Source organism: Cinclus cinclus, chromosome 1 (genome assembly GCF_963662255.1).
Source record: "Cinclus cinclus chromosome 1, bCinCin1.1, whole genome shotgun sequence".
Classification (NCBI taxonomy): Eukaryota; Metazoa; Chordata; class Aves; order Passeriformes; family Cinclidae; genus Cinclus; species Cinclus cinclus.
In genome coordinates, this window is record NC_085046.1 from 131367132 (window position 1) to 131511310 (window position 144179).

The 144179-nt window shown below is 41.7% G+C and overlaps 2 protein-coding genes across 2 annotated transcripts; one reads left to right on the plus strand and one right to left on the minus strand.

Annotated features, from left to right (window-relative positions):
- The first annotated feature begins 32015 nt into the window (after positions 1-32015).
- Positions 32016-91666, plus strand: GRHL2 (grainyhead like transcription factor 2). Its single transcript, XM_062514886.1, has 16 exons — positions 32016-32025; positions 43351-43583; positions 46495-46562; positions 48123-48507; positions 51010-51062; positions 54223-54376; positions 56628-56739; positions 61860-61954; positions 70467-70625; positions 76144-76231; positions 76319-76458; positions 78419-78450; positions 79535-79629; positions 84994-85079; positions 90298-90362; positions 91552-91666. The coding sequence occupies exons 1-16, from the start codon at positions 32016-32018 to the stop codon at positions 91664-91666; spliced, it is 1890 nt and encodes a 629-aa protein (XP_062370870.1).
- A 16366-nt stretch (positions 91667-108032) lies between these two features.
- On the minus strand, positions 108033-115078 carry NCALD (neurocalcin delta). The gene is made up of 3 exons (XM_062503298.1): positions 114701-115078; positions 108340-108445; positions 108033-108130 (listed from the first exon to the last, which is right to left on the minus strand). The coding sequence occupies exons 1-3, from the start codon at positions 115076-115078 to the stop codon at positions 108033-108035; spliced, it is 582 nt and encodes a 193-aa protein (XP_062359282.1).
- Between the last annotated feature and the right edge of the window lie 29101 nt (positions 115079-144179).

Below are 144179 nucleotides of genomic sequence, written 5' to 3' on the forward strand. Positions count from 1 at the left end.
AGCTATGCAAATAGTCCATCCTACCTGTCTTGTTGGCCTTCCCTCTGCCCGACCTAATTAGTGTGGTGAGTAAATAGAACAATGAGGTCAAATACAGGGCTAGATTTTCCTTGAAATGGTTCCAGATATGGCCAGGACACCTGAAAATGTGGTATCTGCAGAGCTCTGGGAGCACTAGCTGCAACACCCATCTATCCAGAGGCAGGATGAACCAGAGTGGGGTGACAAAGTTACAGCCCCTGAAACTTTGGGCTGATGGTTAAAACAAACAAAATGCCATCTGTATCCACTGATATATGTAACAACCAATATTTTCCCTGTTTGCGCTCTGAAGTTTGAGCTCTGAAGTTGTGCTCATGCATTCCTTTGCTTCAGATGTATTTCCAGGGCAAATTACAACAGTATCTGACATGGTAGGGGCTTTTTAACATGGCATCAGGCACCAGGTGATATTTTTATAAGTATTAAGTCAAGACAGTCTGCTAGGGAAGCAGGCAAGCCCAGTCAAGTTCTCACATACTCGCTCTATGGTACGAAGCCAAACTGTAAAGTTTTCCAAGTATTTTAATGAACGTGTTTCAGACCTTTTTATTAACTTTTAATACCTCTTTATTTTGGCAGTTCAGTGCTATGCTACAGGAAAGGCCAGGACACCTTTCAGTGCTGTTCCAGATAAATATGCCTTAACCACAAATTAACACTTATATCTTGTACTGCTTCTGAAACTGAAGGCCCCACGATCTGTCTGAGAATTGCTGTTTGCAGTTCCAGGTCGTGATTTTGCTAAACCAGCTGAGGATGTAGCAGAAAGCACCCCTTCCTCAATGCCTAGGCACTGCTGGCAACTTGAGAGAAATGCAGGGATGGCAGCCTTGTTTGTTGGGCTTTCTTGTAGGGATTTTGGAGGCAGACTCCACTTATGGAGCATGGAGCTGGGTGGCAGGGTGGGGAGGGAAAGGAGTTTATCAGAGAAGCAGCTCAGAGGATGTAAGGGAGACCCTGCAGGTCTGTCGTGCTCTGAGCACTCTGCACATACCATTGTAGCCCCAGTGGAGAGTGAAGCTGGAGGTGCTGCATTGCATGCCTGGACTCTGCTTGCCTGGCTGAGTAAATCTCTTTACTTTCATGGTTTACTTTTGGTTAAAGGTACAAGAAGTATTCAGCATTTTTGAAGGTGAAAGATGCCCATAAAACACTGCTTTGCTTCTTTCAGAAATTTGTTTCCAGATCCCCTTTGGGGGTGAACTTCAAAATGTGGATTGACATTTCTATTTCTCTATAACAGAGCATGTTCTCGCCCAGGCCTTAAATCACTCCCTTTTTACCTAGAAACAATAAGGATATAAACACTACTGCCTCAGAATGTCCTCGAGCCAGACTCTGAGACATTATTTCAACAAGTTCTTCCAATAGATACAGGCCAGGGTGGAACTACAGGCATTCTGTTAAGTCTTCTATTACTTTGCAAAGTTTAGGAGATTTCCATTTCTCAGTAAAGTGGACTCACATGAATGCAGCCATAATGCAAAATAAGTGTTAATATTTTCTTTGCCCTTTTCATTTCATTACTCTTTAATACCTTATGAAGGACTCTTATGAATTACTCTTTACCAGCCTTCTCTGTCATCCTTCCTTCTCACTGTTTTTGCTTTTTCAGAAGATCTAGGCTGATCTAAATATAACAAAATATATCATTGTCTCCTCCATCAAGTGTGTTCAACTGTGACTCAAGTGTGGTTTTGCACCACTGCCTTCTAAATGTGCAAACACATTACCAGGCTTGCACAACTTCCCTGTGCACATACCCATAAATGAAGTTAGCAGCAGCAAAAGCAGGCACAAAGACCTGGCTCTGTAGGCCTTCTTGGCTCAGACTAAAATTGAATCCTTTGTGCCTTGCTATGTTGGAGCAAAGCCCTCTGTGGAGTACAACCACCTCCAACCCCCCTTCTGAAAATAACTAGCGCTGTTGCATGGTGCTGTCAGAGTAAGAGCTTAGATTCATTCTTGCAAAAAATGTTCATGTGCGAATTCTCTATTTTTGTTTGCAATACTCACTTGCTTAAGCTGTTCCTTGATCCAAATTTCAGATCTCATCAGCTGATGATTACTAGAGTCAGCAATTAGAGGCTGACAGAGAGCAATTCCTAAAGTGTTTGAACTTGTTTCTCAACAGACCTTATTGAGATCAGCTCCTAGTCAAGCCCAGTACAGACATCTTTGGACACTTGTCACTGCTGTGGCTCCAGATGATACTGGAGCTGACCCCAGCTGACCACAGGACTATCCCACACCATATGGCATCATGCTCAGAGGCAAGGTGATAGAGGTCCCTTTTCAATGATGCCTGTGTATCCACTTTGCATAGGAGCCCAGCCCAGAGAAAATGTGGAGTATGTCCAAATACTGCCATTGATAACCCATCTATTCCTGTTGTGTTGCTCTGTGTGATTTATAACTCCCTAAATTAAAGCATGCTCTGGCTTGCCCCTCCTCTGGAGTCACTAGTGGTACTCCAGACCCAAGTACACATGTGTCCCACAGAGAACAGTGAAATTATTCTTATAACTGCTGATGTCAAAGCAGTATTAGGGCTTTCAAAGCAGGCACAAGAACACATCAGCTGGGCAGTGTCAGGACCAGGGCCCCAGTATGGACATGCAAAAGGAGTTCACACAATCTTGGCTCAAGCCAAAAGCTCCTGGGGGTGGCATGAGCAGGGGTACAGTGGCATGGGCATGTCACCCAACCAGTCTTTGAAGAACAATTTTCAAGTTGGTGGGTTTTTTTGAACACAAAGGGAAAAGCCAGCCCCATTTCCCTCAAGTGACAACTTTCCATCCTGGCCAAGGGGCACTGCCTTTGACGAATGTCCACCACTGGCCAAAACCACTGCAGTTCCATCATTGCTGTAGATCCAGGTTTCTAAGAGAAACAACTTATGCAGTCATGTGTGAGTGTGTGTGCATACATGTGTGGGCGTGTATGTCTGTGTGTCTGGCTGTTTATCTGCCTGTCCTCCCCTGCTGAGCTGTGAAGCCACTGGCTGACTCAATAGGATGTCAGACATGTAATTAACTACCTATTATTTTCATAAAAATAAAAGAGCAGAGGGAGGAAAGAGAGGAAAAAAACCCACCAAACTGTAGAAAAAGTGGCCACAAAAGTTTGCAATTTATCACTCACCAGAGGGTATACATGGGGTACTGGTTTTCAAAATGTTCCTTATGCAAAAAAAGCCTCCAATTGGCAGTTACTGGTTCCTGGAAGCCAGATCAGCCATTAATAACAGAAAACCCCACAGGAACTCGGATCTGCTGTGTACATATGGGGATGCTTTTAAACAACTTGTAACCTGACTGGGATCTGGTGTATTTTCACAGGCACAGGAAAACCCATGTCCAGTGCCAAGCTGCAAGGGTGGTGTCAGGACATCTCTAGAGAAAGGTGGTAAAACCATCTGCTCTTCCCAGGATGAGCACTCCAGTGCCTGGCCCAAGGCTCCTCCTGCAAGTGGCTAGCCCATTCCACCAATCCTGGCTAAGTCTCAAATGCAGGTTAGAGGTAAATACCTCGAGGACAGTTTAATCTTAAAATGGTTGAAATTTGGCAGTGGTTATCAGGAGCAGAGTGGGTGCCAGTGGGGAGGATCAGATGTCCTGAGCATTAGCCAGTGCTGCAGCAGGGGTTGGGAGCAGGGGCTTGTGGGGAGCCTGGCACTGTGAAGGGACAGGCATTGGATTGGAAGATGGGGATGCCTCTGTCACTACTTGTACCTAAAATAGGCCTGTGTCTGCTTTCCAGATTGGGTATGGGTGGTTAAGCACAGCTCCTGTCCATACAGTGAGGTTCCCTGCTGTCCCCTGCAGGGTCAGCTGCTCCATCAGGGACAAGTGCCAGGGCCATTGCTTATGGGGGGAGCTGGGAAAGGGGAGAGGTCTCCCTGGGAGTGGATGCCATGCTGCAGCATGCAACCTCCTGCTCTGCACAATGAGCCTGAGGAAAATTGGCAAATGGGATGGGGCAGGATTTGAAATGCATGTGAGCAGTGGGGGGAAGGGGGCTTAAGCAATTATTTGAGGCATGAAGCAATGCAAAAATATTTCTCAAGAAGCCCTAACACACTGTATGCTGCTAAGGTGCTTCCTAGGAAAGCAGACACTGTGGCTCTGAGCACAGGCTGCCTGCTGTGCTCTGCAGGGTGAGGTGGCCAGCATGCCTGGGACACAGACAGGCTGCAGCTGGCAGCCTTCCCCCAGGGATGCAACCTGCAGAGGTCTCACACTTTGCTGCCAGGAGTGGTTTCAATAGTGGGGTGAAAAATATGTCTGGAGAGTTAAAATCCTGGCAGGCTTTTTGCATCTCTATATGCAGATACCAGTTATTAGTCTGACACAAAACATGCCATGGTCCGTGGCCTGTCAGGCTGTGCTTACAGGAGAAGAGATGCTTACAGCTGTTTGGTTTGCAAACACACACCAGCCCTCCCAGGATGCTGCTAACAACTGATGCATTATTTGAAAATCGGATGTGGAAAAGGCTGGTGTGTGCAGGAGCCTCCAGTGCCCTGGACACATGGATGGGGACCAAAGGCCAGAACTGTGTTAGTGTTTTTCAAACTCAATTAAACCTAGAAACTCAGCATGCTCCAGACCATCAAGACCAGGTAGGAGTGTATGGAAACAAGGGAAAAAGAACATTTGAAAGTCACACCAGAGCTGAAGATTCTGAGATAAATGCCAGGAACACTGGAGAAAGCAGTGACACTTACAGCATATACCTAAAATACAGGCAAATACAGACAAAGTGAAAGAGTGAACACTGGGAACAAGGGGAAAAGAACCTTCTTGAACAAAGGTAGAGGCAGATCTGGATGAGCCAGCTGGAAAAACCCTCTAGTTCTTTTTGATGATTATTCACATCAGCATCATTCATGAGTTCACACATTCAGCGTGACTGAGGAATACTGCAGCTAAAGAGGAGGCATGTGTACACAGTCATTTTTAATCAGATGCAGCTGCTTGATGTATCATGTCTGATAACTGGCCACAGAATTATGACTGCAAGTTCAGACATGTAACTGCTCGTTCGTCAGCTTATGGGAGGGAGAGAGTGACCTGAGACATAAAATCCATGCGGGAAGATGCAGAGTCAAACTCTGATTTAAATTTATGACTAGATGGCACCAGCACCACAAGAGCTGTAACCTTTGATGCTGCTATTCAAGAGAAAATTAAAAACACGTCTGCTCAGCTTGCTGCAGGCTGAAGTTCCGATCAGTGGGATTTACAGATTTGCAGAGGCAGACCCTCCAGGTCTTCTCTTTTGACTGCAAGAAGTGGCCTCCCCATTAATGTGCTGGGGGAATTCCACTTTCGCAGCAGACATTCCTTGTGGAATCTTTAAAAGAGCTTAGCTGGGCTAGGAGCTGCTCAAACGGAAATATGACATTGAGGGGCACCACTTTCGAGGGTGAGGATATGTGGGCAGAGTTGTCCATGAATAGAGAATAAAACCTTAGAAGTTGTGGGAAAGAGCTGAGAGTTGCTTTTCATAATGTCTCATGAGGTGGATTTCATGACTTATATTGCTCCATGGAAGTTAAGAACCCAGCTGCAGACTGCATCCAGTTGCCTGGATTTGAGCTGGTTTGAGCTGATCCCTGGTTTGAGCTCAGCCAGGGGAGAGGGTTGTTGGAGCATCATATCCTTGTCACTCCCATCTCATGGAGTTTGAGAGTGGGACAGAGCGAGAACTGTAGGGCTGCAGCTAGAAGCTTGGATGCAGTCTCTTTCCATGACAGTGGGAAAAGTCTGTGATAAGTGCATTTTCACAATTGACAGCAACTCAAATCAAATTTCACCACCCTTTTACCTTGAGCGGTTTAGTCATCCTAAAGTGTTGTGCTAACACAACCTGCTGCCAGTAGGCAGCTCCTCCTCCCTTTTTCCATTACAGCCATTGGTCCTTACATTCCCCTAAAAATGCTCATTTCTCCACCCTGGCTAGAACTATCCAAAGATGCCATTTTCATGAATGCAGCACTACAGCAGTGAGGGAACAGGGATGGATGGGGTTGGACCAAAGGGCTCCAAAAGAGACGTCAGCAGAGCATGATGGGGCTGGGGCTCAGGCAGGGATGAGATTCTGGCCTGGCTGGCTGGCAGAGCTCACAGCATCTTGGCCCCTTCTTCCAGCACTTCCACCAGGGACACAGGGTGGGAAGCTGCAGTAGTGGAGGCAGGAGACTGCCATGTCTGCAGCTCATGGATGTTGTTCCTGTTGTAAGAGCTCCCAGTTGAGCAATGACTGCAGAGAGCCCTCTGTGACCACAGGTATGTCAGAGTAACTACAGGAGGTTGTTTTACATCATCTGTGGGTCTGACCCAACTTATTTAACAGGCTGTAAAATACTGTCTCTCTGCACTGCAAGTAGTAGAAGTGACTAGCATCCATTAATTTCACAAGGTTGGCAAGGGATTTTACAGATGTCACATTGTTTCTGTGCACTCATACGTAAGTGTCAGGTGTAACAAAAATTGAGTTGTTTTTTTTCTTATTTTTACACAGTCATAAAGTTCTAACTTACTGCACAGCAGTCCTTTCTTCCAGGGCATCTCACAGTTCTGGCTGTGCTCCTGGAGAGAGAGAAAGAAGCTTTAAAATATTTAGTTCAAATTTATTTGCAAAACCTGTCTGAAAATACATGACATTTCACTAAGGATTTTTGAATCACTAGAATATGGAGTAAAATCTAATGGGACATTTATCATACTTATATCAAAACATTCTTTCAAAACACCCCATCCAGTCTGTGAATTTGTGGGGAAAAAAATCTGAAAGTGACATTTGTAGCTTATTTCAGTTCTTAGCAGAACCATTTCCAGGAGTGGAAAGGTGAATTTCCTTTTGACTCCACACCTCATTCAGCTTCTCACAGAGTGCATTTGTAAAGACCATAAGAGATTTCACAAGACAATAGGGATAAATAGAATTGAAGTGTTCTCTAGTTCATTGGTCCTAAGGCTAGATTTACACATCAGCATCTGACAAAGTGGAGGAGTGGACTGTGGAGATATTCACCAGCCTTGCATTACCATTGGCTTTGGCATGGAGATTGAACCTGATAATCCTGTATTGTGTATTTTGTGGGGTGCCTGGTGACATCAGGTGCTCCTGGTTTATTTCCTAATAAATCTTGTCACATAACTTCTTTGCAGCCCCTGCCTTGGCATAGCCATTGGGGCTTGTTGGCTGACAGAAAAGGAGGTTTATAAGTGCTTGTAGGACAAAGTTCTGTAAAGAAACAGACTCAGATTTTCCTTCTGAGAGTTTCTGTCATCTGCTGCATGGGCTAATCTGTGCAAAACCTCCCTCAAAAGTTGGACATCCAGGGTGAGTGGTCTCCTTCAAGTGAGTATGATGAGGCATTCCAAGACCAGATTAAACTGCTTCCCAAGCCCATAGTGCTGCATAGGACCTCAGATATATCTCTTACCTGTGAAGGCTGCCCATAACACCCTGTGCTGTTTTCAGAGATAATTGCACAGACAAAGGGAGATTTTATTTAAATGGCTGCCATAACCATTGAAGGAAACAGGCTGGGACATGTCAGTTGTCTGTTCAGGCTTTGTAGGAGGCTTTCATCCTGCACTGCTCAAATAAGAAAAAAACTATGAGGTCACCAGTTGCTAAACACTTGATGTGATTTCCCAAGGTTTGCCTCTATGGTAAGTGCTCTGGTAATTTGGGTGGTGTTGACAGAAGCCTTGAATATTACCCAAAGCCCTTGGTGATTATTTTTTTCTGCTGCCTCTAACAGCCATGCCCCTTCCAGACAGAAACACTGCTTTTCTGCTAATGGTACACAAAAAAAATTTCCATCTTTGTGTTCCGAATCCCTTCCTGCAGACCAAGCTGCTCCACTGCTCATCTCCCAGGATTAAGGATAGAATATGGTGGGACAGGATGGGACAGACAAATTTCTTGGGCCACCTCCACTTTAACATATTTTTAGGTTAATATTTTGAGCTTCATATTTGAAACATAATTTCAGGTTGCATTTTAGTATCACATTCCAAGTGTGGAGTGGTGAGATCTTTGAAAAATGCATATATAATTTATTTTTCATTTATGACAAGGACAGAGGGATTTTTTAAAATTAAAACTCTGTATGGCTGAGGCTCTGCAGCATCAGGTATTTGCATTCAAAGACAGAACTGTATTAAATTTTCCTGCATGCCTTTTTACGCAGTAAATGGTCATGCAAATGTCCCTCTATAGTCAAAAGCTGAAGCAAAAGGAGGAAAACAATGCTACCTGTTGTTTTATGGTAACCACCAAGTCTCCTAAGGGGAGGAAGCATTATCTCCTAGCACATGCATTCAGCAGCATGGGCCTTAACCAAGAGCAGTCACCCCACCATTCTTAGAGGCAAGACTCCAAATCTTGCTGACAAATACTGAAAGACTCCCATGGAATTCTGCACTTGTTGATTAAGAATCATCATGACACCCACTAGAGAAGCCAAAGAAGGTTTGGAAGACCTTGGAGAGGTGATAGGAAGGTAGAAGTTCTTGGAACTAGAAGTACTTCTGAGCTTGCCTTTCCATTTGGATGATCTGGAAGGTGCAGGCATTAATCTGTGATATTTTTTAATCCAGGTTTAAACTCATACAGTGTCACATACACTGCTTATAGAAGGAAAGCATTATTATTATGTTTGACAATGATATAATAAAAATTTTCAGTCACCAATTACTCATAAAATATTGGACTGAATATTACTTTTGTGCAACTTGTGCACAGGTTATGTTTGGCAGTGTTCTTTATATAAGCCTTGCAGTGGGGAGGGAAGGAGCGGGTGTGATGACGTGCTAATTCCAAATGCTTTCCCTTTTTTCTTACAAAGAAAGAAACATCAACAGCAGTCCAAGCAGCACGGCTATTATCATAGCATACACTAATCTGAAAATAAGATGGGTCTCATGACCTTCCCCTAGACAACACAGGATGCCAGTATCAACACAGGATGCCACAATAAGCACATATACTTTTGAAGGAAGCCCTGGGAGCTGCCACCTTAAAAGGAATCTGAGGCTGAGGTCATGCTGAAGCATTCTGGAGTGCACCTGTCCTGGATTTTGCTTAAATTAAGCCACTGAGGAGACTAGCAAAAAGCAGCCACAGGGGGTGGAGTTGCATAAGAACCTATTTGTTGTGCTTGGGTGTGGGGATTTGTGTTTGCTCTTGATTTTGCAGATATGAAATGATTTAATAAATTATGTATCACTTAAGGAACAAATCCTTTACAATCTACAATTCTGGGAACATAAAACATTCATTGGAAAGGCATTACCTCTTCATCTTTCCCTAGTCTGAAGGAGAGAGTATATACTACAGTGAACTGTCCAAGAGATATTTCTTCTTTATCCTTCATAACTTCTCTTATTTCTGGTGGAGAAAGAATCCTCTGAGCTGTGATGGCTGCAGTTTATTTTCCACAAAGGCTCTATCACTTGTTGGGCTACAGTCAAACTCACAGTTTGTTTGTCCCAACCAGCCTTGGGTACGACAAATTCTTTGAGTCAGAACTCAGTTGTTAAGTACAGATAGTTTTCTTTTCTGTTTATTTTCTTTATTTTTTTTCCCTGTTAGTAGTACATAATTAGGCCTATATGAGATCTTGTTCTAGTTAAAGCTGCAGAAGACAGAATATGATGCTCTTCAAAAGCCCTGGAAGATCAAAGACAGCTCAAAAGTGTAGGCAATGCCAAAATGGAAGTTACTCAAGCAAGTGGTCTGGAAGGGCTCATGTTCTCCACCAAGTCCTGGCTCTAGATGGTTCTGGAAGTATCTCCCAACCAAAATGCATCCCTGAGCCCCTTGTTCTCACTGCTCCTCCTGTGGGATCTCTTCTAGTAGCTCACTTCTCACCTGGTTAGATGCCACCCTTTCTTTACCACCTGGAATATGTCAAAGTCCATTTGCACCCATTGTCCTTGTGACAACACCGCCCTTTAATTTAAATGGTGTTTGTTTCCTTCTTTATTTCCTTGGTAGTTACTTCCTTGATATATTAGCATCTCCTTGCAGTCTTTTTCTGTGCTGAACAAGTCTGGGACACCATTCTAGGGCAAAATGAGGCAGGTCATGCCCTGAGGTCTTACCACTCCCTTCCACAGTGCCCTCAGCACTGCAGTTGCTGGCTGGAGATTGCCGTCCTGCAGAAGTACAACAGTGGTTTGCCTATTGTGCTGCTGTCAAGGAAAGCTTCCTGGCCTCTTGCTCTGACTGGCAACCTCCTATGTCTTGCAGCAATACAGCATTAAGACATCTACTTACTGTTAATCCAATTCTCCAGTTTCTGGCTGTCCTACCCACAATGTCAGCTCTACAGCCTTCCAGGGACATGGCAGAGACCCCATCACTAGTGGTTTTCAATATGTAACTGGATGGGGTGCTATATCAGCTCCTCTAGGCTCTCTTCTGTGTGGAAGGTTTGGCCAGATGATCTTTCAAGGTTCCTTCCAATCTAGGCTGTTCTAGAATTCTGTGATTCTAGCATTAAAATCAGCACCTATCTGTGGTCCAGTTTGCATATGAGAAGTGACTTTCCTGCAGTGATGAAGCTCCTGGTAGTGTAATTAGTGCCAGTAGTGTTGAGATCTCTGGGCAATCCAGTAGCAGGGGAAGGCAGAAAACATGGTGGCTTCAGCAGGAGGCCACTCACAGTCACTGGTCTTGTCCAGACCAGGTCCCTACCACAAAACTCAGCCATCAGTAGCCCTTGTTCCTCACAGACCAACCCCACCACTCTTCCTTCTACCTCTGTTAGTTCACAGTTCTTTCCAGTTCAAAAAGTCCTAGTCCCTCTCATGCCCACATGTCTGTCTTCACTCAGCCCTTCTGTTACTGCTGTGCCCAGAGGTCCCCACCCCTTGCTCCAGCTTCACCCAAGCAGTCCAGTGCTTCCCAGGCTCTGGTTCTCAGTTGCAGGCTATCTGCTCACATTTACAGCTCTCCACCCCTTTCCTCCCTGCTTGTCTCCTTGTGGTCCTCTCCTCTGTCCCAACTCCAGAAAGCCTTTCTGGGCAGCTTGTCTTCACAGAGGACTTCTGCCTCCAGGGTACTCATCCCAGCGGGAGAGCTCTGGAGAGGCAGAGGTGTCTGCTCTTTGGCCACACATAGCCTGGCATGTGCTCAGTGTGGATGGAAGCCCAAATGTATTTAGCTGCTGACATTAACAATACTGCTGAGCAAATGTGAATTTCAAAGGGATTTTCAGAAGCAGATTCCTGAAGCAGTACTCCTTTTTCTGCCAGCCTCTCCTGATGCCATGCTGCTAATTTTCAGCATCTTTCTCTGAAGCATGAGAATGGTAGAACTGTTCATATGTGTGAAAACAACAAAACTGGACAAAATAATGTATTTTTTCTCTATTCTTACCACCACTTGCAGCAGAACCATTTAACCAAAAATTTCTTAATACTAGGTTATCAGCCTCAAACTGATAACTGTTTCAGAAAACTTCCTCCCAAGTAGATCTGGACATGGGGAGCTGAACTCAAGGTCTCATAACACAATGTTTCTGAATCCTTACCCTAGTAATTGCAGGTGACTCCTCTCAGACCTATGGTTGTGTAAAATAATCCACAGAACTACCTGCTTTTTCCACCTGCCTAGAAAAAGCTCATAAAGAGTTGCTGGGTGTAGTGATCTGTTTGCAGCATGCTGGGAGGATGGAGCAGCCTGTAGGTGTCCAGCAAAGCTCCATTCAGCTATTACAAACTGGGCAGAGCCAGAAGGTTGGCTAGGAACAGCAGTGGCCACTGTGGGTTTAGTTATGAATCATGGGAGGGACCTTTCTGTATTTGGTGACTAGGTGCTGTGGTGACCAAAATTCTACAAACACTTCACAGAGAATAAGGCCATGTGTTTTCTGCTCCTCCTTAGACAGACTGGGAATAACCCGTGGTGGTGAATTCCTTTGAGTTGATCCTTTTCCTACCGTGTCTCTGCTGGAATATCCTCTGCTGGGGGGAAAGACTACTTCAGATGCCATTTATTACCCACTTTATCTAGTGGACTCTTTATTGGTAGTTAGGAGTGAACAACAGAGTCCTTGTTACACTCTTTAAAGTCCCCTCCTTCAGCCTGAAGTACTGCTAATCTTTTGGCAGAGCCCAAATAGCAAGTGGAGTCATCCTGCCTCTTAACATGCAAGGAGTCACTCATTGTAAGCTTTACCTGGTGATAGTTGATAGCCCCTTCAAAACAGCATGTGCTTCCAAAAGGTATGTTTAATCACCATGACTGCACTGCTGCAGTGGGAAGGCTGCTTCCCAAACCATGCTCTTCATAGCTTCATCCCTCCAGGTGTTCATTTAGAAAAGCATTTTGTACAACAGCTACTCTTCCATTGTTTCCAAGTTCTTCATATCCCATTTGCTTCTGAGTCACCTTTAATTAATCCCACTCTTTAAATGTTTCCAACTGTTCTGGCTAAAGTGCTGATATAGCAGAAAGCAGCACCAAACTGAAAGGCTGAATTCCCTGTGTTCACAGAAAGCATTTATGAAAGTGAAAGTTGAGGCAAAACATTTTCACCAGGTTACCACTGGTACTGCACCTTCTTTCTCTTCTATCTACCTTAACAAGTCTGGTCTCCTTGTGAACATGAAATTTCCCATTCCTAAGGACCAGAAGAGCACATCACTTGGCACTAATCATGGCTCAGGTACTCTGTGCAGCTCCTCTTGTCATTAACAAGGGGTGCTACCAGTACTTCCAATCTTGCTGAAACTTTCTCTACTCACTTCTAGTGATGGGGTGATCAAGAGCACACAGGAACACAAAACCTAGAGGTGGGCAGAAAGTTGCAGGAGGGAGAACAGTTCTTTATTTAACTCAGAAGGCATTTGTGCTTATGCAGCACTACTATGCAGCAAAATAATGACAATGAAGTCTGGTGGAAGCATTGCTGGACATGCTCTTGTTGCTCGCATGCTGAAGCAACATCAGGAACGCAAGAAATCACTATTACATCACCAGGCAGTGTAGAGCATCCCAGGTCTGGAACACTGTATGCAGTTCCCTCCCAAAAGGCAGGCAATTGGAAATGTTACAAGGCCAAAAGGACCACGGTTGGAAGACACACCAAACCTTGCAGGACTCCGCAGACTGGATAGGCCAGCAATAAACAGGTGACAGAAAGATTATTTTGCCTGCTGTTTCACACAGTACCTTGGATACCAAATGTCGCAGTCAAAAATGTGGCCTGTAATAAACAAAATTATTATTTGAAGTTCCTCATAGCTCATGAGACTCATGGCTGCATAACATTATGGAGGTAAAAGCTACACAGCAGTTTAAATGGGTGTCAGACCAATCCACGAAACAGAGTATTTACTTAAGAGATGTGAAATGCAGAGATGCAGATCCAAGCTCCAGCTGAGGAAGTCTGAAACTCAGAATGAAGGATGCTTGGAAGGGGAAGAATGCTGCTCACTTCTTCCCAAAGAGCAGGGGCTCTCAGAGGTGTGCAGTGCAGTGTATGAACCTCTGGTTCAGCCCAGGATAGGTAATTGCAGCTTCTCATGCAGCGGTTGTGGACAGAGGGACAAGGCTTGTCAAGCATTTCTCAGCACTTTCTGAGAAAGGGTTATGTTTTGCTTGGGCTTGATCCCCAGTGCAGAGATGTCTCTGTGCTTCTGTAGTGCTTTCTTGTGGCTCCTGTGGAGGTAGTGAGAATAAATACAAATCTTGCTATTGTGTCAGCCAGCAGTCAGGCTTAATGACCATTTACTGGCCCACACACTGTTGAGCAAAGAGATTCCCTCTTAATGAAGGTCCTACTAAATAACAGTGTACAAATAATGCATAATTACTCAAAATGATGCTGGGTCCTTTAAGATCAAGGAAAATGGTCTCAAATTATACTTGGATTTCTTCTTCCTCAAACAACATCTACTACTACCCAAGGACAAAGTTCTCTCAGCCAGAGAAGCTGTTTATAAGTAAAAAAGACATGTTTTTTATGAAAAAATAGAATACATCGGAATCACAGTTAAATAAAATTCAAAGGAATTATTGTATGATGTGTATCTGTAATAACATACATGTTAATAACTAGCAGTACTTTAGTCTGCATTTTTTGTGGTTAATAACAAGGGACTCTACTCCAACTCTGCAGGTGAAAATAAAGAGACCGGGAAAGAGGATGTGGCTTCTCCGAAGTCACACAATAGCTCAATTGTCAAATATGAAACGCCGAAGTGGAAATACGCAAACACAGAAGACTGTTCACAAAGGGCTTAATAAAATATGAAAAGAATGAGCAAACCTTTCTGTTCCTAAAAGAGCCAAAAGAGGAGGGTCACCTGCAGTGGTTAGGGAAAAAAAAAATAAAAAGGAACTTCTTAAACCCACCTGCAAAGGCTGTCTACATAATTTATACCAGCTTCCCTCAAGGGAGGGGCTGATGCAGGAATCTTCCCTGACTGCTGCAGGAGATGGAAATGGAGCCATTTGCCACAGATAAAGTGGTTTTATTCAATAAACCAATAAGGCTTGGATTCTCACTAGTGACAGAGGTGAGGTAACTGCACATAAGCTGTTTAACCATTTCTAAACCAGTTGAGTCACAGTTTCCCCTCTTCACATCTACCCTGTGCCAAGTGAGCTTGGTTTTTCCCTTCTTTCCGTTTCTATCTCCCATGACACTGGATCACACTAAATTATCTGTTATCAGGATTCTCAGGGAAGAATCAAAACTCTTTTCTCTTCTGGTAAGGAAAAAGAAAAGACCAGCTGCTTCTTACAGCCCTTTCCTCAGCTCTTCTCCTGTTCCACTATTGACTTTATTTCTTTGCCTTGCAAACAGCTCCAGTGTCTAGGAGCCTGGGCTAAGCCTAGCCCTTTTGTGCCCTGCAGTCATCGCTGCATCTTTAAGGGAAAACTGATTCCCAGGAATGCTGTGCATGCACATACCTATCTGGGCGCTGCACCCACACCTGCCCACCAGGTAACCCAGCGCCCGCTGGCCCTCGCAGCCACATTCCAGCCGGCAGAGCTATTACTCGCTAATTGTTACCTGTCAAACAGCTAAACGAAGCTTTTGGGCCAAGTCCAAACAAGTATATATTCCCACGAAATCCTAAACCAGCAAACCTTTGACCTTTCTGCAGCTCCACTGATGATTTTTACTGGGGCTGATTTAAAAGTATGATGGTTTCTTTGAGGGACAGAAAAAACGTGGCAAGTTGTGGTATTATTTATTGTGATGAAGCTTTCTTGTACATGTTAATACCTGCAGGGGAACAGAAGAATGCCAAAAGAAGAGAGCAGAGGCAGCGCAGTGAACACCACAGAGCTCACATCCCCAAATCACCTGAGAGGGGTGGCTCTGCAGTGATGATCTAAAAGCAGTTTGTGGATGGCGGGGAACTAATATGCAAAACCTCCTGAGGATGAAAAAGTTCGTGCACAGAGTAACTCAGAGCCATCGGGGAGGCCTGGAACTGGCATTTCCTCTTCATTTCATCCTGTTCAGACTTGTTCCACAGAGCACAACATGATCAGATCCTGCGGAGCAGGGGGGTCTCTGCACACAGCCAGAGGCAGCAGCCTGTTCCTGTCACCCAGTGAGGCTGTAAGGATGGCTGGTTTTGCCCCCCTTAGGGCTTTCTGAACAGGCCAGTGAGAGAAAGCAGCTCTGACCAAATTGCTCCATCGTAAAGTTTGATCTTCCTGGCTAATTGCACAGAAAAGTCATTCCCTCACAGCACAAATGGAAAGACAGGCTGTTTTCACTCAAATATCTGTAAGATTTCATATGCTTTAACATCAAAATGCAATGCAATAAAAAATGGGTTTTGTTGAAAAACTACAGCTATAAATCACAACATTCAAATCAGCAAAGCTATCCCAGCCCTACCATGACCCTCCTCCTTACAATCTCTCTGGCTTGGAGGATGAGTACCTTGGGGAGAGGACCCACACATTCTTATGGTGGGTGATATGATCTGGGACATTTCTGAATCGGTAACATGACTCAGTCTCATCAGAGCTTCACCCCAGCTGTTGTGTGAATCTTCTAGCTGTCAGAGGCGATAGCTTAGGAAAGAGGGGAGAGTAAATGGTATAAACCCGATTGTTATTGGTAATAACAGAAACTTGATCTGCCCAGTAAGATGGTAATCTTTGTCTGCAAAGGTTGCATATAGCCTCCATGGTAAGCTTGATTTTGACCCGTCTCTCACCTTGGCTTTGCCCCAGTTAAACCAGACTTATGTCGATCTCTCAGATGTCATCTTAAACACTGAATTTTATTTTGGAATGGGTAATTTTTAAAATTTTTATAGGTGAATTTATAGTTTTAAACTTTGGAATAGCCAAGTTTTATTTTGGAAGTTACCATGAGAAAGCAGTTGTTAGAGAGAGCTTTTGCAAGGCAAGCTGGCTTCCATACCGTATTTGAAGAAGAATTTCAATTTTTTATTTTAGATAATCACAGAATGGTCTTGGCTGGATGAAAAACTATCTGGTTCAGGGCACTTTCCACTAAATCAGGTTGCTCACAGCCCCATCCAGCCTGGCCTTGAACACTTCCAGAGATAGGGCATCCACAGCTTCTCTGGGCAACCTGTTCCAGTACCTCACCACCTCACGGGGAGGAAGTTCTTCCTAATACTAATCAAAATCAGTTTTCGGTTTAAAGCCATTCCCCTCTGTCCTATCACTAAATGACCTTTCAAAAGTCCCTCTCCAGTTCTCTTGTAGATTTAGGTGCTGGAAGGCCATTCTAAAAGGTCTCCCCAGAGCCTCCTCTTCTCCAGGCTGAGCAACCCCAGTTCTCTCAGCCTGTCTCCATAGAAGAGGTGCTCCAGCCCTCTGAACATCTTAATGGCATTTCTGGTTTTAATCCAAAAAAGCTGCAGAATGAGGTCTGGTGCTTTTCTTTGGAATAGGCTAGTGCTTTGTGCTGATCTTGAGGAGTTTTTAGCTGACATGTGATCAGATATGCTTGTAGAACTTCAGCTTAGTCCAGTACATTCTCTAAATGGTGAGGAACTGACTCAGAAACCAGAAAAAATCCTGGTATCTACATCTGAGCTAATGGGTTTCATGGAGCTGAGAACAGCTTTGGGCTCCTGCAGACCCATAGGGGCATGCACATTTCCTACTGGAATTGGAAACTCCTCTGCAGTTCCTTCTCTTGAGCTCCTTCACAGTATTCTCCTGTCCTCTCTCTCACACATAGCCTGCCAGCACCCCACAAAACTCCTGAGCAACACAGGAACTGCTGCTCAGACACAGCATCTGGAGGTCAAGGCATGGGTGAGTCCCTCTCCCAGAGCCTCCTGTGCACTTTGGGAAGATGGCTGGACTGTTTGTGGTCAGCTAGCACCCACCTGCATTGTCTGAATGCTCTTGTGGGAGGGCCTTTTCCCCAAGCAAAGAGGAACCCATGGACAAACAACCATTATCAGGCCTTGACTTTAAATAGATGCTGTGAAGAAGTAGCTGGTCTGGCCTTACTTCTCCTCACCCAGTAGCAAGAGATACCCCAAGCCTGGCAGCGAGCTGGAGGGAAGGTGAAGGGGCTATTTCAATATGGCCAGAAGAAAAGGGGAAATGTTTTCTCGTGTGGTTCCCAAAAGGAAGCAGCATCTTGGCAGAGGCATCCTGTCTGCCAGGCCAGTCTGTCCTCTTAAGATTCCTCTCTAAAACTATTCATGTAATGGTCTCTTCACGAGTTCTATTCAGTTGAATATATTTGATTTGGGATTCTTCTCCCTTTTCACCTTACAGGGAGATTATTCAGTTGCCTTATCTTCTCCCAGCTCCGTGCCAGGTTCCAGCATGGAATGTCTTTCAGCTTGCAGCACTGTCACCAAATTCCCATGCTGCATCAATCACTGACCAGCTTCCATGAATATCATCTTAATGTTACTGTCCACTGGTACCTGAAATCATCCATGAAGGTGCCCATAGGTATTTTGCTTAAGATAAAAGGGTAAGATTTCTTAAAAGATGACTAATAAAAGGGTGACTATTCAAAAACCATCATGTAAAAAATGACAGCTGCATTACTAATACCCACCTAGAACCAGCTGGAAATAATTTTGCCAGAAAATGCTGATTTTTTTCTGTATCTCTCATTCCTGGTTCGACAAACATTTACTGAACGAAGAGCAAGGTTTCAGGAATTTGTTGCTTCACACAGGCTATTAAGATTCCTGGAGCACCTGGGCTCTCCAGGCTGCCCTGCAAGCTGGCTTTATCTGTGACAGAGCTGACTGTCCATGTCTAGGGCTGTCATGTCTGTTCTTTCTGTAGAATTTTTGAGAATGGGCCAGAATAACTTGGTTTTCTCTTTCAGACTCATAGAAGAACTTCTGTGTCTGAAAGCCTGTTACCTTTTCACAACTATATATTAGCTCTGCAGGCAAATCTTACCTCTCCCCCTGGCACCAATTTTACAATGTAGCTACAATATAGAGTATGTCCACTTTGTAATTAGCTCTTCCTAGTAATTCAGCCTTTTTTTTTTTTTTTTCTCCAACAGCTGTTGAAGAGGGTTGATTGACTTGAGGGTTAAGGAAACTGGACTAGATGTTCCCATGCACTGATCACCAGAAAAGCTGACTAAAACCAACAGCTCACATGGTCCCAAGGCACTGCTGGTGACCACAGGCTTATGAGATTATCCCATTTGTGACTCCATCTTGAGCAAGACAGTGTTATTCATTGAGCTGGTGACACAGAAAGTTTTCTAGCTTCTGTGGTGTTCAGAAGTATTCAGAAGTTCCTGGTATTGGTACTCAATGCTGTGTGAGGTTTGGTACCAGTTAGCTTAATCAAGAGGCTGTGCAATAAATTTAAAGCTGTCTTTTGGAAAAGCAAATGTAACAAAAAGAAGAAAAACGTGTGACTCTTTAGAGTTACAAAACAACCTTTCTTAATTTAAGAAATAAACAAGGGATTTTTGGATGCAAAACAATTGAGAAAAATAGATGCATGCCTAATCAAAGCAAGCCCTTGTTAGTTCAGAGGTGTCATCAGCAATACCAATTCCTACAATTTTCTAAAGGCCACCCTCACAGAGTCATGACAGAAGTGTGTTTTTTAAATCTCTGATTCTTATACTTCATTTGTACTTCAGGGAAAAGCTTTTTAGGGAAATACCAAGACACTGGCAGACAAATGAAATCTCTGGTTTTTAAATGTCATTATTCTAAAGCACAATACAAAGAAGGGGGTGCCACCATCTGCATGCATTCACTTCAGACTCTAAAGCAAGGTTTGAAGCTGAGGGCCTCCAGAGTGTGTTTTCATCTGCTGCAAACACAGCATAAAAGAAGCAGAAATTAAGATAACAGGATTTGTGCCTTTGTTAAAAAGAAAAAAAAGAGCTCAGTTCTCAGATGCCTATATTTTTGCTGCGGCTCAGGACACAGCAAGCCACTGAGACATCAATATCTCTGGCACTGCTTCTGTGCGCGTACAGAGAATCTGCTCCAGCATTGACACTACGTGTATCTTCCTATCTCCACAGCTCTCTGCTGTCCACAACACTTGCTTCCCTGCCGGGATCAGGGCGAGAATTGCCTGCCGGGGCCAAGCTGCCTGTTCTCGGTGTGAGCTCCTGAGAGGAGTGCCCCCCAGCTCTCGGCCACTAATCAGCCACTAATCTCGTGCACTAGGATTCCCACACATCATGCAGGCTTCCTTTGGTGACTTTTCAATTAGCATCACAACACCCCAAGCTTTGAAGGCTTTGTGTATATTTATCTTTTCTCCCAATCGTCAGGGCCAGCAGACATAAACCAATTTAAGAGCATTTGTGTATCTATTATTTGGCAGCTATTAGCCTAAACTGACATAGTCTTCTTCCAGCTGGGTGTGACTTACTTTTATTCTTTCACAGAAAATGTGACACATCATTTTAAATTCCATTTAAAACTGGAATTCACTTCTGCACGTATAGGAGAAATGTCTGCCCTTATTGAACTAATGTGTTGTGTTTAGATGTAGGTGACACAGCTCTGCTGAGTGAAAGAGGACAAAACCAGTGCATCAGTCCCAGACTGAACAGGGACTATGTGCAGTGAATGTTTGGGAAGTTTAGAAGAGGAGCAGTCATGTGGCATGGCAAGAATCCTCTTCTAAAACCAGACACCAGGGTGAGGAGCCTTACTATGCAAGTAGCAGCACTCATCAGCAAACAGACTGAATTCAACCATATAGGGCCTGATCAGTAGCTCACAAAACTAGAAGAATTCTCAGTGGACTCCATCCACTACAGGATCAGGCCTTCTTAAAAAGCAGCATAGTGCTTCAAAGGAGAAAATTATACTTGAAGATTAGAAAGCTAGAGGAAGCTGCAGAATTTCTGGGAAAGTGACTGGTCAGTAAAGTGCAGGTTAAGCAATTTCCTGGACATAATGACTACACATACATGTAACAAAAAATTCCAATTCGTTCACACTGCCATCAAGGATTTGTGTTGGCTGATACAGCAAGCCTGCAACCAGCTTGCTACTGGCTACTGCTTAATTGCTGTTGAAGTTTCAACTCCTGTATTGTCTTATCACTCCCATCCATCTCCCAGTCTGCCCAGCTCCATTGTCATTGCTACCAAACTCCAGTCATTGGAGCCAGGAACTGCTGCTGGGGCAATTCTCTGCATTAATAGGGAATGTCTGAGCAGAGGCATTTCAAAGCACCTTCCTCGGGCTCTAAACTGTTCTCCCCATTATAGTGTGATTGGTTGTTTAAACTGAGGTAATTGGCATGTGTATAATTGGTCCTGTTGATAATGAAGATTTTCAGATACCCCTAGACTCCCTTTGCCACCCCCCCCAATGGAAGCTCTGGAACCCAAAGGGAACAGCACAGATCAAGGGGAAATTCCTGCTCCCCATCCCCCATATTGCAATGGTGTTTGCCATAGCATCATATTTAACTTTAAGCATCTACTGTCTAAAGCTTACAAAAGTAGAGCACTAACCAGCAGCAGAGTCATTTCTAAAGCAAATAACAGATATGTAGTGCAAAGGACAACTTAAATTAGTAACATTCTTCATAATACTTTCTATAAAAACACCTTCTATATGTACATTCTTCAATGAAAAGATGGTAATTTCACCTGTGACTTATAGAGTACCTTATTAACTGCACTCATCCATATACTTCTATGAGTTCAGAAGCTTCACTGGTACTGCATGATGCTGATCCTGTCTTGCACTTGCAGAAATTCATAGCCATTCCAGCCACTGAAAAAGCTGAAACATCCAATAAATGGCTGCTCCCAGAGCTGCTGGTGATGGCACATCTGCTGGTAATGCCAAGAAACAGCATGTGGTCCACCCACGTGTGACACTCTAGGAGAAAAGGGCTGTGGAAATGTTATGATTAATTCCCTATGCTTACACTTAGAAGGCTTGAGTTCACCCTGAACAGAGACTTTTTTGCATGTACTTTCAAAATCTCTTTAGCTCAAAGCTAAAACTGGGTTGCTGCCAAAAGAGGTGGGCCTTTTTCTTTTTGTTGGATCCAGCATTCCCACAGTTTGGCAATTGAATTTTCAGGGGTCAAACCAAACTATGTACCTGCCTGAAAAACTAAGCCTATTAAAAAAACCAAACGAAATGAAGAGAGGCTTCAGGCAGATGAAAGAGTAAGGCTGCTGCTGGGACACCAGAGGGCAGAAATGTATGACTTGGGTAAGAGAGAGAAAAAGCCCCTTTGGGTAGCCACACACTCTTCTACCAGGCTCAGCCAACCAGAGGTGATTCCAACACATTGATTTCTTGGGGATTTCCAACAGATGTGCTTTACTCAACTTCACTGTAAGGAGGAGAGTTGAACCGTGCAGTTATTCCCCCTCACCTTACAAATAAGCTCCCAGGATAACTAAGATTACAGGACCATCTAACATATTTTTGTGTCCTGCTTTTTACTCAAGTTGCTGCTTGCTCATCACTGTGGCCTCAGGGATAGATATCACAGGAATCACCTCTGTGGGATTACTTTGCTCCATGTTATGGTACCAAGATCAGTGTCCACCACCTGCACTTCATACATACATAACACTGAGAAAGATTTCATCAAGAGTTATAAAACTCTGGTGAGAGAGGACTCCACTCTGCCCAAAGCAAGATGTGTCCTTGGAGTCATATATGATACCACATCATCAGCTGTCCTGTGTAGATAATGGTACCAGTTTTCAGTTATCAGTGCAACATTCGAAACTCAACCTATGCTGCACCAGTAGGCTGAAACAATTAGTTCTGATAAAATGAGGTTTTTAGTGAGGTTTAAAATATCACATTTCGTATGTAGTTTGTCAGTTTTGTGAGTGGAACTCACCTGGAATTTTTCTCCCTCTATAAGCTCTACTCTTAATTTTGCTAGTGATTTAAACAAAAACCCAAAAAAACCAAAAAAACACCAACCCAAACAAGAAAAAAAAAAAGGGGCGAGGCTAGACTGAGAAAGGCACCTCACACTCCCTCAGGCTCTCCCTGGGAGCTCACAGGAGGACTGATAGATTCTGCTAGGCAGCAGGTTCAATGAGAAGTTAGGCATGATGATGTTTCAGGGGCTAAGAATCCACAAAGCACTCAACACTGGCACACATTTGTCAAAACGTATTCTCTGTCTGTGCAGTTTAAAAATAAATGCATTCTAAACTGGGGAACTCACTGGTTTCACTGGGAAGGCAAGAGTACTTTCCAGGAGTCAGGCATTCGGCTAGCTACCCAGATGTATTTGGCACCAGCTTGAGATTTGGGTAAGGGGTAATAAATTCCTGGCTTTATACATGCTCTCCATATAACCTTTGGCAAGTCTGTTGCTCAAAAACCTCACGTATAAAATGGAGAGGCACTGCTACCTCCCCGTATCTGCCTTCCACATCTTCCCTGAAAACTTCCAAGCTCAAGAACTATCTCTGGCAGATGGTGCCTAGGCTCAAAGAGTTTAAGCAACTTCTCCCTGATACCAAACAAATGACTCTGCTTGGGGCTGGGAAACAGTGTGGAGTCGGTTTGTGCTCCCTCTCACGAAGTTCTCCTGAACCCTTGAAAGTGTCCTCCTGCACCTAGATCATTCTGGAATTACACAGATTTTACTTACTTTTCTCCCCAAGCACATTAACCATGGTATTGTATATGCAGAGAGGAAACTCAAAATTCCAATGGTGTTAAAGCAGGGTCTGCCTTCCCCTTAGAAGTCCTAGTACTCAGTAAAGTTTATGGTGAAATAAGGAACAACATGCACAACTTGCCCCACCCTTCCCTGCAGGGCTATTGCTCATGTGTGGGAGCTAGAGAAAAAAAGCAGAGAAGAAATGTAAATGTAAATCTGCCTGCTTTCCCCCTCACACCCAAACACTCCATATAAACAAACAGCCATCTCCAGGTACTGTTTTCAAGTCAAATAGAGACAAGCAAATACTAAATATCTCTGTCCTAGAGCCACATAAAACCTCTTCACTGCAGAATACTTTTACCTTGCTTCTTTCTGAAGCTAAAATTTCCTCTTAATTGGCAAAAAGGGATATAAATAAAAATGTAAAGGAAAAGCATAGATATGGCAAATTTGTTTATTCTAAAAGAGTTGGTTTCTTTACTGAAACAAAGGAGGAAAAAATTGCAATTCCTATTTACACACAGTATCTAGGGCATGACACATTAAGAAGTTTCTGTATCCTGAACCACCGAAAAAACCACAGATGTTTTGTTTGTTCCTCTCTTAAACTAGGAACTGAGAGAAACAAAGGTAGGGTAAAAGCAGCATATATTACAGGTGTGTAACATTCCAAGAAGTTGGAATTACATAGTATCTTCAATCTGCATTAAAAGACAATGAAAAAAATAACAGTGAATTAGGCGGTGTAATAGTGCACACAGGTAAGAGTTACTGCAAAGAAAAATATGAGGTGTAAAGCAACTTGGAACAATCCATCAAAGTCAGACACTGAGAGCCTGATTTCTGGGTCTGGCTATCCCACAACACACAGGCAGATTGAGATAGAATAATTATCACATCTTCCTGGGTGTTAGGGAAGCCCTTCCAGCAGCAGAGGAATAGCAAAATCTACTTCGCAGCACTCTGAGTAGAGATAAAGCAGGCTTGTAGGTGCATGCAGGGCATGTGCTTTGTATAAACATGGTATCACTGAGATGGCAAACCTGATAGGACAGGCTGACGAAGCAGCTGCAGGGGATCTAAAACTGGGGTCTTCCCCAAGCCATGGACTAAATGATCTTGAAGCTCCTGAGCACTGAAGAACCAAACCTAGGCAGTAAGAAAGGCCAAGGGTTGTGGCAACAAGCTGTGATCCTGCATTGTCCAAAAATGCTTGATAGAGTAAAATTATACACTGCCTTTACTTTTATGAATGAAACAAGTTGGAGGCTTTCTTCTGAAATACTCCTGTATTTCAAAATAGAATACCAAAGTCATAGAAAGTGTCACTGCTACACCTGTCTATAAAGGTACTAAAGGCAGAGCTGAAAAAGCTTAAATAGAAGCGCAGAGACACAGGGTCTGGTGACCTTTCCAGAGAACAAGGCACTGCAGAGGTGCCCTGGTTCCAATACTGTTCCCTTTTGTGCCACTAGACAATCCTCATTATCCTCTGCCCTTCCAATAAAATAACATTTGCTTCTGAGGGCATCCATAAGGAAAATGAACAATATCCCAGTGGCTGTCAGTTCCACCTCTTACTCAATGAATTCTGAAAGCAGCTTTTCCCATTTGCTGGGATTTTTAAAGTACCTTTCCCTTTGATTATAGTATTGACCTATTTTAAGGGAAAACTACACTGATTTTAAGCAAACAGATTGGTAAGTTCATGGCTCTGTTTCCCAACTCCTACCACTAAAGTACTTCTGTGGATTCTATGGGCTGCATTTACTCTAGTTCTTGAGTGTGGGAAAAGTAAACAAGCAATTGTTTAGATGCCATCCTTCACCTTCTGCATTCTGCAATACTTATGCCTATTTTAAGACAGACTGTTGGAGCAAAAATACACATTTGTCATGGGTTTTAGAATGCTTATTGTTGCAGGGCAATATTTTAGACCTTTGGAGACGCTCTATTTTTTTGAAGTCTCTTATATAGTTATACTTAACATACTTATAACAAATGCAAAGACATTTTAAGCTCTTGGTTTTGCCCCTTGTTGATCACATCCCTATTTCAGGTTCCTTTAAAATGGTGCTATGTTGGTCATAATGGTTCAAGGACTGACTGATGTTGAGCTGGGAGCAGCACCTTTGGTGGCAAACACAGACTTGGCCATTCCCACTCTGATTTTGTACAACGGAATGAATTCTGTGTTGTCAAGAGGAAAATAAGGGGAGAAGGTGAGAAGAGGAGGGGAGAAAAAAAATAAAAAAGGAAAAAAGGTATAAAAAGAAAGAGAAAAGGATAAAGATAAGATAGAGGAGGAAAAAAATGAGAGGAAAAAAGAAAGGGATAAAGAAAAAATGAGAAAAAGAAGAAAGAACAAAAAGGAGAGATAGAAGAAATAGGAGAAAATTAAATTTTTTATAAAAAGGATAAGGAGAATAGAAAGAAAAATGAGAAAAAAGTAATTTTTTTATAAAAAGTCGGGTTTAAAGTACCGCTGGCAGTTAAAAATTATGTAGTTATTAAAGAAAAAAAAATATATACAGGTATTAGGACAATCTTCTTACATTCCCCTGGAGCTGTTTACAACTTAAACAAACCAACAGCATTTTACCTTCATCTCAAAACAGTTTGAATTAGGATAACTCAAAATGAATTTGCAATTTTGTTCTATGATGCAAAGACCATGTCAATTAACACAAGAAGCTGGACAAAGCTTTAGGAAGATGCACTCTCAACATTTTTCTCACTGCTCAGGTTATTTACATTAGCTCTGTCCATAAAGACAGGACACAATTTTAATGTCAGCATAATTAATGTATTTCCATAGTTTTGGATCCCATGTCACATGAAATTGTCTTTCAGACATGTGCCCTTACTTTTTTTTCACACTACAGTTTTACACTAACAGCAAAATTACTATCATTAGCTGACCTAACTGTATTTTCCCAGTGTTAAAAATAGTTGAATGAATCACTAAAAAACTCTACCAGGAAGATCAAAGCATCTGCAGAAAAGCCATCATTCTATATTAAATTCTATTTAATTGGTTCCAAAACTATGAGTAATCTTTATGAAATAGATTGGTACTTTAATGTCTGCTAATCAAGTTTGCACCTAATATTCCAATCTATTGTCAGGCTTTGCCACCTTCTCACCTGTATCAATGTCTGAATATCAGTCCTGAAAGGACTGACATACTGTGAGGTTTTTCATCACTAAAAAATTCTTCTGTTTTAAGCTGAAACAACATTGTGTGTGCCACACTGCCTCAGTGCAGTGTTGCAGATATATAGGATAGTCAAGTTATAACTTTGTCATGCTTCAGAACAATGAAGTCTACATTCAAAATGAACAAAACAAAAACAAATAAAGCTTCTCTTTTTTTTCCCCCCTTACATATTTCCATATTGCTTTGATGAATCTAAAAGAAACACAGATCAGCATTTCATATAGGAAGTGCTACCCAGCTTCACACCTTACTCTGTGGCCAGGAAATGCTTGATATTCCATGATCCTCCACATGGCTGAGCTGCTGCTGTCATAAATGATGTGGAGGTAGTTGAGAGCTTGTGGTTGTTAAAAGGCTCCCAACAGACCTGTTTGGGGAGCACAAATTGCAGTTTCCAGGCAGCATTATGGAAATCCATGAGTACTTGCCATTAATCTCAAAATCTCCTACTCCAGCAGGAATTTTATAGCTAATTGTGAAGCATTAAAAGCCAACTGTTACCAGGATCATGGTTACTTAGAATCACTTTCTTGAAGCTAACAGCGCAGAGCAATTCTTCCTTAGAGGAGAAGAACGACTTGTTTTGGGGTATAGGAAGGTTGCACTGCAACCTTTTAAGCTTATTTTGATGTACACGATGGCTTCACTGAAGTCAGTTGAGGATCAAGGTCTGCACAAATTCCAATATAGTTTCATACAGAAGACTACAAAGGAAGGGCTGTGGGGAAGATTAACGGTAAATGTTGCATATCACAAAACTAGTAAGTAGGTGGTTATCTTTGAACTTACTGTGAGAGAATATATTTTATATCAACAGCCATCAGTGACAGACACAAATAAAAATATGTGGTAATCATTGCCTACTGAAAACAGTTGTTTTCAAACATCTGCTCTCTCACTGAACTGCTTTACAACACTGTTTTGACATAAATATCTCTCCAACATCTTTTATCTCATAGACTTCTTTTAATAGTTTTCTGAAGTGTATTTTAAGTACTTGGTGCAATTAGTAAGCCTAGTTAAGCCTTATTTGTACACTTGATTTCCTTTACCTAGTGCTGGCAAGTCCAAACGACATTTGCTGCTATGGAGTGAATAGCATAAACATGAGGTAAAGCTTTAGACAGTTGGAGTCTACACTGAATCCTGACAATGCCACAGAAAACTATCAGCTAATGTGCAAATGAAGAAGCAAGCACAGCATGAAAAACAGTAGCCTACCATTTTAAATATTTCCTGTACACTCCAAAGACAAGTCCTGGATTTTCAATAATGTATGGCATTACGATTCTATTTTTGCTCTACACAGCCTTGATTCTACAGGAAGCAAGACTGGTCTGCCCAGAAATAACATTATCTGATGTTTCAATGACTAACAGATTAGTTTATAATAATCTTATAGAGCATGAAGAATGAGCATCAGGCTGGATTAAGTAGGACTTGTTTGACCTGTTCAGCTAGAGGTGGACTCTGACAATTTGATTCCAGCCTGCAGTGTGAAGCAAAAGTCTCATCCAGAAGACTGTGAGCCTTGTGCCTACGTTCCTAGTTAAAACAATTATCAGGGTATATTTTTCTATATAAGCAACTCCTAACTAAATAATAGTTGCTATCTCCAACTACCTCAAATCAAGAGTTCATTATTGCATTTTACACTTATATTCCTAACTTTGACCTTGGAACTACTCCTAAGACAGTGAGCAGTAATTCAGTCTCCTGACTACCTCATTCTAAGAGGATCTCTCCTGAGAGCAGGCTGCTAAAGGCAGTTTTGTATTTGACCCAGTACTAGAACAACAAACTCCATTTTAGTTTGAGTTACAGTTTGGGTTTGGTCCAGGACTACAGATGGCATCAAATGCAGTTTTCTTTCTTGTAAAATCACATATCAGCAGCATTTCTACCTTGGGGAAGGTGGCATTTTCAAATGTGCTGATCACTGATCTTCCTCTCCTTCTTCCTATGCATTTCATATGGGAAAAAATTGAGGGAGTGAGGGGGGGAAAACAAACACACAACAACATCCAAATGTTTCTTAAAACTGAAAAAATCAAAAAGAGAAAGAAGATACCTGAACTGGCATTGATCCTATTGATCATGCTCAAACAGGTAACCTTTTCAGGTCTCAAAGTTTCTTTCAGCATAACAACTATTTGGAAAATAAACATTATAATTTCTGCAGTTAACAGGGAGAGCTTCAGTAACTTCAACTGTTATGGCATTCTACCACTATTTCTTGAAAACAGTACATAGTAATGTATTTCAGAGGTGCAACTTATTTTAAGATTATATAGAATTCTGTGTTAAAAATGACTGCATCATTTGCTATGAATAAATTACTCTGTTTCTCTTCTGATTTACGAAGCCTTATAGCTTCCTCAAAATTCACTATACAAAACAATTCATACAAGCATTGTCACGTATAATGGTCACATTGGCAACATTTGACTGGATTCAGATTGTATAATGTTTATTTCCTGTGACTAGTGAATGGACAGAGAGAATGGCTAACTAATATCTTGTGGTCAATCAAAGGGTCATTGATCCAGGTAAATTACTTTTCTAATTCTGTTTAGTTGAAGTGACAAATCTTAATGGGACTATGTTTACACAGACTTAAAACTGATTTATACTGAATTTGTTTGATTTGATTAGTTACTATGAACACAGATAAGGAATGACACCCAGTAATACATATTTGTGCCCGATAGTGATCCCATAAAACCACAGACTCAGCAGAGTCAAGTTTGATTTCAACTGCAGCGGTAGGTAAATGAAGATGAGGTCCCAGACCATAACATGTTTTATACATATGTATATATCTGTGTGTGTATACATATATATTTGGTTATAAAAATATGCATTTCCATTAATATCCCTACATTCACCTGTCAAGAGAAATTCCCCTGTTAAGAAGCTGGACTCCATGATCCTTGAGGATCCCTCCCAACTCAGGGTATTCTATAATTTTATGAAATCAAATGTAGAAAATGGTAAATTCCCTTCAGCTAAGTTATTATAAATTCGATGGGTTTTAAATAATTTAGGTAATTGTCTTGCAAAGATGACTAAGTAACATAATGGTCTACTCCACATAGTGGTGCATTCTTTACACATTCATTTGTACAGCAGAGGTTGTCAGCAGTCAAGTTGGATGCCTAGTATAGAAAGCTGTTTCCAGGAGGGCAGGTGGTAGCAGGAAGGATTAATGGAGTCCTGGCCTGTCTCTGATGGAGGAATTGGGACTGAGAATGGGTGATAGCAGATGGGAGCCTCTTTGCTACCCTTCTACTACCTGTTTCAAACTGAGCCAAGAAGGTCACCTCCCCCACCTTTTCCATCAGGGTCAAAGCTGCTGCCCCCACAGGTCGATCTGGTTGTCCCTTGTAAACCCACTTTGGTCCTCTGGGAAAGTACACAGTAGGTTGTACTGGGCCAAAGGATGACTGGTGGATCTGCAGTCCTCTCCATTCACTTCATCCCTTCATGACAGAGCCTCAATAAACGCTCCATTCCAGCTTTTCCATTCTCTTCCAGCTTTCCCCTACTGACAAAAAAAGACCCCTCAACACCCATCATCAACATCCCCCAGTTCAGGTATCAGCTCTCAGATCGACACAGTGGGTGTCATCACCTGGCACCATCTTATCCTGCTGCCGTGAGGTGCCTTCGGCAGATAGACATTCAACAATGTCCAACTCAGCTGGCCCCAACCGTAGTAAGGTTAAAAAAAAAAAAAAGGGTCAAAAAGTAAGTCCCCAAACCCAAGAAAAAACAATCTTCCAAACTGTCCTGCGAAGGGCGACACCTCCCTGGGCGTTATTCGACGGCAGCCGCAGGCCAACGAAGTCGGGATTTCGGGCACGGAGCAGCCCGACAGGTGAGGCGGGCGGACCGCGGCCAGGAGCCGCCTCAGCCTCACGGGGCACCCGTGGCCCTGCGCCGCTCCTCGCCTCCTCGGCGCGGCCGGGCCCCTCGGTCGGCGGCGGGGTCAGGGAGGACTTGTTGGACGATGGAACTGCCCGCCGCCTGAGCGCCGGCTCCTTTCTTCTTTCTTTTATTTTTTTTTTTCTTTTTCCCCTTTTCCTCCCTTCCTGCCGGCAGCGGCCCCGCGGTGCCTCCCGGCGCGGGCGCGCGCTGCGTTCGTTACCTGGCGCTCGGCGGCGGCTCCTTCCTCACCTGTGCGCGCCTCTGCCAATGGCAGCGCACCTGGCGGCCGCGCCGCCCAATCAGCGCGCGGCTCGTCCCTCTCCCCGCTCCTTTAGTGAAAGAATCCAGCGCTGCTCGGGAAAGTTACCTGTGCGCGCCCGGCCCGGCCGCTTTCCTGTGCCGAGCCCCGCCGGCGCCCTAGCCCCGCCGCTCCCCACATGCCAGGGGGAGGGGGCTCTACCTGTCCTGCCTCGGCGGCTGGCTGTGGAGCCGGGAGAGGGGGGGAAGGAAAGCAGAATTACCAGTAGCTCTGGTTCTGCCGTCCCGGGCGTTCACACGCACACCTTCACCTGCACAGACCTGAAAGTCCAGTTCCGCCAGGCAGACGGAGGCACCGGGAAAAGGGGAGAGAGTTCATTGGATCAAACATGTCACAAGAGACGGACAAGTAAGTGATCGCAGGCACGCCGCTGCGCGGGGCGGCCCGCCGGGCTGGCCGTGCTCCCCTCGGCTGGTGGCGGACGCGGACCCGCCGGGACGGCTCGTCTCCCTCGTCTCCCTCTTCTCCCTCTTCTCCCTCCTACAGCGACGCCGGACCTGGCGCACAGACACTCCGCAACGCCCGAGGACGAGGCTGCGGCTGACGGTCCCGCACCTCGCTCTCTGCCTGGCCGTGGGGCTGCGCGATTGTTTATTTAATTCTCCTTTTAGTTTAGTTTTTTTAATTTATTTGTGTTGTTTTGGTTTTTTTTCCTCACCTCGAGGGTCGCTTTTCGTGACAGAGAGCTCCTCGCCCTAGAAGAGCAGAGCGGCCTCCGCTCGCCGAAGGCCTCGGACGTAAAGTGCTTCTTGGCTTTTGTGTTGACGCAACAAAGAGCTTTTATTCCCAGAGGGCCGGGGACGGCCATCTTCCTCCCCTCGGCTGGGGCAGGGGGCCCGGGGGGCGGGAGGAAGGCCCCGCCTCGGGCCCAGGTGCTCCCCGGCCGCTCCATGCGGCGCCTTCTGCCTCGCCGTCCTGACCTTGTTTTCCCGGCGGGACACCCGGGCGGGCCCGCGGCTGCCCGGAGACCGGCGGAGTTAAAAAGTAACTTTCCCAGCAGCGGGGCCGAAGGAGAAGGATGAAGAAGAGAGGGAAGCCTCCCGCTCCTGCCGGGCCCGGGCCCTCCGCAGCCCCTCTCCTGCTCCGGCCTAGCGGTAGCGAGGCCGGGACGGAGCGGCGGTGCAGGGACACTCCCGCTGTCTCCCGGGGCCGCGGGCCCTGATGCTGGGCTCCTCCCGGGTCGCGCAGGACCGGAGGGGCCAGCAGTGGTCTCGGTGTTCCCGGGACGGGAAGCACCGCCGGGAGCCGTCGGTGGGCGCGGAGGCCGCGGCGTGCGCCGCTCCTGCCGCCCCGGCTCTGCCAGCGGCTGGTGCCGAGCGGGCCAGGCCGGGGGTGGGTTATTCACCCCCGGTAAATAACTTGCACAGGCCATGCCGCGCTCTCGCCATGTCGGCGGGTGACTCGGCGTGGCGCCCAGAGCCGCCGTGAGGCAGCCAGGCGGGAAGGCCATTTTCCCTGCTCGGGTGATTAGCGCTTCTGCAGGAGGCGGCTGGTGAGAGTTACGGGGTAAGGAAGATGGAGGGAGGGAGGTGGCTGTTTTGTTTGAAGGTAGAAGTGCCCCAAACACGGCTGTGATCTCGGCTACGTTTGGTGCTGCTCAGGTGCCAGCCCTGGTTAGGCTCCCCAGAGCCTTTGTGCCAAAGGACGTGGAGAGGAGGAGTCTGATGTTGGAGGGAGGCTTGGTGACAACCTGCCTGTCAAAGAGTGAAAGAAGGAGATTGCCCGACGAAAGAAAACAGCAGGGGTGGGTCCCCGGATAGAGAAGAGACAGGACGGTTCGGAGGGGAAAGATTAAATAAAAATAATAGACCTGGCCTTTTCAAATATTAGCTGACAGCTACGAAAGTAGCTACTGGTATGAAATTAAAGTGATTCGGGCAGGAGTTGAGAGTGGCGTTTAGGAGTTCATTTAAGTTGGGATGGGAGCTAATGTCTTAGGTGGCCATATTATACAGCCATTAGTAAATGATTAAAGTGCGAGGAAGGGAATAAGGACAGAGCCCTGAGGGGTGCGGGTGAGTGGAGGAGCAGCTGAAAGAGAGGGGAACCAAATTATCTGAGGAAGAGCTGATAAGTGGTGATAGAGGGCATCCCAAAGCAACGGGCAGTTCCAGAGCGGCGTGAAGGTGAAAGGGGCCCGTGAGTTATTTCCTGGCTAAGCCTAGTTGCCAGTAGTTTGAGCAGCCAGAAACTAGGCTGCGGCAGACCAAGGGCAGTTAATGGGAGTGGAATATAGAAGGGGGGGGGGGGGGCGGGTCAGAAGAGCAACTTCGCACCGTAGTCTGCTTTGAATCAGAAAAACAGCGGAGAGGAAACACAGCTCCTGTAAGAAACTAGGGCAAAAGTGGTTTCCCTCTAGGTCTGGGATGCTACTGAGATACTGGACTATCCTTCCTTTCCAACAGCAACAATATGGCAACGTGTAAACTACTGAGATTGGAGATCAATGCTCTTCCATCCCCTGCTCTGTGTAGTGCTGCTGCTGTTAGCACTGTGAGGAACTTAAGAGCAGTGCAGAGCATGCAGCCTCAAGTAACAGCACTTGCTCCGTTGCAGGTATGCCTGTGATCTGTTTCTGGTTAAGGTGTTTAGAAAATTCACAGGTGATAGGTAGGAGTTTGAAAAGGAAATGGAGAGTAAAGAAATCCCCTGTGCTCTCTATAGGCAAGTGTAACATGAGAAGACAAATACATTTGTTTCCAGAAGAGATGACCAGATGGAATGAGATAATAGACTGGTGTGAGGAGTTTGCATGGGAAGGTTTTCTGGCTTTTTGTTTTTAAGTTCTAATTATGTCCAATTAGAACCTGATCTAGAGAGTACATTATTTTCCATATGGCCTTTCTTTTGCTTAAAACCAGATCTTCCCTACAGGCAAGACTGGAGAGTAGAGCTCATTATTTTGAAGTCAGTTAATTTGTCAGAGTCACTGGATGTGAGGCTTGTGCTACTAAGATGCTGGTGTAGAGGACTAAGCAGGTGAGGGGTTATAGAAAGTGTGGAAAAATACATTCTGTGAGACTGGCTGGCATTTCTGGAGAGGTGGTAGACACTTCTGCACTACTACATGGAGCTGCCTGCAGTGTCTCTCTCTCTGGAGGGAGCAGTAGGGACAGGTTTTTGTAGTGCTTTAAGGCAGGAAGGCGAACAGTTAGGTGAAAATGCTAAAGACCCAGGTGTTTGATTCTCATGTTAACTGAGGAGCTTGGAAGGGGAGATTATCCTTAAGATAGTACACCTATCTCCCTGTCTTTCCCTTTAGTCTTTCTGCCTAAGCTGGGTTTTGTCTGCTTGTTTCCACAACCTCTGAGGTCAGGAGAGATAAGGCATGATTGCACATGCATTTTTCAGAGGTAATACCGATTTAAGCAGGCTGTGGCCACTTGTTCCTACCTCTGTTCCATCCTCAGCTGTGTCAGTAGAGCTGTTGTGCAGCTAGAGAACTGGCTCAGAGTTGAGGTTATTTTTGACATCCATTTTTCATTGGTCTGGGTTCATATTCAGCAGGGGTGCAAGCAAATGGCAGGTGTTAAGAAAATAACTGTTCAAACTGTAATCTCTGCAGAAGGAAATGTGTGTCCCTCCCACTCTATTTTCTAGGTCTGTGCTGCAGCTTCCATTATTATCCAATTTCCAGATCCTTTGAGGGCAGCCTGGGGATTGATGAAGGCTGAGGGACATAGGGTGTGGGAAGGAGGAAGCACCCCTTGTGCAGGGTTAAAAGATGATTCTAGGATACACTTCTGCATTTATAGGCCAAAGTTGTTCTTTTGTAGTATATAAAAAAGTGGCCACTGCAACACTTCAGAGTCATGGCTCTGGTGCATTAGTGGAATGAATCAGTGAGCTCACTACTTGTGAGATTTAACTGGGTTTTGGAAATTGACAGCACCTCTGGGAATGAGGAGCAGCAATTGTGCAACCATTTGGGATCTGCCTTGTGTAAGTTGTGTCCCTGCTGCTCCTGGAGATGTGTGAAGGCCCAGGTGGGCTGGGACAGCAGTTGCAGGAAGGGCAGGCTGGTGGCAGGCCCCAGCACGCTGGCTGCTGTGGCTTTCTCCGTGGGTTGCCCTGGCTCTCTGCGGGCTGGCCAGCTGCCTGCCTGCCCCCCATCAGGCTCCCAACAGCCCAGGGTGTGCAGAGCTACTCAGGGCACCAGGTAGCCAGGACTAGGGCATGCTCAGACTGCCCACAAAAAGGAGGGCTTGGGGCAGCCTGGGTCTGCAACAGAGCATGTGCTTGTAGGTAAATAACCGAGTGGAGAGCAAGCCCGTAGGTGGGAATGGGTTTAGACCTGTTCCCATGTCAGTGGAGGCATGTTCACATGCTGCTTGCTGCTTGGTAGTATCTGTGGCAGAAATTGATCTTGGGCTCTTCACAGGGTAGTTTTGATTTACTGTTTTCTCCTTAGTGTGTAAATTTACTGCCTTCGTAATATTTAACTCAAGATCTACTGCTATAATGCAAAGAGGATTTGTCATTTGCAATATGATTCTGTGTATTGTTCTTAATTTTTTTTCTTTGAGGGTCAAGCATGTTTCCCATCAGCAGATCATAAGTAGCAGTTAGGTGACAAATCACTTAATATTTTTTCCCCCACAGCCAATTGTCTGAATATGGTATCCAGTGAGATTTATTTTCCAAAGTGTTGCTCATCCGAGAATGAATGGAGAAACAGGAATTAGATGCGTTTAGCTCGTGTTTTCTTTTAATGCCAGACATGCTGTCACAGATGGTTCCCTAGAAAACCATTTCTGTGCAGGGAAGGTGAAAAATCGGTGTGCAGATCCTCATAGAGCTTGCAACCATAAGCTTAACTAAGAGGAGTAAGCCTATCAAATGGTTAGGTCTTGCTGTTTGCACTACTGTCTCTCTGGTGCTGGAGTCTGAGACCTGACTGAAGAGGAGGGAGGGGATTTTCCCAGGTCACTCTAACTTGATTGTAATGATCACGTAACCTCTTCCTTGTGGAAGGGTCAGCAGGGACATCATCATCCCTGTTTTGGCTGGGATATATGAAGGGGAAATGATACCGCATCAGTTGATGTTTGTTGCCAAACATTTTCACAGATATTAATCCGGTGCACTGGTTATCTTAAATATTTATTTTTATTAGGAAACAGACAAACTTTTTTTTGTACATATATAAAAATAGCACTTTCAAATGCTGATCTAGGAATTAATCCTGGGATTAATCTTCATTAGTTTTTTGATCAGTGATTTGCACATTGCTAACTAGTTAAAAGAAGTAATTATTTCAGACATCTTGCAAGATACAGGGATAATGTTCTGTTCTTCTACAGTGCTGACATCATAAAAAAGGCAGTGGTTGCTTATGGAGTATTTAACCAAGGAAACTGTGAAGTCAAATATTGCAATATATCTATAACTTGAGAGTCTCAAACATCAAAGATTACATATATATTTTTATATATTTATCTATTTATAGTTATATAGTTTTATATATAGATTTGTTAAATTTTCTGATTTGGGGAGGAAATGGTATATTCCATAATAATGTATTTAAGTAGTTCTATGAAGTATATTTTTGGGTTTGTATGCTTTTAAAAAATATTTGTGGGAAATCTTGACTCCAGGGTTTGCTTGTTGGATTCAATAGTTTTCCTTCTGGCTGCGTAAAAGATTTAATATCCTGAAAAAGCAGCAGTCAGTACTATCAGTGCAGTAACTATTCAATTTCCATTAACTCTGTGGAAGCAGTGAATGAATAAGGACCACAGGGCCAAGGGTCAGGTTAAATTGCAGGAGGTCTGGGCAGCCTTGTCATGACCTGTTTTTAATTTTACAGCCGACTTCTTGCTGCTTCAAGTCAGCTAAAATAACCTTGGGTGCTATGCACACTTGAAGTATTCTTCTTAGGAAAACAGCATGGCCTGCCATGAAGCTGCTAAATAATTGCTAATTCTGATCAACTCTGTCAGCTCCTGCAGAAATGCTGTGAACTTCAGGTTTTCCTCATTTTTTACATGTCAATGATTTTTTTACAAATGTGCTGAAACCTGTCCTTTTTTTCAGACTCTTTGTCTTGATTAAAAAAGAAAAAATTAAAAGCAACAGGCTTAGTATACGAGTAACAAAAGATTGTCTGGTAGAAATAATATTTTATGACAAGTAGAAAAAAAAAGAGATCTCTGAAATCATAGATATAAAAGCTCTGTCCCAGGATAAGTAATTGCCTACTTGAACTAGTCCTCAGTAGGCATTTATTGTATATATTTAATCCTGTGTCAGATTTTTTTCATACTTCCGCTTTGACATAGTTAAAAATAATTTTTTGCCAATGTTAATGGATCACCTATTTGTTCTAATCTCTTGATCACTGCTGCATGCTCAAGTTATTTTGGTTCGGAGTAAAAACAAATAAAACTTCTACTAGGCATCTAATTGTTAAACTAATTTGTTTAGCTGTTCATTGTTGCTATTCTTCATATATTCCTTCCTCTCAGAGTGTTTAGTGATGGTAAAATAATTTCTTTTAATCATTTCACATGTGTAATCTTGTTCAGGTTTGTCTCATGCTCAAAAAGTATAATTGTCCCAAAATTGCAAGAGTCCCAAACTTGCATTCATTAATAGGCAAAATGACTCAGCCTCTTTAATGGGAACTTTTTCCTTGGTATGGACTTCTGGGCCAGAGGGCATCTTACCTTTTTGTTTCCTGGTGGTCTAAATGCTTTGACTTTTTTTCTCCCCCTTCACTCTCAATTAATTTGTATATTTATATAGTCACTGGATTGGGTTAGATACATTTTGGAGATCTGTTGCGCTTTTGGGAATGGTGTGGTTGCCGGCTATGAAAAGCAAAATGCTGAGACACATGGGCCATAATTTTCCTGTTCTTTAAATTTTTGTGCTCCCTCGTAGTTTTAATGGAACCCTATTATCTAATTGAAACAGCAATATTACAGACTATTTAATTTTACCTTTGGCGATAGTTCCTGATGAGTCTGGGTTTTTTTTTTTTAACTAATTAAATCAAAACTTGCAATGAGCTACACAAGTTGTGGGTTTTTTTTCGTGGCATTTTGTTTGGTTGGTTTTTGTTTTGTTTTTAACTTGATGTCAAGTAGGCAAAGTAGTATTCTGAAGGTGGTAAACTTAGGCCAGAATGAACTTTAGAATCTTTGAAACAAATGGTTTTGAGCACTAGGACTAGCTTTGATTTATACCTTTGTGTAATGAGCACAGGCAGAAATTTATGATCTGGAATCTGAGGTTTAACTTATGCAGCTTCTGTGGGATCTGTCCTGCATTTTAAATGGTCATTATACTTCATTTTATGCCTGTAAATTCATATGTATGTGCATTAGTTTTAAGACAAATTGCGTGAACATCTGTTCTAGATCTGTTTTGTAGTTGTCTTATAGCTGAACTAAGATTTGTGTAAGTGTAAAATAAACTTAGAGTGTTTGAGAGCTACCGAAATGTTTGTAAATTATCATATTCTGCCCTCCTTAGTCATGTCAAAACTGAAGTGGGAACTTCTGCTCTCTTTTCTGCTTCTTGGATGTGTCTAAAACATCTTCCTGTACCTTTTGTAACACAAAATGCAACATGGTTCTGCAAGTTCACAATCTTCTTGACTTTGCACTGGAGGAAACGCCATAATGCACTGTGATGTGTGTGTGTGTGTGTGCAAACAGAAGTGGTCCCTTTGGCTAAAATCTTGTTTTAGAATTTGTTTCTCCCAGTGCTTGCAGATTGGAGACAGTTGGCCTGGTCACCTTATCATGCAACTAACAAGGAGCTTATGATAAATATCCTGTAGCCTTGGTGTGCTGGGCTGGGAGCAAGGGTGGCTTGAGTCTGTCTTGCCTTTTCCAGTTATTTGACTAGTGCTAAAAGTTCTGGATGCTTTATAAGAGCTGTATGGACCAAAGCCATGTATTCCTTTTCTTGAAGGAACAGTTTGCAGGTGATGTGTGAAGAAGTGCCTGGTGCTCTTATTGCACCTGTGTAAAAATAGGGCAGGCTCAGGCCTGGGCTGAAACCGAGGAACTGGAACCTCTCCCATTCTCCTGCCTGACACACATCACTTGTATGTTCCCATCTGACACCTAGCCCCTGCAGGGAGGGGAAAGTCTTCTTGCATTGTCAGGGGCTGAAGAAGTCTGCATATTCATGGATCAGCTTATTATTATTTTTTTTTTAATAACAAATGCAATGTCAAACAAAAAACAAAACACACCACAGTTAAAAATGGTAATGCCTGGGCTAAGTGTCTACCTTGGCAGTTTAAACAATCTGCTTTGGATTTCAGAGTTGAATTTCCTGGGCAAAACAAACCATGTGGGGCAGGTAGGAAGACGCTTTCTTTCCCACTAGTGCCAGCTGGATGAGGATGAGCATAAGATAGAGCAGGATGCAGATGTACTTGATGCAGCATGGCTGTATCAGTCTGCTCTATGTTCAACGGCAGATATAGCTGAGAAGTTGAGGGCTGCTTGAACTTCATTGAAGAGAAAGCTCTTGAGCATCAGAATTGGTTTTGTGAGACTGACAGGCAGACACCTTGTTTCTGAATAAAAAGGAAGCTCTGATCACCAAGTCTTTTACCACTGTTCATGAGTGTGTTAATGGCCAATTCTGACTCATTGTAAACTAATTCGAAAATTGCATCAAGTTGGGTGAGAATTTGCCTGTAGTAGGATTTTATAGCCTCAAGGGCTGGCTGTTGTGTGTTCATTATCTATAATCCGACGAAGAGCTTGAAAGGCTGGCCCTTTCCATGTAGCTGATTTACTGATGTTAAGTACAATGTATCTCTCCAATTTATGTTGATGTACTGCAGTAACTGAAATGAAACAAAGTTTTGGATATCTTTAGGCACACTTGTATACGTTTTATAAAATCCCATAATTTTATTGTAAAAGAAGTTCAACCCCCCCCCCCCCCCCCCGTAACTGCTGTTAATCTGAAAATTTATGTATGCTTTATGAAAACACACAAATCATTTTGTATGATATGAACAGGAAAATCTCTACTAAGCAGTGGGGTGAAAAAAGATTTTGCAAAATAAAGGCAGTCTGGAGTTTAGTCTTGACATAAATGCTCCAGTGTCAGAGCAATCTAGCTTCCAGCTAGACCATTGCCCAGAAAATGCCTTTCATTCTCGCACACTTAGTACTGTGTGACATAAAACAATGGAAACATTTTGCATTCATGAGGAGCTCAAGTGGTAACGTGAAAGGAAACATTTACTTTTTAGACACAAAGTATGCTGAATTCTTCAGCTCTTTCTCCATGATAAAATCAGGGCGTGCTTTCAGCTTGTACAAGTTCGTCCCTCGCAGCTGTGTTCTGGTTAGCACACACCCTGACTTCCAGATAGAGGGGTGGTGGGCTGAGTCTCTGCCCTGCTGAGACATGGGCCCAGCAGGACCTGCTCTTGTTCTCTACTCTTTAGCAGATTTTAGGTGTGACTGGGGCTACAGCGGGTATTTACTGATGTTGCTGGTCAGGTTGAGTGGGAGTCTGGTAATCTTGGCCTTTCTTCCTTAAGTGTATAGTTCTTTGTAGTAGTCGTCACTGATGGATTTTCAGCCTTCTGATAAAATTCACAGATCTGTGGATCTGCTAATTTCAGGCTCCAGATTAGGCTTTTCTTTCAGTTGGGATGGTCTGAGCAGCTCTACAGTGGGATTGCTGTCACTCTAGGTGTCACCCTTTGTCTTCCACGTGGTCCAGATACCATCAAAATTACTCTTCTCCCAAACAGCTGCAAGCTGTCATGAGTTATACAGCTGTGGCTGCCCTGGCATGGAAGTGACTGACAAGACCAGGGGAGTTTATCTATGTAGAGTCTCACTTAGGAATGTTTTCTTAGCCTATATTAAAATACAATGTGTTTACCTCGTCTGATTATGGAGGACTTTGCTACATTTAGCTGAAATCGTCCAAGGAGGTTCAGTAGATGTGCAAAAAGGAAAGGGAATATGTGTGCATGCACAGATCTCATTTCTTCAGAGAAACTCCCTCTCATCTAAATGGCCTTATTTAATAGAGAAGTTTTGTTTAAGTGAGCCCAATTGTTTTGGCTGACTGCTTTGGCTATAATCTTTGAAATTATTGACTATGTTAAATCATGATAATTAGCTCTGACCATTAACCTCCCACAGAGCTGATTACAGGGATAGGGGAGATGAGGAAGTTTTTTATTTTTCTTAGTGCTATTGTTTCAGTCTGTTTGCGGAGTAAACACAATGAGTGTGTCAGTTGATTATGCTGCAGACCATCTCTCAAGGCAGAGGAGACAGCTACTTTATTTTCAAATGTGAAAACCTGAGTTTTTAGAAAAAACCTGCTCTGGAGAGATGTTGGGTGGGCTCTTTATCTATGTGCCTGTGGCTTTCCATCCATCCCAACTGTTTATTTGCTGAGTTGCTGTTTCTAGAGCATTCATCCCCTTTGCTTTGGCTTATCCCCAACACAATCAGATATACACTTCTGAGAGACTGCACTCTGGTCATTGCTTTAAGATCATCTTGGCTAAATTAAAGGAGCAGAGATTAATTCCTCCCCTCCAGCATTGTTACAGACAAGCACAGCCCAAGCCATAGAAGGTGTGTTTTTTAAGGGATCTTGCTGTCTGACTGTAGTGCTCATAAATTAGTTATGACTGTCTCAGGGCAGTGAGTGCTTTGAGTAACAAAAGGCAGTTATTGATTTTAGGGGAAGACTGCTACAGGAAGAAGAGCGAGCAGGATTTCGTGCATTGCAATGGGCAGCCACCCATGCAGTGAAACAGCCTGGATTTAGCTGAAGGGGAGCTTTGTTGAGGAAAGGAGAATCCTTGCTTGGAATAATTGCCTCTGAGCCAGGAAGAATTGACTAGTCCAGAGTGGAAACAAGCCCTCAGCCACCTCTGGCACAAACCAGGAGGGCTGTTGCAAATCTGATTTGAGTTGCTAACAATAAGGTATTGAAAAGGCAAGCAGACCTATAAGTTCTCTCTGTATTTCCTTAGGCTCCTAATTAATGCTCAGCTTCACTTGCTGAAGCAAACCCTTAACCACACAAATGTATATGTGAAAACAAGAGGGACAAAAATCTTCAGCAAAGGCCAGGCAGAAGGGTCCTCAGCAACAAAAAAAAAAAAGTTTCCAAAAATCCAGTTACTTTATATGAAAGGAAAATAGCACTGATACTATAGTTGGCTATATTTTCTGATTTGAAGCTATGAAATGCTCTCTTCCCTCACAGAGGTCATAAAATTGTGCTCTGTGTACCACGTGGATTATTTTGTTTCTCATTAAATAAAGAAACTTGTAAACAGCGCTTTGTACCATAGAGATTATCATCTCCACCATCCCCCTCCTCTTCCTTAAACACCGGAGCACCCACTTTGCAGGTTGGACTTGCAGCACAGTGGAGTTCTGGCCATGCCCCAGCCTGCTGCTGGTCACTGCAGCTTGGGGGCCAGGCAAGGCATGCTCCCAGCATCTGAGAGCATTCACTGTATGGATTCAGTTGTGCTTTTATCAAATCCTATTTCTGAAAACAAATAAAAGTCTTGTTTGCGCAGTTTAAATGCCACTCTGTGCAACAGCAGCAGTTGGTTGGGTTAGAAGTGTGGAGCTGGCAGTGGTGCAAGTAGGGCAGAGCAGAAAGAGAAGACTGGCTACTAAACTGGCTTTTATGTGGAAGATACCAGTTACGTTGGTAACTGTTGTTCTTCCATCTGAGTAGATTTCAGATTTGTAATCTGTGGTGTGTTAAAAGTTTCATTATCATACTTGTAACTTGAGCTACAATTCTTCACAGTGATCTTGTAACACCCATAAAGCAGCACACCCCTTACTCCATTATTTTCCATGTATACTATCTAATAGGCCTGCAACCTTTTTTTTTAAAAATGCAGTTCTTTTATCAATAAGTTTATTGAGAAGTTTGGAAAAGCAGGTGCTATTATCTTCATTTGTATTTCCATTATACTGGAAATTTCAGCCATAGCTGTGGTGCAGCAGCTTCTCATGCAGTATACACGAGCACTGGTCAGTTTGTACCACTTTGAGGCTGGAGGAAACAGCTCTGCTGTAAGTGCCACTCGCTAATGGTCTTGTGTGTGTTACCATAGGTTTATAACTAGATGTGGTGAGTGATAAAATGTGAATTGAGACCAAATATGTTTACTTCTGCTCCATCCACTGGACCTACTGCTTATGTCCTGTTAGAGTAAACTTTCCTGAAATTACTGGCAAGTTGCATTCTGAAAGCAGAGAATACCTTAATTTTAAGGTGTACCCACTTAATAAATACTGAACTATACTCTGTTTGGGTGAATACTGGAATACTGTAGAATAGAATGCTACTAGAATACTCTGTTTGGGTGAATACTACATTAGTATTAGGTGTGGTTTTTTTTTCTTGTTTTTCATTCATGTCTCATGTCAGTTAAATGTCGGAATTTTTTTTTCCCCTAATCACATGTATATGTAGCAAAAATACTGGGGCAAAATGTTCTTATATTGTTGCTTCATTTTTTTCTAAATAGTTTTAAACCATTTTTGTTGCTCTGTCTATTAGTAAAACTACATTTGAATTATTATTGCAAGATCTGCACACATTTAAATTTTTGAAGTACTGAAGATAGATAATACAGATAAATATTTGTTACCAGGTGTAATACAGAGATGCTTGCTTGATGTAATCCTATAACTTTGAGCTATTTGATGTTCTTTACCATGCCTTGTGAATAAAGTAATCCCTTCTGGATCACAATTTTATTCTTCCTGTCTATGCAGTAACAAGCGACTTGTGGCCTTAGTGCCAAATGACACTTCATTCAACACCAGACGAGCCTACACCAGTGAAGATGAAGCCTGGAAGTCGTATTTGGAGAATCCCCTAACAGCAGCTACCAAGGCTATGATGAGCATAAATGGTGATGAGGACAGTGCTGCTGCTCTTGGCCTATTGTATGACTATTATAAAGTAGGTAATTCTGTCATTATCCCTCCCTGCTGTGCTAGCAGGGACCACTCTAAGAGGCATCATAAGAGCCAGTTTTCAAAGACAGAAGTCACTGCACCTTGTTTTCTCTCTAATGTTTCCATCATGCACCCATTCAGTTATAGGAAGCCCATCTGAAACAGTTTTGATGTATTTAATTCTGGAGAGAAAAAAACAATATCAGAATTCCCACACTAAATTTCTACTATGTTTTCTTTTTGAGCATAGTGTTCTTCTTCCTTTGCAAGATCATTGGATGATATTTGAAATATTCTTTAAAAAGCGTAAATGGGAAGGCCTTGTCCATCTGTACATTTGTCTGCTTTTCTGGTCCATTCCACACATGTTTTAGTTTGCCCTTTAACTGGAGTATCTCTCATCTGACAATTTCCCATGTTATTTTTGTTTGTATAATGATTGCAGTAGGCTGTATACAAACATACAGCGAGGTCTAGCCCTTGCACTGGAAGTTTGCAGGAGAGAAATGGAGCTGGACACAGAGCCAGAGATCTAAGTCAATTTACAGGAAAAACACTGACACAGTTTCACTTTGTCATGTTCTAAACCCAGGGCTTTATATATGATTTTGGTAACATTTAAAAAAATTATATTTCATAGTGCTTAAGTAAAGCTATGGTTGAGATTTTTGGTGAAATCAGAGGAGAGTCCTACAGAGTGCATCTCTGTATAATGCAAAAATGTCATTCTGAAACCTATGCTGACCCCTTGGTACTCTGCAAACAGAATCAATGTTGCATCCCAAGCACTAGAGTATGAAATAGTTACAGTGAAATGAACAATGAAGTCATCTATGGCTGCCTTGGACAGATGATCTTTGAAAGCCAACACAGCAATGCCAGGTCCTCTTGTAATTCATGAAGAAATAGCAGGAATAGGAATTAAAAAAACTTTGCTTTTAGTACTTATTAATATAAATGCTTTTAATGAATGGAATCCTCTTTGTAATCTCTATGATATTAGTTGAGTGTTCAGGAGAAGGGGTTGAACGGAAGAAGCCATATATCAGTCTTATGGTTAAATATTGTTTCAATTGCTTTGCTGATTATGTTTCAAGAGATGTTCCTTGCTTTTGTGTGTTGTCAGTAGAGGAAACTGTTCCCGGTGAGAAAGAAAAAAGGTCCTTTTCTCTGCTTGATGTAGTTACCACAGTGCCAGAGTCTGTGAAATTAATATGGATTTATAAAATTAAAGGTGTGGATAAGCATCTGGAGTATTGGCTTCTTAGTAATACCTTTATATATAGCAGTTCATTAATCTGATGGTTTTTTGTAATAAAACTAGAAATAGCCCTTTTCCTTCTCAAAACCATGTTCTAAAATACGTCTGCTCCTTGTTCCAGGCAGTTGCAAAACACTTGGGGTTCAGATGGAATAAGGTGGGATTAACATCTAAAAAACATTTCTAGCATTCAATCATAACTCTTTTTGCCTTAAATATGGAAAAAAAATATTACTGTTGTTGATATTCCCAAACACAAACTTAAAAGTTAACTCTGTGCTGTAATATGGAAGTGTGGAGGACTTCCAGTTCACTAGACTCTTATTTATAATCTGGCTCATTTGTTCTGACATGCTGCATAATATTTTTGAATTACTTTTTCCAGTCAATAGGAATTGTTTGAATTTAACTGTTTGGTTTATTTAACTTTTCCTTTTTCTTGTAGTGATATTTACCTATACATAGACCCTTATTCAGAGATAAATATTTAATCTTAAAAGGGGAATTAACATATGTAAACTGTGGCTTTTATCCCATTTCAAAAAATAAGTGAAAGAGGTTTTTTTTAACCAGCAGGATGTTTAACAGGGAAAGGGAGTGTCCCTAAAAGACAGAACAGCTCTGGATAGAACTCTGTGATTCTGCTGCTGTCTTGCAGTTATTGTTGATGTTATTATTGGCTACTGGAGTGCACTGTAATACTGTTTTTCCTCTAAAATCAGATATTTTTCTGATGTTTCCTTAAAATATTTAAAAGTAAAAAGCATGGTTTTAGCCCATTCTTAGGTCTATTCTTGCTCTTTAATCCTGAGTTAATTGCTGTGATGGAGTGGATATATCTTCTTGTGCAAAAGACAGATTAGAAGTTTTAGCTCCCAAATTAATGGTTCAGCAAGAAAAGAAAAATATTGTCATGACAGCAACTTTGCCCTTGGTGATTTCATATCTGTGCTGGTGTCAGGACACCAGTATGTGGGAATACAAATCTTTTTAAGTTGCTTGGTGTCAATTCTGAGTCTGTCAAGGGGCCAGATTTGACTGGGTTTTTACCTCTCATAGCTGTTGATGCAGTCAGCAAAGCAGAAGTCAGTGTTTTTGATGACATACCAGCATATCCTGACCTGTCCCCATACTAGGAAAGGGAAAGAGCCACAAACTTTCCCTAGGTATGAGTCCTGCACTCTCCAGGCTTTTCTCTAACAGGAGGACTTACCTAACTTATGGTTTAATTGAAAAGCCTTTTTTTGTCTGAGCTAAAATGGTCTCAGTTCAGAGCTCATCAAAGCATCTTACCTTCCTTCTCGCCTCGTTTTATTCAGTGAAAAGTGTGTGTGGTTTTTTTGGAATAATATGAGCTTTGATTTTGAGGTGGCTTGGCCTAGCTTGATATTCAAAAGTTAGGACATAAAGAAGAGCGATTTGCTCCTGACTGGTTTGCCCAAGAACTAGAAAAGATAATAATTCCTATATTTTTCTCTTTGGAAATTTTCTTTCTGTTCACAATCAGTCTCCCAAAGAAAACCAGCTCCTGGCATCTGTGAACTAGACAACTCTGATAGAGTTACATTTTTCTAGTTGTTGCAGTAGAGCAGTCTGAAGCTGCAAATGCCTGACAGTTGCATTTACCTGACCCCGTGCCTGGTGTTGTTCTCAGGTTCCCAGAGATAAAAGGCTGTTGTCTGTTAACAAAGTGAGTGATAATCAAGAAGACCAAGATAAAAGGTACAGTATTATTCAAAGTCATGCACCCAGCTACTTCAGTTGTGAACTGAAGGATCTGCGAGAGTCTGAGGGGTTTATGGTTTTCCTTCAAAACCTTAAAAAAAGTAATGAAGGCTATTTTGGGAGGTACATTTTACTCCGTTTTACTTATAATTGATTAGAAAAAATAGATAGTATGCTCAAACATGCAATTAGGGAGGTAGCTGAGAATTTCACTCTTTGTGTTTGGGGATGTTATTTTCCTACTGCTGCTGAGATTTGTAAAATCAGTTTCATTTTGAGAGTTGCTATTGGCCGTTGTTCTTTGTTTTCTTGTTGTAGGGCAAAAAGTGGGTAGTTTGGCCTCAGTAATCTCATTTATAGGGTCTTACTTAACATAAATTAGGATCTGCCCAGCAAATAAAATAACTCTTAAAATAATTTGCTTATAATGTTTTTCTCACTCCTCTCAGATTTCAGCTCTTCTCTATAGGCTAAAAGTGACTTGAGTCAAAGGAAGCTACCTCCTTCTATTAAGACCTGCAGAAAAGAAAGAGTCTATATTTTTGTTGAAACAATGAAGTTTCTACATACTGGAAGATATCTCCATGTAAAATTATGACAGAGATGAGCTACCAAGGTTTATTTCAATGTAGCTAATTTGTGACAGCCTTAGATGGTCTCCAGTAGCTGTTCATAAATTGAGTGTTTCAACGTAGTAGTTTAATTAAAGTTTACTGTTTCAAAATAGGCTATGAAATGTTTTTTTGGACAAATGTTTTTTCTGCAAACACCAGAGAAATTCCTGATGCTCAATTCCTAAATTGAATGTGATTGACAAAACTGGCCTTCAGTGGAAAGCCAAGAGAGGAACTGTAGCGTCAGACAATTTCTCCTGGGTTGAAAACAAAGCAATGTTATACCTACTAAAAGTTCTATGAGTTAACTGTTTTAAGTCACTGTAACTACTATCAACAATCAGATTACTTTCAATAGCAACTGTGGGTAGCTGTGGGAATGTTGCTGAGGTTACCTTGCAGCCACTATAGTTACTGATCTACTCTGCTTCAATGGAATTCCTGGGCTTGCTCTTTTAGAACAGCTTTGGTACTGGAGTTAAACAAACAGTAGTGGCCTGTCAACAGCCTGAAAGAGCATGCCATCAGTGTATGAATTTTGCTGTTGGTATTTGCCTATTTCATGTGCAAAATATCTACTGTGAGTAATCCATCCCCTGCCTTACTCTTTATTCTTATTTTGTGTCTAAAGGCTGTTTCACTGCCAAATTGATTTTGCATCCCAATTATTAGCTAAGGCAAGAGCAACCCTAGGTACCCAGAATTTATTGTAACAAGTCAAATCAACAAAGTGCATTATCTTTCCTCATTTGTTAAAGAGCTCTGGACCTCTCTGCTTGCCTCACAATATCTTTTGCCTAGTATTTGTTAATGTATTACTTCTTATGGCAGTGGCTTATCAGAATTGAAAAATCTTCCCTGATATCTAAGACCATTAGGCTATTTATGGAGGAGATTTCCTTTATTAGGACAGTTCATAACATTTTTTGGTTTTGTCTCACAGAAATTGTCTTAATACCACGGAATCTCAGAATAACTTAAGTGGGGGAGAGAACCGTGTGCAAGTCCTGAAGACAGTGCCAGTTAACCTTTCCTTGAACCAAGATCCTTTGGAGTCATCCAAAAGGGAATACAACACAAATGTGTCTGGGAGCTCAACGCCCATCACAGGGTCCACAGTGACTGTGGTTAAAGCAGAGGAATTCACCCCTGTTTTTATGACCCCACAAACACACTATGCAAGAGGAGAAAATGAGGAGCACCGAGGTGTTATCTTTGAACCCTATGAAGTATCCAGCATTGCTCCCCACACAAATTATCTTAAAGATGATCAGCGCAGTACTCCTGACAGTACCTACAGTGACACCTTCAAAGATGGAGGAACAGAAGTAAGTTTTTCACCTCAAATTAGCATCTAAGAACACAATAAAAAGCTGTAAACAAGATAAGGATATTTGAGCTTGTAAACAAGATAAGGAGATTTGAACTGTCCACAAGAGCCATTAGACGAACAGTGATGCTTGTGTCAACAAATTAATTTCTACTCCTTGTATTCCCATCAGTTGGTGCACTGATTATAGGGAAGCATCGTGAGGCTTTTCAGAAGACCATTTTAAAGATGTTTATTGAAAATTCTGAGAATAATAAATAGTGGTGATTTTTTTTGTTTTGTTTGTTTTTGGGGATATTGTGTCAAGTAGAAGATAGCTGTTATTCAGAAAGAAGATTTATTTCTCATTTAACAAGGTCTACCTTCAGACCTATTCATAACAGTAAGAAATAGCCACTTGGTAACAGAAATTCTAGATGTTCTTTTGAAAATGCAAATGAGTAGCAACAACCTCTTCTGCTGGATAAATCCAGGTAATTTATTCAGAAGCTGTTTGTTTCACTAAGCTCTATTCTGCAACATAAGCAAGTGAGAAAAGGTAGCAGAATTAGACTAATAGAGGGGAACAGAGAATTCAACAGGCAAAGAACAACTGCATTTATACGTACAGGAATGAGGAGAAAAAGGCAAGGAGAGCCCTTTAACTATTTTACACTTACGCTGAGTCAAAGTAATTTTACGGTCAGCTTTAGGATGGTGAGTACCCTTGGGCTGCTTTTTGCCTGCTGCAGAATAATGCAGACAAACTGGAATTGTAGAAAGGTAACGACAATTTAAAGCTGACAGTACCTCTGCAAATAATTAAAGATATTTGATGGTAAAACTCCCCTAGAGTTTTTTTCCTCCCAACTCTACAAAACTGTAAATGTAACAAAAGTACATGGCAAGCTACATTAAGGCTGAGCTGCCCTGATTGAGTATATGAGAAATCTACTGCGTGTTTGTGTACATGTATTATAGAATAGTACATTGTCTCCAGGAGTTACGCAGATCCAGGATGTCTGGAAATGAAATCCGTTTTCAGATATAAAATGCATGTAGGTAAACTAAAAGAGTAAATAATGAAGAAATCCAGCTTTCCGTGATAAAATCAGTAGGATCAAACCTTGGATTAGAGACACTGCTCTGCATTATCAAATAATATTATTTCAGCTATTTTTACTTGTTAGTGGTAAATGGCTCTTCTGGTACCATACTCATGGCTTTCCCTGGGGTGCTGTAGCAGAGTGATTCCATTACATTGGTTTGTTCTGGGACATGCTGCTGAGAGGTTCCCAAAAAGTCCATCTGCCCTGTGCAGAGAACTGTCAAACTCTGCACTTGTTAAATGTAGACTTGTTAAATTTAGATGTAAAAAGGAACTTTACATCTATATGTTGTTTTTTTCATCCCAAATTCTGTTTTCTAGTAATTTTGTTACAATGGTAATATATTGTTACAAGTTTCTAAGATGATTGGTTAATAACAGGGTACAGTACTTGTCATCTAGGATTATTGTGCAGTCTGTGGAGAAAGAATCAGTTCAAATCTGCTTGCCTAAAGCAGGTGGAGTGGTTTTCTAAGTGTATTTGCTCTTCTCAGTCTTCACCTCCCCTATTAATTCTACAAGGGACTTGGGACAATTAATTTTAGGTCCCCAGCCATAGTTGTTAGGGGAGATATGTGCCACTGTTGGTGGCCTTCTAGCCGCAAGGGTTCACACACATTTGGCATGGGAGCAGGAAGAGTTTTGCCACCCTGTTGCAGCCTCACTCAGCACTGAGCCTGTCCCTTTGTTTTTCTCAGTTGCCCAAACTCCAAGATGTGCTTTGCCCAGCCATGCTCTGACTGCTTCTCCAGCCACTGTTTTGTAGGCACAGCTGGGTGGAGCAGGTGTGGGGAAACCATAAGGTAAAATGTCAAAACATACCAAAAGAAACTTAGGCAAAGTTAGTGTTTAGAAGTAGGAATGCAATTGTTCTTACTGGTTTTCATAAGTGTTTGCAAAGTATTTCCTAAGTACTGGTGAGAATGACTGGTTTTGGATTTGCTGTAATACTTAATTTTCAAACACATTATAAATACACATTTAGAAATGGTTTCAAAATATTTATGGAGTGACTTAGTTGTGTTATACTGAAGGAGTGCTGAGTTTTTATAGATCCCTGTGGTAGTGGACACTTTGATCAATTGCTTGTTGTGTTTTTCGGATGCAATTTTAACAATTACAAATACAAGAACAGTGTATCTTTCATTTTCTTGTTTAGCTGTGCTTAGTTTTTTAGTTCTTTATAGTACAAACAAATTCTTTGAGGTTAGGTAAGTAAATTGTGTTCTTTACAATGTCAGCCTCTAACCTAATATAAGATGTGACTAACATATTCATATCTGCTTCAGTTTTTAGGTATTTTGAGTTTTAAATGGTTGATGGTTTCTTCTGCGTTGTCTTCAAACATAGTTACGCTTTTGGTATTTGCATTTCAATTTTATCAAGAAGTATTTAATTGGTCTTATTTTTCAGAAGTATCGGAGTGTGTCAGTGGGGGCTGAAGAATATATTTATGAACAAACAAGGTATGGCATAATCTTTGCAGTGTGTTGACTGGCATCAGGCAGGAATATATTGGGGGCCTGTGTCCACTTCCCACCCTTCCTTTCTTCAGCCTGGGCTACCTGCAGGGCTCCCTTGATGGTGCAAGGCATCAGTCTCCCCTTATTCTTTTGCTCATGTTAGCTCTTGGATCTGGCCAGTTTATATCTTCATCTATTGTCTTCCCTCAGCATTGCTTCAAACTCATAATTCCCCTGAAGCCCCCAACCCCTGCCCAAGATATGCAAGATGAAAACTGTTGAGAGGTACCCCAGGTAAAAGAGTATAGCTTTGACAACCAGGTCATGAAAAATCTTTTCAGGGTGGCAGAATGCACAAGTCAAATGTCCAGGACAGTTGAAAAGCTTCAAGAAAAAGCTTCAAAAATTAAAGTTTGAAAAGACTACTGTTCTGCCTAAGCACAGAAGAATATGTGTGTAGCATGGGCAGACACTGTAGAGTCCCTTTATCTAGTAAAGACTATAATCACTAAAGTTTTTAAAATAGTACTTTATTTCATACTTGTGAATGGTTCTGTTTATAGCTGAGAGATTACTCTCACTTTAGAATCAGGAACATGCCTACCTAGTTTTTGTGGATTAGGCATATGTCTGCGACTGTGGTGAAGTTTCCTTACAGCTTCATATTTTTTCTGAAGAATGTTTAAACAATCATTAACTGCAGTGAGCTCAGAACTGAGTCATTATATAGGCAGAAGATATGAAACTGATATTTAGCAAAGGCTGCTCACTTACTACAGTGAGCACTTGTAGAATTGAATCCTGAAGCATTGGTAATGTTAACTATTCTCAAACATTTAAGTCTTTCATGTTACTGCCCAGGTCATATTAAGAATGAACCTCTGAATGCACATTAAGAAAACTCCTAGGAAAGATGTATTTAGTTTTCCTGGAAGTGGAAGGTTCAGAAATCAGAATTTCAGATTGAAAAAAGAAGTGGTGAACATGAAAATAATTGGAAGCCTGCTTGAAGATCTTAGTGACTACACAGGGGTTTAGTTGAGACTCATGGTGAGGTGCAGAATAGTTTTATAATAATTTGAGTGACTGCAATAAGTTTTAAGAGTGAGAGTAATCCTCCTGCTACAGGGCATGCTTTGCTTACCAACTGGAAACAAGAAGAAAACTCTCAAGTGGTACTACACAGAGGCTCCAAAATTGGCCACATGCAATGTGGCTGGGATTTACATTTTTTGACTGAAATGTACAGAATTCCAGGAAACAGAAGACCAGTCCGTGGCAGAGTGTAGGCAGTTCTGTTAAGGCACTGTGTGAGTCTGATCATTCTTAGCCCTTCTCATCACACATCCTCATTAGCTCTTCTGTCTGGTGTGAGGCTTTGAGGTACATCTCCCAGGGCACTCAGTGTGCTTTGATGTAAGTCATGGAGTGATCTTGGGCATGCAACCTGCAGTCCCTATGTACGATGTGAAATAAAGGTTGTGCCCCTACTTCTAATGGGTGGTCCATCTGTAGGAAAAGTGGTACAGCAGGATGGATGCTGGTTCTGCAGCACTGGTGGTCTAGTTCTTCCAGACCACTTAGACAGGTTCACACTTGCCAGTGTTGGCGGTGCCACAGTACAGTGGGGCTGTGCCAGCACATGCCACAGCGGAGGGGATGGTGGTGCCTTTGTGCTGCCTTCCCACTGTGTTCAAGAGCCTTTGTGGTGACAGCAGCTGCCTTGTGCAGAAGCACCAGTGCTGCTGTCAGTGGGTTGGATAGGAATAGATGAGTGTTTGCTTAATATCTTAGTTCTGCTTTGATTTCTAACTTTTAAGCAACTAGAAAAATGACTGGATTTCATTTAAGAAGCACTTGAGTTGTCTTAATTTGATTGAGTGATTGCTACTAAACTGAATAATTGATACTAAGCTGTCTGAAACTCCTTTTGGATGGAAAGACTGGATCTGTTAGGTTTTTTCTACCTTCTCTTTGAGTGGGGATTTAAATGTAATTATTAGTTATGTTTTGTTGTAGGTTTTTTCTCATTGGATATTGAAAATATCTCTTGTTTTCCCTTTGTTTCTATATTGCTATGGCAGTACTACGAAGATCCTGTATTTGCCTGAGAGAGTACTTGGATGAATTATAAAGTTAAGGGTGCACTGTTGTTTTGTACCGACATATTCTTCCTTTTGGTTCTGCTCCAGCACTGCTTAAATACTTTGTTGAATTAGAACCTTTGTGAAAGTGCTTCCACTGTATATCTCCAGTTCATGAGGACTCTGCATTAAGGTTCCAGTGTAGTTTGAACAATTTTTTTTTTTTTTTGCTAGATCAACATTATTTTAAGAGGATGTGAGGAGCTGCAGATATCATTTTTATTGGGTTATTGTTCAAGCCCATTACTGGAGGTGGTGGCTGAAGAGGCTCAGTGAGAATTGTTTCCAGCTAACAGTTCACTAGTTAATGGAGCCTTAGCTTTTCATGGTTTGAGAAGTGCTTTGAAGTTGGAAAGTTCTTCTGTAAAGGAGGGTCTTTTTAAGATCTAAAATTTCAACATAAGAACTGTTTTTCCCTGATATTTTTCTAAAGGGAGTTTACTTGATTGCAGATAAAGCTAAATGTTGGCACTTCATTGAGTCTGACTAATTTTGAAAAGAAAGCTTATGAAACCCTTGATTTGCATGTTGTCTTTAAACAAATAAATGTCTCTTCTCTTTGTATTCCTTCTTTGAACTGTGCTGAAAGTAACAAACGGACTTTCCATTCTCTGTGTCCATCTTTTGTAACATGTTGGGTTTTCAAAAAATTTACTTATTTATTTCTCTTTCTGCAACACTTCTAAGTTTAAATGACTATGGAGTTGATGATTTCTTGCAGATCATACTGAATCCCCTCTTTGTGGGGTACACAGTCTTCTAATTCATAATGCTTTCTTTCAGAGAAAGATATAGCCTTTGATCCAAGAAACTTACAGTCCAGATAGTTTTATGCTTGACTGTGGGATTTGATGAAGTTGAAAAAATAAAATTGCCATTTTAAATTGCCATGTGACATTTTCCTGGAATTTTGTTACTAGCTTCTTATGCTTTATACAATGCAATAGTTATGTAACGAAAGAGAAAAGGAGAAAGTGATATGGATTTTGTGGGTGTTTCTCTCCTTGTCTTTTCAGCAGCACTTTTCAGTATACGCTAGAAGCTACCAAGTCTCTGCGTCAAAAGCAAGGGGAAGGACCCATGACCTACCTGAACAAAGGACAGTTCTACGCCATCACCCTGAGTGAGACGGGTGACAACAAATGCTTCCGGCATCCCATCAGCAAAGTCAGGGTATAGTCCATTTCTTTCCTAGGTGGGAATGGAGCCCTGCACATAGATTTAGTTGTGGTTGATTGGCTTATAGACTTTTTTCTTGGGGGAAGGACAGAGCAAGCTTATTCTCATGCTCAATGTAAAGATGGGAGAGCACCTTATTGATGGCGGTAACAAAGGTTTTGCTGTCCAGTTTTTTTCAGAATGTGCTCTTATGAGTTAATGATAGCCTCAGTTTATGGTTTGGCAGAATGGTGATTACACAGATACTACACTTAACACTGGTGAATTTATTGCCGTGATTAAAGCAAAGAAGTCCAAGATCTGCCACATCTACTGAGTAGTCCATCTTCACTTCATCAGCTGCTTTCTAGTGCATTTCAGAGAAAATATGAAGAGTTGAATCCATCCTTTGTGCAATGAATTTTGAATAATTTTCATTGTATAAGTGTGATCTTTCCCTTGACATTCACCCAGAAATGTAACAAAATGAATGATTTGGATATTAGATTCTATGCGTAGAACTGTAGCTTGTGTATTCAGGAACATCTACCTGGTGAATGGGCCTCCTGATTTCCTTGTTTTTGAGTTAATAAATCCTAACCCAGTAACCTTGGAATGAACAATGAGCCCTGTAAATTTTACCCTGAAGCTGTCAGGACTGCATATGTATGAGGCTGCAAAAATGTTTCCAAATACGTGCAGCACTCTAAAAATGTTGTGACTTTAGTCAAAGGAACCAATGAATGTCAATGTGAGCAGTGAAGCAGACAACAACCTATATATTTCTATCATACATGAAGTTTAGAGAAACTCTTCCTAAACAGAGGCAATGATTTGGAAATCTGAATTAGCAGTTAATTTTTAGCCTGGTTTCCCTAGGACATGAGGCTGTTGGCTGAATCTGTTGTAAGACTTCTCTGTTGCTGTACAGTCTCTTTCCCTGTCACCCATTCCTTCCCATTTTTTGATTCCAGCTCTAGCACTTGTAGAGCTGAAACAGGAGTCAGGAGGTCACTGATCTGACTGAAAACCAGTCCTCATATGCCTGGTTCAGTGCACTGCCACATGAATTTTGAAGCTGTGGCAGCAGAAGGGTGGAAATTCTAAAGGAGAGGTGAGACCACATCCTTCTGGAGGATGTAGTTGACAGAAGATTGTGAAACCATGTGCAGCTTTCACAGTCGTCTTCTGTTTTCCATACCCCTACTCAAGTGACTGTTGAAGTTATTGCCAATTCAATCCAAAGCTAACAGGGGCAAGAGGTTTTGAAGGTATTAAACCTCTACAAGTTCACTGGAAATGGTTCATAACAACATTAGTGCTGTCCTTGGTGGAAAAACTAGTCTGCATGGCCGGTTCTGGTTAGTGCATCAGCTGGCCAGCCACACACATGTGATGTCCACCCAGCAGATAGAGGCATAAGCCAGGACTCCTCCACAATGTCTACTCCATGCCTCATGCCCATGGAGAGGCTAGATAAACATGAAAGATGGGGTGATGGTGTTCAGCTTTTATAGATGGAATGTAGAAGGTCACCCAGAGTACGTGAAGGGTTATGGTGGTGGCTGTGTGGGGGGACACAGATAATGAATCATTTGTGATCTACCTCCTTGGCTTGTAAAGCAGCTTGATAGTGATTTTTTTTTTTTATGCTTGGTGTCTCAGGGTGAAAGTAAAACAGGATATTTAAAAATGAAGTTTTTGTTCTCTGATTTATTTTCACAGTTTTACTTGGTATGATCATTCTTTCATTGCTTTGTGCTGTTTTGCTTGCCTACTGCAGGCCTTTTTCAAAAAGCCTATATTGCTTGTATAAAATTTTACATAAAAATTAAATCTGTTTCCTTTGAATCACAATTTAACAAAGTGAATTCAGGATGTGAATTGAAAACCTCAACAAAATTCAGCACATAGTTACACTGAATTTGTCATTAAACACATATATGCAAGAGTCTTGCTCTCAAAAAGGGTATTTGGACTGTATATATGAAATCGAAAATGTCTGCCTTTAGCCAGTGAAGCTGCCTTATTTTGACTATCAAGAGCATAATCCTGGGCCTTGCATTATTTTACAACTACATTTCTTCTGTCCTGAGTCTTTAAGTACGTTGTAGTATTGGACTAATTAAAACCCAATCTTCTATAGCCAAAGTACTGAGAGAGGGTGGAGGCTGGATCAGAATTAGAGGCATATGGAGATTTTAGTTTTTGTGTTCCTGACTATTAATTATTTTAACTAATGTGACTCTGGTGTTGTTTTTCATAGAGTGTGGTCATGGTTGTTTTCAGTGAGGATAAAAACAGAGATGAACAGCTGAAATACTGGAAGTACTGGCATTCCCGGCAGCACACAGCTAAACAGAGAGTCCTTGACATTGGTGAGTGGAAGAAGATCTCCAGATGTTTCAGGGAAGATTTCAGATATGGGAAGCTCTGGTGCCTTGCACAGGAATATGGGGGAAGATAGTGGCAATGGCTTCATGGCTGGTACCACAGTTTTTAGCAATGGCTTGTTCTTGCTAGGACTGTGTGGTCTATGGAGCTGGATAGGGATCATGCAGAAGGAATGGTTCTCAGTATTCACACAGAAGAGCTACCCCTTGCATGTGTATATAGTGGTGTACCATACTGGGAAACCAAGGTCTGCACCTCCTCAGGTGTAGCAGTGTGTCTGTTCCCTTTATTTTTTCAAGGGGTGATCCAGTCTTTGATTCGGCAACAGTTATGTTAACTAATTGATGTGGAATTGCATCCTGAGAGTGTAGATGTCATCATTGTGGTGGCTGCAAAAGAGTGTGGAGGATTCCTCCACCCCTAGAGTTTGAGTCTTGTCGGTATCAGCAGTGAGGGAGAAGCAAGCTCTGGTGTGCTATCCTGAGACCTGTTTACTGTTCATCCCATCTGAAGTATTTTACAAGCCCATTTCAGCCCCAGCTGTCCCACCCACATGCTCGGCAGATTTTAGCAGAGGAAGAGCATGTACTTGCTGCCAAGGAGCCTGAAGTTGAAGTCAGTGGCAGTGTCTAGATATCAAGCGCTTCTCCCCTCCCACATGCAGTTTACACATGCAGCCATCTGCACGGATTCCAGTCAAAGGAGTCGGCAAGACCAAAGCAGACAAAGTCTATCTTGTTTTGACCGCCTGAGGGAACCAAACCATTGAATGGCAGGAATGAGAGGGGGCAGAGAGGGGGGCTGAACCAAAGCAGGATTACTGGTAGAGAACATTTGGAGACTTCAGGGGGTGATTGAACTGGGTGATCAGGGAATCTGTCCCCAGGTGGTCCTAATCACTGCACTGCCTGTAGATTTTCAAATGCTTCAGTTTCCACTGAGGCCGGGTGTTATTTAAGGTCAAGTGTATTTTGTCCAAGCGGCTCTTCCAGGATCTCCTCTCTGCCTCTTGTCTTATCATTATTCTGGCTGAACTGTTTCATTAACTTTTCTTTCCACCTTTCCCCCCATATTCTCTTCTTGCCCACTGGGGTTCTTAAGGCAGTAAAACCACCATCCCAGACCAAATGACTTTTATCATGACACATTAAGAGAAGAAATAGGCCATGGCACGGCCCTTTCTGAAGGCTGCCTGGGTTTTTGTGCTAGTCCCTACAAGCTTGTGGTGGTAATGCTCATGCCGTTGAAAAATATGTGCTGAGCAGCTTGCTCCACTGTAGTGCCAGCACCCTCTGACTCCACTTCACTTGTGGTGCCCTGGCACATATCAGTTGCCCTACCCCAACAAGTTAACTTCTGATATATATTTTGTAAAATAGTGTTCTGCAAAATAAGCGCTGTGCATGAGCTGTATTTACCTGTGTTCAAGTGAATGTCTTTTAATTTTCCATTAGTTTGAGGTGAAATAGCTCTCTGCTGACTTCTGAGGCACTCTGGTGCATATTCTTTATTTGCACTACAAACATGAACGAAGCACAGTGTAGTAAGACCTACTGATATAGCACTTCTTGTCAGATATAAGAGCTGTAAGAGCATGGTTCACCTCAATTTTTGGAAAAAAATAAGAACTGAATGGTGCTCACTAGTGTTTTCTTGAGAACAACTGAAATGCAGCCTTAAGTCTTACAAGTATGGTATTTCTGAAGTATATTTCATTTTCTTTGGCACTTACATTATGGCTGACTGGCTTATTAGGCCAGAATGGCTCCCAGTTATTTTTCCGATACAAGTATCAAGCTGCATTTAGCAAAATCTTATAGTTTCATCATCAAATGATCTGACTGAGCAACTTAAGGCAAATTTAAAGTTGGCCCTTCTTCAACCAGATAACCTCCAGGGGTCCCTTCGATGCAAAATTATAATGGCTTTGTGAAGACTTCCCTTTACGTTAAAAATTCAGATTCCTGAAGGGGTCCTCTAAATACTGAGTTAATATTTGCTTTAACATCTTAGTGAGTTAATGTTTGAGTTAACAAGTTTCTTTGTTAACTACACAGAGCCTGTGTAGTTAACAAAGAAAATTAGGTGTCCATAACTCTGCATCAGCTGTTGCATAGGTGTAACTCTTATTTTAATCTGATGTTTGTAGCCTGTTTAACATCTGTGAATCCTTTTAAATTGTTTATGAATGCACTTTCAATCTAGAGCATGATGTGGTCCTTAGCAGGCAGAGGATCAAATTAATTTGGGATGCTCTAGTTGTGAGTTCCAGCTGTTCAGATCTCAGATGTGTGGGGACGGTGCTTGTGCTGCTTTCCATAGTGGCAGGGCTCTGTCTGCCTGCTTTCTGGTCTGCAGTTATATTCTGGACATCAGAGGAAATAATGACTTGCTCCTTCACTCCAGACACATAGGGGTCACTGCTTTAATTTCTTTTTCGTACTGGCTGGGAGGAAGGATGCTTCAATGGATTAGGTGCAGTGACATGTCTGAAGATGCGTTGATATTAATAATATAAGCATGTACTTACATGTATTCAAGTAATTAGCACTTGAGAAATAAACCTGAGGACTTGACACTTCTTAAGCAAGAAGGCAAGATATTTTCCAAAATTCAGGCTATGTACTGTAATGGATTTCTGAAGAAGGAGTAAGGTGCATGTTTACTTTTTTTAGGAGGGGTAAGGGAGGTGGGGGAAAACAGCTGTATTTTCACAGTGCTGTGGCACTGGATCACTAGCATTTTCTTTTAAAATAATGTCAAATAAAGAATACAGTACTTAATTGCAGTGGATATTGATTATTTAGAATAAGTGCAATAATTTGACATACTGGAACAGGTTGAAATATGAAGAGTGGGTGTGGAAGCTTTGTGCTCCAAAGAAACTTACCCTTGTTATTCTTTCAGGATAGTTTGTATTATTTATGTGCACAATACTAAAGTATGCCATAACATGTAATGCAAGATTAATGTTTAACATAAAAAAATTGCTATTGTCTAATATGTAATTTATGTAACAAAAGAGGAAATAATTCCTGTGCAGCCATTTTTTGCACATTGAACAGCCCTGATTTTCTCTTTCTAGTAACTGACAGCAGAAGAGGAAAAGTTGTAGTCACTCTAACAGCTTTCAGATATTGAGGTGTAAATGCTTTCTTAATTAACTGAGGATCCTTCTTGAATTGCCTGTAAATTGAGGGGAATAGGATGCAGTTCTGCTTTTTAACGGAGTGTCACATAAACACTCCATGAAATTTGTGTATAGCAGTTCAAGGAGAGGCATATGTTGAGAGAAGGGAAGGGTTGGTGGGATGTGAGGTTCTGACAGCCTTTTAAGACAAGAAAGCAGGTGTCTCTGAGACATCTTGTTCATGTCTTTCCAAAGTGCACCTACACAGCACGCTCATTTGAAGCAGTCAGTTGCACAAAGCACTTTCTGGTGAATCATAAGTTTAAGAGGTGGGTGGATCTGTACACATGCATATTAAACTACTTCTGTGTCTTCTAATTCCTCTCATTTGCATCCCCGCACTGAATTTACATGGTGAAGCCAATGACTCCAGTTAGGAAGGAGATCTGAGTTCAAGGTGGGAATGAAAAGCCTGCCTGCCCTCTCAAACACTTTGTTAATTTGCTACATCACCAAATATCTCGTGCTGTTCCTATGGTCTAAACAGTGATTTTTTTTTTTTTTTTTTACTGTATCAAAAATCATTCATATGTCCAAGGGACACAATTTTATTTGCCCTGTGAGATGCCAGTATTCTTGTTTTTCATATGAGAGAAAAGTATACCAATTGACTGTCTCAAATATGAAGTAATTCTTCTTGCAGCAATCTTTTTTGTTATAAATTATTTTGGACCGATATTACTTAGAAATTATTTTTTAGAGACCAACTGTTTAGGCAAAGTGAATGAATGTTGAAACCATTTGTGCAGTCTCACAAAATCAAAAACATCCTCTTTCTATAACTGATTACAAAGGTAAGAATTAGCATGCTTCTGAAGCACAGATTTGGGTAAACTTTAGATCTCAGCCCTCTGGCACTGAGTCCAATTACAACCCTCAAGGGATTCTTAGGAAATATTTGTCCCAGAGAGAGTTATTCCATTAGCATGAGAGATCTGGAAGTTCCTTTAATCAAGCAGATATTACCTGGTGTCTCTCTTAATCTGTCATCAAAAAGAAGAAAATGTGTTAAACTGTCCAGCAAAGTGAGAGGAAAGCAGTGCTTGTTTCTCTTTTCAATTATAAAGATGACTTGGGAGGTGTCTGTTTTACATAGTTTTCTACCCTTACAGTTTTTGGGGGAGGGTTAGTCAGCTTTGAAATCTTCCTCCCTTTTGCTTTTCATTCCTTCCAAAATGCTAGTTTGTTGATGATAATAGTAACAGCACATAGGGAAGAGGTGAGAAGAAGGTGCAAATTTTGTAGTCAGACAAATTAAAATAATTTTTTATTTGTTTGCTTGCTGTTTTAGTAATGTACAAGCTTTGGAAAAAGGATCTTTGTGGTTTTGGTTCTTTGTGGGGCATTTTTTGATGGTTTGGATTTTTCAGGGCTTTTTGATTTTGTTTTTAATAATATATAAATATGAATCCAGCATCCAGTGCAGTAATTCCTATGAAAGTTGAAATGCACACTAATGATTTCCTCCAGTCATAGCTCTTAGACTTTTGGAAAACTTCTTTAGGATTTACCATGTTTTTTTCTTAATATCAAGGTTTGAACAGTCCCTTTAAATGCTGCAGTAGTTTTCAATTAATTTTCCAGTTTTGGCCATTCCTTGGCCAAGCTAATGAATGCACCAACTCATTGCCAGTAGAGTCACACTTAGTCCTTTTTGAGAGGCAACAATATCTTGCATTGATAGTTAGTGCTAGTGATATACTATGTATAGATAGTGATATACTATGCATAAGATTCAGGTTGTGTTATATTACCTCTTTGCAATTAAGATTATTCATAATTAATCATAAACAATACAAGAGGTAGCTTTGATGCACTAGACAGCCGACCTTAAGAAGCAAAGAAGTACTAGGAGTTTTAAAACAGAAAGTTCAAATTTTTTCAAGTGTCTCTGTCTTTTTTTTTTTTTTTCAGCTGATTACAAGGAGAGTTTTAATACCATTGGGAATATTGAAGAAATTGCATTCAATGCTGTGTCCTTTACTTGGGATGTCAATGAGGAGGCAAAGGTAAGGAAAAGCCATACAGATGGCATCCCTTTATAAGTATCATCCATTGTTAGGCACTGTTCCACTTTTGTCCTTTCTGACAAATAAGAGGGCTTGTTGGTAGGTGCCGAGCCTGAGAAACAGTAAGATTTTTTTCCTGTTTGCAAAGCCAGGTGTAGGACACAAGGTGAGTGATTTCTTTCTCTGAATTATCGACTTTCTTTCTGCACTATAAGCATCTCCAATAATCAGTATTCTGTAAGTTAGACTTTGCCTTCTTTTGTTTTGGTGCCATTATTTTTTATATCGTTGCACAGACTGTCATTTCAATTGGGAATAAACATAGTTTTGCAGACTGAGGCTTTTTTACTTTTTTTTTAATGGTCAAATACCCTCAGGCATGAGGTTTTTCATTCAGGAATGTGACTGTTAAGTGGACCTATAAACCAGGACATCAGAACACCTTAACTAGTTTCTTGCAGATAAGGTTGTACAAAGGCTGTCAAAGTGCTTCAACTGCATGGATTAGTGTGGGAGAAATGAAAAACCTCCGGCAATTATAAGAAGTTGGCCCCTGGAAAGCAAACAACAAGGAAAATAGGCTTTGTAAAATGAGTGGGGGTAATGCAGTGCTCTTGGAGATGTAAAGTTAATAAACAGCAAACACTGAGCTGGCAGACTCCTGATATTGTTTTCATGTTGAACACAAGATGTCCAATGTTCAAGTAAAGCTATGAATCTTTCAAATACAAAGACATCTTCATGCACAATTGCCCACTGCATTTCTAGCAGCATTAGAGATTGCAGCCTTAGAGTGAGTCCTCTTGACAACTTGTTTTGAACACTGAGTGGTAGCATTAACACTCACTGTCCTGACACCTGACTGAAGGTGTTGACTGTTTATAGTAACAGGGATTTTAATCTCTGATGCACATCTTAAAAGGAAAGACAATAGTTCTGAAAATGACCCAGCTCTTTCAAAAGCAGGCCTTGATAAACAGAGTTGTACTTGGCCCAGTTGCTAATGGAGCTATATTTACTCATGTAGTGATTACATTTTCACCGTGCCAAATATTTCCCTATTATGTATTTCCATTTCAAAATACAGCTGTAGGTTGTCCTCTGCAGTCACAACAGGCGACTGCTGCGTGTGTGATCACTGTGCAAGCAAATACTGATTTAGGATCTCCAACACAGCAGTCTTTCTCAAGGACCTTTACAGGAGCACTTGCCTGAGCTAGCATATGGCAGCCTTGTCCCAGGGCTGGCAGTTCTCTAAGGCATTTACAGCTCCAAGCTAGACTTAGCAAGACACCTGTGTTGATCTAGGAACAAGGAAGTCACATCGACTAATGTCAGGTATTAACCTTGGACCTTTTTTTTTCACACCATTCGCTTGGCTCTTGCTTTGGGTGCCAGAACATTAAGAAAACAACTTTTGCAATGATCACTGGAAATAAAACAAGCTAAGATTTTAAAATAAAGGATTAAAAAACATTAAGAGTGAAATTTAAACTGCTTTTATTTTTTCAGGAAATAGTTTTTAAAATGCAAATTGACTTATGCATATTTATTTTGGGGTATTACATATCTGATCTTTCAGGAGCTTGAACTGTAAATGTATTGATAAAAAGAGTATTCATAACATGCTTTAGTGTTTGGCTATCAAGCATAAATCAGATTAATGCAGACAAGATGATAAGCTTTCACATACAAAGTGTTTCCCTCCCCACACACATGTATGTGTACATACTTGTTCCTGTTGGAAAGTATAAGTAGCTGGTTGCACTGGGTCTGGGGATTCCCATAGGATGCTCCTGCAGTGTTGGAAAGCTGTGGGTTCTGAGGCATGTCACTGAAGGCTGTTTTTCCTCCAGCAATTACCTCATCCATGGGAGATGAAGGATTTCAAGGCATAATTACAGACTCCCGTTTCCTAAGCTTTTTGAATGATGATCTTTCAACTGGCTCCATTGTTTCTGTTCAGTATTGTTTTCCTTTTCTACCACAATTTCAAGATTAAAACTTAACCCTCAGAGGCATATAAGCCTTTTTTTTTCCAAGTCAGATAATAGTGGCACACAACAGTTCTTCTCAGGACCTCTGAGATGAGATGTGGTGAAATAATCTACTGGCCCTGGAAGAAGCAAATGAAACAAACTTCTTGTTGAAAGTGCCCTGGGGAATGATGTGAAAAATCAAACATGCAGTAGAAATCATCTAACCCAATACACATATCTCTCCTGGGAAACTAAATCCCACATTTAGAAGACCTATCTTGAGCATCAGATTTTTCTCTTTCCTACTCCACCTGGATGGCAGCTAATTTAAAGCCACATTTCTCCTTATTTGAAGGCAGACTTTTCTTCTCACACACAGGCAGAAGCAGGCCTTCCTCTTGCAGCCCTTCAGGATGAGGGTGTAGGAGAATGGGTGTGGCAGCCAGAATCTGCCAGCTACCAGTAAACCTGCTAAGGGTTGTTAAGGCCCCATCTCCTGTGGGTCTTAGTGGAATAAACAGGAATCCAGAGGGTACAGGCAGGGGCCTCTCTCTGTTATCCCAGTAATGTCAATGGAACTGGGCTGTTTGCTCCAGTTCACCATGTTTGGTGTGTCATCTTCCAACTGCTGCTTGGAATCTTGTACAGTGCATGTCAAGATGTTGCTTTCTGTGGACTAAGGAAACAGCACCAAAATCAGAAACGCCACTCCGCTAGTGTTTTCTCTACTGTACCTGGTTGACAGTAGCTGTCCCCTTGCCTTCTGGCAGAGCAGAGTTAATCCTGGCACATTCTTACCCTTTTCTAGACCAACATCCTTTTTTGCTGAGGGTGTTATCTAGAGATCACTGTGGGACTTGTGGTTCAGAGCAGGATCCAGGGAAATGAGGGGAAGGCTCTACAGCCATGTCAACTCAGTGCTTTCTTAAGACAAAAATATTGCTGTAAGGGAGCAGGGATAGGAAAGAAGAATGGTTTTTTACAATCCATCTTTGTTTCCCTCCCATATTTAATTCTGATATAAATATGTAACATTTATGGGTAAGGAGATTTGTTGTCTCCCTTTGGTTGAACCCAAATGCTATGTTTGGTATTTTTAAAGGAGTTATTTTAAAAAAAGATGAGGAAACAAACAACAATTAACAAGAACTGGCTGACTTTTTAATCTTTTAGAAATGTCTTTATAATATACTAGAAGCTATGTATTTGCCTTGCTGCTGCCCTATAGAGGATTTGGCTGCAGTATCTGGCCAGTTGTTCTAGTGGTTTATTTCTGAGAGATGTTCATCTGTCTGCTTGCAGTGTTAGTGCTGACAGAAGTTAGTTTGCAAGAAAGATGATTAAAGGGGCAGAACTCTCTTGGTCAAAGGATAATTTATTTGTCATAAACCATATCAGCTCCTTGGGATATGCTTTCTCTCTGGTAGGTGCTTGGCACGTTTAAATTGGCTGTGATAGCATTACTTCTGAAATGATTAATTGTATATTTTTCTGGGAAGTACTTTTTAGCCTTAAAATCAAAGATATGACTTCAATGAACAGTTGCTAACAAAAAGCGTTACCTTAAAGAAACAAAGAGTTTTCAGTGATATCAAGAGATTACAGATTTCTGCTAAGCACTGCAACTTGGACATGCAATAAACAGACATATTTGTGGCTGTGTCATTCAGGCAGTTGCTGACAGATGAGTGAGATGATTTCAGTGAGTGCAGCAGTTGTGTGCAGAGCAGTTGTGTATACTTGCGTGCAGTCACTGTCCTGCTATATTTAACCAAAATGTAGGTCTTTAATCCAAAGTATGCTGAAGCCTCTGGGAACCTTTCCAGTTATTTAATGAGTTTTGGCATAGCTCATACAGTAATAAGCTGTTTTCAGAGTGAGTGATTTGCAGGATTAGGTTCTTGGATATTGTGGACCAAAGTGAGCTCCAATTCCAGTGGGTACAGTGGTAAAATCAAGCTTATAGAGCAGCACTATCTCTAGCAGTAATTAGTATTGTGACAATCCATATTTCTTAGATGTTATTAGTGATACTTAGGACAGGCTTTGACTAGTATTTTTTTTCCTTAATTGTGAATTTCCTTCTCAAGTTACATCTAATTTAATTTAATTAGGAAGGAAATTGCCATCTTCTCTAAAAATTTAAAGGTTGAGGGAAAAGAGGCTTCATTTTGGGGACTTAGTAGCAGAAATTATGTAGGATTAGACTGGGCAGCCACTTTAATAAACCATGTCTGTCTGTGCAAGTGTGCAGATATATATATGAGTGTATACATAGATGTGAGACATGCATACACGTGTATGTATTAGAGAGGAGTTAACCTGTGGTAGCACATAATGTTGAAATTCAGTGTATACAAATGGCTTGGTAAGTATGCATCTGGGATTCAAAGCAAATGGCATTTTTATGTAGTTGCCGGGGTGTGGTGTGGGTTGAGGAAGCTTCAAAAGAGTAGTGTAAACATTAGCTGGAGACATTTGTATTGAAATAAAACAAAGGTCTTGCCTTTGTGTGGGATTTATAAGGTAACGGCTGGTAGGAGAAACTATAAACCCCCACTTTCTGTGTATACCAGGAATGACGGGATTGATGTTAGTCAGTTGAGGAACGAGTCATTTAACTCTTTGCTGTTATGGTCTGGAGGGAGGAATCTTTTAAAGCAGACTTTTAAGAGACCTGTCACCCGGGTTCTATGTATTGCCAGTATTCAGTAGAGAAATTGCTTTAAGCTTCTTATTTTGTGCGGTAACACACTCTTCCCTCCCTTCTGCCCTTGGCAGTTTCTGAGACAATGGGAGCCAGAAATGTAAATAGTAATAAAAGGCTTATATTAGAAGTTTCGTAACTGTAGACCTTAAGTGTGTAAGCTGAGAGACCACAGCAAGAGTCATGTTGGCTGAATTAAATGATTAAAAGGGAAATGCACTTCTGAGCCTTGCTTTCACTTAAGGCAGCTTACTGTATTTGTGTCTTGTACATCCCTAATTATGCTGCAGTATTTGACAAACAGTAATTCTCATAATAGCAGTTACACTGTGGAGGAGTGCCATCCCCAAAAGACAGAGTGCTTTTTCTAGACTTGCTCTATAACAAACAGAAGAGTTGTCATTACATTAGGCCACCTGTGAAACTTTCTCAGCACCAAATGTTTCTCCAAATTACTATTTAATTGCCAATGGCATGCCTGAGCTGGAGACTAGATGGGTGGAACTCTGCCATTAATTGCCCTAAGATATGATGACCTTTAAGAAAAAAAAAAAAAGACATCACTATAATGACAATTATACAATGTGTTCCAGATAGCAAAACATTGCTAAAATCTAGTTTGCACAGGAAAAAAAAAAGTTGTATCTGAATTTGGGTGCAATCATAGTCAGTTGTATTAATATAGTTCTAAGACAAGCATAGGGCTTGGGGGGGGAAACAGTGATTTCTCTTCCTACTACTGTTATTTCTACTTAACTCTACATTTTCTAACCATGTTAATTCTACTATGCAAAAGACCATAGCAAAGGAGATCTTAAATTTGGGTATCCTCTAAGAAAAGTAGAGCAGCACTCCTTTTTGTGGTTGTCCAAGGAGTTGTTTTGGCCCTTGTTGAGAGTAGGAGTACATGCATTATGGACAGGAGCTGGGAAGAGGGGGAAGGTGGGTATTGCAAAGGGTGAAGCAGGCTGTGCTTGGACAAATGGGTGAAATCAGTGCTGCTCAGAGCAGGTCACTGCTTTGGGGAGGTGGCTTTTGGTCAGACCAGGGGAGAGAGAAGGGGACTGTCCTGATGTTTGTCTAGGTCCTCTTCACCATAGCAGCCTGCTGCACTGGTGCAAATCTTTTGTCATGCAATGAAAAAAAGAACCCAAAAATAAATAACAGAGCCTATGTCCTCTTCCCTTTCCCTCTACATGTTTTCCAAATCCAAAGTCAGTGTGGTGCTTTACTGGAGAGGTAACAGAGCATTGCATGGAGACAGAAAATTTCCCCAGTATGAATGATCTGTGTTAATTTGAATCCATCTGTCTGCCTGTGAGCTGCAAATGATATGGCAGTGTAGGACACTTCATCTGCATGGATGTACAGTCATTGCTCCTTAGAGAGATCCTGATGTATTAGAGTGTCAGGACAAGATATTGAGTCTTATAGCATCTATTATTCATGCTGAATAATCTATTATTGCTGTATGGGGACTCTTGAAACTGTAAAGTCTGTCTTCCCCAGCCACTCCTACTCTACTCTGTGATTGTGGAGGCAGTGAAAGAGCTGACACAGTGTATGTAGCTGATTAAGATAGGGTAAGATCTTCTTTTTGATTCTCAGCTCATGTGCAGCAAGGGTGGGAGATGTACTAACTGCTAGGTAGGTGCAAAGACTGCTTGTCTTCTCACATTTGAACATACATTTTGGAAAATCCCTGTGTAGAAGTATGGGCTCAAATATAGGGAGACCAGATTCTGTTTTATGACAGACTTTGTTCCACTGCTGTGTGTTCACACACTTTAAACCACTGTCCTGACACTATAAATGATTCTGAAGGCAAATGAAAATTCAGGTTGTCATATTTCAAAGGCATATTTGCTGTGTCTACACTTATCTTTGGACCTGGAAGAGATCAGCTTGTAATTTGAAGCAGAAATAACACTATCAGCTTCAAAATCGAAGTTTCACCTAGGGCCTTTCCCTACCTCCCTCTTCTCTCCGCAGTTAAAGTTCAACTATTTCATTTGTAAATGCAGCTCTGTGATACAATCAGAAGCAGAGAGGAGGGGCCATTAGCTCACTCAGGCAAACAAGCTGCTCCTGGCTCCATCATAAAGACCCTGACTGTAATGTTAACTTCTGCCAGGAGGGTAAAGTATCCCCCACCAGCCCTGCTGGAGCCCTTCTTTATTCTCAGCTGTCTTTCTTAGGGAAGTTACATACTGGTCACTCACACTGTTGGTTTATTTTCCCGGTTTGTGGAATGGAGGGGGAGGAGGGGGCGCGTCCTTCACACTCTTCCTTCAGGAATCTTCCCAGACCCCAGGGGCCTGCTGCCTTCTCCTCTGCCCAGTGAGGTGTGCATCAGGTTGGTTTGAGAGACCAGTTTGAGATCTCTTCCTTACTGAGTGTCCTTATTCTTCTGGAGCAGGTTTCGCATTCTCCTGGTTCAGGAGATATGTACTGCCGGTTTTCTCAGTACTTTTTCTTGGTTCACACTTTTGGGGTTTTGTTTTGTTTGGGGTTTTGTTGTTGCTTTTTAAACTAAGGGCAAGTGAAAAGTGGAATCAGGTTAATACACAATTGCCTCAAATTATTATGTAATCCACTTATTCATTTGTCACTGGTCTGAAAATTACATTTTTAATCTAGTTTCATCTCTTGAGTTTTATGCATGCCATCCTGACTGAAAGCTATCAGTGGTATTTCAGTTCACAGTTCTTGCTTTACATCAGAATAGTCCTTTGAAGACTTTGATTGTGGGAGACCCTTCTCCCAGGTCCTGTAGAGATAACACACACCTTGTCCTACGGTGCCAAATGAGTTAAAGAGAGGGAGATTATTAGTGGCTATCAAGTTTTAAGTTTTTGTTGTAGAAGGAGAGCAAGAGATGTATTTCTGAAGCAAAGGCAAGGAGGGGGGACTTGGTAGCTCAGTTGGTTAAAGCATGATGTTAATAATGTGGCCATTCACTTTAAGAGCTAAACTCGATGGTGCTTCTGAGTTCCTTCCAGCTCAGGCGATTCTGTGACTCTTTGAATGCAGTGTCAAGTTATCTGGATGCTGTGCAACAAAGAGAGCTTCTGAGAAGAAGTAGGGGATAGTTTTATTATTTTTTTATGAATTATGAGTTTCCCAGTTTGAAATACAGGGTGAGATGCATCTTTAAAACTGAGGAAAGACAGTGAAAGGCCCTTAAAGTGAAACACAGGAATATCTACTGGTAGAATGGAGAAAGCAGTAGTGTTGATGAGAATATGAAGAAAATTTTTTAAATGGAAAAAAAAAAGAGTAGAGTTTATCTTTTTCCCACTGAATTTGAATTAGCTGTCAGATGAACAAGCCATACCTAAGGCAGCTGGAATAGGTGAAGCAAGATGATTTGAATTAATGAATAGTGCAAACACACAGAGCAGGGTTGTAGAGTGGAACAAGTAAGGGCTGAAGACCTGACATCCACATGAGGCACATTTTAGGAGGTTTTATTATGTCAGATTATCTTTAGTCAGTTCCCATGAACTAAGCAACTGTGAGCAGCTGGAGGATCTGAGGAGTGCTCCTAGAACATATCTTTCTGGTCTGACTCTTCCAAAAAGAATCCAGTTCATGTATTCTGAGCTCTGATGTGAACCAAAGCAGGGTAAGCTGGGACAACCAAATAATTCAGCTCAAATGTGAGCTTCTGATCCAAACTGAAGCACCAATATTTGGCTTTCAAATTTGTCCTTTTCCCCAGTTTGTCTATTTTTATTTTATTTTCTTATTTCATGTCACATATTTCCAGAGGTTTAATTGTTGTTTACCCCACATTTTAAAAAGTAATCTCTCTGGCACACAGATTTTCATCACAGTGAATTGCTTGAGCACAGACTTCTCTTCACAAAAAGGAGTAAAAGGGCTTCCTTTGATGATTCAGATCGATACTTACAGCTACAACAACCGCAGCAATAAACCTATCCACCGAGCCTACTGCCAGATCAAGGTTTTCTGTGACAAGGTAAGTGGAAAGCATAGTTACCATGGATGAAGGAGGAATCTTGTTAGGAATCTTGTTGCTGTATTTTAGACCTGTTTCTTTCCTTAAAGGGTTGTATTTCATCATAACATTTGGACCAGCTGTATCACAAATCGAACTGATTATCATGTAGTTATTTTACTGATTCGCACCCCCCTTGGCCCTAATTCCTCAACTTGTGGGCAACAGTTGGACTGTTTAAGGACAGCATGTTATAGGTCATGATTCTGGAATATCAAAAAAGTAATAGTGCAAATGCAAGTATCTCTATTTGGAAGGTCAGTGCTGATCACAGGCTCACATAAATGGCAGTCTGCTGATGTAATCCCTTCTAACTCTTACAGCCGGGGTAGGTAGCAGGTAAACTTCATGTCAGTTTCTCTGACAGAAAATGGACTTTTCTTCGGTGAGGGTCTGCTAAGCTCCCTTTTATGATGCAGTGGAAAAGAGCAAATTCCAGTGACACAGCTGATGGGTTTTCCCTCAGCTTTGTTATAAACAGTTATTTTAGACGCTCTTATGTTGCTAGGATTTTCTTATCAAAAGTAAAATACAAAAAAAATATTATCCATTCCCATTTTGTAATTCAGTAACTGTTTTTTGTGCCTGTTCATACCCTCCTTAGTAAAATTTTGGTTTTTGCTATAGGTATGACTGGTCCTGTGTGGAAACTAGTAAGATGTTTCTGCACTCAGACATAGATCACTCCTGAATGAATTAGATATGTCATGGTCAGCTGTGTATATCACCAGGTAGAATCTGTTGGTCAGAAATGTCGGTGATGATTCTTCAAAGAGAGTGTAACTACTTTTCAGTGTTGTTTAGCATCTGCCAGCTGATGACTTTCTCCATGCTGAGAAAGATCGTTTGTAGGGGAGCTGATGCCTGGATGCTAGTCAAGGTTCATGGATTCAGGAGCGCCTACATGTATTTAAGTGACTTGGAAATTTATCCAAATTAGTTTTGCCATCCTACTGTGGGAATAGAAAGACAAAAGGCCAAGCCCCAGGCAAAACCTAACATTAACTTTTTAATGGAAAGGTTAAGAGTTCAACTGTTTCAGGTCTCTGTGTTGCTGCTCCTTCCCCCTTTTCAGTTCATTCCCTTGTTGCTTCTTGACGAGATCTTGAGGGCAGTTGTGTTAGTGGAGAAAAATCTTCAGAAGTAATGAATGTAAATGTATGCACTAATGTTGTCTTGCAGCCAAAATGCTATGTTTTAATTGCAACTTTGAATGTCAGATATTGAGAGATTTGAAGCTACAGCTGGATGTTAAAAACTCAGTAAATATCAAAGTAACAAGTAGTTTTCATCTACCTGTTTCTGAAGAGCAATTAGAAAAATTTGAATTACTTAAAAAAGGAAGGAAATTCAGAGCACAAACTCAAGGGTGACCTCTAGATACAACTGGTGGAGATTTTGAATAATACATGTTCATTGCATCCATTGGCTTAATTGGAGCTTCAAATATCCAGACTAGAAAGCAGGAAATTAATGTTGAATCTATTAATCAAAACTGTCTCAAAGTAGAAGGAAAGATCACAGGGGTAGTTAAGTGTTATACACATCAAAAATATATTGGAAGTGGGAACTGAAGGGCTCAAGGGTATTAATAATAGGCTATATATCTATTTAATATAAATGTATACACACATGTAGAGTATTTTTAAGTTAATGTGGGTGTGAAAATGACTTGAGCAAATGAAAATTATAGAGGTCAATTAATATGAGAGTTTGTGCTAATTGGCATTTGGTAAGAGATGAATTCTTGTTTTTCCCTGAACTCATGCTGCCATATCATTACCAACATCTCTTTGTCACAGGGCTTTTGTAAGTAAATAAATTTTTTGGAGAATTTCCACTTGCTGGTGGCACTGGGAGAATTCATCCATGCTCAGAGGAAGGTAGCTGGTGTGGCTGGGTATCCTCATCTATCCAAGATGTCAAAATAAACCCCTGGCTCTGGTTAAGGTTTGGTTCAGTTTCTCTTGCTAGCCTGTGACTCTCCCTCCAGTGACATGGACAAAGGTTGCTGCCTCTTTGGGAAAGGCCGTGAAGCTGAGACTGTTATTTATTGCCCACCTCCTCTCATATCAATTCAAGAGGTACTATAGGAACATTAAAAAAACCCCAGCAAACATATAATGATTTTTATAAGTTCTGAAAGTGCGAACAGCACTGTTATGCCCCAGTCTGACAGCTCCAAAGAGAAGCTGGTGAGAAAATTAGCTGATTTATTACAATCACCTGCACAATAAATTCCTCCTGCCTAAGTATGAAATGTTTTGCATTTTGGAACATGGAAGAAAAAAAGTTTCTGTGCCTGATGTGTTATTACAAATGTTTCTTTCTGCAATGGTGGTGCTTCTTTAGGACCAGTGGGTGTATTTGTATATTCACTTAGATAAATCACAGGTGGAGGTGTCCAGTTTTTAAGAACATTCGCTGACAAATTAATGTCTTGTATCTGCAACACAGCATAGTTGTTGTGGGAAAAGTTATCTTTGGAGAAATAAAACTGCATTTAGCTAAGTGGTACATATTATATATATATTAGTATTTATTCCAGCAATTCCTTGATTTTAGTATTAGTCTATGTGCCAACCAGACAGCAACACCTACTCACATCCAGTATGTGCTTTGTGACATAAATGTAGGAGATAAATGCTGCAAAGGCTGTAAATGTTACTTTACAAATCTAACTTTGCATAAATACTCCCTTTTTGTTCTCCAATCTTTTGTCCATTTTTGTTTTTCAGTAGGCAATCTTCGAAGCATTTGTTACAGTCCACATCTTGTTTTTTCAATGCTAATTCTCTGCCTTTGCAGGTTTTTTTATCATGTGCAAACCACTGATGCTGCATTATAAGAATATGTAATTTTTTTTCCTTAACTAGGTTGTCAGGGAAACTTGCTACCAGGCCTATTTATATTTATATTTACATTTATATTATTTATATTTATATTTATATTTAGCACAATGCTTTAGCCACTGTGTATGAAAAAAACTGAGATTTCAGAGCTACTTGATTTTCTGTACGTGATTATCTTTGCCAAAAAGAAGCAGAACTTAACTTGGCAAATACCATAATATTGATCCAAAATAAAATAAATTAATCCAGTTTGCTTGAAAAAAAACCAAACATGTTCTTTGGAATATATACAGTTCTTGCATCCTTATTTTTGGTGTGGAGCACCAAAGAGAAAATGGACTGTCATAGACTACTGAGCAACTCCAATTGTCAATTAATCTTCAGCTTTGGAGAGAAGGCTGATGTCTATGTGCCTGCCCAACAAGATGTGGAATGCTTTAGCCTGAAACTAGAGGCAAGTGTACACATGAGCATCAGAGAGGTGATTGGAGTGGTCCTTATGAGAGCAAGGGCTTTTGTCAGGCTGGAGCTAGAATGCAAGACTTAAGTTTAAATGAGTTGAACAATTAGAAAGAAAATACTTTTAATCAGCTGAAATTCTTAGTCTGCGTTTTGTTAATGATTAGTTGCAGAAGTACTCCTTGCATTTATACAAGATATCAGTGAAAAAATTAAGAACACATTTCATTATTTCACTGGTCACAGCACCTGTAAGAGGGTTATTTCTTCTGCCCTGAAGTGGTGTGCACACTGTAGTTTATTAGGTGTCTGTCAGATGGCTCAGCTGTCAAAACTATGCAACAGAAATGCTCTAGTATGCAAAGATCATTTAGTGGTCTCATCCCCATGACGATGACATCCATCCTGTAGGCTTGGCTGGCCCCTGCCATGTGCCATGACTGTAGCTCCAAGCTCGAAAGGGCTGGTAGGTAGTTTTGTGAATATTGCAGTTGCCACATTTGTGAAGTGGCTGTGGCACAAACAAACACTGATGGATAGGAATGACTGCCCAGCTCAGGGATTGCTTGCACACCAGAGATCTTTGGGTGTGTTGCCTTGAATGAATGAATGAAGAGAAAGTTGTGAAGCATCACCAAGTTTATGGTTACAAAGAATATTACAGAAAATCAGCAAAACATCCTATTTTTATGATGTATAAAACACTGAGTCCTCCACAGTTTCTGCTTTCCTGAGAGGAAACGTGCATTTACTACCATGTATGAAATACTTTGATGGTTCATCCCTTTCTGTGTGAGCAGCAGAGTGGCAGCACCGAGTGGCTGGTAGGGCTGTGGCCACTTGGCAGAGCCCTTTGTGCAGCACAGGTTTCTCAGGATGTGTTTTTTGCCAAACAGTGGCTGTGATGTGTATTTTTACTCCTTTCTTAAAAGGAACAGGTGGCTTTAAAGGTTACAAGTGTACCTCTAGGAACAATTTTGATATGTGCATAATTCTGAATCCCTTGGCTTCTGTGGTTGATGTTGGTGAGTGACAACTGGACTGGGACCTGGTCTGAGGCAGTGTTTCTGTTTGACACATTCATGTTTTCCTGAAGAGCTATTTCTTCCTCCAGCTCTTTTAGCCTCTGGAAATGTACTGATAGATCACAGCCAGGAGTGCATCTTTGTTCCTTGCACTCTTTTTAAACTTGGTTCATTGACTCATGCATGAATTTTGCCATCTTGAGTGGGTATTTTTTGCTTTCCTTACCTCCCTCCCCTCTCTTTCTATTCAAGAAACTTCTAATTTTAATTTGGAAAAAGAATCTGTGATCTTGCATGCCAACTGTCTGGGAGCATATGGATCTTCATTACCCTTCACAATGTGATAGGTATTATTTATAAAGTAAATTAGGAGAACTTCAAAGGAGGTGTTGCTGCTTTTTATGTCATTAACAAGTTTTATTTTTTAAACTTGTTGTGAGTGTATTTACATAACAGAAGCCTGCAACTTCCCAGGAGCTCCTGGTGCCTAATAGGGCAGTGCTACATTGCTTTCCTATTTCTGGAGAGCTTCTCCCAGTGAAATGAAATGCCTGCATTTTTCTGTAAGAACCCTTGCAATGTTGGCAAGCTGTCAGCACAGCCTTTTTGCACTGTCAGTTCTCAAAGACTCTGCACAGCTGGCTACAGTGGAGCAATGCCACCCCCAGGCAAAGTGAGTGGATGAGCGTTCAGGGAAGACCTCAGCATGGACATTATGTAAAACGATAGCAATCCTGCAGGTGTTTTTATGCCATTATATACACAAAATATTTGGCCTGAGCACTCTGTCCATTGCAGAAGCACTGGGCTTGGGATGCCCTTTGCATAAGTTATGTTGGCATCGGTCCTGCTACGAACTGCACACTGCCTGTCCTGGCTCCTCCAAACCAACGTGTGGATATGTTCCCCTTGTTGTCTGCAGCCCTGGGAGCTATTGGATGTGCCAGCTGAGTCTCAGGTACAGGTGATCCATGTAAAGCCTGGTGCCTTCCCAACAGACTGGACAGATCTGTCTTCAGTGAAATAACCAATTTCTTTTAGAATTTCTGTGTGTCCGTTGCTGTAGTTCCAGGCATTGCAGAGTACAGTGCTCACAGTGCTTCCTCTTTGGGTAATATCTATGGGTTGTCTGTTTTGCATCAGGGAGCAGAAAGGAAAATCCGAGATGAGGAGAGAAAGCAGAATAGGAAGAAAGGCAAAGGCCAGGCATCCCAAGCCTCGTGTAATAATGGTGAGTAAAGTGGGCTTTTCTGGTCTGGGGCTAAGTCATCCTTAACATGCCTCCTTTCACAACCCTGTGCTTTTGTGATTCACCTAGCAGCTGAAGGGAAGTTGAGTGCACTCCCTCTGCAGAAAAAGAGTGATATCACCTTCTTCAAAACAATGGCTGACCTGGATTCCCAGCCAGTTCTCTTCATACCAGATGTTCACTTTGGAAACCTACAAAGAACTGGACAGGTAGGAAATAATGAGATGAGCAGGTGCCCACTTACCACCTGGCTGCCTCTGCTCTGGGGCAGGTTTTAGGGAAATAAATCACTGTTCCTGGAGCCTGCTTGTTTCAGCTCTCATTTTTGTAAATGCAGTTTTGGTGCACCAGTTAGAGAAGACCTTACGAGAGACAAGTACCTTTCTGAGTTCTGGGTGTGAAGAAGGAGTCTATACTTCTTTGACAATCAAATAGTTTGGTTTTGTTACAGTGTTGTCATTGTTTTGCTTCTAAAGTATAAGGTTGATTTGTGACTGAAACACAATCTGGTTTTGAGTGCACTCTTTGGCTTGGTGAAATGAAGTGCCACCTTGTGGTAGCAGAGATCCCCCTCCCTATCACAGCTGAAAACAAAGACCAAGCTCTTACACGTGTAGGAAGGTCAAGAGTAGGGTCACTGAACACCACTACCCATCTTCTGTCTGCATCACCTACAGAAATGGAAATTCCTTGAAAAAATATTTTCACTCTTTCAAGTAAAACTCCATCATACTAATGTTAATACTCAGTACTGGCAGTTATTATCACTAGTAAACAATAAGGAACATTCCTGACTTGACTCTTTTCTGCTTTATCACCTGGAGGGTCAGCTCTGACAAGTTTTTTACTATGAATGTGTTATTTATTAACATCTCAGGGAGTAGAACAAGGCCTTTTTGCACATGTTTATAAAGACAAATAGTTGATGAGGAAATTTAACATGCATCTTGCTGAAAAATAGTAAAAAGATGAAATGAAACTGAGTGTTGGAATTGTCAGTTATTTTGAAGCAGTGAGAATTGTGGTTGAGCAAAGCACAGAGAGCACAGACATTGTAATCGCAGCTGTCACTGGCGTACTCTCCCAAATTGGAAAGACGCCCACTCACATATCAGTGTTGGGTACCTTCTGTCCTCATGGCTTTCAAACCAGAATGTGGATTTGTTTCAAAACAGGAGACCATGGAAGCATTCCTTAGTATGTATAATCCTGTAAATAATTTTCTAAACTAACTGAAAAATATCCCCATTTCCTAGCTCTTAGGCAATGTTCAGCCATGTCTTTTATTGCTGTAACTCATAGTTGCAGACCTCAGCTTTGCACACACATACCTCTGAGCTATTTTCATTGCACAGGTTCAGCAGTGAAGGCTCCCAGTGAGAGCTGAGTCTTGCCAGCACCAGTGCTGGAGACCCACCTGGGGTGGCTTGACCTGACCTGCCCTGCCCTGCCCTGCCCTGCGCCTCTGCCCCATGCTTGCACTGAAGCTCAGCAGCTGCACGGCTGCTGCACTTGTTGGTGCAGACCTGCAGTGCAGGCACTCTGTGAGGAGTTTGGCTGGCTGTTCTGTAAGGTGTTGGACAGCACACTGTGATTTTACACCTCCCCTGCTACTGTCAGCTTCATTTCCTGCTGTTGTAAATTTGGTCCCAGTGACTCTGAGCTATGTTGTGGATTTACACAAAACTGGACTTGGGCTTCTGCCCACAGCGTGTGGAAAAAATGTTCAGCTGTACCATCAGTAATTGTATTTCCATTAGGCTGTAGTTTAATCTTGTTCTTTATTTTAATTAGATTTTCAGACAGTATTAAATACATACTTTTGAGTGTTGTGGCTTAATCTGTATTAGAGGTAATTTAGGTGAGTAGCAATCTGATTTAGAGGATTGTAAAATAATTGGGAAAATTATATAAGCCAGGGAAGAGGGTAATGTCTCTCAAATAAACTTTGATGTATTTCCACTAGATGATATTCAACAGCAGTTTCCCGAAGCCACACTTCTTCTGGATAACAGCTAGAACTAGACGTGTTTGTGTTTTATAGGAGGAAAGGGATTTTTAACATATGACAAACTGCAAAACACTTGTTGCCTTTTCTCCCTTTTGAAGTTACTCTGTTAAGCAAGTGTGAGTTTTGGGAATAATTGATTTTTATTTCCATCCTTCTAGGTTTACTATAATACAGATGATGAGAGAGAAGGGTAAGATTTTTTGTTTCACAAGCATTGCAGTTAACAATTTAAACTCATAGAAAGTTGATACAAAATATGAAATCAGATAAAACTGACCCCTTTCTTCCCCTTCCCTCATGTTCTCCCAAGTAAACTGTCTGCTTTTTATGTCTGTATTAATACATTTCCAATTAAAAGGGCCCTAAGGTTCAATACAGGGACAGGACAATATATTTGACAAAGAAGTACCATCTATGTAAGCATGAGGGTTCTCAAATAACTTAAAAAATGGGAATTTTTTATTGGAGCACTGAACTTCACTGCATTCCTGAAAGCTGTTTAGCAGTGCACACATGTGTATGCATCAAATATAGGAACTGCAGAGAAAATGGCCAAGTACCAGAAGGGAAACAGAAGACAACAGAGAATTTGGGAAGGACAAAGGTTGGAAATGGGAATACCCCCTATCTGACTTTGGAGGGACTGGAAATATTGATGGAAGTCCCTCTAATAGCTAGAGATGCTATGAAATAAGGGTTTTAATATGGGTTACTTAACTTCACATTATGTGCCAGCCCCACACTATTGTAAGTTTGAATTCCCAAGTGAATGCCCTAAAGTCTGGGATTCTGGAGTAAAATAACTACACTCCCATAAACCTGTGATGTGTGGTAGAGAGTGGTCAAGCACCTGCAGTCAACACTGACTTGAAAACATGAGACATTTTAATTTCTTTTTGAAACTAATGTTCTTCATCAGGCTTATAGTGGAATTTGAAAAACAAAGGGGTTTATTGCATCAAGCAGTTACCACCCCCATTCCCTCAATATTTAAGCAGTTAAGGATTTTCAAATTAATGTGTAACACTGGAACATATTTTCCTGTCAGCTGTTCCAGCCAGTCAGTCTTGGCAATTTAAGAGGCCTGGATAGTTCAGATAATCATCAAAAGCTAAATCCTTGCTAAATCCTTGCAGTTTCTGCTTTTGGTGCTACTTGAGTATCTGTGGGTGTTTTTGCCAAAGTACAAAGTGAGTCATGACTGTTGCTGTTGTCTCCTCTTCTGATGTGAGCACAGTTTTACTATGACATGGTCCCTGTTTTGTGTATTCTAGTAGCAGTGTTCTGGTCAAAAGGATTTTCCGGCCTGTGGAGGAAGAGTTTGGACCCTCGCCTTTGAAACAAATCAAAGAAGAAGGTCTGAAAAGAGGTAACAGTCAATTCTTAGCAGTTAAAAATAATTCTGTGAGACTCAAACCTCAAGCTGGGAAGGGCAGGTGTGGCTTGGACAAAGTCAGTTGTAGGATGCTAGTGCAAATATGGGTAGATGGGAGAAGAGATCTTTGCATCTGCCAGCATTTTAACAAATGCTAGAAATTACTCAAAAGAAAAAAGAAAAGGACTACTCTCAAGAAGGGATCAGGACACAAGTGTATAGAAAAAAAGCTAGAAAGTTTCTTGGTTCTTGGCCAAGCTAAAAAGTTCATAAAAGTTCTAGTTGCAAATCTGTGGTGGCCTGTTTTTAACTTTTGCTCATCTTTTCTGTTCTGTCTGACATCACAAGCAAATATGCAAGATACATTGGGTCAAATACAGAAACCTTAACAGGCAAGCTCCTGCTGACTGCAGACTTAGATTGGCTGGAATAAAATCTCAGAATTTTCCTATTAGAAATACAAGACATGGAGTGACATCTTCCAGCAGATGTAACTGAGTTGTTTAAGAGTTTGTTTCTCTTAACTGTTTTTACTGCCCAGGTGGGTATTACTACAGTTGCATTTCATATGCTCTACCAACTCTTGTTTTCCATTCTGCTACAAGTGAAGCTTAAGTTGAAAAAGATTGAATCAACAGCTTAGGTTGAGCTCTTAAGCTTTTCAATGTAAGGTGGTTTTGTCTACAAAGTCTGTTTTGTGTACATTACTTCCGGTGCAATGCCATCCGTGATAACTTCCTACACTGTCACAGTTAAAAACCCTGGAGAATATTTGCCATACTTTCAGTCTCATGAGTTCTGTCTTGTTAGTTTATTGACAGTTTATTATTAAGTAACTAGAACTTGCAAGTATTTTGAGGTTCAGCTGTCAGGCTGTGAGAGAACAAAGGAACAAGGTATGGAAGTGAACTGGGTTTTCCTTAGTTGTACCATTTGTAAGACTCCATTGAGCTTTATAGAAATTACTTCCCACAAACCTCCATTTGCAAAGTTTCCATGTTGGTTAGGGTGCTGTGCTTGAACCAGGAGAAGCATAGAAGGTTATAGGAGGGACACTGATATCTTCTTGAAATACATGTGAACGTATGCTTCTTTTAATTAAATCCTAAATTAATTATGAGGTCAGCACTAACCATGGACTTTTGCACTTGGTTGACTCAAGACCTTGACCAAATTCACAATATCAGAGCTCTGTCAAACAGAAGATGACAGCCATGAGGGTTACATAAAGAACTGTCATTTCCTACAATTCACCTCACTTTCCTAGCTGGAAGCCTAGGAAGTTGCCTGCAAGGAGGGTGTTGGTTTGCTTTGATTATTCTTGTTCTTTGCTGTGGTTAGTTGTTTTGATATCATTCAGGACTTGCAAGGATTCAGACATTTCAAGAGTAAGATTAGAAAGCAAAAAAAAAAAATTCAGCTGGTGGCAAAACTATGTAAAGTGATAAAATCCAGGAGAGGCACAGAACCAAAGAAGCTGGAGGATGCTCTCTTCACATCCCCCTTCCTGTTCAATGTTTCTCTCGTCTTGGACTATGCTGGCTGGAGGCCAAGGCTTTTCCAGCATAGCCTTTGCTCTGGTGAACTTCCTGCCATCGGAACCTTGCATCTGGAATTGTGCTGATGGCATGCAGCTCAGCTGAATCTACCCATTTGATAATGCTGTATTTGCCAGAAAACTCACTGGGTATTAAAATGTTTTGGGATTTTTTTTTCCCCAGCACTGCCTTAGTAGAAGCTTCTTTTCTCAAGGTTTATTTGGTACAGCCAAATCAATAACTCCTAGAGAGCAGGTATAGATGGGGTGCAGGTGTAATGTTTGAGAGTCTGCTATGTGAAAATATACATTAAACTATGCATTAAAAGCAATGTAATCCCAAGGTGTCTCATTAGCAGAGCAGTGCAGGTAAGTAGCAGCCAGTGAGCTGTCCAAGCCCCACTGAAGAAGTGAATTGAAAGTGTGTGGTCTCACCTCTGCCTGATGAACCTACTTGTAACACTGTCTTGGTGTAAGTAAAAGTATTAAGAGGAAGCCTTCAAGAGAATAGGTCTGAAAGGGTTTGAAAACAAGGTTCATATTCTCACTCAGGTAGCTGCCTCTTTTTGAATTATTTCATTTCCTTGACCTCTAAGGGAAGTCGAAGTGCTCAACACAGAAATATGCAATATGTTAATCTGTGCCAAATGTACATCACAGCTACTTACTTGAATAGACTTGGCTTTTTCCTGTTTTGAGTTCTTAGTAAGTTTTCAAATCACTTTCAGATTTCGTGGGGAGTTTCCCATAAATTATAAATCCAGCAGCTGAATTATAGATCAGGTGGATTTCCAGTCCTGTAGTTCTCAGTTTCAATAAATTAATTTTTTGTCTAGCTTTTGTCTCTTAGGAAAGTCATGTTGAATTACTCGGAAGCATTCTGGATTCATAACTATCAGGGGGTTGAGAGCCATCCAAGGGAATTTGTGCCTGGGCAATAATGAAAACTTCAAATGTGAGAAAGAAAAGCCAAATTACAGCTACCAGCCCTTCTTTCATTGACTAAGATGTACAACATCTTCATCCAGAGACTAGTTAACAGAGACTGTAGTCATTGTTCGTAGGGTGCCAGTCACAGCACTGGTAATGCCCAGGCTCAGACCTCCCTAATGGCCCAAATCATACTGTCTTACTGTGTCCTCAGTTTCGTTTTTCCTCACGTATTTTGTTGTTAAGAATTTTAAAAGAGGTATTGAACATTGTTCTTCTGCATTCACACATAAATCTTCAATTTGGTGGCCTGGCTTCCAAAATTCTCACTGGTGCAACGACATCCCTTGCCTTGAGCAAAGGCTGTTTGCCCCCCTGCAATTTGGTGTGTTGGGGATATTTCTTAAGTAACTAAAGACAAATTTATCTCCTCCTGTCTTTTGCAATTCTTTTCAATATCTAATGAATATTAAGGTCTGCAGTGGCTTTCCATGCTTGTAAGAAGGTTAAGGACTAAGACCAGAGAGTAGATCAGACAAATATGAATTTATCTTTTAACTTTCAGGCAAAAATAATAGCTCATTACCTTGTACAAGGTTTCCCCCTTGTTCCCCTCCAAATCTTGTAATTTGTACTGTTAGAGTGAGCCCATCTAGATGCTATGAATGTGGTGACAGTAGGATCAGGGGACATGGCTTGTATTACATGGTCACAGTCATTCAGTGGCAATACTGCTGCTGAGCCCAGTGGAGCCTTTGCAGCCCTTTTCCCTCCCCTCTGGCTGTGCCTCCCACTGCTCTCTCTTTGCTGCTCTGCCAGCATGAAGGCTTGTGGGGCTGCATTGTACACTGAGGCAGGGGTCTGATCTGTTTGAAGAATAACTCAAAAAAAAAAGGGTTGTTTTTTCACTCACATCTGCTGTTTGAGAGAGTTTGTCATCCAGGAGAATTCACTAAGATGAGCCAGAGTAAGAGGGTGTAAGGGCAGGGATAAGACAGTGGCTTCCTAAGGCATCACTGTCACCACAAGTCATTTGTGGAAAAGTGCTCTACTGAATCAAAGCCAGGAGTTTCACACCTGTCAGGGTAAAGAAAAACCTATCAACCCCCCATGTGCTTACTAATCCTGCTTCTCTGTGTGTATAATGTTGCCTGGCCCACCAAGCACAACAGAGATGTAAAGCTCACTACCAGGATTGTGTAATGTACCCAAGTTTAACCTTGGATCAAGTGATTTTTTTTTTCCTCCTTTCAGATATATTTGTAACTGTTAAGACTGGCAGAGCTCCAGATGTTTGTAAAGCCAGGAGTTACAGGACAACCTTCTAGTCACAAGGAAAAAGTTTACTAAATTAATATAAGTGTTAGTGCTGGTAAAATTAGCCCACTGAATGAGTGCTTGTTCATGTGAATAAACATATCAAGAGTGGTAAAATTTAACTTCGAGTGTGGAATTTTTTTTCTTAAACAGTCAACGTGTAAAAGTTGTGATCCAAAGTTGTCTCCATTTCTAAGTCCATTAAAAGAATGTTCTCAGGCCAGGCCCCAAAGAGTTGCCAAAACACAGGTGAAAAGGATGTGGCTCTGCATGCTGTGGTAACAGTTTTGTGCTTGTATTTCTGAATTGAAGATGCAAAACACCCAACATTGTCCTGCATGTTTGGTTTGTAAGCTGAGTTAGGGGGCTGAACTACTCATGCTTTTTTTCCAGTCATTTCAAAACCTGGGCAAAGAAGTTACAATGGGCCCAAGTTCATATGAAAACGTCCATATGAAAAATGCCATAATATTTTTTGGTTCATCTGCTTGTCATCTATTGAGTTATCTGGTGAAGATATTTCTTGAACCATGAGAATTTGCAGTTTTAAAATTTGCTCTTTTCTATCTAACAAAAAAAAAAGTTACCAATGTACTTTGTCACACAGGCATGACAGTGCATGTGTATTTGTACCTCATGTGCAGCAGTGATATTTGAAAAGTCATTTTATTTAGGAAACAAAATAAATTGCAGAACATCTTATTTAACCTGCTACTTATCAGTCATATGAGATCCTTAAATACTTTTCTAGTGTCTATGCTTATATGCTTTGTACATGTCTGCTTTTCTTTTGCTATGTTATAGCAATGTTCCTCCTTTTACCTGTACAAGGTAAAAGGTGAAGAAAACAAAAGTTAGAGAGGGCAGGGAACTGTGCCTGTGGACAACTAACAGCTAGCAGGGCATCCGAGGGAGGAAAAGGAACAGAAATGGCATTTGGCTACCTAAGTAGCTGGGCACACTGGTAAATGCCTGTCTGCCAGCTGTGCTCTTGAATGTCTCCCTTGTAAAGTCTCAAATTACTTTGAACTCATTTCCCCCAGTGTTTATTTTCATACTGGTCAGGCCATTTGCACTCATCCACATGGTAGTGTCAGAGACAACTATTTCTTTACCTTTTCTTTGATTTTACTTTCAAAGGCACAACTAAAGACAACCCAGACTTGCCTTTTTTGAATGTCCTTCCCCAGCCTTTCAGATGAAGCCTGGAGAGGTACGAGACAAGACAGAGTTTTAAGAAGACCTAACTTGTGTGTTTTGTCCTATAACCAAGGGACAAGGCCCCAGTGCTTTTTAGCATTTTTCTGTAAATGGAGATTTAGATTCTAGAAAATAGATTCTTCACATTAGACTAATTTTGCTCAATTTTCAATACTGTGTTTTCAATGTGGCTATGATGTGTTGTTCATGTCTAGATCACTGATTATATTAAAAATACATCTTTTTAACTGCAAACCATTTTCAGTGCTTCATTTTCTCTGTCATAATATTTGTTTTTCTATTCAATGTGGGGTATTTCATCTGTGCAATTGACTGAACCTGCTTCAAATTTGATTTTTTTCTTTCTATTTCAGTTCTTTTATATGTGAGGAAGGAGACAGATGAGGTGTTTGATGCTTTGATGCTGAAATCACCAACCGTAAAGGGACTAATGGAAGCTGTAAGTATCTGATGTCATCACATTGTTTGTCTTTCTTGGCAAGAAAATCTTATGGCTTTCCATGTATTATTAAGATAAACCATAATATAAAGATGAAGTTATTCTCAGGTGCTTTTAAAGCATTTCTTAAAAGGTTTCTGGAGCACAGCTCTGAAATGCTAGCATTTTCCTAATTCAGTGTTGTCAGCAGGTTACTGGGTTTAAACAGCATCAAAAAGCAGATTATTGGTGACCTGAGCTTTGAGGAATATCAGTAGTTAACCAGTGTCAGGGAAGGAGAGAGATGCAAGTTTCATTTTCTGAAGTGCTTCTTTCTGAACTGGTGGTTCAGAACCTGTTGAATCTTTCCCTGTAATGCTTATCATACATTCCCAGCCTGGTTTCCAAGAAGAGGCCAAAGAATGTACTGTTTCTGTGGGAATTTCATATGGCCTTTGTGAAATTGCTGCTCAGCATGTAAGAGGCAGGTGCTGACCCAGTGCAGACTTGTCATTCATATGTTTTCTCAAATTCCTTCTCTAGCCCTCACTTACAGCCTGACCTACCTACCAGTTGCCTTCTGCTTCTTTGAGTTTTGTTTGTTATCCATTAGCTGTCATCATAAGAGTTGCTATTTCCATGTTTAATCCTGTTTATATGAGCTAATGGCTAGTGAAATTTGGCAAGGGAAGAGTTAAGAAATAATCGCATGTCTCACTGCTTCAGTAGGGGAATGTGAGATTGACATGTGGGATGCTGAGTTGATTTCCAGCCTTGTTTACATGTAGGGGAGAAGACAGAAATGTATGAAAGTGCCCCTAGAGAACTCAGCCAAGTGCTAGAAGCATGTATACTTACTCTCTTAAAACTGTCACAGTATCTTGTTGCATGTACTGAACACTTTTAATGCAGTAAAGATTGAGTTATTTGGTCAATATTTGCCCAGTTGCAGAAGGCAGAAAAATATTTATGGATTAGTGAAGTTGCTTAAAGCACCTATTTAGATGATGGTATCTCTGAGGGGAGTCAGTGGCATGCTAAGGATGTCCTAACTGTGCTTCTGCCAATGCTGTTTGTTAGCTGTGACTGCAGCTCAGCTGTCAGGCAGGGCACACGGATAACAAAAACCAGGCTTTGCTTGAAGAGGCAGCAGTCTGATTCATGGTAAGCTGAATATTGTCTTTGTATGGAAGTTAAAAGTATGTTATAATCCTTCTATAACTGTTCAAGCTAGCATGAATATTTTATCTCCAGTAGTCCGTGCCTCTCCATGCCTGTTCTCCAGCTACCATGTAACAAAAACAAAGCTGGTGCAGAAGCAGGAAAGGTTTTTGTGTACCTCAGTCAGCACAGCTGCTAACTCACTGGCATGTTTTCGACACCAGAGAAATCTAATCTGTTGTAAAATGTCTCAGTTCACTGGAACGAACACATTCAGAAAATTTTAATTCTCTTTGGTAGGATATTGTGGATAAAACAATGCCAGAAAGCTGTCAAAGTGCACATTCTTAAATATTCTCTCTGCAGTCATTGCAGCAAATAATGTAATTTTGTAGTTGTGCATATCCTAAATGCTCCATTCTAGTCTCAGTATTAAGAATTCAGGAACTGAGCATTACAGATCTGAAAGAGAGCTCCAGTGATCCTCAGTCATACCCTCCTTCTCTGTTTATAGATTTTACTTTTTTTTCCCTTTTCGTTAGTCCTTATCCCTGATCTTTCACTTTTTCCTAAATTTCTGTTATTAATGATAAAGTTTTCTCAGATCCTGTGCTTATTTTATTCTCATATATACCCCCTTTTCAAATTAACAATTAGATTCTTTCTCAGATATCTTTCTTTTAGAAAATATCTAGAGGTCTTGGGTTTTGGAAATGTAGCACATCTCAGGAAGCGATGGTTTGGTTTTCAGTAGTCAGTCTTGGTTAACAGAAAAGAATAAAACATGACACGTGTGGTGATTGACCAGCTCTACATCCTGCCTTCAGCCTGATCCAAAGTCAGGATAATTGTGGATCTCAGTAGGTACCTCAGTCTTATATTGTGCAAAATCACATATTTATTCAAATTACAGAAGGCAGTTCAAATTGGGAAATTCAAGCATCTCCCAAAGTCTTTCTATAATTAAAAGCTGACATCTGAGTTCAACAGAGTTAGCTTAGACTCTTAGACACCTGCCTATATATGTGGTCTTCCAGCCAGTGTAGGGCAACAGACTAGACCATTTCATAGAAATAAGCTGGCAAAGGGGTTTTCCTACATGCCTTGGCCTGCCCAGATATTGCCCTGTCTGGCTTCCTGACTTCAGCAGAGAGCATTTTTGGTGGCTTTTGCAATCAGACAAACGTGCCATGCCAGGGGACTGCAATCCAAAGGGACACCCAGACAGGTATTTCACAGCCACTTGAAAGGCTGTCACGCTGCTTGCTATCCCAACAGAAAAAAATCGCAGCTCAGAAGACTGACAAATGGACAGTGGAGATGATAAGGAAAAATATTCCTCCAAATAAGGATACCTTTTTAAAATTACTGTAACCTGCTTGGGTTCAGGTGAGAAGCACTGTTTTTTGTATGGAAGTTGGCAGCAAACACCCTGAGAAGAGGGCGTTAAGTGAGATGGCCTAGCAGATGCTTGCTCTCTGCTTTCTCCAGTTCTGCAGCAGGACTTAGCACATTTGTACTGGAGACTGTGAGGGGGAGGCTATCCCATACCCCCACTTGCTTCCACAGCTTGCTGTTTGGCATAATTGGTTGAATCCCAGGGGTTCCTGAGAAATGTGCCTATTCAGTCAGCTGGAAGTCTTTTGCAAAGCTCACTAATCCCTGCATGTTATATAAATCCTACACCTGTTGTAGGCAGTGTGACAGGCAAGGCTTTCTCAGCCCAACCTCATAGTTTATGTAGGAAATGATGTCCCAGAGTCCCAAACTGCTTAGAGCAACATTTGGAATGCATGAGTGTTAGGAATGCCAAATATTCTAGGGAAGGTTTATGCTGGAATGTGCAAAATGCTGTATATTAGCTGCTATTAAGCCTCCTTGGCAAGAAATGTTTTGCTCAGCTTGTTTATTTGCATGGAGTCAGTGAAAAGTGTCTTCAAGTGCTGATCTTTACAATATCACTAGGTTTCAGAGTTAACAACTCAGAGAGGAAGAGTGTTTCCTCATGTTCACACAGTTGTGACACTTTCTGCAGTTTCAGGTTGCCAGTTTTTCTCCAGTGCCTGTTACAAAGGATTTTTTTCAACCGTCTGAGGAAATGGAGCAGTTTGTTTTTTTAAATTTCTTTACATGAAAACTTAAATTTAGGGGTACAACAAAGGCACAGATAAAAAAATTCAACACCAGATTATTTATCTGATGTCATTCTGTTCATAATAAGCAAAGCTAGAGGATAATAAAGAGTAAAAGAGCAGTGAAACATGTTGGTGCAAGTGAAACTGAAGTAGCAAATACCACCCAAGTTCAGTTTGTGTTTTGTTCTCTGCTAGGGAGTGGATGGATCTATTGTACCTCATCAGTTATTCTCCTTCCTATTAGCCACAGATGTGTGCTAATAGTCAGAGGACACTGTTTTCAGTGTAAGAGAAGTTTCATTGACTCTTCAGAATCTTGGAGTTATGCTATAGAATACTCCAAGAATAGAATAGAATGCAAGAATAGAATAACTCCTGTCAGGCTGATACCCTTGTGCATTATTAGGGATAGTTTTTAAATAAAAAACTGTATCTGGACTAAGATGACAATTATACTTTTATAGGTGGTGTAGACAAGCATAGGCTTATTAATTCACTCTATCAGAGAATCTTGGCTGGCTGGATGGGAGCCATGCTTCGTGCTCAACCTGTGGTTTTTTGAATCTGTCCTCGATGCTGAGTTTATCCATTTAATTTTCTTTTTCGTGATAATTGCTTTAATGTACTTCTTACAATACCTTTTCTCAACAGAACTCTGAATACAAACACAAAGAAAGGATTTTACAGTGACTGATGTTTGCCAGTCTTTAAATGGATTTTTAATTATGCATTTCAGTTCTCTAATGCAGAAGTAGTCAGCTATTTAGCAACTTCATTTCACTTGTGAAGACCTGTAAACTTACTTTGTTTGGCAGTAGAGCACCACAGAACATTAATCATTGTGGGGGAAGAAGTAATTTTTCTGTAACTATTTTACATTTTGGGACAATCCCCTTCTCAAGTGTGAACTGTGAGACATGTTCCCTTAGAGAAGAACCATAATTTGGAAAGTGAACCTGGCTCAGATGAAGGGCCCAGGGACACCATCTTCATAAGCACACCACAGACTCACTGCAGAATAGACATCCAAAAAAGTTACTAGTACACTGCTGCAAAGCAATGCCAAAGCATCCCAGTGAAGAAGTGCTTGTTGACATGGGTAATTTGTCAGCTAAGTAGCTCTTCCTTCTAAAGTTTTACTGTATCTTCTGCTTTATTGTTTTAGTTGCTTTAGTAAGAAATCTATTTTACAAGTCCTTTACCTTGATAGCACATCACTTCACTGTGACATCTCACCTTGTTATCTATATACTCAGATGATGTTTTGTGAGCCAAATAGTGTTTTCATTTTGCTGCTGTAGTAACTAGACTGAGTCACCTTCCCAACAATACAGAAGCTTCTTAGTCCCATGTGTTTGATGTCGGTAGCCCTCCCACAATAAAAGATACCTTGAAGATACTCTTCAGACAAAAGTACCACAATGGAGAGTCATGTTGGCTTAATAAACCTTGAAAGGTCTTTGAGAAGTAGAAATGTGTGTATTTTTGTTGTTCCATCAGTCAGTCAGCTCCTGTTGGGTTGCCATGTGTGTGCCTTCTGCCTGGTGGGAGAAGTCTTTGCTTCCATGAGCCCAAAAACCCAGATTAAGATCAGAAAGATCAGATTGAAATTCCCTGGTAAAATCTGAAGCTGGGAAGAACACTGACTCCTTGAGCAGAGTTCTAGGAGATGCTGGGGCAGTTCTGATAACTCACACCCTATAAAAACTATAGTATCTTGAGTTTCTGGACGGAGACAACTGTGGAGTTTGATTAAGATATTCAAGATTACTGCTCCCCAAGTCATCCGTAAATGAAAGCATGATATGGTTGTGACAGACTTTTCTGTATAGGTATCCTGTCAAAGTTTGCAGAGATTTTGTTTTGATGTTTTATGTAGGGTAAGAGGTGATAATATTTTATTTCTTATTCATCTTTAGTGATATTTATTTTTATCATTTCAGATCTCTGAGAAATATGGGCTGCCAGTTGAAAAGATTGCAAAACTTTATAAGAAGAGCAAAAAGGGGTAAGTTAGTTACCTAACTAACTAAGGAACTATTGCAGGAGCCTTTAGAAGTACTCAGAGATCCCAATTATACTTGGGTCCTCATGGTGCTGGGCAACACAAACTTTCAGGAGACATACCTGTGTGCCTGAAATCTTCATGTCTATGGAGACTGTAAAGAATGGCAGAAGAGGAAACATGGATCTCAAATCTATGTCTGACCAGTGTTCATAAGCTTACTGTGAAGAAAGAATTTGTGGATATATGGATAAAGTCTGTTTTGTAGACAACATGCTGAATAACATTGTGGAAGGCCAGCATGAGAGGTTTTGCTGTGAATGCAGTGTGGAGTTTTCCTGCAGTGTTAGGAGGAAGCAGGCCACTATCTTACTCTGAAAGACAGGCAGGCAATGTTTGCTGCATGGGTTTCAGCTGAATAAATTTAGACATGAACATCACAGCTGGACTTTTAAGAATAGCTAGGCTTCTGCTCCTTGCCATAAAACTAAATCTCTTCAACTTTTTTTAAAGTTCTGTTCAACCACAATATTTTAGCAATATAATTTTAAACCATTTATTTTCAGCTGTAACTCTAGTTTAGGACATTGTTGTGTCTGGGGATTTCTTTAGCTTTTGAGAAGACAGGTGAAACTTCTCATGTTTTGCTTCTTTCTGAGTGATAGAAGAAACACGTGGTAGTAAAGAGTGAGGAAAACAGTCATATGCACTTCCAATAGTCATTGCTGATAGTCTCACATCCAAGCTGAGTTCTAAGTCTCTGAGCTGTGTACAAAGCACAAATTACACTGCTTCCCTCTGTTAGCAGCTCACACCACAGAGGTGCAGCAGCTCACATGGCATGCCTGAGGAGTAGCACAGACATGTCCCTGTGGAAGCCAATGCCAGGCATGGGAAGCACCAGCTAGCTGGGTCTGCCAAGCATCTGAAGTACATCTCACCTATAGGTAGCCTAAGTGGGTTAATATACCAGCCACTGGTGTGTCTCTTTACTCCCCTGGCAAGGAGCAGCCTCTAATCTAAAAACTATAGAGTACAGGGCAGATCTTGATGATGATTCCCTGCTGGTGACCCTGTACTGGCATGTGCTGGAGTCTGGTTTGTGTTGTAGAGAGGCAAGGTGGCAGAATGTATAGCTTTCCCTTTCAGTGTTCTGGTACATAAAAACATTGATTTCTGCCTTTTTCACCAGTATCCTGGTAAACATGGATGACAACATTATTGAGCACTACTCCAATGAGGACACATTCATCCTGAACATGGAGAGCATGGTTGAAGGCTTCAAGATCACACTGACAGAGATCTAGCCTCAGGCAGAGCATTTTTGTAAGGAACCACAGCATTTCATCCTTCTTGTAAAGCAGATTCCCCATGAAGTTGACAGACATTGATCAGAGAAACTGTTACAAGACCGCATTGAAAATACTGTCCATTCTGCACATGTGCACCCACTGCAGATAGACTTGGGTTTGTCAAGCACAAGACCACATTAACCTGGTCCCTTATTTATTGTCCCCCATTCTCTAGTGTACAAGCAGTTACCAGCCCCCAGATTTGTAACCAGATGACCCACTGCAAATGTGAAATGCAGCATTTTTATCCATCTTCCTGTGTGGATAAGCTTATTCTAAAGCATGTTCAGTAACTATGCTGATCTAATTTCAGAGATCTGGTATAAATCACTTTACCAGTAGTTGTCTCTATCATTGCTAAAACTCTGTTGCAATGCTAAAGATGGGCAAAGTGGCTGACAGTTCACTTGCTCAGACTGATCTGTATCTCTCTATATTGTATAGTCTTGCCAAATACCTCTGGTAGTTCTCAGCATGTAGCAATGAGGACTTGTAAGTAAGGCATTCATCTACAAATGTCACTTGTAAGTAAATGGTAAAGAAACCATTTTAACCTTGTATATAATGTTTATAATATGCAATAATATATTTTAACTACTGTATGTGGGCATGTTTACTGCCACTATGTTTTTATATGTATTTGGTTTAGGGCTTAATAGAATCTTTCCTAGAGGATTAAATTGCTGCAATCTGTTAAGGAGTGTGTACTGAGAAGCTGATAACTGAATCTGTACTCATATGCTCCATCCTTGCTCACACAGTTGTATATTGAAATATTAGAGCAGACTCTGCTACTGGATCATGGATGCTCTGGCACAATGGGGCCCACCTTAGGTGCCCAAGTCCCAGCTGTAGGTACCTGAGTCTCCCATCTAGCTGTAACAAAATCCAAGAGACTCTGCATGTCTGCTGCCTGGTTTGCCTAGAGGTACATAAGGGACTTCTTCCTGGCCATCTTCCTTTGATGAAGCAGAGGCTCCTAAAATGGCCTTTTCTCAAACCTGTGGTGGGAAGGTTCTTTCTGCAGCAGCCTGTGCATCAAAGCATTCCTCTAGACTGTAAGAAACAGGACTTCAAACTCTTCATCTTGAGTGTATTTGCTCTTATATTTCCATTGAATGATTATGTTGTGATTGCAAGGACACTTGGGTGACATAAGCCTGGGCTTGATGTAAATATTTTATCAAAACTAGAAAAATGGTTCCAGTGGAGACTGAGTATCTCACAGCTGAGGTGTGAAGATGGGTCTCTCTCTCAAGGACTGCACCTGAACCCAAGTTGAACTACATGGTTCTTCCATCGAATTCCACGCCTGTCTTACAAATTCTGTGAAGAGATAAAGTTGTGCAGGCTAAAGTCATACCAGGAAAGGGGTTCAAGGCCTGAATGTCCATGGCATCCAAACCAAGCATCTCTCTCTCTCTCCATTCCAGCTCCTCTGGCTGTTGTAAAGTGCTCCTCACTTAGCATGTAATTCCATGAGTTTCAGTTGCATTTTATTCTGTATGTACTGCACATGGATCCTGTGTGACAGAAGTGTGGGTCCTTTCCTACATGCAGCCTTTACAGCTTATTATTTTCCTTCTAAAACTTTCCTCCTTTAGTCACACAACCTTTATTATTTGGTGGTTAATGGCAGAAAGAAGCACTGCCTAGTATAATAGGGTTCATGTAGTGTTTTGAGCTGTGTGGAGCTATTTACATTCAAGCAAAGTAGCTGGGATAACTGACCAGTCTGACTTGGCCATATCTGCATGAATTGTCGTGTAATTTCTTGCACACTTTCTTAACTTCATTAGCAGTAGCATCCCATTAAAATATTTTCCTTTAATAGAAATGTTAGGTACATGTCAAGGTTTCTGTGGGACCAGAAATTATAAAAGATTCAGGCTGGTAGCATCAGCGCTAACATATCCAGAATCTACATATGGTTTTAAAGCAAAGAGTGTATTCTGTCCTTCTTCTGCCACGTTCTTTTGTCATGCATTCTTTCCCCTTCTGGTGCAGAGTTTGGTTGTAATTTCCTTAACTTTATATAAAAATGCACTCCAGCAAAGATGCTCTTGCTGCTCTGCTCAAGAGCAAACAATCTGGGAATACAAAAAATTTATGATGGTTCAGCTTGTTTCTATTTGGCTCAGACTGAGATAAAAAGTCTATGTTGAGTTATCCCAGATATTTTTTTCTTAAAGAAAAGAAAGAGGACAGTTTAGAGGACAGGAGGCATTAGGAAATGGGACCAACACACAGGACTGGTGAGCAATACTTTTAGATCTTGTATTTCTCTTTTGGTGTTTGGAATCCTCAGAATATCATCTGGGATCTCTTAGCTGGTCAAGGTATGAGGGCAGAAGCTGCAGGTGAAGCAAAGGCGTAAATATATGCAGGAGTTGAGCCCTGGTTCTGCCTTCAACAAACCTGCTGTCCAAGGGAATGCCTGTGGCACTTGGGGCTGGCCTGGGTTGGAAGGACAGGCTGTCCTGGCAGCACCAGCACTCAGGTTAAGGGGATGCTTTTGTCTTACATTTGGGTTGAGATGAGCTGAGGTCTGTTGGGTGCTGCAGCATCCTGTGATGAGGAGCAGTGTAGGATCAGAGAGAAGTACAATGCTCCAGGAATACCGGGGCTTAAGGAGCTAGCTTTCCATTGTCATTTTAGGAGCTTTCAGTCAGCCACTATCCAGAAAAGGAAAGTTGCTTCCAAGATTAACTGAAATCTATTCTAAATACATCTTAGAGTGTGCAAATTCCTAAAAGTAGAAAGTTGATACTCCTGCCCTTAGTTCCTTCTTACTTCTCAATGAAGTTATCAGGAAGGTGACTAGATTGGTGGTAAGATTATTTTAAAACAAGAACTAGAGCTAGGTAAGGATGGTTGCCCTTAATTAATCTGCTAGGGTCTGAGGGCTTTGTTTCTCTGCTCCAGAAGCAGGTGCATCACAAGCACTGAGTATCCAAGCCACACCCCTTCAGTTGTTACAGCATCAGCTGCTGGCGGAGCACTGAATCTTGGATGCTGGTTGTGGCAAAGCTGCAAGCTCTTAGGATTCACCTTGTTGGTCCAAATCAGCCCATCAGAGTGGTAGGAAAGGGACAGTATGAGTAGAACAAACTTCTGAAACAGTGGCTGCCTTATGCCCTGCTTGAATCAAATGTCCTGAGGAGTACATAGTGCTTACATGTATATTGTTTAAAATATGCATGCTGCTTTTCTTTGATAAAAAAAAAAAATATTAATGCTGGATCTTCCAAATATTATGAGTTCAATGGAAGTAAGATTTGGCTACTGTTCAGTAGGGGACAGAAATATCTGTCTTGCCTCCTTTTGTCTCTTTGTGGCACTGCTGTGGTTGTTTATTTAAAGGAACAAAATTCTCATTTCCTTTTCTTCTTCAAGACAGCGGTTTTGAATCTTAACTAGTGCAGCCTGAAGAGTGGTTTGCTGCTCAGTGCATTTTCCCTATGAAGAGTTATAGCAGTGCAGTGTCTGTAGATACTGTATTTTGAAAGACTCTGATAGAGAGGTACAAAAAGGAGAACAAACTTCTAATTTTGGTTTCTGCTGCAGATTTGGCACTTTGTCCGTCCATTTGATGTTCTATCATGAAATCCCATTCAAATTCTCAAATTCTAGTTCTTTCTCACAGTCAGGTGCTGATATCCCCAAAATAAAGAGCATCCTTTGAGTGAAGCTTTGTGGATGTACGGTGATAACCCCATCAAGACATTTTGAAGGAGTATTACCACTGACTGTAGATGACAAAGAAAAGAATGCTTATTCCTGTGTGTCCTCTCACAAAGTTTTTGGTCAATGGAATTCAGAGATCAAATGTCTTTCTTATATATTTTTCTCTTTCATTCTATGAATTGTTTAAATGTAAATTAATACAAACAATTAGTAAAATCTAAACTCTAGCTGTCAGAGATGCTGTATATTGATTGAAGTGGAACTGGAAAGAAGTATCTTGTGACTTATATAATGTAAAGCTTATTAAATGTTTATATGCTCTTCCATTTCCTATTAATTGAGACAAGATACAAACACGAATGTTTGTGCCAAAGATTGTGACAAGCTGTCTTTCTGGCAAATAAGAAAACTTAATGTATAAATAGTGTGCTTTTATATTAAGAATATAGTTCATGTAACTTAATAGTGTTGCAACTGGGAGAGGGATTTGATAAGCTGTAAATACAGTTATTTTATTTTTTGTACATTTTTAAGAAGGAAAAAAATAAATATTCCTATGTATGAGATAATATTTCTGTTGCTGTGGTGTGTATTACTACATCTCTCAATGAGTGATAGTATCAGTATGTACAAATACCTGAAGGGAGGGGGTGCAGAAAGGATGGAGTCAGGCTCTTCTAACTGGGGCCCAGTGACAGGACCAGAGGCAAGTGGACACACCCTAAAACACAAGAGCTTCCCTCTGAAATCAGGGAATGCTTTTTACTGTGAGAGTGACTAAGCACTGGGGTAGGTTGCCCAGAGAGGTTGTGGAGTCTCTATCCCTGTAGATATTTAAAAGCTGCCTTGATATGGTCCTGGACATCCAACTCTCATTTGCCCTACTTGGACCAGATGAACTACAGAAATCCCTTCCAATCCCAACTATTCAATGATTCTATGACTTGTTGGAGTGTCCTGGGAACCTGGATGGAAGCACTGACACAAACATCTTGGTGACTCCTGGGCACCTGCATTGAGATCCTTACCCACATCTGCTCCAAAGGCACTGAAGCTTGCCTGGCTGCACATCTTCAGTAAAACATTTTCATCAAACACTTCATTCTCCACCTGCTGAGTTTTGGTTTTCAAACAAGATTCAGGAGATTAGAACATCTTAGTAGTTGGGAAATTGTTTGGGAAAGCATTTGCCTCAGCAAAGGGTGATTCCCCAAGCAGTAGCAGGACAGCCCTGTCTTACAGTGAGGTGTAGGAGTTCTGTGCTCTGGATGAGCAGTGCAGGGTGAGCCGGGATCAGCTCCCATGGACTCCTTAAGGTAATCACATTTCCTGGGCACTGTCTGTGCTAGATGTTTAACTATGTTTTATAGGAAGTGGTTTTACTGAGTGGCTCTTAAAATGCAAATGCTTTAAAGCTGCGTGGTTGGCAGGGCTCCATGTGAGAGGCCATGGAGGGGTGAGAAGTGTGTTGGCTGATGAGAACCACTGCACCCACTGCGTGCTCAAGGGTGGGGCTGTGTCTGGCATGGCTGAGCCGGGCTCTATAGCAAGCTGACTCAGGCCACCTTGATTAAAGGTCATTAAGAAGAACTGACTCCCTTTTTGGAGGGGGGAGCAAAACACTCCACCTCTAGCTCCTGACCAAAATGTTAGGGGATCCACTGGAGCAGCAAAGCTGTGATTTTCAGCACCTTCTTGGCTCAATTTGTGCTGCAGAAAACAGCAATAGATTCTGGAGCACGCTGCTTCCCAGATGGGGCCAGGAGCTGCAGGATCACAGGGATCACATTCCCTCCTCCCCCAGGTGGTGGGAGATCCACTCCGGGACTGTGGGAGTGCAATGTGCTCCAGTGCCTGGGCCAGACACCTTTGCACAGCGAGATGCGAGGGACAGCAAGGGTGGCAAGTGGAGGATTTTAACACGCCTGTACAATCAAACACCTCCTTACACCCAGTCTTTTTATGCTAAATCGTATGATGGCCCTAAGGGGAGGGTGAGGAGAATGTACATCGCAGGGAGTCTGGCACACTGGAAGCTTGTGTAATAAAGCCTGTTTGCACTGAGCACAGGAGATAGCTGAACACTGTAACTGATGCTTCATTCAGGCTCCAGCCTGTCTCAAGCTTATATTAATGTGCAGTTCCACAAATAAGCTATTTTTTTTTAATCTCAAAAGGAAATAGGCATTTGTTTCTGTTACCTTCCAGCAGGCTTTAAACTACTTTTTGCACTCAGCTAATCCCAACTCCAAATTTAACCTAGGTAAAAATTTGAGGAGCTGAAAGAGCATGCACAGAAGCATCAGCCAGCCCCCTCCAGAGTGTGTCTGAGGCTGGCAGGAGTCCCTGCTGTGAGAAGCTCTGCTGCCGCCTCGTCAGCCACATCTCATAGTGACTAACCACAGCTACCCTGCCAGCCCATGCTCCCTTGCCACATCCTTGACGGTGTGATAGTCATTAGGAGGTAAAAAGGCCCCCTAAACCTGGAGAGGAATTTTTCTGTAGCAGTGAGGCTTTAAGGCTCCACGGGGAAGGAAGTAAAGCACATGGCACACCATCGCTAGCTGCAGCAGAATGTTTATTAGTCGGAAAGAACATTTAGGGGGTTTCAGTAGGTGAGTCTTTTTGTACTGTTGGTATCCACCACACATTGGTTTTCATCAAGATTGTTCAAGGTCACATATTTATATAAGAAAGCAATAATTCATATTTAGGTGCAATCAGTAATTCCAGTATGAAAAAGCACCGTGTCACAAAACAATTTACAATACAAAAGTCTTCAAAATCTAACATTTAAAAACAATATATTTGTTCAACAGTAATAACAATACAGTAAAAAAAATTATTTCTCTTCAAACAATACTGCTTATATATTTTGGCACTCAGAAAGAAACTGTCACAAATGTGCCTTTTTAGCCACGCAATGCTGCTTTGTGAGTGTCTATATAACAAGGAAAAACATGCTTTTGAAGTCAGTCATTTTGCCAGGTGCAGTTTGAACTGCTTTCTCCATTAAAAACAAACAAAAAAAAAACCTGAAAGAAAAATTACCCCTAAGCTGCAGCATGTCTTGTCTTTTTGGCCCACAACACAATCTGGAGATGCATCTCAGACTCAGTCTATCTAGGAAATCAACCCTGCCTGAAAGGCTGGATCTGAGCCCCACTTCACTCTCTGAACCTGACAAGAAATGTAGACCTAAGCCACCCAAATAATCATGTCTTTTGGGGACTGCCCCCAGGTTCTTGCTATATTAAGCACCCCAATAAGATTCTGACCCTAAAATTGCTGCTCAGGCTCTTCTTTTCCTTAATTCCCCTCAGTTAATTAATTTTGAAGTCACTTGCACAAATGGTCTTGCAGTGTGAGCCCACTGCTATTGTGCTGGCACAGCCAGCAGTTCCAAGGAAAATCAAGTTCCAGGAGCATGCACTGGATGAGTTATGGGGTGAGAGAGCCTGATGCCAGTGGGGTGCCCCAAGTCAGGAGACATTCCTCCCAGGTCTGCTCCTGCGGCCAGGACTGGCACACAGCATGGGATGGGTAAGCTTGAATCTGAGAGATGGGAAAGACAACACTAGATTTTCAGGAAGAATTAGTTTCCACTCAAAACTGACCCCTATTAAAAGAAGAACGCAGGTGCTACGTGCCGGGTGAAACACCGGTGCCTGCGTGCAGCTATGACAGCCCCTGAAAAAGGCTGATTCTAGTGAACATGCAGTCCTTGGTGCTATGTCTAAAAGCAGAACAATAATAAAAAAAATTAAATAGTTTTTACATCTTACATCAAAGATGCCACTACAAAAACACAATAGTATCACACATTAATTAGTACAGTCTTAAAAATGCAAACCAACGCTGGTAAGACTCCCATACATTCTGCATATCATATGTACAGGGGAGAACAGCTTCTCAAGAGGAGAGGACAGTCATAGAGAGATAATCTTCTGTTTTCTGAGTACGTTGCATAATACAAATACATTATCAGCATAAGGAAACTTAATTCTAACACTAAGAGCTCAGGAAAGATCCTAACTGGAAGTTAATAGCTGAGGGAACCGTGCACGTGCTGGGGGCACAAAACATACACAACCCTCCACCAAATTCTCTGTCTCCTTTGGTGGCCTGATCATCTACTTTCATTTTATCAGGTAGGTTTAACATGTTGCTCTGTAGGTACAGACTCCCAAAGCATGGAACAGCACAGGGCACATCCCCAAAAGCTGTCCCTGGTGTGCCTGAAAGCTGCTCACCTCTACATGTCCTTCTCATGGGCTTTGCCAGGTGGAGAACCAGCTGGAGACTCAGGATGCCACCAGATGAGCTTACAGCAGAACCGGGAGGAAAACTGACACATCACAACAGCTACAGGCAACAACACACAGGACACTTGCAATTCTAGACAGCCATAAGAAAAATATGCGGACCAAATTAATTTAATTCATAGTTGTCCCTCTCCTTTGTGACTAGTAGAAGTCTTCCTTAGGATATGTAGGTTTGCTTACAAAGCATTCATCTAGAGAGGTATCTGATTTTGCCAAGACACAGGATATACTGAACTCCATGGTGCTGCAGTGAGTCTGCTCATAGTAGATCATTAAAAGTTCCATTTGTTATGTCTACTCTATGCTGCAATGAGGCAACAACCTGAGGGAGCAGAGAAAACTCTCCCTGTGGAATGGTCATGGACTTAAAATAGGAACTGGACATTTTGATCCATTCAGATCTTGGCCATGTTTTATCTCAATTTATTAGTTTCTACAGCATCAAAAATATCTTCCCAAATTTAAACAAATTGTTCTGATTTAATCCCAGCCAGCAACTAAGTCCCACAAAACCACTCATTCCCTTCCTTCTAGTGGGATGGAGAAGAGAATTTGGAAGGGTAAAAGTGAGAAAACACATGGGTTGAGATAAAGGCAATTTAATAGGGAACACAAAAGCCCCATGCCAAGCAAAGCGAGGCATTAATTCACCAATTCCCATGGGCAGCCAGGTGTTCAGCTATCCCCAGAAAAACAGGGCTCCATCACAGGTAATGGCAACTTGGGAAGACAAATGACATCACTCTGAATGTGTCACCCTCCTTGTCCTCCTTTCCCCTACCTCTTTATATGCTGATACCCAGGGTGTCCCTGGGTCATTTGGGGTCAGCTGTCCTGGCTGTCCCATCCCATCTCCATGTGCACCCCAAGCTCCCTTGCTGATGGCATGGGGAGGGAAGCAGAAAAGTCCTTCACACCATGTGAGCACTGCTCAGCAATAATGAAAACATCCCTCTTGTTATCAACACTATTTCCAGCACAAATCCAAAACTGATCCTCATTCTAGCTACTGTGAAGAAAATTAACTCCAACACAGCCAAAGCCAGTACACAAATGTGTAATTACTTTTGCATCCATCACATCACTCACTCAGCAACATTTAAAAATCAAAAGGTATTAAGTACTCCTATCAGAGGAAGACAATATTGGTTACTTCAGGTTCAAGAGCAAAATAATGCTGAATATACAAATGTTAACTACAATACTGTCTTGCTAGGATGGAATTGAAGTGAGCAAGTGGAAGAGATAAACATATTGAAATGCAGCTCAATTTGTCTCCTTGAAGCAAGTGTGCAGACAAAAAAATCCCTAAGGTAATTAAGCTCTTCATTTATACCAGACATGGTGTGCCCACCTTGCTAGTAATTGCTCAGTCAGTTCTGCTCTTGTGATCACTGGGACTTCTGCATAAGAGCTGAAGGGCTAGCAGGGCTGAATCCAAGATGATCCAAAATAATGAAATAAATCACAATCTTTATGCCTAAAGCATAAATAAGAAAACTAAACACAAAATACCGAAGAAACATGATTTTGTGGAACATTTGTATGACTAACATCATGCATAATGTCCTTATAACCTTCCTTAGGTCCTTACTGAACTGAAACCCTGGATTTGATTTTTCTTTTTCTTCCAGATACTAATAAAAAACTATCTGGTTGTCCTGGAATTGGGAATAATGACAGGAAATAAAAAGTTGGTAGTGGCAAAGAACTGCAAGTTCTCCCCCAAACCACCACACTGGACCAATTAATCTTCCCTCTGAGTGCAGCAAATGAGCAGCACAAATGAAGTTTAGAATCTAAGAGGATTTTCTCAGGTGGGTTTGCTAATCACCATCATCCTGTCATCCCATTTGGTGGGGAAACGTGAGGCCAACCCTGAACACCACTGAAACCCCTGTCCCCAGGGATGAGAAAACCAGAGGTCACAACCCCAACACTTGTTTTTGACAGAGAAGAGGAAGAGTTTCCACCTGATATAACTATGCCAAAAATCTCTCTTGGTCGAAAGCATCTGGGTGCTCCTGCAGGACTGGGACACTGCATGCTGCATGGAGATGCACAGGAAGGTGCTGCTCCAGCCTGGAAGAAACCAGCTCCCTGTGGAGTAAACCAGGGCAGCAGAGAGTGAGCACCAGGCAGATTCAGTCTGCACTGCCTCAACAAACATGTACACAATAATGGAAAACGTATTGTTTCAGAGGTTCAGTGTGCCTGTAAAATGTTTAATACTGCAATTACTTAATAATAGGAAATAAACAGTGTGGTACACACAGGTGGGCCAAGGACAGGAAATCAAATAGGACGCTGTTCCATTTAAGTGCATCAAGCTTGACTCCTCCACATGTCAAGGGCTGGTGTTTGTTATTTGCTGGGGATGGCAACTGGGAGGTGGCTGCAAAGACTTGGAGAGCAGGACGCCCTGAGGACATGCCCTGGGAAGGTGAGAACATCTTTGGTATAAGGTCAGGGCAAGAGGGGAAGATCTAAACCATCTCAGGTGCGCAGTAAGTGAATACTATGCAGAGGTTGGGTGGCTACTGTGTGCCTCGAGATCTAGGAAGCCCTCAGCCTGCCTAATAATCTCATATGACCATGTCTGTGGCAGGATCCAGAGTCCCCAGCCTCACCACACAGGGCTGAAGCAGCCCAGGAGGTACCACTGACTGGACTGGAGTAGAGGAGCTGTTCTGTGCTGGCTACTGCTAAGAGGGTTTCACTGTGCAAATTCAAATACCCTGGGCTACAGGCAGGGACCTCTCTACAGTTTTTAATTTCTCTAGTCTTTTCACACTACAACTAAAGCTCCTTTTTTTGCATTGCCTATTAGTTGGCATTAATCAGCATTTTACAGGTGATAGCTTAATCCCAGCTACACTTTAACACAGCATGTGGGAAACAATGAGAAGCCCCTTACATCTGGCCTTTCCATCTTGTTAAGATATGGACAGTACATCTGAAAAGCTTTATACCTTATCCTGTGAAAATCCTCACCCCAGAAACAACCCCTCAGCATGGATAATTTGGAAACAACAGCAGCAAAAGCCAGGATGGAATAAGGGATGCTGTTTTGATACCCATAGTAGACAGGGATAGTTTCTACAAGGGGCAAGGACATTTACTCACATCCAACAGAAGGCCAGAGGCACATAATGGCTTCTGCAGTCCCTCAGCAGTGATCCTGGTTTCTAATGTCACTGATTTCCATGCCAGTTTACAATCCCTGCTATCTTTCTATGTGCTTAAAACACAGATGTTCATTCCACTGGCCCTAACCTTCAAAATGACACCTGGGCTTTGAGAGTCAATGGGGCTTTCCCTTCTTCTTTTCTACCATGACCAGGAATGAACTCCTACCGTCAATGTTTTGTCCTCAGTTGCACTTAGGGAAAACCTTATGCTCATCCTGGGAGATGTTTGTTCAATGCCTGCCAGGGTACAGCAAACAGCTCTGCTGCTTAATTTTGGAGTGTATTTTGTCAGCACCTCTGACAGAATGTGCAGCAGACAGAGCTGCTCACATAGAAGGTGCCATTTCTAGTTAAGCCCTATCTCAAAACACATCACACGATGTGTCTGACATATCACTGCTGTTTATCTTACCTGCCTACTGTACAATCAGTGGAAAACTCTGCATGCAGCTCTGAGCACTGCTCAGTTCTCTGGCACTTGCCAAGTTTCTCTGCATTTCTGAGCACAAGTTCTGCTTGCGATGCCAAGAAAATCAACTTTTCCCACTTTTAAAACTCCTACACGAGATCCTGCTTAGTAAGACATGGAACAAAGAATGCATCCAAACACCTCTCCAAGGGGCAGGTGAAATATTCTTCTCCACCAGTCTTGCAGCAGGGACTCAATCTGTAACTGCTGAGCCCAAGGGCTGCCATGCCAGGAAACGGAGGGAGCACCATGAGACAGAGAAAAGGAGGTGATGGTGTACTGGTGTTCAGGAAGACTTGTCCAGCCAAGAGTCAGACTTGCCTGATTGTTTCACTTGGCACTTGTAGGCTAAACTGCAAAAGGAAACTCTTGAAGGATGCCTCCTGGATCCTGACCTGCTATATTGCTATCATGTTGCATCTTACACCATTGGTGCTAAAAAAAGGAGTTTTAAAAGAAGGAGGCAGCTCAGCTCAGGGAATTTGTTCTGAGGCAGGAGATTCCCTTCTCACTGCCTCATGTCCCTGGGGACCTGCCAGTTGTCACCGTGTTCTCTGGTTCACATGGACTGAGACATAATGGTCAAGGCCATCTTCTCATCTTAGCTCAGTCTGCAGATTAGGGCTCAACATCAAGTTCATCAAGTTACCACAGTTCACCAAGTTTCCATGAGTCAGCTGAGACAAGGTTCTGCCCACAGCAAATGCAAGTAATGCGACTTAACCTGATCTGCAGTGAAAGAAAATCAAGCTAAGCTGCATTACTGCACTTTTGCCATCAGTGAAGAGAGTTCTGGGACTCATCCCCCAGAGGCACTGGTGAAATCACGGGGAGTTGGTCATGTGTGACTACTTCCTGTGCTGGTGTGCAATATTTCTGCACACAGACCTCATCCAACTATGAAATTTACACACTTCTGGCTTACTGTTTTAAGTAGCAGAAAACATGGAGGTCATTCTTTATAAAACAGAACAACAAAGGACAGAATGCCCCAGGAAGAAGATAAAAATCCTACAGGCTCCTAAGAACTGCAAGGGAACAGCATAGCTCTGGGTACCTGAGGAACATCACTGAACTGTGAACTGACAGGGCTTCAAATAATGTTGAAACATAAATGTTTCTTCAGTCCCTCTCAAACTCTAAGTGCTCACAAGAACACGTGTGTTGGTTTTAAAAGGGTTGTGCTCCCTTTTCCCTTCTCAAAGCACCCTGAAACAAAGAGAGGCTGCTGCAAAACCCACAAGTCATGGTCCTCACTTCACATCTTCTGGCCCACAGTTTGACAAGCAGACTGGGAATGGCAGAAAAATGAGACTGGCATTTTCCATGAGTTCAGTCTACATGTAAGATGTATTTATTAATTCCTCTCGACAGCATGTGGCGAGGGCTGCCTCTTGCACATGCAAGTAAAACTAAAGAATGCATGTACAAACTTGAGAAGTGATATGAAATAGTATGTGCTGTCTGCCATCCTTCCTGTGTGGAGATATTGCTAATGAGTCACTCAAAAGTCTGACTTACTCTGCTATTTTTTATACAGGATACACCACTTTGCCTTCAAAAGCTTTATGAAGGCAGTTATGATTCCAAATCCAAATGACAGCAAAGCAGAAAATTTCAGTCTGAGGCACAGCACATCACTGTTGTCCTGCTGATTTGAGGTCTGTTCTGCAGATGTTCTTATCACAACTTCAGCTACGGATCACTCTTTAAGTACATGTAGGGGCAGAGAAAGAAAGGGATAGTTAATAATTTAAAATAATACTGATCATCAGTGGCAGTCAGGTAAAAGAATAACCTTAGTTCACTCTGTAAATGTTTATACAATAGCCTTATCTGCAGCTATGACCTCTGCAGCTGTAAGCTAGTTCTTATTATTCCAAATTTTGTGAACTGTGGGAAGCATTACATCTCTGCTGGCCTGAGGTCACAGCACAGGCTGTGCTTTCAAACACGTGTTGTACGGGAGTGACATGAGAGGGGAGCCTGGCCCCAACACCCCAAAACTACAGAGTAAAAACAAACTGAGAGATTAGGTTCTGAGCCAGAAGTATCTTGTAAAATGAAAAAGAGGTGGTATGCAGTCACTTAGATAAAAGGCAACGTTTCAAAAGCTTCAGTCACATGCAACTGCTTTCACAGCATTAAAAGAAGATGGAACTGTAGAAGGTATCCAAGTTCACCTTCAGTAAATGCCAGCTTCCAGAGGTCTGGGCTGCTTTGGACGTGGGTGCCTGTCCCGAGCCAGGAGGTTGGAAGTTCAGCAGGGATCCTGAGGTGTCACCTTGTCCTGCCCCCAAAGGGGTGGTGATGGAGCACCCCGGGAGCGGCTGGGCTGGCAGCACTGGTCATTCCCATCTGGCAGAGGGGGTGTTGATCAGTCCATGCCCACTGACCTTCCTTCAGCAATCCCCAGCAGTCTGGCCAGCCTTCTTCTGCTGAAAAACAGCCCTAAAGTACATGACTTTTAAAATCCATGAGGTGATGGGCATGGGAGAGAGGGCCAGAACCTCTCCAGGTAAAGCAGAAAATTACTTTGAACAAGGTAGGCAGTCTGTCCTTTGAAGGGTTAGATTTGTGCATATGGTGTCTAATTAAGATTTGGGAGAAGGAGATGGGGAACATTTTCATCAGCCAGAAGAATTGGTGCAAAACTTGCCAGTGTCGCTCATAAAGCCTGAAAGTGCTGGGTATTAAAATCTGTTTGTGTCTGTGGTTGGGCCCCCTTTGCTTTCTTATTTTCCCACACTCAGCTCAGTATTTTGATGAATGTAATGGAAATACATCATCAATTGGATTTTTGTGATTGTTTGAGACAAAGATGTGTGCTCAAAGACATTCATTGAGTGTCATTACTCACTCATAAAAAATTTAGTACAACTGATTAGCAATGTTATTTTCAAATTACTTTTATTTTCTCTTAACATGCTTTGTCCTTCACACCTGGCAAAGCAAATGGTATAGAAAAATTAAGTATAGGATTGCTTCTGTCAGTTACTGTACTTTCTAGTTAGCGTACCACAGAAGATTATTTATGCTCAACTACTTATGCATGACTTCTAATTAGTACTTAGCTAATCATCATCTGCAAAGCAGACTTCTTTTACTTGGTTTATTTTAAATTAAGGCTACTGGGGATTAGTATCTACAAGGTCACTTGACAAAATGCCAGCTTTGCCTGTCAGACAAAGGTTGGTCTAACGAGCTCATGAATTCCCAACACCAGTGCCTGCCTGCATGGGTAGCTCTCCAACAGGATCACAAAGCAGACTTCAGCTAATGACTGATTAATGCCAATTTAGTCAGCATAATGCCTTCTGTTGCTAAAGCTTTTCCAGCTTTTCTTTTGCAACAGTGCTTGTAAAGTCCCTAAGAAATCCCACGAGTGTACTAGCTTTGCATACAGCAACTTTGACCAAAGGATAAAATTTTGCAGCAGCAAATTTCAGAACTCCTGCACCTAGGCGGAAAGATAAACATTCAACATTTCTCTCAAGAGCTGAACTTTTTTTTGTTTTAATTTTTTATATATATATAAATATATCATAAAGCGTACCATTTCCTCATTTCAGTACAGATTTTTTTGAACTTTACTAAAATAAATGAAATATAAATGCTACAATTTTATGTTTAAAACAAGTTTTGATGACAGCCTTCCCATAAGAGCAGGCCCAGAAACTCTGTTAGCTACACGGAGAGAGACAAAAACACCCCCAAAACTTCCTGCTGTGCAAGAGCATTCAGAACAGCAGTTGTGTCTTAGCTGGAGCTGCTTGCAGTTGTCCATGAGTTCCTCATGTGAATGCCCACTCCCCTAGTAGCAACTGCTTTATTACTAACCTGAAAATTTCACATTCAACATGTATCTCCCTTAAATTCATTGCCAAGACCCAGTTTTTCATATCTGTGTCTGCTTTTGCTGATCCCAAACGGCAAGAGGTATTGTCAGTTGTGGATTGGGAGATCAGGATTGCAAATTGAATTTACAGATAAAGCCATATGACTTCAACCACTGTAAACCTAGTTAAAAAATGTCAACCTTCATTTTGTCCCTTCTCCTTCACAACCTGGAAAGTATTCACAGCATCAGAACAGCGAGGCATAGGAGTGGATGATACCCCACACACATTTTGCACTTTCATACTTCTTCCCAGTCCTGTCTTTGATTTTATCTGGTGTCTAGTGGACAGGAGAGGAGGTTCCAGGTGAATCCTACCCCACCCATCACAAGCCCTTTGGTTCAGCCTTACTACACTTTCAGGTCCTGCAGGTTAATACCTAACAACTAAAGCAGCAATCTAAAATCTGTCAGTGTGTCTTGCTGCCAAGGGGCTTGTTGTTGGTTTACTCCTCCTCAACACATACTTTCCAAAACAGGTACAAACAAACAAACAAACAAACAGGAAAACCAAAATGAAAATTTAAAAACAATGATAACACCACAATGTCTGTTTAAAACAGTACTGCCCGTGCTCTGGACAAATTGTTAAGAGCAATTCAGCATTCTTATAATTAATCCACAACAAAGTAAGCTATAAGATGCCACAAATGAAGGCATAATTGGCCATACAGAGGCAACACTACCATGAATGTTGTTTGGCAAGAAAAAAACCAAAAAAGCAGATACATAATTCATCCAAAGGACAGGTTCAGAACTGCCCGGCACTGCTGGGATCACACTGCAGGAGACGGACTATGGATGGATCACTCTTGGCGCCTCGGATGAACTCTTCCAGAGAGAGCTTTCCTAGAAAAGAAATGTTTACTTAGCATGTGTGGTGAGTTGCAGCAAGCCTCTGGACAAGCATGATGGAAAGAAGCTGGGGAAGCCAGGAAAATCCCTGGGAAAGCATCCCTGCAAGGCGAAGTCCTGCCTGCCTACACCCTGTTGGACTTGCAGATCGTCCCATGTGTCAGGACACCCCAGCCACCCCTGGAGGCCTGGAGGGTGCCTACCATCACGGTTGGTGTCCATCTGGCGGAAGATCTTCTCAGTCCTCTTCTCTGGTGTTGACTCATCTTCTGGCATCTTCATTACAGATGAAACCATCTTATAGATTGCCTGTGTGACAGACAGGAGCAAAGAGCTGGTAAGAAGCGCGTTATCTTGATGCAAGGGTATGATGACCTTCTCCTGTCACAAACAGGCAGAACATATCCTCAGAGCACCAGCAAGACTTGCTCTTTGGGTGCTGAGGGGTGTTGGGTGGCACCACTGCATGCAGCTTCCCTCTTCAGTGGGACACTCGTTTGTGTTTTTTTATTTAGTCATGGTCAAACACCATCTGGGCTTGGACTAAGATTTCATTTTTCCTTATTATAACAGTCTTTGGCAAATTTATCATTTGTACAATATATTAGGCGATGGCAGCTCCTAGAGCCTGGAGGAACAGCCAGGACACCAAGGTCTTGTCCCATGCTGTGATGATGCTCCATGCTTTGGTCACACAGGCTTCATCCTCACCACACCTGTCTCCTCACCCTGCCTTTGGTTCTCCCCCATCTCCTTTCCCTCCCTCCCTCTCAGCATCCTGTCCGTGGGGAGCAGTGACTCACTCCATGCATTTGCTGCATTTCACAGATAATGAAGACTGGGGGTTGGTGTGTGCACAGCTCAAAATACCTTTCACAATTTGCTCCACAGAGACCAGATGTTCTGGTCCTACAGAGCACCACTACCACCCATAGCTATTCTCTCCACAGACAAATGCATTAGTCACCTTTGGTACTAGCTGTCCCTGAAAGAGGGGTAATGTTAACTTGAAAACAAGGACGAGGATCTGTCTGTGCACTGGGTTATCCACAGGGTTATCCAAACCCTGGTGGCAAACATAAGCATGCAGCAGCAGTAAACACAGGGCTTTGTGTTAGGTGTCTCTGCAGTGCCACACCTGGGAGAGCAGCAGCACTCAGAGGGCTGCAGGGTGGTGGCCTTGGGGGTTCCTCCCAACCATCTGGATGGGCAGCACAGCCCAGCCCAAGGAAGCATTGCCCTGGTCCAACTGGCCCCTTTTGCTGACTTCTGCAACTCACTGGCTGTCACCTGCTGTCTCCTGACTGCTTTAGCTATTTGTTCTTCCTTTCCTCCTGCTTTGGGAGGGGGGTCCTAGGTGCAAGCCAAGATTTCTCACTGGGTTACCCCTCTCCCCTCTTTCCCTTCATGAAGGCACTCTGCCTAGCAGCTCAGATCCTCTGGCTCAGGATCCCCAAGGACTGGCTCCAGGAATATAAGAGCACAGATGGAGGCTGCCACTAAGCAGCACAGGCATTTTACACTCAGACTAGGGAGCATCCGCTTCCTTGGCCATCTTGCTGGCTTCTCCTCTGCCAACAGCTCACCCTTCACATCTCCCAGGAGAGTTAGTGTTCCAGAGTAAAGGTCAGAGCTTCAGTGGAGACAGGGATGCTCTCCACACAGTCATGATGCTCTGATACCAGGAGCACAGAAGAAAGGATGAACATGTAAGCACATATGAGGGAGCTGGGGGATGAAGGCCATAGGGAAGGAAAAAAATGGGAGAGGGTGGACAATAAGAATTTAGACCTTGCTCATCCTCATCAACATGCAAGGCTTGCAAGGGTCAGAGCAGAGATGAGGCTTATAAATCTGCCAGTGTTTAAGCATTTGAAGCTGTCTGGCTTTTGTCTGGGGTAGGAAGAGAGGTGGAGGGGTCACTCCTTCTCTCTGGGTGAGAGGACAGCAAAGCAGAGAATCTGCATTGAAAGTGTGGGAGGAATGCCCCAGACTGGGAGTGAGGGCATGTTTACCCTGATCAAAGTAACCATAGTAAGAATATGCAGATTTTTAGGACAAAAAAAGCACTTCAGGATGACTTCATCCTACAGGGTCCTTTTCACAGAGGCGTGTGAAGGGAATAACAGATGAGATATTCTAGGAAAGCCAGATGGGAATAACATAGTGAGCGTTCCTTTCATGCTGAAAATGGTTACTCTGGACAAATTCTTATGTCCCTACTCAGAAGTTCATTGGGAAGTTTTCCTAAAGTAAAAGCCAGCTGAAGCTGATTAAGAATCTTGAGACTTGCCCCATATTAATTCAGTGCAGCTACACAAAACTCTTTATTGTATGTTTGAAAGAGCAAATTCTGAAAGGAATTTGGTTTCATGCAATAATTACATGGGGCTGGGCTGTACTAACCCTGGGCTAGGACCTGGCACTGAAAGGCTGCAGGGATTTCACTCCACATGGAATGCAATTCCTTGGCCTCCCAGAACCAGTGCTGAAAAGTTCCATCAGTGGCATTCAGCACTGGAAGTTGATACCTTCAGCAGTCTCCTAACAGTCAGGGCAGCTTTAACAGGTGAGCTTCTGTCAGGAGTGCTCCATACAGCTCCCTGGCACCCCTGAATGACATCAGAAAGTTGTGCCTCCAGAACCCTGTGTACATCACTGGAGCAAGCACAGGCTCCAGCTTCATCTGCTGCCCTGCTGAGTTCTCTCCTTTGATCTTCCAACTCCATGTGGAGGACCAGCAATGGGTGATTTTAGGGCAAATCCCTTTGCCCATTCACAAAGGTTTTGCTCCCAGTTGCTGGCTGCCACTGCTGCACTCAGGCCAGAAGCTTTGGTGAGGCTGCATTTTTCTGGTATACTTGGCAAACTGTCCAAAACCTGATTATGGTGCTGGTAGCAGCAATGACAGCACAAATTTTCAGATGATTCTTTTTACTCTGTTGAAATAAATTCTGATGGCTAGAAGTCACATAAAGTGAATGACTAGACTGAAAAAAATTGTTTTCCTCTCAATCTCATAGAGATTTTTGACACTGTCTCTACAGAGCCATATCAGCTTTTGCTTCTTCCCATACCAGCTTCTGTTTCTTCCTGGCTTGCAAATAAGCTATCCCAGCAAGTGAAATGTATGCGCGCTGTTTTTATTAAACAGAAAATGTTATTCTTGTCTCTGCTCAGTATTCTTAAAATGCCTTTTGAGTCCATACAGTGAAAAAATATATCTGTAGAACAAGGTTTCCATCTCTCATTTGAACTCTTATTTTAAAAGATTAGCCAAATATGTCCTGTTTCAGCAAGGGGAAAAAAAAATTCTTCTAACTGGTTTGCAGCTATTTTTGAGTGGACTGGGCTATTTAGATTATAGGTAAACATATGGGAGACATGAAAAGCCTGAGACATGAATCTGAGAGGAACTGTGACAAGGTCTGTCAAGAGGGCAGGCTATGAAGCCTCTTCCCATAGTAGTGTGCAGATGTGCTATGCCTGGTAAGTATAGCAGTATCCCATGGAGCTTCTTTTTTGAGGCTCTACAACTGTCAGCTCACCACTCAAGTCCTTCAGCTTCCAAACTCTGCAGTTGGCTTCATGTGGATCTCTAAGCAGAGTTTTTTGGAAACTGGCCTAGGGATGCTCATGGGCAGGCATAACATGTGTGGTTAAGGGGATGATGGTGTATGGAGCTTAAAGCAATGCAGGTGCTTTGCCATCTAACACATTCCTTTGAAAGGAAAACAGGCCTTAGAAAGCTGTTATGGATCATTTACCTTCATCTCCTTGGCAGCTGGCCAGTCACAAGGGCTCCTGTGGGACATTTTAACCAGCAGTCCTGCTGTTTCAGTGCTGCTGCTACCACCACTGTTACCTCCATCTCTGAATGCAATGCTGAGCAAGAGTGCAGTGCCTGCATTGCCTGCAGTGCTGTTAGATTAGGCCAGAGCAATGGAAAGAAAATGCAAGGAAGCATCAGCACAACAGTGAAAATCACTGCAGAGAGAGGGCTGTCAAAGCATGAAGAAAAACAGACTGAAAAAGAAGAGACATGTGCCTTGCCCCTATGCTATTTAAAATACAGTAATCCCACAGTAACAGGGACAGTATTTTTTCAGTGAAACGAAGACATTTAGACTAAAGGTGTTTCTTTTAGCATTCATTTTGATGTACTGTCTCAAGCAAAAATCACAATGAAAACATAATCCTGCTCTATCAATTTGCAAATGTATGCTAGATAAGGGACTTGCAATAAGTTCCTTTGAGACATAAAACAGAGATATGTCAGAGTTCTGATTTTCACTCTCAGAAAAATGGTGATGGCTGAGGGTCCCCAGGAAGACATTTGATAGAAAATACTGTCATTCCATATGAAAAAATAATCATCTTTTGTAAATGAAAGTGATAGTTGTTTGTCAGCTTCTTATATCTAATCACTCTACTTCAAAGGAACCTCTCAACAAAGCAAGAAAACACGCTCATCTGCTTCAGTTTCAGATATCAGCTGAACATGTTTCCAGAGACTACACAACAAATCCCATCCCACTGGGAGGCTCTCCTGGTGGCCAGTGCAATACAGGGAGACCAATGCATTCAAAACAACCTGAAAGAAGAGAACAGGGTGAGATCTAGAAGCACATTGCCTTATGGGAAGCTCCATCACAGAAAGGGCAGCTTTCATGGTTTAAAAATTGCTGATAGTCCATGGTACAGAATTAACTATTTTTCAGGCTGTTCACTTCCATGATTGCTTTTTGTGTGGTCCCTCAAAATTGGGTCCCTCAAAATGAGGTGAGATTATAAGCATCATGCAGTTGATTTTCACATTCAGTCTGAAAGGAGGAGAGAGCCAAACCTCCTGAGAATGCAGAGGAATGGCAGGAGTGCCAGGCTGAGGGCTGTGCACAGCCAAAGTGCTGCTCGGGGTTGGATTCACACGTTGACAGAATGCTGCCCTAAGACGACCCCTAGGCTGCAATTTTGTCTGATGATGGCATCATGGCTGTAAAAGACAATGCTATGATTTGGTACTGACATAAATATAGAGAGGAGGCAGAACATTTCAGCCTCTAGACTTGCTGGCAAGAAGATCTAGGGCAACTGGAAAAAGCTTCCAGCTTAGCTGATCCTTGTTTGGCTCACTACAGAAAATCCAGCCACCAATATTTTCATTTCATTTGACATGAATGAATTTGTGGCCTTGTTCTGTGTGTTTGTGGATCTCCTTGCCTGGGGGGTTTGTGCTGACTGTCAGCACTGAGCCTTCCTGGGCTCCTGGACAGCAGCAAGGGGTCCTGCAGACCCCGGGTGTCTCCTCCTCCAGAGGAGCAGGTGGTCACCTGGCTTTGGCTCCTCGTGTTTCCTGTGCACGACATTAGTTCTTTTGGCATTCTTTTGGTGCTTCATGAGGAGAAATACAGCCAGAAAAACAATAATTGACAGGCTGTTTATCCTGCCTGGGGTAGAGGAAGATTTGTAAGGAACAGAGGATCTTCTAGTGCAAATATTCCACGGGGTTTGTCGTGGCACATACAGGGAGGTCCTGCTCCTCAACTGCAACACTGGAACACAAAAGACACTAAGTGAAAGACAACAAACTCTAGATTTGCAGCTGTATTGGCCACTGTTTGAAGGACGTGAGAAGGGCCCTGGTAGAAAGACAGGAGCATCGCCTGTGAGGCTGACTCCCTACACACAGCTTGACATCACAGCCTGTAATTTGTGTGCATTTCTTTCCCTTGGTTTTCCGTGCAAATGTAAGTCTGAATAATATAGTACGTTGTTAGCACTTCAAAATTTCCAGGGAAAGGAAAGGCTCTTGATAACAGGCTTTTTTTTTTTTTTTTTACAGTGCTGCATTGAACAGATTCAAGCTGTGTAAATACACTGCCATATAAAAATGTTTTCAATCTTTCAGTAGAGTGATGTGCCTCAAGGGCAAAAACATGTTGGAGAAAGCCAGTGAAGTGGGACTCTTAGTAACACCACAAGAAAACACAACCAAAGAAGCTATGTATGGAATCATCCTCTACTCAGATAAGGGTTATCTATATTGTCAACTCAGTATGATGACAGCTAGCATGATTCTAACAATGCAGACCTAACTGGAATTAGGCAGAGAGAACCTTTATAATATGTGAGCTGGTTCTTCATAATAAAATTATTTCAAAGTAGATTTGATTCTTTTTGCAGAGGGAGCTTGCCTTCCTTAAAAGTACATTGCCTGGTTGTTCTAACATACCTACTTGGTTCAAATGTAATTAATCAGAATTAATTGACAGGGTTAGAGAATCATATTTATCAGCATGTTAGTTGCTGTGCTCGAGCCCAACAGAGCTCCCAGGGAAGAAATATCCATGCAGCCTGTTGCTCTGGAAGAACTTGCAGTGAATATTAAGCTGTAGTTTGAACTGTGACACAATCTTTGCCAAATGAAATAGCATTTTATATCCAAGCAGTTATACAAGTTTATAAACAAGTGCTGCCAGTTTTTCATGTAAGGTCTCAGGACAGCATTGCTTCACAATTTGCTCTGAAGGAGGGAGCCCAGGGGTGCCTCTGACCAGCACATACCTGCACAATTTCCAGCATCTCTGACTTACTGATGTACCCATTCCCATCAAGGTCGTACATACTGAATGCCCACTTCAGCTTTTGCTCCAGTTTTCCTCTCGATGTTACACTCAAGGCTATGATGAATTCTCTGAAGTCTATTGTTCCATCTCCATTGGCGTCGAAAGTGCGGAATACATGCTCTGCAAACTTAGAAGCGTCCCCGTAAGGAAAAAAGTTTCCATATATTTTTTTAAACTCTTCCATAGATAAATGTCCACTTGGACAGTCTCTCAAGAAGCCTTTGTACCATTCCTGGATCTCATGTTCTGTAAAGTCTGTACTTTCTAGCAAATCCTGCATGACTTCAGGGCGTAGTTTGCTGTTTTGCTTTCCCATATTGGAGTTAAAATACTACCTGCAGACCAAAAACAAACACATATTAATTATTATTAATTATTGATACTGATTTGCTTGGAGGCTGTAGAAGAGCAGTATGCTGTATTCTGAGTTTTCTGATGATAGTTCACTCTTGGGTAGCACATGAAACCTTGGATAATGCCCAGTACTACATGTATATTCTGAAAAAATTAATAAACTTAATCTACATGTTGATTATATTGTCTTTTGACAGTATGGAGAGCAGTAATTACACTGAACTTATTGCCATCCTATTTTGCCCTTAAAATCACGAGGTAAGCAATAGATGTTGCAAGGTACAGCTAACCAGTAGCTGCGTGCTGCAGCACACCCTCCATCCCAGTCACCCAACTGTCCTGAGGACCTGGCTTAATGAAATACAATTTTTGCATCTCTGGTGGAAACCAGAGTGGTACAAAGCCCTGTGTTCCCTTGGTCTTGTTCCAAAATGGAATCAAAGTGCAACTGCAGAGAATGCTGAAAACAGTCACTCCAATGCCCTTTTACATACGTCTTTATAACCAGAAAGTGACCCAGAACCTGCCTCTTTTGTTTGGCATAGACCAATTCCCATTTTACTTCAAAATTAAGATATAATCTGAAGAGATTTTATCAATGGTAGGTTCCCCCATTCAAACTATTACTGTTGTTTTAAAATCTTTCTTGTAGCAAAAAACTGGATCTATTACTAATAGTAATCTGGGTGGTCATAGCTCTTTGAAAAAACCTCTAAAAATAAAAAAAGGAGAAAAAAAGGTACCCAGACAATGAAACTGGAAATTCATTTCCCTTAAATTAACCATTAAGAAATATTATACTAAATCACCTTAATTATATTTCATCTGGGGCAAGTTGGTGCATATCACATTTTGCAGCACACTTACTAATGACTAATGCCTTTAGGTTCTAAGTTTTGGAGCCTGAGTGTGTTGGCTCCAAAAGGCAAAATCAGTTTTACTGGAAGCTTAACATTAGTGTGGGAAGCCCTTCACTATTGACAGAAACCTGCCTGAGAATTTGTCACGCAAATGACAGTCACAACTAAGATATGATGCATGGATAAGTAAAGTAGAATTGCAAAATAATTTAAACATGACTCACATTGTTGTCAGAATGGAGTCTCTGGCCCAGAGGTAGATTTAATAATGATGACTGGAATGGTTAATGAGCATTCAATAGTGTCCTTTCTTAACCAATATATTACTTTTAAAAGACAAAGAATGATACAGAATCAATACATGACAGACACAGCTACTGAGAAATGCATCACCATTTGAAGCTAACGTACTCTTTCTTCTGTTTGGTATTGGGAAGAACAAACTGAGGTTCCCCTAAGTTGATGCTGGTTTTTTATTTTTCCTTGTGGGAAGCTCCCCTTCTCCCCAAGGACTCTGAACTCCCCAAGGCAGCTAGAGGACTGATTCCTTAACTTCCTGTGTTCTTGGACCAGAATGACCAAAAAGCTGTATTTTTCAAGTGTAAAACTATGGGATCCATCCTAGATACATCTGTGTCTCCAGGATCCACTGATGGCTACCTGGTAACATATAGTTGTTGCCTTTTTCCCAACCTGAAAATGAACTTTGAGGTCATTTTAGTAAGGAGGCAATGTAAGAGAGGATATTTATTTGAAGGCCTTCAGGGGCAGTTAGGGAAAAATGTCTGCAAATGCCTACCCCCTCTAGGGGTGAACAGATTTTATAGCTTTTATGAAATTAGCATAACTGATAAGAAGCACCAATTAGGAGGACAAGCAGTGATGCAATTTTCCATCTGTCAAGCCCTTTCTTTGGAGTTCTCTCCTCATTACTCTCAGTCTTGGTTCCAGAAGAACCAAGACAGCACTGGGGCCTTGTATCCCCAGGGCTTGGAGTTCTGGAATTTGGTGTTTTTGCCTAGGGAAAGGCTATGGAAAGCACTGGGAAAACCAGTCACTAACATAATAGGCTGCTGAGTAACAAATATATATATATGTGCAAATAATACAGAGAACATATAAAAGAAAAAAGGCAAAACCCAAATGGCATCACAGTTTGGTAACTATATGTCCTGTCTAAACACACTGCCTACACGGTTCATGGAGAGCAGGTATCCCTGTTCACACGCAGGAGGATGGGAAGGGTGAGGAATCCTGCCCCATGGAGCCTATCCATCTCCTGACAACTTCAGGGACTTGGTTGACTGTGTTGACCAAACAAGATCTTTTCCTCCAAGGTATCTCCAAAACACTTGAAAAGTGGAAGATGCCACCTCAAAAGCAATTTTTTATACTGCCTTTTGTCTTTTCATCCTGATCAAGATATGATGGACAGTTTTTAAGCAATCCAAGCTCTTGGTGCCCTGAAGACAGCAAAGAAGACCGGCCCTTCATAGGACCGTTCCAACAGCTGCCAAGGCAGATGAATGCTGTGCTGCCTTCCATGGGTGTTGGACGGGGTCCATAATAAACAACCTGGGAATTAGCTGAGGGAATGGATTACATTAGGGCAGCCAGAGGGCTTTATGTCAGGCAAAACAACATGGTCTGCCATGGACGGGATGGAAGATCAACTGGACAAGGGAAGTGGCCAGGCTCAGTTTATAGTGGCACCAGTTTAACACAAAAGTCCCAGTGTGGGCAGCAGCTGCCCACACCCCTGGCTGGCAGCTCCTCTGCAGTGCTAGGGGCAACACACTTTCCAGACCAGATAGTAGGGAGGGAAGATTGCTGACTAAGGTGCAAGGCAGGTCTGGTAGGAATGAGCTAGAATTAGCCATATAATCCCCTCCTGCTTTTTAATAACTTGAACATTTGAAAATGGAAAACTCACACATTTCTAGTCCAGAGTCTTTTGAAAAATGAAATAGTGAGATAAGATGCAGGCAGTGTCTCCTTCAAGAGGTGGCCAATAAGCTGTATTTCACTCTAAGAAGTAATGACTTTATAGCTACACAATGTTGTAGATGCAACATATTTACACCAAACAATAAAAAACACAGAAGAGTTGAGTGCACTGCCTTGCAGAACATCACAACCATAAAAACCTGTGTTCTCCAGGCAGAAAGGGAGAGCTAACCATATGTGACTTGCAGTATAAGGTTGAAATCCATAGCTGTTGTGATGCCAGGTGATGCAGTCAGAAACTAGTAGCATTATTCCTGAGTCCACTTGTGATGAATTTTTATCATGTTCTTTGCCCTCCAGATTGTTCCTTTTCAATAGGTGGTGTTCTAGGAACCACAACAAGGGGATTTATTGTGCCTATTCTATCCATCAACAACAGACCAAAATGCTTTTGCAGTTCAAGTATACAGAAAATCATTGAAGATGCTTGAAGATCCTTACAATCACTTCATAGACTGCTGCCCGAGTCTTCATGATAGATTAGATTATGGGTAGAGGGCATTAAGCTACGAGGATGTCAGCTAACAATGACAGCAATGAATGCACAGAACAAAATAAAACTGAAAACCATTTTAGGCATCTTTTCACACTTTATAATTTCTGTTGATATTTCAAATTTCTAATTAAATGATTAAAAGTTCAAAATACAGCAAGTGAATAGTGAACAGCAATCACAATGGCAAAGTTAAATATTGACAATACTGAGAAATGGATGTTGTAGGAGTACAAAAAGAAAGACAAATTAAGTGGTAAATGAATATGTTTAATTTCATTTCTGCAATTACTTCCTCTGATACGATGGTGTCAGATATAATACATATGAATGACTTCCTACATAGAACAACATATCCAAATATTAAGATCTTAATTCCTAAGGCAATATTTTTTGGTAAAAGAATGTGATGTGTTTATGGCTTGAAAGGTTGATACCATTTCAGCCAACAACTACAGAATATCAGGAAGTAAAATGTAACTGCTGCATAGTTGCTATGGAAAGAATCCTCCTTCAATGATTATTGGAGGAAATGTCTTAGGTGATGCTCCTGAAAGAAAATACTTAAGAGTTCCTCTATTCAGGTGGACCTGAATAGAGGTTTTAAGTTTGAGTTTTAAGATGAAGACGACAGAGGTGTTTGACAGACAACTGGCCTGTGACGATTCAGCACGAGCAGAGTGATGGTGTCCCGATGGCTTTCCCTGCAGTGCAGCAGTTCTGTTGTGTGCAGACAGGACACAGGACAGACAGACAGACAGTGCTTCTCCTCATCCTGGGAGCTCTGCCTGGGCAGAAGGGCAGTGAACACCTGTGCAACCACGTGCAGCAACTTGCTGCTGCTCACACACAGTTGTTACCTCAATCTGAAACCTCAGAGTAAGGCAAACACTGCCTGCTTAAGCAACAACCTTGCAGGAAGGAGCTGGAAAGATGCAGCAACCAGGAGCACGCAGCCAACCCACTGCAATGAGTGCAGCAATGCAAACAAATATGCAATACAAACATCTAAACAGATTTCCTAAAAAAAAAGAAATCAATGTTTTCTTTTTTCTGTTGAAGGTTTGGTATAATGAGCAAGTTCTAGCAACACATTTCTAACAGTGCTTTTACTCTTCAAACTTGACACCCATCATTTAATGAAAACTTTTTTTTTTTTTTAAATTGAGCTCAGTTGCCAAAGACAACTTCCTAATTTTCATTTATGCTTAAGTCTGAGGTGAAGTCCTGTGCAACAAAAATTATTATGAGAAGGGGGAATTTGTGCAGTGAAGCTTTCTCTAAAAATGGAAATTTTAGGCTATTGGGTATTTCATAGCTAACAGGATACAAAGCACCTCAAAGATCTAAAGAATCAGTTTAAAAACAAGTCCTGCCTGATCTGTTTCCAGTGGGAACAGCAAGGTGAATCACACCATACGCTTGGCTACAGACATCAAGTCTGTAAAAATGAAAGCAGAAAACTTTTCAGAAAGAAGCAATGAAAGATACATTTTGTGAATTTTGTGTCTTCAGAAACTTCTGTTTCTTGGTTTCTAACACACAGTTTGACCTGTTTCCAATAAATATTCCACTTATGGGTGCAATGCTGTCTTTAATATATTTCTAACACATAATTTGAGAATTTTCCCGAGACTAGCAATCGTGGGATTTCAATCTCTGCCAAGCAGCTGCACAAGCTCCTGATGACTTCTGGAATGAACTAAAGGCTGAGCAGGACAACAATATCAGTCTGAGCCAGCTCTGCTACCTAACAATGGTGAGAAAGCAGTGCTCCAGCATGAGTCAGTCCCCCTGGCAATGCCACTTTGAGAGGTAAGAGTGCAGCTCTCCACTCACCATCGCTGCTGTGGCTTTTCCTCCTGTCAGATCATCACTGAAAACTTGGATATGTGACAAGTATACACCATCTATCTCTCAAGCTGTCTGCACATCTGGAAATGGTAGGGATCTCACCTTCTTTCGTGTCTTACCCACCAGCAGTCTTCTCCTGTCACTGCATACCAGCCTCCATAGCACAGCAGAAAGGGCTCTGGCAAGCTACATCTTCTGCCATCACTTTCTGTCACCCCTGCCAGCTCTTTCTCTGCCTGTCACTGTGCAACTCAGCTCTGTCACAAGCTCAGAGAAGGGGTGCTGTTCTGTCCTGGTTGACCAAACCTTGCAGTATGGCATCCCCTTATCCTGCAATAAGTGGAGGGATATCAAGGGGAGACTTCAGTGCATCTCAGAGTATGAGACTTTGTCTGGGGATGTGTCCCCAGGGATTCCCAGCCAAAATTTTGCCCTGTTATCAAACTTCACCAAATTAGGACTACTCTTCCTTTCCCTCTGTCAGCTGCTCTCATTGCTTGGTAAAGCTTCAGATACCAAATACCAGTTCACCACAATGCGTCAGTCTCTGAAAACTGTGTTGTTGTTTGTGCTCCAGTGCACACATGCTTCCAAATGCAGCTCTGGTTCATCTATGCCCATGCCCTTACAGAACGGAGGAAGTTATGTGCATTTACAAAAGTCAAGGCTTGGTGAACACAATCTGGTATAAAAGCCAAGTTTCTTTCATAAGGTCAGTTATTCCTTTGGGCTGTAATACTGCTAACTGCTGTACAAGCTATGCAATGAGACAGTTCAAAGCAACACCTATCTCAAATGACACATTCCCTTCCCATCTGGGTATGCTGCTTCCCTGTGGCTGGAACACCAGTGTTGCCATGGCCTCATCATGAATGCAAACCCAACAGTAAATGTGGGCAAAGCACTGTCTTGTGATCTTGGAGCTCTCCAGTGAGACTTGGTGAGCAAGGCAGGGATGTATTTGTTAATCTCTGGTGTGCTCCAGCCCAGGAGACTCTGTGATCAATCTCTGAGCTCCTGATTCACAGCCTCAGAGGCACCTCCAGCACCTCTCTCCACTGTCCCACTGGAAATTCCAGTGCCAGTGCAGGATCCTTCTGGTGGGACACGGTGCAGCAGCAGCAGCTGTGCTGGGAAGAACAACTTCTCTGGTTTTAGTCTCCTACTGTGAAGTGTAAGCACTACCTGGTCAAGAGATTTTCTTTTTTAACTTACATCCCACAGAAACCCCCCCCCCCCCCCCAGCTCTTGGAAGCAGCCACTTTGCTTCCTTCTGGCTATTTCTAGTTTGTTTTCACACGTTCATTTGAGTAGCCAGTGTGGAGATGCTTGCCAAGAAAGGCTTTTGCTTATTATTTTTTAGCAGTATCTTGGAACATATTTTTGAAAGAAAACCAAATTTATCAAAAATCATGCAGGGACTTAACAAAAAAATAAATACATGCAGAATAAAATTTTGAGCCTTGTCACCCTCCATTTATCTCTTTCTATTGGCAAAGAGCAAAAATTGGATGAAATTAATGAGCAAGATTCATTAAAAAAATCTGTCATTCTCTTATTAATATTCAGAAGGAACAGCAGCAAACAGATTTGCAGTGCAGTAAAACAAGTACCCAAATATGTCTGGCTAAAACTATAGCTGACATCAAAGAAGAGGAATGAAGACTAATGAAGAAATTAAAAGGAAAAAACCCAAGAAGTGTGGATCTCACATTGGGATCATCATTAGGAATTTATGTTTTATTTATCAATAGAAGGAAGAGGAGTCGTGTGCCATCCAGTTGCCCACTGGTACTTCCAGACATGTTCATCACAATATTCAACCATTTTGTATTAGGATCTTAGTTCGATTCCTGGATCCTGACATTTTCACTGCTCTAAGTTCCTGTTTCTAGTGTCACCTTCCTCTTTCTCTAGCCTCCTACTGAGAATCCTTCCCTTACCAAAGGTGCCCCTAATTTCTCCTTTGATAGTATTTGTTCTGTGCTTTCCTGCTACCCCAGGAGAAACTCAAAACAAAAAATAAAAGCAAATCCTTTATAGCTCTGAGTTTTGGTAGAGGTGAACAGTCCAAGCAGGAGCAGCTACACAGAGTTCACGTCTCCAACTTGGAGGTGCTCATGGGCAACATCAAAAGCCCAGCTCTCCTCCCCTCAGATCTGTCCTGGCAGAGAAGTGCTACAGCTGCTCCACTTTGTCTCCTATTTCTCATTATCATAATTCCTTTGTGCATTTTAGCAATGAGCGCTGGTGTGAGGGTGGAGGAGGGGGATGCAGGAGAAAGGCAGTGCCCCATCAATAAATGCTGGGGTCTTCAGCACCAGTGGGTTAATTAGACAAGGGCCTGGTGCTTATCATGTTACTCTCAGCAATGCTCACAGCCTTGGCTGGAGCTGTTTTGAGACCAACACTCTGTGTTTCAGTTTCACTCCTCACCTTTTCATCACCTTAGCATCACTGGGACTTCCAGAAAAGGTCTCTGTTTCCAAAGCATTTCCTGAAAGGTGGAGTGTGTGGTACAAAAAGGATGGCTGGGCACATGAGCATTTCTAATATTGGGAGCTGGGGAAGAGAGCATGTTATGTGCATTTGTACAGCGTGTCCCACTGTGTAGTGACTCCTCTCTCATTCATGGCTGGTCACTATTTCCATCTTAAAGCCCTGCCTTATGGACTCAGAGCTTGTTCCTGAAGCTGCTCCTGGCTGAAATTTGGTGTACATCTAACCACCAAAGGGGAGTGTCTGTAATGGGCTAACTCCACCCATTAGATTTTGATTGCATGGGGCAATCAGGTCTGTCCTTCACCTTCTGGCAGTCAGGCAATTAATTGGTGCTGCTGCATCAACAGCCTGGCTATCACAGAGGGGAGATAAAGCTCTCTCACTTTATACAAAATCTCTGCTGCTTCAGACAGAGCACACCTAAGCATATTTAGGAAGGTTGTCTGCTCAGTTAAGGTGTAACCTCAGGCAGGGTAGACAAACACTGAAGACAAATGGAAAAGGGGCCGCTGGAGACACATTCAAAGAAATCCATGTTCCCAGATGCTACAGTGACTCTCCAAAGTGTAAGAGGGTGTAAATGAGGGCTCCTCCGTGCACAAGGTGGGGTACCTGGCACTTCAGCCTTTCTCAGTGTCCTGGGCTGTCTGGAGTCCCTTTGGGAAATACTACCACCACTCTATGAGCAGAGCAAATAATGATGCAGTAAGTGTTGGACAGTCATTCCCCAGCGCCAGCAAAGGCTTCACCCATCCAGAATAACTTGAAAATAACCTTTTCTTCTTCTTAATGAGAAATAAGGGAAAAAAAATAAAGAGAAACCAGACAAATGAAGAAGAATTCATACAAATTTGTTTGCCCCTCTTCTTACACTCAGAAAAGGTCTTGTTACTTAATTTAATTTCTTCCTAATCCTTTTAGAACTCACAACAGTAAAAACCATGCCAATATTCATATGCTTTTTTTGGTTCATAATCATTCATTTATGAAGTTGAGAAACAACACTTTACCATATACTGTGTAAGAAAAAAACACAACATTTTGTTCATTAACCCCGGATAGAATGATCTAGGGCCTCTAAAATAACTAACTCTTTGCTTTGGCAGACTTCAGATGACTCTTTTGGGAATTAGATATATATTTATGTATTTGATTTCTTAAAACTCTATGGAAATAGTATTTTTGTAGAATTATGTTTGCCTTTGCCTAGTTTTGTATGGCAAAGGGCAAGGGATACTTTGCTAACAGTACATTAGGACATCCACCCTCAGGAGGCTGCCTTTCCAGATTTTACTGAATTCAGCTGTTTCACTAAGCACAGGACATCTGCAGTATTTATAAACATGGGTGTTAAGCCAACAGCAGGGGAGCTGGCAAAATCTCTCACCTGTTCCATCTGGAGGTGACTTTATCTATCAACATTCTTTCAGAGCACCATATATCAAGATCCAAACGATGGAAATTTTCTGCAGCTACTGTGTATCCTATTAAGCAACCTGTGAGACTAGTCTCTTTGTTTACAATACCTTTCTGGGCCACATTTCCTAAAATGCTCAAGGTCACATTTTTCCAAGTGGCCAGCACCCACAATCAAACTCAAACAAAACACACCTTCCCTTTGGGCGCCTGTGCAATAGGTAGTTTCTCAAAAAGCATCTGTATCCAGTAAACTGAGACCTGCCAGAAAGCAGCACCACTGATTTGGGTACTTAATAAGGGTCTGAGTGCTTTAGAAAAGCCACCCTTCCTACACACCTGCGTCACTGCTGTTTGTCTTTATCCTGATACTCACATGCCCAGCCACGTCAAACCCAGTTTATTCTCCTTTCTTCTGTAGGGCTTCTCTCCTTTGTGCAGGGCACTAACCAGTATAATGCAATCTTCCCCAGTGCACCTGAGCACGCCAGTCATCAAACTCATCCAGCAGCAGCTTCATTGGGTTTCTAATCTGTCCTACATCTTGTTTGGTCCTTTTATGTAATCTTATATGCAATACCTTGGTGGAGGGTAGTGGAAACTAAAGCAGAAAGGTACTGTTGCACAAAGTAAGATGAGAAGCTGATGTGAATTCATGATATTGGTTTTGTTATCTTTATAAATAAATGGCATGTGACTCCAAAAGAGTGACATTTGTGCTTAGACTACCCTTAAAAAAATTGTTAACAGATGGTTTCCTATCCCACAGCAGAGACTTGGTGTTGACAGAAAAAAAAAAATCGTGATACTGGAAAACATGGAGCCATTACCTGGCAAACTAGATAGTTTTAAAGATGTTCGTATGATAGGAATAGGAATGACTGTGAAGGTTCCTACCTGAAGAGTAAGTGTGAGGTTTTGCTCCATACTGAAGAGAGTTATTGGAACTTTCTCCAGGAAAGTAGGAAACTGGAGATTGAGAGTGGGAGGTTCTGGCAGTCAGGACCAGAATTTTGCTAAGGAAATGGAAACAAGATGCACTGAGATAATGTCACAGTTTACAAGTTCATAAATATGAAGTTCCATGCCAGGGATGATTTGTCCAGCCTTTATCACTCTCATGTGTCCCTGAACAAAAGAGAGCTAATGTGAGAGAGATCTAGATGACTAAAGTAACTTCGTGGGAGTTGTAGGAATTTTTAAAGCAGTCTTCAAAGATGTTCCAAAACTGCATATATCGTGTTAATTTTCCCTTTTTGCATGTCTTATTTCTCAGAATTTTTACATCCTTGAACTTACAAGATGATCCTGTGCATTACTGGCCCTGGATGAACAGTACTGGGTGAGCATTTTTTCAGTAGAACCCATTTCCATGAGGTAATGCAGCTTAGCTGAAATCAAAATGTTTTGTCACATTCAAGAAAACAAATTCTGTAAAAATGTCAGAATCTTTTCCTTTTAACATGGCAAAATGTTTCAGTGCTACATTATGTGTTTATTAATTTTGGAATTACAGTGGTTTAATATTATTGAGAAAACAATTCAATGCCATTTAAGTGAAATAACTTGGTATTTCCAGAGCAGTTTTAATATCCATTCCACTGGGAAATTCTGATGTTTTGTTCCAATATGCAATAAAAATAAATACAAATGTCAAAATTTCCTTTGGAATGGGAATTTCAGATTCTAACCAGCTCTAATCAACAACAAAGCCATCTGCTTTGTATTAATGACTTAGGGCAGTATTTAATGCTGCAAGAGAGGATGATACTCTGCTGTTCAGCATTGCTCATGGAAGTCAATGACATATGGCAAGTTTCTGGCTTCTAGTTGTCTAGGGGAGTTTGAGGCTAGCCACTTCTATTTTATTCCTCATCCTCTATTGCCAAGTTCATGGAATTCATCATTCAGATCCAAGACTTTCCTGTGAATATATGAGAAAACATCCTCCAAGTGACATATGGCACAGCCTACAGCTCCTACATTTGAAAGAAACTCGTAATTCCCAAATTACAGTGCAGTAAGACACTTCCATTTTACAAAGATTTTAAATTGATAATTCAAATAGAATATTTGCTCCATGATAAATGCCTATTTCTGAACACTAAAAGTTAAATAAATATATTTTATTTCAAAAGTTATCTTCATCAAGATGAGTCACAATGTGAATTCTGTTTGAGAAGATATGCTGACACAGAGGATTTTAGCACAAATGAAAGAAAGTAATATTTTAATTTTGTTTTAAGACAATGTCTATGCTGTTTTTTTCCTAAGACCTCTTCTCCATCTTCACATACAACTTTCATGCTGGAGACAAGTTACAGGAAAGCCATACAAGTACCCTCAATCTGCTCCATCAATACAGTCAGCTTGGAAAGCTCAGCCATGGACCCCATTTCAGGCGCTTTGCTGTGCCCCCTGAATGATGGTTACCATTGGTGGTGACAGTATCTCTTCTTTTTCCTGACAGTGATGATTATTCAAGCCACTTTAGAGCACCTCCTTCTCCACACTCTACATGGACAACTGACCTGGGAGGGCTGGATCTGGGGGTGTACAACAGGCATTTAATGTGGAGATTCTGTTCCCTCTGAGCACCATATGTGTACAAACCTGAAAAGAACTTAGCTTGGGAAGATTAGCTTGGTTATAATCTAGAAAGTTACTGGAAGAATATTTTGATTTGTATTCACTTTGAAAGTCAGAATGACATCCAGTCCTGACAGCCCGCCGTGAAAAACACAGACCCGTGTCTTACCCAACTGCTGCTTCATGCATAACACAGTGTGCTGCCTGATTTTAGAAATTACTCAACAGGAATGAATTTGGGAGTTTGAACAGCATGGTAAAGGTCGGTAAGCAAACTCCCTTAAGAGGCATAGAAAAACATTTGACAAATTAAATGCAAAAATAATTTGTCATACTTCTCTGTGTCTCACACAAGTGTAAACAAACACTTGTATAATCTTGATCTTACTATTGCTTGTTATCAATAAACAAAACCCAAGCAGTTCTCTATATTAAGTTAGGTAGTGAACACTCATAGACAGTATTGTTTTACAAAGGAACTTTTGAAATGCCATGTATCATATAGTCATTATACTGAGTATAGTAAAAAACTGTTTGCATGAATTTAACAAAATTTTTTACAAGTTTCTAGCATTGCCACAAATTGCAACAAGAAATAATGTGTAAAACCCAGGACGAAATCTCGACAGAAAAATATGGATTATGAGATGTAAAACTTTTCTGCCATCACTGACAAATTTCTGCAAATTCAACATAATGAACTCCTTCACAAAAGAAAGGGTTAACAGCACTTCTTCCTTCACTACTAACATCCTTCGAGGAAGTAAACAAAGTCCATCAGATAACTGTCTTCAAACAAACTAACTGTTTTTTCTCATGTGAACAGCAAACAATTTGTATCACTGTTGTAGAATAGAAGAAGTGGCAGTAACAAAAAGCTTCTTTCCAAAGTTTAACTTTAGGAAAACCAGATTCTTTCCAAGATTAAATAAAACGTCACTATTCACCACTTCCTAGTGACTGTAAATAAACAGAAAAGCTGATCCTGTTACATTTTTAGGCCAGTGTACTTTTGCCTCTTTGCTGTTCTCAAGACGTCAGCTTCTCTGAGAATTCTTGCATGTGGGTTTTAGTGCCTTTCCCCATTTTTGTCATTTTCTAGGACTTTTATTTTTTGTGTTCATATATAGAACTTTGTCCTTTATTTCTTATACTTTATTTATCTTTTTCCCCTATCTCTTACTTTCCACTACTATTCCTTAGCTCCCTAAAACAAACACAATCTTCCTTACTTTTCCTATTACCTTTGAAAAAGTCTGTCCCATAATTTCTCTTAAGTTTTCTGCATTTCCTATGCATGTCCATTCCTACCATTAGCATTTGCAAATAATAGCACTTTTGATGCCATGCATCATCAAAACCATATCTTAACAATAAAATATATAATCTCTGAAGCAGCAGGGTTTGGAAACGTTAGAGGAAGACCATCTATGGCTTAATCTCTGTGTTAAATCTGAATCTTTGTAGTTAAATCATCCAAAAGAAGTATGTAGCAAAGATGTATTTGGTATCTAATTAATAGAAAACTATTACCATTTCATCTACCACGATGTAGATGCTGCTTTTGCCTTAATGGTAGAATACCAATACTGCTGTTTTTAAGAGCAGTTTTGGAACTCTGAACAGAATCATCACCAGTGTTTAACTACAAATTCAGATTTTGATGACTTGATTCCTTTTCCTGGGGAGCATTACTTTTCAGACATGGAAAGGAGTGGAAATGTACATAAGCATGAGAGATGCTGACTCTAACGAGAATTTTTTGCCTGTGGCTAAAGATTTACCAGTTACCTGATGGCCAATATTTCACATCCTTTCAGTGACATATGCTCTTACATAATCATAATCTCACCAACAGAGTTCTGTCTCTGATATTTGTTCCAGTTTCTTTTCTTGCTCTGTAGGCCCCATATGACCCATTCTTACTGCAGTAATAACCTCTTGCACTCTCAGTATCATGCCTTATAAAAATAAAGGTCTGATATTTTAAATGTTTCTCTCTTCCTGCTAGCTACATGTAGCTTTTAAGATGTTCCTATATTATCTTCAACTCACAATCCTCCCTTCCACATAATCCTCGCCAGTAATTGCTGTCCCAACCCATTCCTCAGACATTCCATGCTTCCTCTCACTTCATGCATCAAGTATTTCCTAATTCTCTCCTCTGCTACTGATGTTATGAAAACCAGTGAAGCTCCACTGCCTAGAAACAGGATGAACACTGAATAATCAACCCACTGTTTGTAAAGTGTCATATAAAATCACCCTACCACCCTACCAATCACTTATTCAATAAAAAAATCCTGTTCCACCCAATAAGTTTCAGAACTTGATCTTCTAATGAATTCACTGGAAAGTTACTTAAGACAGTGAGCAACACAGGGATCCTCCTGTGAATTAACCAAAGGAATCCTCCAAGAAAGATGGAGAAATTGGTAACTATGCAAAAATATACAGAAAACTTCTGATTTACTACTTGTGTTTTCTTTATTAAAAGAGGGATGTACTCCATGTACTTGACTGCTTTTTAATGAATATTCTAACAAAGGGAGCCAACCATTAAGCAACAGTATCTATTTCATTGAGAGCTGCTTTCAAATCTATTACTCAGTTTCATTACAACAAGGATGTTTTCAAATTAGTCTCCACAGGATGATAAAGCAGTGACTTATCAACAGTTTACCAACCAGACCTTCATAATAGTCATTTGATCTCAATCTGGATGAAAGATACAGTTATCAATGTACCATGAACACAGTTCAAACCCACACCTTGTTCATTCATGTGTGATCAGATGGGAACTGGTTTTAGTGATCTCATACTGATTTGTGAAACCTCCTATTAGCATATATTGTCATTACTTCTTTTAAAAAGGTTGGCAGTAAAGTAGGCTTTGGAGTTGGTTTTCAGGCACTAAAGAAAAATCCCACACAGCATCTTTGGGAGAAAGCCAAAATTTTCTTGGAAGTTCTCTTGATGAAGAAGTATGACTGGGATAGAGCAATATCCTTGATTTTGGCAGCAAACCTTTCTTCTGGCAACTTCATTAAAAAGCTATTCCATTTCCCGAGTTATCAGCGAAGACTTGGTATTTTTGAGTGTGACTGATGGTCCTCCCTCTTCTGACAAAACTAGAAACATCAATAATTCTTAGATTAACTGCTTGGAAAATATCCAAGAGTCAAACATTTCCTTATTTTTAGACTCTTGTTTTCTTCTGTAGTCAAAGCAGTGGGGGCCAAAGTTCGACTACATGTACTTCACTTAAACGATAGGATCTCTCTACTCTGAGTTTTGTGTGTGCACAGAAACAAGGGTGCACCACTGCTATGTGGGCAGGGGTGTCCCATGCTGAACCCTCAATTCCAGTCCCTGAATAAATCCTGATTTATCTCACAGAGACCTGGGAGCAGTCTTCACACCACATATCTATAGATCCCTCCAAAGGAGTTGAGGACATGGACATGTTAGGACCCCTAGCTGGGACTACTGGCTATCAGGAGGACAAGACATGCCCCATGATGCTGGCTAGCCACAACAAGGTGTTGCATGTGGCCATACAAACTTGTATGGGCCAAGGGTTGAGGATATGTGCTGGCAGTGACATGGTCTGATACAGTCCTGGCACAACAGTTGTTGATACCTCAAGCACAAAGCTGAAAGCTGGGGAGCTGCTGTGAGATGATGCACATCTCACCACTTAATTTTCCTGTTCCTTATTCATTAAGGAAAAAAAAAAAGAAAGGTCGTTCTAAACAAGTTCTGTGTATCCTTCTCCACTCACTGCTTAGTTATGCACCTGGGAATCCAGTAATGGAGTTTCCTTCTGACCAAAGATCTATATTAGTGTTCCTGAGGGGCTGCATGTGCTGCTCCTTGGCAGAGCACCAGGAGGAAATCCTCACCAGCACAAGCTTGGGTGTTCTCACTAGCACAGAGCTTGGGTGTCCTCACCAACTTTCGCATGTGATATGGACAAAACAGGCTAAATACTGCAGAACTGGATGAGATGGGCTAAATACCACTGCTAAGAAGCTTTGTTTCTGTTTGCGAAGGAGGGTTGTAACAAATCTTTTATTTGACCCTCTAATGAGGTAAAAATAAATGGACTCTCAAGTGCCTTAGCCAGCCAGACAAAGCAGTAAACCCTGAGATGAAACAGGAGAGACACAGGTGGCTTGTAAATTCATCATTGTTAATGCACTATAATCGTGACAGAAAAGGGTAATTAGCACATTTGGAGCAGAGAGGGATATTGGTGGAGAAGCAGGCTGTCACTGACCTCTGTGGAGCAGTCTCACCTTCATTTTAAAGGAGGCAGATGGTGGATTAGAAGATCTATACCATATCTGGTGACAGATACATCTGGAATCCACTGGTTTTGAAGACCGTGGGGGCTTTGGCAAGGCCTGATTTCACCTGACTCTTCTTGGTTCTTGGGACAATTGAATTCAGATGATGAACTAGGAAAGAAGGAGGGCTACTTGAAACCAAGTGGGAGACCTCAGGAAAAAAAACTTATTTCCAGGCGTGACCTCATTCCAGCTCAGGCAAAAATTCTTTAATTATCTCTTCATATAGATGCCACCCTGCAATAGTATACGCCAGAGGTATTCTGCTGTTTCACAGCATATAAACTCATGTAATAAAAATATATCATCTCCTTTACAAGTCCCTTATACTGCTAAACCATCCTGATGACTGCACCTGTTTCACACTATATGAACATAAATGTCCATGCACACTTGTGATCACTTCTCTAATTCTTGACTGATGACAATGGAATATAGCACGAAGAAAGACAGCAACCCTGAATGGGATCATTCATCTTAACAATTAGGCCATCATCTTAACAACCAGGAGGTGTAAGTCAGAATCAGCTGAGTTGGAAGGGACCCAGAACAAACATCAAGTCCAACTCCTGGCTCTGCTCAGCACCATCCCCAGGAGTCATACCACGTGCCCAAGAGCAGTGTCCAAATGCTTCTTGAGTTCTGTCAGGCTGGTGCTGTGACACCTTCCCTGGGGAGCTGTTCCAGTGCCCAACCACCCTCTGGGTGAAGAATCTTTTTCTAATAATCCAACCTAAACCTCCCCTGATACAACTTCAATCCATTCCCTCAGATTCAGTCACTGGGCACAAAAGAGCAGGGATCAGTATCTGCCCCTCCTCTTCCCTTCATGAGGAAGCTGAGGTCTCTCCTCAGTGTCCTCTTCTCCAGGTTGAACAGAACAGGTGATCTCATCTGCTCCTCATACCACTTCCCCTCAAGGTCCTTCGCCATCTTTGTTGCCATCCTTTGGGTGCTCTCTAATGCCTTTATATCTTTCTTATTTTGTGGCACCCAGAACTGCCCCCAGCCCTCGAGGTGAGCCCACCCCAGCTCAGAACAGAGCAGGACAATCCCCTCCCTTGCCTGGCTGGTGATGCTGTGCCTGATGCTCCCCAGGCCACACTTGGCCCTCCTGGCTGCCAGGGCACTGCTGCATCATGTTCAACTTTATGCTGTTAATCTATGAACACATGCAGGGGATTTATTTCCTTCTGACCCAAGGCAGAGGCAGAACTGGCCTGCCTAGTCCAAACATCTTCCAAAAATTTGGGGACATGCCTCTGCATGCCTCTGCATGCCCTCTGCACCAGGTGGCATGTGGGGATTTAGACTGAATACAGAATGTGCTGTCCAGCTCCCCTTGGACAGTCACAAGCATGGACATCCCAGTATTTTACACATTTCACCTAGAAGCTAGTTTTACTTTTTATTAAAAATACACCAGATCTTTTAGCATAGCTTTGAAGTGGGCCTGAAGTAAACAAGGATGCTCAGGGAAGATCAGACAGCTCAGGTTTGTCATTAAAATATTATTTCTTCAGAATATGTGTGAGATGCTCAAAGAAAGGAGCCTCTGTATGTGAACTTTGAAAGTAGTCACAAACAAAAAAGTATTATTTTGTTGATTTTTTTTTTCCTGCAGAAGTCTATCTCAGCAGATTATCACTCTTGTATCTAATGAATGGCTGTTTAAGACATCAACTTTTTCATCTGGGAACTCTGAAGCTTTTATATATTCTGATCCCTTTCATTTACAAAGCTAGCTGATAACAGAAACATATTTAACTAGAATTCGACCAAAAATTGTGTGGAATAGCTCATTCATAGAAGAAACTACAGGTCCTGGATGACGTGATCTAGAAGCACACTGAGACACCACTGAAAGGTTCATTGTAATAACTATGGAACACAGATGCAACTTCTTCATTCTGACAAAGACACATAGATAGGATTGTTCAAAATGGAAAGCTCCCCAAAGACTTTCTGAGATAGAGATAGGACTTGAGCAAATGGGCAAAGTTACACTTTCTAGGACAGTCATGCAAATGAGCCCCTTGTACACTCAAACTATTTGTGGGGAGAGTTGTGGTATGATGCTGGGCATATTACACTGATTTGCAAGACACTCTCTACTTGAGGATACACTGAATAAAATACTCTGGGGTGTACAGTTCTTGAATTGAAAGTACATTTCCCCTCTCTGAAGCCATTTTCCTTATTCACAAAGAGACCCCACTCTTGGATTTCTGCAACGGCTTTCCAAGGGGTGTCACAAAAATGAAGCATATTGGAAAGGCATAGCTGACTGCACTAAATGACACGCTCCTATTATATGAAAGAGATGCACTCTAGAAGAGTTGAGAGAGAAAGCACAGATCACCCAAATTTCAACTTTTCCAGCTATTTGATTTTGAAAATTCACCTTTATCTTTTCATGTAATATATGTGTATGCACAAGTATGAACTATATATACGAAGTGTGTGAATATGCACAGCTTCAACTAGATGGACACACTTCCAAGAGGAGAAGACAAGATACCCCCTGCTTAGGTTACCATGTAGGTTTGTATGCCACACTGAACTGTGAGTGCCCTGAAGAAAGAACCTTCAGAACTGGTAGATGGGACAGATGTCAGGACAGCTGTCCTGGCTGCTGAGCACAGACCTCACTGCACCTTCACATGACCTTGGCACTGCAGCTCTGCTGAGCTGCTGTGGCAAGGGATGTGATCAGTCATGCGTGGAGCGTGAAACACATGTTGTAAGCAGGGCACTTACTTTTCTTCCAGCACTGCAAACTAAAAACATGCCTTAAGTAAAGGATTGCCTAAAAGTATGCTGTCCTCTGTATGGATGCTCTCCTGTCTCCTTTCCTGCTCAAGGGTGATTATGCCTCTGTGTAGGCAGAAGGCTGTTTCTGTCCGACTCTGGATCAGCCACACTAGGTGGCTGGATTATTTAGGGTAAGTTAAAGTCATTATATTACTATTCTAGAAGGAATGAGTTCCGAAAGCCCAAAGCTCAGCCTTCTATCTGCTGAACTCACTGAAACCATGGAAATGACACGGACATCTCTGAGAAACACGTGAATGGGAAGAAGTGTAAGGAACTGAGAGTTTTGGATAGTGCATGGTGTACTATAGGCATGATATGAGAGGGGTCATATTTAATTACAGACTGCACAGGCAAGAGCAGCTTTTACAGCAACACAAGAGATTGCAACTTAGCAAAATAATTGCATAACCAAAAACAAAGGCAAAAACATGACAGCCAGGCTTCACATGGTCAGAGGAGAAGAGACTGTTGGGCAGCCAGCATTCTTTCCACAGTGGCTGAGAAGCAAGTCCATTGTTGGCCAGCTCTTGCCCTGCCTGCCCAGCAGCAACTGTGTGTGGACATTCTGTAAATACCACATAGCAGCAGGGGTGTTGAGAAGCTGCTGGACACTGTGTACATCTCCTATCATGGGATTTTCTGCAGCCATTGACCCTGAACTAAATTCCCTCTTTTGGCCTCTTTCTGTTTCCATTTGGGGTTCCAGTCCCATTCTGGATCTCCCTCCATAGTGTGAGCTCTGCTTGTGAGGGGAAGATAGCACTGTCTTTTGCTCCAGTTTGCAAAATCTTTAAATCAGTGTTCATCAGCATAATTGTTGATGACATTATGGCCATCTTAACATACTAATAGCTTCAAGTTAGAGCAAGCTAAGTAGGTAGAGCAAGCTCCCCCACCAAGAGGAGCTGAGCAAAACCAGCTAAACAATGAGACCTCATAACTCATTAGGAAGTTGATACCTAGCAGTTCTGAGTCAAGAAAACTGAGGAGGGTGTTTAACAGCATTGGTCTAGAACACCTATCTGCAGAAGGGAACAGGAGAGCAGCCTGAATATGGAGATATGAATTCACATATTTCACTTCTCTAGTGCATTCACCTTCCCAACACTTCAGTACATCAAGGAAGTCTTTGGTGAAGAGCTCAGACACAGAGCAACAAGACACAGATCCAAATAAGTTCAGACTCTTAAAGTAAGAGTGGGATGAGAAGTAAGGTTGCTCTATCCCAACGTGCTCAAGCCAAACACCCAAAAGTCCCTGCTCTGCAGCCATTTGTCCCTGGAAGTGGGCATAAATCAGAAACTGCCTTTTTGTGACATTTCTCACTATAAACCAAGTTACATATCAGTCTCAGTAGGATTCAGGACCTAGTTCATACTTGATCTTTCTTATAATCAAGTTGTTCTTTTGGCCTGAGGAGAGTCTAGTGGGGAGGAGTGTGCATAGGGAGATGACAAAGCTTTCATCACATACTGGAGTCACCAGCATTACAGACAAAATCTTAAACTTAGGCAGCCCTGAGTCCAGGAAGCTTTAATGAACAAATCTTCTATTCTGGGACACAAGGGGTAATGTTGTCTAAGCAAAGAGGAACATACCATGAATAGTCCATGAGATACTATCCTGCAGGGACCATGTTCCCTGCAGTCCTGTTGGCTGAGCAATCTCCTGAGTAATTATTGTCTCTATCCATAAACCAGAAATACTACAATGTGGTGGAGAAGTTTCTAGTGAGGTCCAGTGTATTGATAGATCCCAGAGGACTGGACACACAGTGGGGATACTGCCAGTCACAGGATTCGGCAGGAGTCACTGTGCAGGACCTTGCTGGTGATAGGCAAATACATGGCTCTGGCTTAACAGTGTTTCTTTGGGTAGAAACCAGAGCATTCAAAGGACATTCTCAATCATTTGAGGGTGTCAGTGACCAGGACAAGAACTAGTACATTTTCTACAGCATGGTTTTCATTTTCCTCTGATTACTACTAATACCAATCTAATACCCAGTCTTTAAGATGTCAAGAAACTGCTTTCCTTACCTCTACTTAGAAGTTGTAGACGAAGTGCATATTGGCATATGTTAATTAACTTCTGGTATTTTTCTCTGGGAAATGATAAACAATAAAAAAGGACTTATTTTTTTTTACTGAGGACATCTAAAATGTCAGCTGTACCTAGCAAATGGAATAAGAAGAATGTAATTAAACATCTGCTCTTTCACTCCTAGTAATGACTCTGAAATACCCAGAAACTCTGAGGGTTGTGGCCATGGTAACAGACACCAGCTTAGGAAAAAGGAAATATCTGCAGTTATAATTGAACATAGAGATTGCTCATCTCCTCCTCTGAGCTGGAAGTTTACAACCAAAGCTTTGATGTGCGTGCTCATTCCTCTAATACAATTTCATCCTATACCATGTGGCACATTTATTGTGAGAAACTACCAAGTATAAAAGCATATATATGTAGTTCCAATGCTACATTCACTTTTGTTTGAAGGAAGAAAAACTGCTCTTTTTTTTGGCAAGTGGCTGGAGAAACTGCTGGTAAATACTTTTGTGGAAAATGACAATGCAGCATGATGGAATTGGGCCAGACTTCCCTAACATGCAGCTGTCTCCCTCGTTCAGATCAGCAAAGTAATCCCTGCTTACATCAGAGTGATGTCCAGCAGCTACAAGCAGCATTTTTGGAAGATCCTGCTGAACTGAGCCTAGACACCTCCTTGTCTTGGCTGAGAGACAACTGACAGAACTGATTAGATTCCTCAAAAACACCTGACCTTGGCACACCCTAATACCTGGCCTACTGCCTCCAGTGCCTCCCCAAACTCTTGTCTGTGGCCACAGTCCATTCCACCTTGCATCCTACTAGGCACAGCAGTTCCTCAGACATATACAAGTGGAGGACAAGGCCATTAATCAAACAAAGCCCAAGAAAAAAATCACAGCAGAGACAGGGAAGATAAGCTGAGACAGAGGTGGAGGGGCGTAACATGGGTGTGCTGTGCTCAGAGGTGATAAGCAGCTCCTGGAGCTCTGCAGGATGACTGGAACCACTTGCAGCAAGAGCCAGCAGTGAAGGAAAGGGCTTTTCAGAGTCTCACACACCTGTGTGACAACTCTTTTAAATGGGAACTTTTAAGCAATATGCATACTGGCCAAAGAATCCAGACAAAAAGCATTTGCTCACTTCAGTGTCTAATATCAGCCTCGGTTCATAAAAAAATTTGCAAACACTTCTCTTTGAAATGCAGATAGTAAAATATGATATGAAAATAAGTAGGCAATAAGCAGAGGGGAGCTGGTGCTGCTGAACCCTACTGAAACCACCAACTCATATTTTCAAAGGTTTCCTGTAAACCTTGTCTGAGGTTCACATCTAGAACTGGGGTGAATCTCAGCTGCTGGCTGGAGGCCAGCTGTGAGGCTGGTGCAAGTGCATCAGTTGCAGCAGTCTTCTGTGCAGGCAATAATTATGGGCAGGGTATGAGTACCTGAAAATATAACTTTTTTTTGTGTGATGTCCCCTTTGAACTGCACTCTAAGCACTCAAACAGCATAAACAGTACTAATTTATTTGGACTTTGTTAATACAGAAGCTATGAATACCTTTTCTCAGGAGTTTCCAAGTGAACAAGATGCTACTGTCTCCTCATTGCAGATAATTTTAGCACACTGTTTGGAGCATCAAACATTTTAGCCTTCATAAAGGAAGATACCACATCAACACAATTTTTTTTTTTTGTCCTGATCAATGGCTTAAAATTATATTAAACTAGCATATACCAAGCACATCGCTGGAGTTTGCAATGTAAATGCTGCCTTTTCAAATGTGAAGACAACCAATTTCTCAGAGAAGTCTGGTGGAGCTTGAGAACCCCTCTAGCATGGCCAAGAGAAATAAAGCTGCTGCCACCAGCATTACACGGGCTTCATGCCTGTGGTTTCTATCAATACCATCCTTGCAGCATGGCCAGATGAAAATTTAATTCAGTGAAGTACCAGGGAACTCTGGTCTCACTAGCAGTGCCAAGCAGCTCAGTCATGAATGGAAATCAATGACCTGCTAAGACTTGGGGTTTGGACTAGATGACCTTTAAGGGTCCTTCCCAATGTCAACCCTTCTCTGATTCTGACTTGTGATGCCTTGAGGGGCACCTGACTGCCTCTCTTCACAGCTGCTTCATGCACATGCAGCCACCTCATTCCCTGGGGCTTGACCAAACTGTAGAAGAGCCATTCCCATCTCTGAGGCTACAGAGATGGACAAGTTCAGCAGCTGCACTGCTGAGATGTGAGCTGCCATCCAGCCTAAAATGTTCAGCTCTTGGGGTTTCCTTACTGGCTCCAATATCTGTCCTTCAGTTGCTGCCACAGGAGGCCTGTGGGTATTGAGCAATACCCAGACACCATCTGACTGGCTACGATGCACAGTGCATTCAGCCCTCCCTGACCCCAAAACATGAACAAAGGCCTGAGATGTCTACCCAGCATCACTGTGCCACAGGTTACTCTATCCCTCCTCCTCCCGCTGCTGAGCTGCCATAGCCAGTGGGAATCAGCATCTTACGTGCCACCTCAGAAGCTACTCCTTTTTGCAGATCAAAGGTGCAGTGGACTGGCAGTGCTTGTGGCTATGTGAAACTCTTTGGAGGAGTAGGGTGGTCAGGAACTGCTGTAGAAGAGGGGAGCAAGCAGACAAGGGGAGGCAGATGTTCTCCTGGTGCAGACAGCACTCCTCCTTATTTCACTTGGAGGGCTTCTCAGAGCTCCATATGACCTCTCACGTGAACTGCTAAGACTGACAGCAGATGCTGGTAGCCAGAGGGAGGGGACATTTAGTGCTGCTCTATTTCCTTCCCTGGAAAATTTGCTTTTGCAGGAGGAGGTCAGAGACAGCAACCTGAGGGAGGGCATTCTCGCCTGCTGTTCTGAAGGACTGGAAACTGAATGGAGTGGAGTGTGCCATGAAGCCCCACTTCACTGGAGCTTTTATCTTTTAAAATTAGGTTAGGAAATTTATTGCTACAGCAGCTTAATCCCACAGTGCATTATCTGTACACATGATGGACTGGAATATGAGCTAATTCTGTCAATAACGTGACTGCCTGCATCTCGATTGTCAGATACAAGGAATTCAGCCTTCCTTTTGAGATGCTAAGCAGCTGCAGACTGGCACACTTCCCTGCTTATGTTTTGGTTTGGATGCTTCCTACATTCAATTTTCTCAGCAAGAGATGATACAGCGGGAAGCGAGAAAGGGGTGGGGGATAGGGGGGAGAAATTTGGTTCCAGGCACCTGGCTACACACTGTGACTCTGCACTAGTTTGTGGGGTGGCATGGGGGCTGCAGCCCCCAGGGACTTCTCTGATTCCACGAGCTCTGCAAGCCCTAGGGACCCAGCTGTCTGGCTCTGTCGTCTTCAGGCTGTGCCCTGTACTGACAGGAGAGGCAGAGACCAGCAAACTCTGGTTCCCTCTGAAGATTCAGATGAGCAGAGAGCTTCCTTGGTAGAATGGATTCACTGCTGGGCACTCACAGCCACCGCCCCCAGTTTTAACTGAGCAGAGCAAGGAGGCTGGGCTGGGTCAGAGCATGTGTGCAGGTACACACTGAGTGCTTTCAATCTAGAATCAACCTTTAACTAGATACATCCTTCAACAGTAGCTCAGGAGGGGATTGTTTTAACACCAAACTCTCCACATTACACTTACCTATACAAAAATCCAGATTCAGAAATCAAAATTTCACTGTCTCTATACAAGCTATAGAAATCTAGTCAATACCACCTCTAAATGGAATCTAGAGAGTGGAGTGAGTAAATTCTAAATTTATGGATTGGCAGAAACAGAAATATGGAAGGCTAGTTTCACAAAATTGCTTGAGCAGACCACAGTCTCAGTTTGCTCAACGTGGAGTGTCATACTGAGTTATATAATTCCTTTGTGATGTCACATTCCTTGATTTTAGCAAAAATGGCTGGAAAATGAAATTTCTTTACAAAATAAAGCCTTTTCTACCTGATTCCTCAGCAGACAACTCTTCAAATCAACTATTCTTTGAGCAGCATCCAGGATAACTGGGTCCACCAAACAAGTAAGATGAAGTCCAGAATGTCACAGGAGTATCTGGTCTTTGGTTTTACAGCATCTCAGATGTAGGCACAGGGTGAAGGCTTTTCAGCCAGCCCACAATATGAAAAGGTGAAAGCTTATTCTTCAGATCAGAGAATGCTCTAATGTTCATATAAAAAAAAGTTAAATTATAAGCAGGGAACAAACTTAACTAAAGAGACTTGATATTTCCAAAGGCCCTTTCCTCTTCTTTTTAAAAGAACTAGTTCTCATTCAGTTCTTTCAGTTCTCATCTATATAACATATTCAAAAGAAGTAGCTGATAACATTGAGAGATATACAAAACCTGAACTACTCATGGGAAGGAGGACAATGACTTATTTTCCTGTCATCAAAAGGGCAGCTAAATATTCAGTAATTTCTCCTCTGTTGGTCTATTTGAGCCCAAAAGAGAAGTACATGTGTTATTTGGTTTGTGACATGTCCACCACCAACTCCTCCAAAAGTCTCTAAACCCTTTGGCACAAAGAAAAAGACAGTCAGATATTTGTCAGACTTCACAGGGAGATGATCAGGGAGAAATCTCACAGTCTTGATTGAAGAACAAGCAGGAATGTTTTAGGACTACAAGATATTTATAGTCTCACACATTTTGAATGCAAAGGGTATAAGTATCATTTTTGCTATCCCTCTGCAGGCCAAGATATGAGGGACACATGCCAGAACACAAAATAATTTTCACCCCATTCCAAATTCCCATTTAAAAAAAAAAGTGTACTAAGTCTGAAAAATACATGTAGTCATTTGAATAATGAATTTGGCTTCGTAACCCACTGGGAGACTGAAGCAGAGCAAAACACATCTGCTAACACCCCAAACTGAGCACCACAACTGGCAAGTGCTGCTGAAGAGAGACCTCAGATTGAAGTTGTAGAAATGTTAGAGGTTAAAACTGAAGTTTCTTGGCAGAACTGACCTTATATGGAAACTCTGTAGGAAGTCTGCCTGCACTGGCTTTCCAACCAGTACATAAGCATTCATTTTTAATAGATACACAGATGTATATAGAAAGATTAATTCAAAACCATTTGGGTAAAATCGAAGCAAGTCATTCCTCTGAGGATGTGCTGGACAGAGTAAGGCAGATGTTTCCTCTTTCAGGATCCTGAATTGAAATCAAAGGAGAAATCTCAGGTGGAAGGTGGTTGCAGTAGGGTTCTTCCAAGCTAAGTCTCAGGATGGATGTAGTTGTGCATTTTCATTAATAACAAGGATGCATAATCTCAAAGCAGTGCAATTACTGATGACACCAAGGTGACAGGCACCATCAAGTGGACACCAGACTAGCCCACAAGAAGAATGGGACAATCTTAGCACTGGAATAGTGGAAAGGGATTAAATTCCTTATTGCAAAATGCAGTATGTGAGGGACCAGTGGGAAGAGTTGATGTTCTTAACTAGAAATGATGGAGCAGGAAGAAGAGCTGGAGGATTTATATCACCATGAAATAACAGGAAAATACCAATATAATGCGTCCTGCAGGAGACAAGTGATGCTTTCTAATGTACCTGCTGAGACCAATCTGTTCAATTCAGGGAGGGTGAAATACCAATGACATTAATGAGCAGGTTTGGGAAATATGAGGGCTCACCTGGATTACTGTAGTACATGGCCTGGAACACATACTGAAGAAAAGGGATTTTGGCCTGCAGTGGCTGCAGAGCAGGGCTATTAAGCCAAATAAGGGAATGGAAAGCCTGTGCTCTCAGAGGAGACCAGAGGCACTTGGAAGTTTAGCCTTGCTAAAGAAAGGCCAAGAAGGGATATGGTTGTAGTCTATAAATACATCAGAGGGGGTAAACACTAGGGAAGGAGAAAAGCTGTTTAAACTGAAGGACAATGCTGGCAAAAGAACAAGTGGGTATAAACTAGCCATAATAAGTTTTGGCTGGGAATGAGAAGCAAATCTCAAACCACCAGAGCAGCAAAGTCTGTGGAACAGCCTTCTTCAAAGATCAAAAGACAAAGAGCCAAAGTCATGGGAAAACGCAATTTGAAAAATCCACAAGTAGGGTTTATATGACATGGATACCTGAAGTGGACTGGGATAGTCAGGAGGTCTCCTACTGTCCTGACTTCTGGAAGGTAAACAGCATCCAAAAAAGCAAGCATGCTTCTTACAGCTGGCAGTTTTTTCTGGCACAGAGGATTACCATGAGGAGAGTCAAAGGCAGTGATGTTAAGTAAACAAGTTTGTGATATCTTTATCTTCTCTGCACTACGTAATCACTCCCCACCACACATCAGTGATGGGGAGTGGCAGGAATGTGAGGGGAGGTTTATGCAAGCAGAGGAACAAGTGCCAGGATGCAACAGACAGGTCAGGAGAGCTGGCCAGCTCCGTCACTTCAAGCAAGAGACAGCACTGAGAGCAGCAATACATTATTGCAAAAAATTTAACTGAAATTAAGATTTACAAGTAACCTCAATAAAATTCACAGCTGGTTGGGTTTAACCTTGGGGTGTGGAGGATTTGCAGGCTGTGGTCCAAATCATGAAATAGTAAGTTTTGCATTTTCTTCGACCAGACATGCCTGGTCTCTATTCAGCATTGAGTAATTCAAGCTTTCTACAAAAATTTCACCTCTTTATTGTCATCCTTTTGTCCCCTCTAAGGAACACAATAATTTATTAATATCATTATTTTCATCTGAAGATTTCTGATGACTTCACAAAAATTACTGGATGACAGCTGCACTACAGTGCTTACTGAACGGAGGCACAGGAAGAAGAAAGGAAGAAGGAGGAAAGGATTTTTACATCTGTATTGCTTTTTTATCAGCTGGTCAGATGCTCCTGGACTAGCTGGGGCCAGTTTTCAGGATTCCTGAAAGATTCAGAGGCTGTAGGCACCTAAACCTCCTGACAGCCATCCATCTGCCTCAAGGCATGCCAAGCACTGTCTTGGTTGTGACAGTGGGAAGGCACCATGTTGCCTCATGCTCCCTCCAAAGCCACACCACGACAGATTTGGAGGAATTCCTCTGCTTATCAGACCTTCACTCAGTTGACAAATGTCCCCTTAACAGGGAACAGCACAGACAACAGGGAGCTCTTGCTCTAGGACACAACATTGGACTGAGCTCTTCCTTTTTCTCCTCTGAAAACTGTTAGCTCAGGATTTGAAATAGTAATAAAGTACAAAACAGCGAATGGCACCAAGGCACTTCACTTTGCACAACAAAAACTTGCCACGCATGGTCTGCAAGCACAGAGGGCCACCAGAGCTCTCTGCCTCTGCTGAGTTCCAGAGGGCAGCACCAAACACAGTGAAACTGGACAGAGATGAGGTGGGGAGATCAACATCTCATCATCCGAACCCTCTGCCTACACTGTGGCCGTCTCATGAGTTTCCTCAGGGCAAGGAAAAACAGCTGAGAACAGATACCACAAAACCTTACAAATCCACCTGATGTCATTGTCTCTTGGGGGCTGTGTAATACAGTTAACTGCTGTTCCCAGGAGAACTACCAAACCTAATTACTTGTTACAACTGCATTTGATGAAGAAGGTGATTGCTGCAGATCGTTGCCTAGTGAGAACATAGAGTCGATCTTTCTTTCGTCCACTTATAATTAAAGCAATCTTCTCTGTATATTAGATTCAGTAGTTCATAATGAAATGCAATAAAGATTCCTTGAGTAAATCTCCTATTCTTCTTAATATGTTTATACAATTTAATGGAGTCTCTTATTGATTGGAGAAGGAGCAGTTTCAGAAACAGTGTGCTTAAACAGACATGACAAACCATGGAAGAACCCAGTGCTTTTCAAGGCTAATGCCTGAATAACAAGCACGTCCCACAGTGGTGCCACTTCCATTTGTGTCAGACACCTGAGAAGCAGCAATCATAAACTTCTGGAATGGCTGGGAGAAAAACCTGTCATTCTGTCATCTGTGCAGACAAATTCAGCACTCTGTGAAATCTTCATCAAAATTACCCACCAGCAGAATTAGGTAACCAACTTTAAATAGCAAGGAATAGGGAGTTTTGTCCAGTTGAGCAGCAACAATTTGGACAACACTAATTCTTCA

Coding starts and splice junctions, on each gene's coding strand:
- GRHL2 (XM_062514886.1), top strand. Junction 54,377..56,627: donor ATCCCATCAGCAAAGTCAGG/GTATAGTCCATT, acceptor TGTTTTTCATAG/AGTGTGGTCATGGTTGTTTT. Junction 70,626..76,143: donor TCAAGGTTTTCTGTGACAAG/GTAAGTGGAAAG, acceptor GTTTTGCATCAG/GGAGCAGAAAGGAAAATCCG.
- NCALD (XM_062503298.1), bottom strand. CDS start 115,078: ATGGGAAAGCAAAACAGCAAACTACGCCCTGAAGTCATGCAGGATTTG. Junction 108,446..114,700: donor AGATGCTGGAAATTGTGCAG/GTATGTGCTGGT, acceptor TCTGTCACACAG/GCAATCTATAAGATGGTTTC. Junction 108,131..108,339: donor GATGGACACCAACCGTGATG/GTAGGCACCCTC, acceptor TTTCTTTTCTAG/GAAAGCTCTCTCTGGAAGAG.